We start from the raw sequence: 144,179 nt of genomic DNA, 5'->3' as shown, positions 1-144,179 counted from the left end.
GTGATTTAATGTGTTCCATGCAATCTATCAAAAAATTGTTTGGGTCTAGCTTTTACTACTTACTTATTAGGTCCTCAGAGGATAAACTCATCCATGCTCTGGTGAGAGTCCCACTATTACCTATCATAACAAATCAATAAGCCCTGGCCAGGTAGCTCAGTTGGTTGAAGCATTGTCCTGATACACAAATCAATAATGTGGACTGCTCACATTACTGGCATCACACAATACAATCTAGAAAACTGAAACTGAAATGTTACACTTAATTATTCACATTTAAAATTCATCAAATAGTAGAACTGGATTTAGATTTTCTATCACTGAATCTATCATTCTTCTCTGATGTTTTGTGAAATTTGAGTAAGCATATATAACAGAATGTATTCTCTTTAATTTCCAGCATTTTTGAAATGTACCTAGGAACAGGAATGGGCTATCCTTCTGACATGTTCATGTTAACTATGCTCTTGATTTCCTCTACATTCTAATTTTTTGTGTATCTAGTGTATTCTGGGAAAGATGAGGTTGTAGCAGCAACCTATTTTGTAGAAAAAGTGAAATGAGAGGATATGGATAATATGCTTTTTATTCTGGCTTAAGACAAATAGAGAATAATCTGTCAGAAAATTTTCTTTTCGGTAGATTGTTTATTTTCTGTAACAAATTCAGACTCAGAGAGTGTGGCACTCTGCAGCTGGCCTATAAAAACATAAAGAATTAGGACAACTGTTCTGTTCAACTGAGACCTTCACTGCTATACCCATGGGAACTTCCTAACTGATACATGTTCAAATTATTCTGGAACTGAGAAAGAGAAAATACCAGCTATTTTGAAATAATGAGAAACTTCCCCAGCTTTAATACACTAACCAGAACCCATGCCACTGCCTAGAGTATTATAATTCCCTCACGAGGAGAATTGGCTCAAATAATTTTCTGATGCTTGGAGCAACATAAGATTTCTTGGACTTCTGTTTTTAGCAAAGGGAAGATGGTGGTGGAAGGAAAGGAGACAGAGAGGAAAACACATTTAGCAGTTATCAGCTATTAAAAAGGTTACGTTCAACCTCGTTTCTTAGTCAAGTAGTAAAATTTAAAAAAATTCTGAAATTCTTTAATCCATTTAGCAACACTCCTGCACACATGAAAATGACTAATAGATGCCTTTTCTTGGTACCATTTTTTAAAAATAGATTTTGCATTCAAAACTAAAGTATTAACTGTCCTTTAAGGCAAGGGTCCCCAACCTCAGGTTTCAGGTCCATGGATAGGTACCAGTCTGGTCCTGCTAGGAAACAGGCCACACAGCAGGAGGTAAGCTTGAATGTAATGGACTTGAATCATCCCCACACCATCCTCCCCACCCTGGTCTGTGGAAAAATTGTTTTCCATAAAACTAGACCCTGGTGCCCAAAAGGTTGGAGACTGCTGCTTTAAGGTATTAGCCAGTGAAGATAAATGCCAGTTCAGAAGTATTTGTATATAAACTGGAGCTCTCGAAAGCTTTAAGAACTTAAATAAAGACTGTACTATAGTACCTACTGAGTTTTATTGATTTAAAAGAAAACTTGGCTCTATGTAGTGAGGGTTGAGCTTGGCTGCTGGAGGGTAGGGAGCCCAATATCCAGAGTTCAGAAAGATATTCTAATTCATGTCTCACCTCAGATAAACCTGTTGCAGTGGGGTGTAAACTTAAACTCCTTTAACAGGGAAACACCTTTTTTTTTTTACTTCTGTCCCCACAAATACAGAGAAAACACAAATACTGTCCCCACTCTTGATATTTTTGAAGATAAGCCATCTATATTTAATGTTGAGGAACACAGAATCTCTTCCAATTTTTCCATTTGTTATTTACTTAAGTATTCTGTTTAATGGCCTTCCAAAGTTTATTTTGAAGACAAAGGAGAATTGTATTTGGGACTTGGTGGAGAAGAGAGGAAATGGAAGGAGAAAGAAGGGAAGGAACCCAGCAGGGTAGAGATACAAGTCAGTGGGGTCACCAGATGGGGCCTGGTAAGTAAGCTGTTGATGTGAGTTCAACAGGAAGGAGCACATTTCTCTGCATGATAGAGGTGACTAGACCTATATAAGGGGCATGTGAACGGGACTGCATGAATGTCCAGAAGTCTTATAAGAGAGAGATCTCTGCCAATCGGTGGGTGAGATTTACACAAAAGAGAACTTCTCACGTTCTGTATGTACATAAGGTTCTTATCAGTGGGTACTCTTCTTAACGCAAAACTTTTCCCCCACTGAAACATCACCTTATCTGTTACCTACTTTAAAGGAACACTGCCTAGCTGAGTCACATAGCTCTTCTGGGACTCTGTCTGGCCACAGCTTGTGTTATATAGGAGGATCTCTCTTAATCTTTAGGAGGAAAGCACTTCAGGTACCAAGTAGAGGGTGGTATATCAAGCCAGTCATCTATAATTTATTGAGCAAATATTTTGGGCAACTTTCCATGTGCCAGACACTCTGATATAGTCCAGCAATACAAAGACAAGTGAAGCAATGTTCCTGCCATAAACACTGTTTATCAGGGAGAATTGGTTGTACCTTATACATGTAGGGTCAAAATAGAAATTAGTGGAAAAGGCTACAGAACTTCTCCTGGAGCACAGCAGAGAGAGGGATCAATTCTTCCTGTGAAGAGACAAAGCAGACCTAACGGATTACAACACATTTCAGCTGGGTCTGGATAGATAAAATAGTGCATTAGGCAGAAAGAGGACAAAAGCAATTCAACAAAGTGGAAAGTACTTTCAAATCTCAGTGGCATAAACATGGTTAGAGAATTTGAAATAGTCTGGCTAAACACAGGGTGTGGAGAAGAGAGCAGAAGATAGGGGTGGAAAACTCAGCAGGTGCTAGACTAAGAAAGGTCTTTGTATGGGGTTCATGCTGTGGGCTAAAAAGAGCTATCAAATTATTTCAGGAGGAAAAATGTCATTACAATGGTTGTGTCTTAGTAGAAAGAGCCTAGTGTTAGCATGGTGGAAGACTCAACGGGCAAATTACTCCAGAGGCATGGCAGAGTATGGGCCATCTCATGGAGAGAAAGATCTAAAGGGCCTGTGGAAAGGGGTGGGGAGTGACAGGAAAAGGACACATAAGTGTGTGATGGAACATAAAAATAAGTCAAAGTATAGGAAAAATCAGAACTAAGAAGTTTCAAAGGATCCAGGTGAAAATGTAAATTAGGTGAAGTAATATGTAAACGTCAAATGTAAATGAGGCCACTTAGTTTGAAGATTAGAAGGGAGTTGATTTTTTGCAGGTACAATTCCAATGGAATATTCAAGTAAAATGTGCCTGGTGCCTTTCCATCCCCACTTCTCACCACCCTTCTTTAACTCATATTCTGTCTTAAAAAGCTGATGTGTATATGTCATCAATGTGCTTTCTTAATGTCTGGCTTCCGTTGGGTTTGTCTAGTGGGAAGAAGCAAGATATTAGAAGGAGAAGGGAGACAGAGGTCAGGGTTTGTTTTCTTGCTCTCCTACTGAAATGACTCTTCCAGAAATCAAAGTCCTGGAATGACCACTCTTCCTAAGGTGGCCTCTACATGACTCTCTTTCTGGGACCCACGAACTGTCCCTTCCCTTGGGCCTAGTAGTGATTCCCCCTAACTCTTATAATTCTAAACCCAGGTAGCCCTGGCTAGTATGACTCAGTGGATTGAGCACCAGCCTGTGAACCAAAGGGTCACTGGTTCAATTCCCAGTCAGGGCACATGTCTGGGTTGCAGGCCAAGTCCCCAGTGTGGGGGCATGCAAGAGGCAACACATTGATGTTTCTCTCCCTCTCTTTCTCTCTCCTTTCCTATCTCTCTAAAAATAAGTAAATAAAATATTTTTAAAATACTAAACCCAGGTATTTGTACCATCCTTTAGAAATATTTCCTTTATAAGTGATATTTTCTTATATAATACGAACTTGTGAGTGTATCTCTTTCTTATTGGATATCAGTCAGGTGGAGTAGAAGTGGGATTTTAGGAATCAACAGGACATAGAAGAGATAGCAAATATAGAGGCCACTCATTTAAGATGTTTAGCTGTTAAAGAAAACTTGGAGGGAAAAGATTGTAAGTTGAACAGATATCAGAATAAAAAATATACTTAGGATTAAGAGATATGCTAATTTTCATATATATTGAGACAAGGATACTTCCTCTCTTTTATGTAGGTAGGTTAATTGTAAGAGAAGAAGCAAGTGAAACCACATCAGACTGAAAGGCCTGTACATAGCAGAAAAAACAAATAACAAAGTAAAAAGACAACCAATGGACTGGGAAAAATATTTGCAAACTATATATCTGATTAGGGGCTAACATCCAAAATATAAAAAAGAACTAAATTAAATAATTCAATTAAAAATGGTCAGGGGACACTCTGACTGTGTGGTTCAGTTGGTTGGGTGTTGTCCTACAAAGCACAAGGTTACCAGATTGATTCCTGATCAGGGCACCTGCCTAGGTTGTGGGCCTGGTCCCCAGCTGGGGTATGCAGGAGGCAGACAATCAATGTTTCTCTCACACACCAATATTTCTCTCCCTCTCATTCTCCCTCCCTTCCCCTTGCTCTAAGAATAATTAAATAAATTCTTTAAAAAATAAAAAAAATGGTCAGAGGAACTGAACAGACTTTTCTCCAAAGAAGATAGACAAAAGTCCAACAGGTACATGAAAAAATGCTCAACAACACTAGTCATTAAAGAAATGCAAATGAGAACCACAATAAAAAATCATCTCATGCTTATTAGAATGGCCATCAACAAAAAGACAAAAGAAAACAAATGCTAGCAAGGACTAGAGAAAAGAGAACTCTTGTACACTGATACAATCACTGTGGAAAACAGTATGAGGTATACTGTAAAATTTAAAATAAAACTACACTATGAACCAGACCCAGAAATTCCACTTCTGAGACTAAACTCAAAGGAAACAAAAACACTAACTTGAAAAGATATCTATACCCCCATGTTCATGGCAATGTTATTCACAGCAGTCAAGACATGTAAACAGTGTAAGTGTCCATTTACTGATGAATGGAGAAAGAAGTGGTGTGATGGAATATTATTCAGTCTTTCAAAACAAGGGGACCCTACCATTTGTGACAACATAGGTAAACTGAAGGAGCATATGCTAAGTCAAATAAGTCAGAAAGAGATTCCACATATATGTGGAATCTAAAAAAGAACAAAACAAAAGGAGTATCTATGTTGTGGGTCTTTCACAAACTTCACATTTTGGCTAATTCTCACTTCTAATCTTAACTTTCCTTAATTGTCGTATATGGGAGATTAAAAAACGATAGTACATTTACACAATGAGATACTACACAGCAGAAAGAAAGAAGTAGCTCCTATCCTTCATGACAGCATGGATGGAACTGGAGAGCATTATGCTAAGTGAAATAAGGCAGGTGTGGTAAAAGACAAATACCATATGATCTCACCTGTAAATGGAACCTAATCAACAAAACAAATACATGAGTAAAATATAACCAGAGACACTGAAATAAAGAACAAACGGACAGTAACCAGAGAGGATGGGTGAGGGGGATAGCCAGGGAAAGAAGGGGAAGGGTTGTTAAGGAACATGTGTAAAGGACCCATAGACAAAGCCAAAGGGGGATAGAACTGAGGGTGGGGGGGGTGGAGGGGGTGGAGGGAAAGTGAAGACAACTGTGCTTCAACAACAATAAAAAATAAATAATTTTTTAAAAAGTAAAAAGTAGTAGAGTCAATACTCTTGTTTTGAACTCAGAACCCAGGGAATGATTTTAGCACTATTAGATCTAATTGCTAAGCTAAATTATAGAAGTCACTGTGTGTGTTCCTGGTTCAGAGTCACCCTGAAGCCAGGAATGGAAATGAAGAAAGCTGCTGTGTAACAAGCCCAAGCAGAAACAGGAGTGATTATCTTTAGTCAGAAAATGAGTCACACTAGAGGAAGGAACCAGAGAAGGAGGCATCAGAGGGCATAGCAAGGGATACAAATTACATCTATAGTTTGACCGTTGCAGAATTTTGGCATCACTGTATGATACTCCTATCATGGTGGGTTGCATTAATGGAAAATGTGTTGTTTTTCATTTCCCCCAAATGTAGCCTTCTGAATCAGGTACTGGCCTTCTTCACAGAATTTACTCTATTAGGAAAGAAGTAATCAAGGCTTCATAATAATGTCTAAATGCACTTAAAGTACCTTTTTTTTCTACCTAATGAACAGTGCCAGGAGTAAGTGTGATGAGTTCACACGGGAAGATAGAGATCACTGAATAAATAGACACTTACAAATGACTTATCTATATATGCAATCCACTAGACAATTCTTTGAATCTGAGAAGAAGGCAATGTCCTAAGTTTGTCTATAAAATTTATTTAAAAAAATATTTTATTTATTTATTTTTAGAGAGAGGAGAAGGGAGAGAGAAAGAGAGGGAGAGAAACATCAGTGTGTGGCTCACTCTCATGTGCCCCCTATTGGGGGCCTGGCCCACAACCCAGGCATGTGCCCTGACTGGAATCGAACTGGAGACACTTTGGTTTGCAGTTTGGCACTCAACCCACTGAGCCACACCAACCAGGTCTGCATATAAAATTTATTAAGGTCTTATGCTTTCTCTTGGTTTGAAGGCTCCCACATATTGCTATTAAGACTTTGAAAACAGCCAGCCACCTTTTTTTTAAACCTCCAAAACCCATCAATTACCCAAAAGTGTTAGATGCTGTGCATAGTGTGAGGTAAAAAGTCAACCTTGAAAGTCTATGCTGTTTTTACATTGCTGATATTTCTAAAATGTTTCAAATAACTGTAATACATACAGACATAACCATAGGCTTAGGCTAAGAAGATGTTAAGGAATGAACTACAAAATAAATGCCTTTTCTCAATTTAAGTGAATTTACCTTCAATCCCCCAAAAGAAGAAAAAATGAAAACCGGAAAGCATAACGGAACATTGAAGAATTATAACATGTTACTTAGCACTACCCCTCAATTTTGGATGGCACATCTGAAGCCTAGATATTTATTGAAAAAGTTGGGAGAAAATCTGGAATAATGAAAAAAAAATAACAGGCATACTAAATGTGTGTGAATGGTGTGAGGGTATCAACACACCATCTTTAATTTTTTCAAATAAACTGTTTAGCCTCTCAACTGTTTAATATCAGAAATGTCAGTATTTCCTTCCTTTTCTATTTAATTATCCCAGATCCTAGGAACCATTTCAATCTAAAAGAGTTCTATCATGACTGAGTCCAGGTTGCCAATTTCTTGATGCCATGGTGTATTAATTGAGTCTGATATGTCATGTCAGCGAAACTCCTGGGCAGTGTTTCTGTGACTTCAGATCTTTGTGCAGACCACAGTAGTTTTTAAGGAAGAAGGACACTCCATTGCCTGCATCTCCCAGGGCGAGGGTTATCTTTCTCAGGATCACAGCTCTTAATAATCACCTAATTAAGTTCATACACTCAGCTCCAGCCTCAAAGTACTGGATCGGGACTTGTGTATGTGTTTGCTACATTTCAGACCTGGAAAAATAGTCCTTTTTATTTATTTTTTTCCTAATAACTACCTCTCTCAGGGGGATGGTACATTTTCTTAAAATTCTTATCATTCAAAAGGGGTTGTTACATTTCTTTGTATAAATAATCGTTTAGTTTTTTATTTATTCAAAACCTACCAGTACAGGGTTGTGCCTCTTAATAATTCCAAGCAGTATTCTATTTTCATTTTCCATACAAAAAAGATGGTATTTCTCATATAAGGAGAGGACAAACAAATAAAGTCTAAAACAAACAAAAAGTTTATTCCTCAGCAGTGCATTCTCTGGCAGAGCACTTAATCATGTAACATTTTGTAATTCCTATAACTATACTAATTACTTTAAAATTATTTAAAAGGCCCTGGCTGGTGTAGCTCAATGGATTGAGCATGGGCTGCAAACCAAAGCATCGCAGGTTTGATTCCCAGTCAGGGTACATGCCTGGGTTGCAGGCCATCGCCCCCAGCAACTGCACATTGATGTTTCTCTCTCTCCCTTTCTCCCTCCCTTCCCTCTCTAAAAATAAATAAATAAAATCTTTTAAAAAATCTATTTAAAAAGCTATTAAAATTATTTAAAAGTTTTTGCTGTATAGAGAACAAAATCTAAAATCAGAGAAGTGAGTACGTACTCAAGATGACACATTTACTAACATGGATGTGTGTGGGATTTCAATTTAGATCACTGAGGTCATAGTTATGCTGTTTCTATCATGTTGCCAAATGTACCCTTGAGAATCTCATGGGGCATAAAATAAGTCCACCACATAGTCCTTAAAGAGCTTGTGTTAGTCAAAGAAGGGGTGGCAAGAAAAATACCAGAGATACACATATAAAAGTGTTGGAAATTGACCCTGGCTGGCATAGCTCAGTGGACTGAGCTCGGGCTACGAACCACAGTGTCGCAGGTTGGATTCCCAGCCAGGGTACATGCTTGGGTTGAAGGCCATAACCCCCAGCAACCGCACATTGATGTTTCTCTCTCTCTCTCTCTATCTCCCTCCCTTCCCTCTCTAAAAATAAATAAATAAAATTAAAAAAAAAGTGTTGGAAACTAATATACCACATAGAACAGTTATAAATTTAATTTAACTAGGTGTCTAAGGCACTGAGAGAAATACTTAAAAGACTTCTGTTTGACACAATAATATTTATTAATATTAATATAGCTGTGATTGACAGACTTCTGCCTACAAAACACTTTGCTTAGATCATGCAGATTAGGTTACTTTATGCCAACTCTTTTTTTCACTATATATTCCTGCCCTTTAGATGCTAGAAAGCTAAAAATGTTCAACATGTCTTCTGTGTGAGCTAAATTCCACCAAGCAAATGTACCACATAAGGCTTAGGAAGAGTTAGGTGATAATGTGAAGGGACAGAGCACAAGCATGGAGGCTGAATCCTTTGAGGCAATTAAGTGTTGTGACCATCCTCACAGAAAAGAAGGTATTAGATTTTTGTTAAAAATACTGTTTTGCTAAAAAGTCTTTTTTTCCCTGCCTCTGTCATTTAGCATCTGAACTACTAAACATTCTGTAAGATACTTATAGTAAACCACTTTCTGCCTAATAGAGCTAGAGCTGCAGGGGATTATGGCTGCTAAGAACTTTGAAATGTATAATAATTGATGCCAGAATGGTTTTAGACAAGAGACACTGAAAAACAGTAATTGGGATTGTTTATTTGACCTTGTTGGGCTGCGAGTAGAGGTGGTCTAGTTGGCAGCAGAGATTAGAACACTGGTAATTTGTAAAACTTAGTGGTGAAATTATGGTCTTTTGTCTGGGGAAAGATATATCTATTAAAGGCAAAGGCCATGCTTGGGTAGGCTGTGTTGAAAGGTATATAGAATATAATGACAGTGGGAGGGCTGCTACTTTCAACTGAACTGGAAAACATAAAGCAAGAAAAGGATAGAGGCAAGTTATAAAATCCTAGTTCAAGTCCTGGCCAAAGAACCAAGATTTTCTGACTCCTCTCAAAAGAATCTTTTATTCCTCTTTGGTGCTGGGTATATAGATTTAAAAGTCAAATTCAGAGGCTGGTGGTGAGATTTGATGAAACAACACAGGCAGCCTTCAGATCCTTTCCAGGTCTTCAGTGAAAATATTGGTGTATTAACTGGGGGAAAATTCAACTTTAAAAATTTCTAACATTGGTATTTGAGATGATTTAGTTCACTTTGAGTATTCTGAACCCCCAAACTTTACTGAATAACCCCCAGACAGCACTAGTAGTCACATACACCCACCACAGCCCCCAACACACACACTGGACTAAGGAGGCTCTTCCTGTCTTATTTGAAGACCATGTATTCAGTTATTTTGCAAAGGAATATGGTACCTATCCTCTTCATACTCACCTTACCGTTTCTATAACTATAGAGATATCCCAGTTTGACTCAGAGTACCAAACAGAGATTCAAATCCAGGAGGCAAAAAACTATTCCTAATTTAGACTGAAAAACACCAGGAATGATATTATGGAAAACTAGATATAAGAGTGCCTTATATTAAATGAAGTTGAGATGCCCAAAATTACTTAGTTTTGAAGAAGAAAACATAGAAAGGCTAACAGAGCTTAAAAAGAAGGCATGGACATACCAAGCGCCACTCACTCACTTTTGTCTAAACATGTCCACAGAGATAGTAATTAAACATTTTATTTACTATGACATCAAGTAATCCCATGTTAGGGATGCATTAGATTGTTTGTAAAGCTCTGTAGTGAAGAGACTTCTCAATAAGGCAAAAGAATAGATCAAAATTGTTGCCATTGAACTGGGCTCTCTAGTGGCAATGATGGTATCCTGTGGTGGCAGAGAGCAAAACACAAGATTAGGAGTAGTTACTAGATAAGCAACAGGTCTGGAATGACCATCAAAATGGTATGTCAAAGAGGTAGCTTTGACATAGTCACTCATCAAGGCACCCCTGAGACTGAATCATTCAGACAATACATTAAAGTTCTACTTGAACATTATCATGATGAAAACTCTGCATCCGAACGTGATGTCCAGATATAAAGCAATCACAGTTGCAAACCATGACTCTTTACCCTACTCTTGCATATTAGAAAGCCCTAGAAAGAAAAGCATGCTTGATATCTGGAAAAAAATGAGATGGTAACTAATGTCACATGTAAATTATATAAATCTTCTTCTTAACCTTTCACAAAGCAGTACTTTTGTGTTTGTGTTATATATATGTGTGTGTTTGTGTATGTATGTATATGTATGTGCATCCATATTTGTATCATTCAGCCTCTATTCTGCCAGTTCATATATATGTGTGTATACAAATGTGTACATGGGTATTTATGTACATGCATGTGCATACATGTTTGCACATGCATGGATGTATGTACATAAATCCTACTGGTTCTCCTTCTCTGGTTGAACTCTGACTTGTGCGATGGGTCATCAGTCACCTCACCTCCTCTGCTTCTATCATAAACTTGTATGCCACAAAGTTGAATGTTCTCAGCAGGACATCATCAATAAGAAATGAGATATACAGAATGGACTCTAAGTATGTCTAAAAGGCCCCCCAAAGTTGCATGATCCAGTGACTAACATTCCCAGTGTGCCCACTCTTGTGGCTGTACTATCACTTTTTTTTTAAAGATTTTTTTATTTATTTATTTTTAGGGAGGGAAGGGAAGGAGGGAGAGGGGGAGAGAGAGAGAGAGAGAGAGAGAGAGAGAGAGAGAGAGAGAGAGAGAGAGAGAGAGAGAGAGAAACATCAATGTGCGGTTGCTGGGGGTTATGGCCTGCAACCCAGGAATGTACCCTGGTTGGGAATCAAACCTGGGACACTTTGGTTCCCAGCCTGCGCTCAATCCACTGAGCTACACCAGCCAGGGCTTGTACTATCACTTTTTTCTAAACAAACTATAACCTTATCAAGAGTCTTCCTATTATAAACTTACTGAAATTAAAAAAAAACTTATTCATAGATGATTAAGATTAATATGTTGGTATCAACCAAAGGTGAATTGCTTTAACTCTTATAGTCCTACTCAAAGATACCCCAGGATAATGGTAGAGATCGTAATTCTTTTACCGGGAAAATTGTAAATGCTAAATATGATTGCCACCTTTCTTTGAAAAAAGAGACTCTTGTCATATGGATATACATCACTTCTGTGGGTGGGGTGGACAACGGTTTGAAGAGATGGTCAGGGACATAGAATTTAAAAAATAATACTGAAAGTTTATTGACAAGAAGGTTTTTGTAAGAGATTCCTCAAAGTTGTCCAGAATATAAGGATATTTGTACCTCAAGTAGATGCTTCCAGTGATTAATATGACTCAGCAATCATGTGATCGAGCTAATTGCCTCTATTGCTATATTCCTTCTCTGTGCTCTGCAATTCCACATTTGCTCAATGAACTTATGAATAAAGGTGGCTATGGTGACAGTGAGGAAAGTTAAGCACAGCCTCAAAAACATTAATTTCTCACTAGGCTGATCAGGTAACTGTCATTGCTGAGTACTCCATTTGCTAGCAGCAAAACTTAATGTTACATCATAATCGAGTCTCATATCCTAAGGCCCTAACCAGCAACTCATGGCAGGTCAATTACATGAGACCTCTTTTTTTATGGATTGAAAGTGATTTATTTTTGCTAGAAGAGCTATTAAATTTTGCACTATGCAAGAACATGGATTTGCCTTTTCTGCATTCTTTGTGTATTGCCTCTGCCTGTGGATTCAACAGGTGTTTTATTCACTGTCATGGAATTGTTATTGAACCCAACTAATGGGCGTTGGGGGATCTGATGCCTCACTGTTTACCAGGAAAATATCCAAATATGGAATTCAGTGGAAAAGAAAAGAATCTTTTCTTTAATGGAAAGTTTCTGCCTGAAATATCTGGGTAACAAAAGTAAGGGGAAAGAAAAAGTCAGAGTATGACATCAAAAATAGCAATTTAAATATTTGTCATTACAATTACTACATAGGCTCAAATAACACAAGAACAAAATCTGTTCACAGCGCTGACATTATTACCTAGGTCTTTGGAAAGAACAGCAAGTTTCTGCTTCAAAGCCTGTTCCCTCTAAGACACCCAAAGAAAAATCACCCTGTCACCCTCTACCAGCTCATTTCAAAGTTGTGCCAAGAACCTCATTTCCCAGCCAAAATGATCACAAATGTAGGTGGCTTAGCTGGTCTCAAATTGCTGTCTAGCTCCAGGCATCTTTTGGAGTCTGTGCCCCCAGGTCTCCGTTCATGGGCCTGTCCTGGCCACTGCTGGCAGGCCCACTCATGATCATTGACATGCCCCCCCCACCCACACACACAGAGGGAGAGGAAAGAACAAACTGACTCTTCTCTTCCCAGTGTGCCCCATTTTAAAAGTCCTCCCCCAGAATCCTATGCGTGCCAAAAGTCAGTGGGAGTGTCCAGCCTTCCAACCAATGAAGGCCAGTGTTGGCCATGTTTGCCTTTGCTTCTCTTCTGGCCTCCATGTTTAGCACAACTCAAACCCCTTCCTAATTTCTGGAGGGGTGTGTCCCCCATTACAGAATTCCCCACAACCTTGTTTTTAACCAACAAACCATTTTACAAGCAGGATTACCAGAAATATTGGATCCACTGTTACTGGATCTAGAGAAAAGAGAGCTATAAAATGTGAATTCAATAGGGTAGGAAAAGATAATGTGCTGTGGTGGGAAAAACTGGAGTCTTAGAGCCCAGGAATGTGAGTTTGTGTATGATTTCTACAACGTCCTTAAGTCTTTAATCAATGACAAATTCCATAACCTTCATGAGCTTGAGTTTACTTCTCTATAAAATATGTAAATAAGTAAGTCATGAGATTACTCTGAAGGTTAAAGAAAATATAAAAGTTTAATAGCTTTAGCACATGGAAGTCATTTTCATTATAATAATCTAAAACAGAGCAAGTTAGAAGAATTCACCTTCTCAGCACTCTAGAAACAGCAGAGATAATTTTTCTATATATCTCATTATTGTTTTATTGTTAATGCATATTAATAAAGCATTTACCAGTAATATGATAGAGTCATTGTGATTTTATCCAGAAACAAACAAAAAATAAATTCTCTCTCTCTCTCTCTCTCTCTCTCTCTCTCTCTCTCTCTATATATATATATATATATATATATATTTGTAGAACTGAAATATTTCACAATACTATGAATGTGAATGAAGTTACACCAACAGTAATAATTTAAATTTCATTGCCTTTTCACCCCAATGCATATTGCAAGACCTCAGTGACCCTTCAAGTGTTAGATTCTTCAGACTCAAAAAGTCTTCGAATGCTCTTTTTCATTGTGAGTTTCAAATATCTAGTTTTCAATTTCATGAGTGAAAATTTATTTTGTTCTCTTGCTTTGTTTTGTGCCTTCTTTTTGCTGAGCTATTTAGTGGAAAACTCTGGCAAACTAAATTGGGAAGGACAAAAAAGTAGAAAAAATAGACAGAAAACATACACAAAAATATATACACTTATAAAGTCTGTATTCTGCTCCACTATATGCAAACAGATAGATAGCAAATATGGAAATATATATTCATAAATAGCAAGTAAGTATTTGTAGTAAAGTATTTAGAGATAGGTTTTTCAGGAGGACTAAATAAAAATGTTTCTAGTAGTTTCTATGATAAAGAAAGCAAGCCATTTTGAAATATGCCTTTTTGATAGCTATGTTTTGGAATAGCTACCAGAATAACAGTATAGTCATTCAAGTACAGGACAAACATTTTATCAATTGTTCATAGTAAAAACTCTACAAATTGGGTTCATGAAGTATAAATCCTTCAACTGAAATGTTAATTCATTTTATAAAGAATTTTTCAATGATGAAAGCTTAACTCCTGTGTATGGGTGAAGAGCTTTTTGATTCTGTATGTGGGTGATGGAGAGCAGGGCTTTTACCTCTCCTATGGAAGCAATTTGGCAGCAAAGCAGAGGTCTCAAATATAAAGTTGAGTGCATGTGTGTTATGTTATTAACTGTGGAGAAATCTTGCAGTTAATTCAGGTAGAAAGATAGCCAAGTCACAAGAAAATGAAAAACATGCAGGAGGCTCAGAGAAAGTAGAAGTTTAGAGTACATTCAATTGATGAAGGTGCCAAGATGCTGGTTGAACATAGAGAACATGTAAGCCTCCCTTTTGGTGAGTCTCAAATAAAGGGAAACATTTTGTTGAAGGGCTCAGGTCCATCACTCATCAATTTGCCCCAGACTTACCCGATTTTAGCACTAAAAATCCTGTGTACTAGGATAACCCTCAGCCCTTGGAAAACAGTGGTGCTTGGTCCCCCTGTCTTTTGCCAATATCCTGATACACTTGTTCTGGGGTGAGGCACACCAAGTGATTCTAATAGGCAGCCAAAGCTGAGGGTCATTTATGTCCTAATGGTTATAGCTGGAGGAGAAGTCTCTGAACTGAACTGTGAAGACTTAAATTTAAACAAACAAAAAAAAAGCCTGTATGTTGCTTAAAGGGCACTTAGATATATTTTAGAACAACATGTTATTGTGTGGTCGACCCAGGCATGATAGATTAGAGGGAAGTTGAAAGAAAGGGAGTCTACTAAAGGGGCAAGCAGATAAAGTGGGCCCAGATTAGCATATGAACATGTTCAAAACGTCAGAATTGTATTAAAGGATAATACAAAGAGTAGAAAATATACCGTAGGCTATATTTTCCTTTTTTTATTCTCAAAAATGAGACCCAGGACAGGTAAACATGATCATATAATATTCTTTAAGTTCATGTTATATCATAGGCAGTCCAGCTCAGAGACAGAGTAAGGCTTATATGATTTTTTATGGCATGACCTTGAATTATGATGTCATATAAGTGTATAAACCAATACTACTCACCCCTGGCCTTCCTTGACCAACAATCCATGGAAGACAAATATTTGCTTTGTATGTGTATATTGGTGGTGGTTGGCAGGTAAGAATATTTGAAAAAATGTTTCATGTCTATGTAGAACATAGGGGAGCAACAGGATATTTGGGAAGTATTTATGGGCCAGAAAATATACTCACACTTTCACAAACACACATTATTCTTTACTTATACACACTATACATACTTACACTTGCACACACATACACATACTTACACAGTCACACACACATAAACATGCTCATATGCATACCTCCATGTCTTTTAAAAACTTAAGCTAGTTTTGAGCAAAGAAGATTTGAAAAGATCCGAAAATATTTTAAAAGTCACCTTCAGTTTGTTGAATTTATAAGAAACCCTTCTGGTAAAGGTATCTATTTATCATCAGGTAAATACTTTCATCTCCCATGAAATCCTATTGACTCTACAGCAATTACTGAGGAAACTGTTATCTAATAGTCCCTTGGAGGTTGCAGGTAGCAAGATATTAACACTTATAATTAAAAAAGGAACACCTAACCCTTTAATAGCTAATCACATTGTAAGACAACTGACTCTCCAGTTTCCTCTGCTAAAGAAAATTGTCAGTTTAAGCCTTGGGCAGACACTGTCCTGCTTTTAAGGAAGGGACAAAAGGTTGGGAACAGGGAACAGAGAAAGATATTTAGTTAAATGGACCCTGCAAATAAATCAATGATTCTGGTGTGAAAGTGGAAGTAGAAGGAATTTACATACATACACACATACACACACAAACCTATAGATTTCTCTACAAAAAAGTATAGAAAGAAGTAAGACCCTAGGTCGTGGTTTGGGGCAGGTTTATCTGTATTAGAAATATTGAGAGTAAACAGTCTTAAGTAAATTATAAAATAATTGAATGGAAGGGGATTTTAGAGATTTTTGTTTGACAAATAGATTAATGGCCAGGCAGATGAGAATTGGATGTACATTATTGTAAGTGATCTAACCACTAATCTAATAATCTACCATAATAATCAGTCTATTTAAGAAAAAGTAAAGGCTACCCACAAAGTTATCTCTAGAGATTGATAATTTATAACCAAAGTGTTACTGAATCCAACCAGTAGTGTGGTGGCTGCTACCACTCACCTTCCACCAGGCAAATGTCCAAAAATGGAGTTCAGTGGAAAAGAAAAGAATCTTTTCTTTAATGGCAAGTTTCTGCCTGAAATATCTGGGTAACAAAAGTAAGGGGAAAGAAAAAATCAGAATATGGCATTAAAAATAGCTACTCAAATATTTGCCATTACAACTACTACATAGGCTCAAGAACTGAATGTAACACAAGAACAAAATCTGTTCACAGTGCTGACTATTATCACCAAGGTCTTTGGAAATAATGGAACTTTCTGCCTCAAAACCCATTCCCTCTAAGACACCCAAAGAAAAATCACCCTGTCACCCTCTGCCAGCTCATTTCAAGGTTGTGCTGTGGACCTCTTTTCCCAACTAAAATGATCATAAATGTAGGCAGCTTAACTGGTCTCAAGTTGCTGTCTAGCTCCAGGCATCTTTTGCAGTCTGTGCCACAAGGCCTCCTCTCACAGTCCCACACTGGCCACTGCTGGCAGGGATGTTGGTGACCATTGACATGCTCTCTGCCCTAGGGAGGAGAAAAAAACAATTGTTTCTTTGTTTTCTGGTGTGCTCCATTTCAAAAGTCATTTCCTAGAAACCCATTGTGCCAAGAGGTAGTGGGAGTGTCCAGCCTTCCAACTGATGAAGGCCAGTGTTAGCCATGTTTGCTGTTGCTCCTCTTCTGGACAACATGTATGGCAAGGGGGCAAAGTCTCCAGCCACACATGCACAGCTCAAACCCCTACCCCATTTCCAGGGCTGTGTGTCCCAATTACAAAAGCATAAATTAACAGTGATGCAGGAAAGTAGCTGGGAAGATTGGAGAGAGGGAAAGGAGGAGGATTTATTTCATCCTTAGCCAGTTTGGAAAAAAAAAGTCAAACTTAATGACATACTTTTAGCCTGTTATTGTCATCCACATTATATCATCAGTGGTAAATATTCCTTTCCTTCCATGGCTTTCCCTAGTGGAGTAGACTAACTGACATAAGATGAGAGAAATTCTAGATTGCCTTTCTTCCTTAATGCTGTTGGAATGGACAAAAGATTCATTCAGGATATTTTTTTTCTCATAAGATGGCTCTAGTAGCATTTAGTTTTCTTTAACATCATTCAAAACAATTTTGTTGATTGTATCATGACAGCTGTTATATAAGTGTGCACTTAAAACAACAACAACAACAAACAATTTATCATCGGAGACACAAGATGGCAGAGAGGTAACTGGAAGCTATACTAACCTCCTTCCAGGACCAATGTAGTGTTACAGCTAAATTGTAGAGAAATCATTCTGAATAATCAAATAAACACTAATGGAAAAAAAGCCATATAACCAAGGGCAGAGAGGAGAAAACACTTCACCACAGCAAGACTAGTAAGGAGTGTAGAGGAGGCTCAAGAGGGCAGGCTGGGCTTTCATGGGTAGCAGCTGAAGTTCCAGAGGGATATTTCAATAGCCATGGGGTTTCTCCAAGCAATTTGGGGCTTAATCTCCAAGTTGGGCTCTCTAGCCTATAGCACCAAACATGGGAAAGGGCCCCAAATAGCATGCAGCTGTGAAAAGTAGCAGGGTTTCTGTCTGCCAGGGAGAGGCATCTGGACATGAAGAGAGCCTCTTTAAAGACCAACTCACAAAATTTTGTTTGTAGCAACTTACCCTGAGCTTCAGCAGAGGGAGGGCAGTGCGGACTAGACATGTGTAGGGAGAGTCTGGGGCTGGTGGCTCTGTGGAGAGAACTGACAGAACAGCATCCAGGATCCCTGTGCTGGGTCATTACCCGTACTGCAGAGGCCAACACTCAGGCAGAGCACTCCCCTTAAAGTGGCATCAGCTTGAGGAGTAGCAATAGCCTCACCTTTAGGAATTACTCTATTCCACCCTGTGGAGCTGCTGAGTACAGTTTGAAGCTATATAATTGATTATATTTAACAACTTGGGTGGATCTCTGGGAGCTCTGAGACTTCAGTTGACCCTCCCCTAAGCCTGATGCTGGTATAAGCTGGCATTGCTACACAGCCTGGTGCTTTCTGCACACAACCAGGCTCTGCAGAGGGAGCCACAAGCTGTGGATTTCTGGTAGCTCCAAACAGGTTGCCCAGGATCAGTCACAGGCAGCATCTGACCAAGGTCTGAATGACAGTCATTGAAGAACTACTTAATACATAGAAACAAATACAGAGTAGCCAAAATAAGAAGATAAATAAACACCCCAAATGAAAGAACAAGAGAATTCTCCAGAAGGAGAACTAGATGAAATGGAGGCAAGCAATTTATCAGAGAGTTTAGAGTAATGATTATAAGGATAATCAACAGCAGCATGAAAAAACTAGAAACCATAAAAAGGGGGCCAGTGAGGAATAAAAATTCAATATCTAAAATAAATAATGCACTGGAAGGAATAAAAAGTAGGTTAGATGAAGCAGAGGATTGAATCAATGATATGGAAAACAATGTAGAAAAAATAGCCAGGCAGAGCAGCAAAAAGAAAAAAGAATTTTAAAAAATGAGGACAGCTTACATATTTTGGACAACATGAAGCACAACATCTGCATCATGGAAGTACTATAAGAAGAGAGATAGCAAGGGATTAAGGACCTATTTGAAGAACTAATGACTGAAAACTTCCCTAATCTGGTGAAGGAAAAAGACACACAGGTCCACGAAGCTCAGACAATCCCAAACAAGTTGTACCCAAAGAGACCTACAAAGAGAGACATCATAATTAAAATGACAAGGCTTAAAGAAAAGGAGAAAATCCTAAAAGCTGTAAGAGAAACACAGGTAGTTACACACAAGGGAGCACTAATTAGACTGTAATCTGATTTCTCAACAGAAACATTTCAGGCCAGAAGGCAGTAGCATGAAATATGCAAGGTGATTAAAAGAAAGGATCTACAAGTAAGGCTACTTTTCCCAGCAAGGCTATCATTTACAATTGAAAAAGAAAGAAGGAGTTTTCTAGGCAAGAAGCTAAAGGACTTTGTTAACACCAAACTAGTAGTGCAACAAATGGTAAAGTAGAAAGAGGAGAAGAAGGAGAAGAAGGAGAAGGAAAAGGAAACGAAGAAGGAGAAGGAGGGGGAGAAGGAGGGGGAGGAGGAAGGGGAGGAAGGGAGGAGGAGGAGGAATATAGTCTAACAATAAAATGGCAGTAAATATGTATGTATCAATAATCACCTTAAAGTAAATGGCTTAAATGCTCTAACCAAAATACACAGGGTAGCTGAATGGATAAGAAAACAAGAGCCATATATATGCTAACTCCAAGAGACCCATTTCAGATCAAAAGATACACACAGACTAAAAGTAAAGGGCTAGGAAAAAAATATTTAATGCAAATGAAAAAGAAAAAATGCTGGGGTAGTTATATCTGACAAAATAGACTTTAAAACCAAGACGATAGTAACAGACAAATAAGGACACAGTGTAAGATAAAGGTAACAATCCAACAAGAGGATATAAACAAAGTAAACATTTATACACCCAACATAGAAAGACCTAAATATCAAAGCTAATCTTGATGGGCATAAAGGGAGAGGTCAATGAAAATAGTGATAGTAGGGAATTTTAACAACCATTGACTTCAATGGATAGATCATCCAGACAGAAAATGAACAAGAAGATAGCAGCCTTAAGTGACACACTAGATCAAATTAATTTAATTGATATCTTCAGAGCATTTCACCCTACAGCAGCAGAATATGCATACTCTTCAAGTGCACATGGAATGTTCTCTAGGGTAGACCACATGTTAGGACACAAACAAGTCTCAATAAATTTAAGAAGATTGAAATCATATCATGTATCCTCTCTGACCACAATGCTATGAAACTAGAAATCAATCACAGAAGAACCATGGAAAATACACAAAGACATGGAAGCTAAATAATGTGTTATTAAACAATGAATGCGTAAGCAACAAGATCAAGGAAGAAATCAAAAGATACCTTAAAACAGATGAAAATGAGAACACAACAATCCAAAATCTATGGGACACAGGAAAAGCAGCCCTAAGAGAGAAATTCAGAGCCTTAGGGGCTTTTCTAAAAAACAAACAAACAAACAAACAACAACAACAAAAAAAGACAAAGCTCAACTGAATATTGTAATTTTACATTTTAACATGAAATGAACAACAAACAAAGCCCAGAATGAGTAAAAGGAAGAAAATAATAAAGTTTGGAGCAGTTATAAACAAAATAGTGTCTTAAAATTGATACAAAAGATTAATGAATCCAAGTTCTGGTTCTTTGAAAAGATAAACAAGATTGACAAACATTTAAGCAGATTCATCAATAAAATTTATGAACTGAATAAAATTGAAAGAGGATCCAAATAAAGGAAATCAGAAAGAGCAGATAACAACTGACACCAAAGAAATACAAAGGATTGTAAGAAAATATTATGAACAACTATATGCTAACCAACTGGACAACCTGAATGAAATGGATACAATTCTAAAAACAAACAATTCTTACAAAACTAAACCAGGAGGAATCAGAGAATCTGAATAGACAGATTCACCTAGTGAAACTGAAGGAGTAATCAAAATAATCACAACAAACAAAACCCTCCACCAGATGGCTTCATAGGTGAATTTTACCAAACATTCCAAGAGAAGCTAATACCTCTTCTCAAACTCTTTCAAAAAATTCAAGAGGAAGAAAGGCTCCCAAGCTCATTTAACAAAGCCAGAATTATCCTAATTCTAAAATAAGATAAACACACTACAAAAAAAAGAGAAAATGATAGGCCAATATCTCTGATCAACATTGACACTAACATCCTCAACAAAATAAAACAAACCAAATACAGCAGCAATGCAACAAAAAGATCATACACCATGATATAGTGAGGTTTATTATGGGAATGCAAGGTTAGAACAACATTTGCAAATCAGTAAATGTGATTCATCACATATACAAAATGAAGGATAAAAACCACATATTCATGTCAATAGATGCAGAAAAGGCATTTGATAAAATCCAGCACCACTTATGATAAAAATTCTCAGCAAAGTGGGATTAGAGGGAACATACCTAAACATAATAAGGGCCACATATGACAAACCGAATGCCAGCATCATACTCAATGGGCAATAACTACAAGTGTTTGCCTTAAGATTGGCAATAAGACAGAGATGTCCGTTTCATTTCTCTTTTATCAACATAGTATTGTTAAGACATAGCCACAGCAAACTGACAAAAGGAAGAAATAAAAGGCATCCAAATTGGAAAAGAAGAAGCAAAACCATCTTTATTTGTGGATGACAAGATATTGTACATAGAGAACCCCAAAGATTCCACCAAGTAACTACTAGAACTGATAAATGAATTCAGCAAAGTAGCAGGATACAAAATTAATATCCAGAAATCTGTTGCATTTTGTATATGCCAATAACAAACTAACAGAAAGGGAAATTAAGAAAACAATCCCATTCACAATTGCTTCAAAAAGAATAAAATACCTAGGAATAATCCTAACCAAGGATGTAAAAGACCTGTTCTCAGAAAATTGTAAGACACTAAAGAAAGAAATGGAAGATGCAAATAAGTGGAAATACATACTGTGTTCATAGATAAGAAAAATTAACATCATTTAAATGTCCATACTTCCCAAAGTAATCTATAGATTCAATGCTATTCCTATCAAGATTCCAATGATGTATTTCACAGAACTAGAACAAATATTTCAAGAATTTATATGGAACCACATAGCAACAGCGATCCTGAGAAAGAAGAACAAAGTTCGAATAATCATGCTATCTAATACCAAGCTATAATCTAAGGCCATAATAATCAAAACAGCATGATACTGCCACAAAAACAGACACATAGATCAATGGAACAGAATAGAGAGCCTAGAAGTAAATCCACACCTTTATAGTCAATTAATGTTCAACAGAGGAAGAAAGTACATACAAAGGGCTAAACATAGCTTATTCAATAAATGGTGTTAGGAAAATTGGAAAGATAGGTTCAGAAAAATGAAACTAGACCACCTTCTTATACCACACATGAGAATAAATTCAATTTGAGTCAAGATTTAAATTTTAGGTTCAAAACCAAAAAATCATAGAAGAAGATATATGCACCAAAATCTCAGACATTGCTCATAGCAATTGTATCAGATATATCTTCCAGGCAAGGGGAACAAAACAATATACAAACAAATGGAACTACATCAAACTAAAAATTTTTGCACAGGAAAGGAAATCATCAACAAAATAAAAAGACAGCCCACAAAATAGGAGAACATATTTGCCAATACATCTGATAAGGGATTAATGTCCCTTCTAAGTTATAAAGAATTTACAAAACTCAAAACCAAAAATAGCCCAAACAACCTGATTAAAAAATAAGTAAAGGACCTAAATAGATACTCCTGCAAAGAGGACACACATTATGGCCAATAGACATATGAAAAGTGTTCAACATCACTAATCATCAGAGAAATGCAAATTAACCACAATGAGATATCACCTTATACCTGTCTGCAAAGTGGGAGTAGAGGGGACATTCCTAGAATGGCGATTATCAATAAATCAACAAACAAGTGCTGGTGAGGCTGTGGAGAAAGGAGAACCCTTTTTCAAGGTTGATGGGAATGCAGACATGTGCAGCCACTGTGGAAAACAGTATGGAGATACCTCAAAAAATTAAAAATGGATCTGCTTTTTGACCCAGTGATCCCACATGTGTGAGTATATCTGAAGGAACTCCAAACACTATTTGAAAGAATATAAGCAGCCCTATGTTCATTGCAGTGTTATTTACAATTGCAAAGATATGGAAGCATCCCAAGATGTCCATCAGCAGATGGGTGGATAAAATAAGTATGGGACCTTTGTACAATGAATATTATTCAGCCATAAAAAAGAAGAAATATTTACCCTTTGAAACAGTATGGATAGACCTAGAGCACATTATGCTAAGTGAAATAAGCCAGTGAGAGAAAGACAAGTACCATATCATTTCACTCATATCTGGAATCTAATGAACAAACTGAACTAACAAGCAAAATAGAGACAGACTCATACAAAGATAGCAGGATTACAGCTAAGGGCAAGGGGGGTGCGGTTAGAGGGTAGAGGGATTGAACAAAAAGGAGAAAGGGCTTATGGACATGGACAACAGTGTTATGATTGCAGGGGAGAATGAGGATTTAAGGGGACTAAATGCTAATGGAAAAAAATACCAAAAAAAAAACCCTTTTCAAAATTGGTAAATTTTTGTGTAGCCATTTTAATATTGAAAATGGAAGAAAATAAACAGCATTTTCAGCATATTATCCTTTATTATTTCAAGACAGGTAAAAATGCAACTGAAATGGAAAAATGTGCATTTTATGGAGAAGTTGCTGTTACTGATTGAACATGTCAAAGTGGTTCACAAATTTTTGTGCTGGATATTTCTTGCTGGATGATGCTCCATGGTCAGATAGACCAGTTGAAGTTGATAGCTATCAAATTGAGACATTAACTAAGATCAATATTATATCATGCAGGAGGTAGCTGTTGTACTCAAAATATCCAAATGAAGCACTGAAAATCATTTGTACCAGTATGGCTATGTTAATCACTTCAATGTTTGGGGTTCCACATAAGACAAGTGAAAAAAACCTTCATGACCATATTTATGCATGTGATTCTCTATTGAAATGTAATGAAAATATTCTGTTTTTAAAACAAATTGTGACTGGCTATGAAAAGTGGATAATTTACAATTATGTGGAATGAAAGAGTTCCTGGGACAAGTGAAATGAACCACCAAGAACTACACCAAATTCTGTTCTTCATCCAAAGAAGATGATGTTGTGCATATGGTGGGATTGGAAGGGAGTGCTCTATTATGAACTCTTTCTGGAAAAACATACTATTAATTCCAACAAGTACTCCTCCCAATTATACCTACTGAAAATAGCACTCAATGAAAAGCATCTAGAATTAGTCAACAGAAAATGCATAATCTTCCATCAGCATAATGCAAGACCACATAGTTCTCTGATGATCAGGGCAAAAACTTACAGCTTGGCTAGGAAGCTCTGATTCATCTGCCATATTCACTAGACCTTGCATCTTTGGACTTCCATTTATTTTAGTCTTCACAAAATTCTCTTAATGGAAAATATGTCAATTCCCTGGAAGACTTCAGAAAGCACATGAAATAGTTCTTTGCTCAGAAAGATGAAAAGTTTAGGGAAGATGAAATATGAAGTTGCCTGAAAGATGGCAGAAGGTAGTTGAACAAAATGGTGAATACCTTTTTCAATAAAGTTTTTGGTGAAAATAAAAAAAATGTCTTTTTACTACAGTTTTCCATGTATAATGTGTGCCCACATTTTTGTGTGCATTATACATGAGCTTATTATACCCATTATTGTACCCATGGTATGTAATCATTATACCCACATATAATGTGCATCCTTATTTTTCCCTCAAAAATTTGAGCAAAAAAGTGTGCATTATACATTGTAAAATATGGTACTTAAAAACAGAACAAACCTTTTGGCCACCCCAATAATATTGGTATCTGACTTCTTATCAGAGAGAATTGTGTGTGGACACCTTGTATGAATTTTCATGACTCCCTCTTTCTGGAATTTTTTGTGGGTCCTGAAGTTTGAGGGAGGTATATGAACATAGTACAGATGTTAAAACTGGTGTACATCACAAGGTCCTGGAAAGGTTACAGTTCTGAGGGATGGTAGTATTGGGTTGGCAAAAAAGTTCATTATGTTTTTTTCAATAAAATAAAAGACATTTTTTTCATTTTCACTAATAACACCATTGACTTGGTTATTTTGAGTATTTTGGCTATCTGCCACTATTGGCTTCTAGTTGGTAGTGGCCAAGGATGCTGTTAAGCATTTTTTGATGTATAAGACAGCCCCACAAAAAACAATTATTTGGTCAAAACATCAATAGTACCAAGAAACTTCGCAAAACACTTTGGACACATTTGATCAGTCACAGCACCTTCTATAAAATGCACAAATCTTTTCTTTTTTTGCATTTCAGGTGCATTTTTACCTTTCTTGAAATAATAAAGCATAATATGCCAAAATGTTGCTTCAACATTAAAATGGCTCCATTTTATATTAATTATTAAATATTAAATATTCAATATTAAAATTTCTCCAATATTGGTAAGTTTTTTAAATGCATGCTGATATGACATCTGTCACAATACAATCTAACAAAATTGTTTTGAATAAGTTAAAGACAACTAAGCACTACTAAGCACTGAGCCATTGTATGAAAAAAAATGTAATGGACTTTTTGGCCAACCCAATGCAATCGTCCTGCAGTGGCCAGAGAACTCCAGTTTATCTGCTCATGGCTTCTTTTCATGGTTCCCCTCCCTTCCAATTTCCTAGTAAATACAAACCATGCAGCCATCTCCACCTTACTTTTTGTTCCCTCCAAGGCCTGTTTTTGTAAGTAGAACTTACTGATCCTCGGCATTTTTCCTTTTAGCATTCTCTCTCATCTGACTTACATCCAAAGTGTTATGGCCATGATCCACTTGCCATGCTTTCTCTGCCCCCTCAACCTGTTCATTCAAAATCAGTGTTCTGATTTTTAGGTCTATCTATAATCTCAAAGAAATTTTAATAACACACTTAGAACACTAGCAAGTACAAATTGTATTATACCATTTCTTGCCCATCTGCACCCCACCTGGGAACTTGCATGCCACCTATTTTAAATGAAAGGACTAACACTCTAAAGATGAAATTTTAGGCAGCATTCAGTTCTGGTAAAGGAGATATATTCAAGCAAGAAGATATCCAAGAACTCTGTAAATTATATAAATTTTGATGATTTCTATCATGATAATTTACCTTCTCTAAATGTCTTAAATAAGCAATGCCTGTGCAGGCCTGCCTTCATGTCATGGCAGGCACAAGGGCAGCATGTGTGACTAGGGGACCTTTAGAAGCCCTCTCCACTGCAATATGAACACAGCAGTTCCTCTGTCTGCAACGAGGGCTAGTCTCTTTCCTATTCTCCAAAACGTGGCACCAGGAAAGGAGACAACCATTACTGGAGGAGGTCCTCAGGACAAGAAAAGTAGGAGGAAAGAGTGGCCACAGCTCATCAGCTCTCTCTGCTGAGGGAAAAGGGTAGCCAGCCCATGCGAACACAAGACAAGATGGGCAGCCTAGGTCCAAAGACACCCAGTGGCTGCTTTCTGCCAGTCACAGGCACCTCCCCTGCACTTGTGTGCTCTGTACCATGTTAGGTTTTGAGCTACAAGAGGAGAAGCAGGAGTCATGACCTTAGAGGAGATGTAAATTTGGGTTGACTAGATAGAAAAGGATATTTGTTGCACTCGTGCCTTTTTAGAAAGTGGTTCACAGGAGTTGACATTCTAGTCAACAGTATCATCAAAATAAGCCCTAGGCACAAGAGATATAGACATCCAAGTGAAGTAATTTCTGAGAGGACACTTAGAGTAATAACAATGATAATAATAATTCTTTCACATCAAATACTTTATGCAGACATATATGCATGTATTTCTGTATATGTAACATATATATTACATATATTCATCCACACATATAATTTAATATCCAAAATATATTAAATATATAAAACTTACATATGAATTTAATCTCTAGGAAATCTTGAATAGTGAGTCATATTATCCTTATTTTATAGGTAAAGTTCTTGAGGATAGTGATCTGTTGAGGGCCACTCCAGGAACATTAGAACTATAGCATTTGAACCGAAGTTTGTGACTTTCCAAGACCATGTTTTTCCTTTTCTATATTCTCTCTCAAACAGAGTCTGTGATCACAGGCTGATCATAAGACTACTCATTAACTGCAGCTAAGTTAAATGAAAGTTCTGAACAGAGATAAATGAATAACTTCTGTGGTAGGCACCATACTGCGAGATTTTATATATCTCATATAATCATCAGATCAACCCTCAGGGATTTGTTACTAACAGTTTTTTGTAGATGGAAGAAGAGAAGTCTAAATTGTTTCTAAATTAATTAACCTGGTAAGATAAATAGAAATAAGAAATATTTTATGAAGACTTAATATGTGGTAGGTCTGATGTTAACATCTTCATATTATCAACCCAGTTAGAGAGCTGAGACCTGAGACTTGGTAGGTAAGTTAAGGTATTGTTCTCTGAAGGCCCACATGAAAATGAAAATATTTTGTTCATAAGAAAAAAAGTTAGTGGTAACCCATCATTAGCAGTGATCAGTTTACCAAAATGCTCAACAGAGGAGATGGCCATATGGGACATAAATGATTGAGGGAGTAGTCAATTAAGAGACAATTATTTCAACATGAAGAAGAAATGAGTATTATAAAGTGACTTGTTTTCTCATTTAAATATTTATTGATTTGAACAAACTACAAATATGTAATTAGTTATACAGTTTTTATATTAATTGAAGGCCCATATGAAATATATATAGATAGATTATAGATATAGATATAATTACAGATAGATAAATAGACAGATAGATAGATATGTCTGGCCCAAGTTCCTGGCATAGAGGGTTCCTCAAACCCTTTCAATTTCCTAAATGTTCTAGGAACATCTTTGTTCTAAATTTTTCTTTGACCCCATCCATGACACAAGGCTTCAAAAGCCCTTGTAAATTCTTCAGTGATAAGAACACTAAAAACATTTTTTTTCTATGGAGGTAACTCTTAATGGGCTTTTGAATATCTACTGGTTGGGGGCTGGTAATCAGAAAAACCTACCATGATTAAAAGCTTGAAATATTTAGCCCCACCCCTCATCCTCCAGGAAGAGGAGAAGGGGTAGAAATGGAATTAATAATTGACCATGCCTATGTGAGAAAGCCTCCATAAAATCCCAGTAGTAAGGTGTTTAGGGAGGTAAACACAGGTTGGTAAACACATCCATATCAGGAGGGTGATACACCACAACTCCAACAAAAATAGAAACTTCTGCACTCAGGAACCACCAAGACCTTGCCCTACATATATCTTTATGTGGCTGTTCATCTGTATTCTTTATTATATTATTTAAAAAACTGGTAAGTATAGTAAGAGTTTCCTTGAGTTCTGTGGGCTACTCTAAAAAATTAATCACACTTAAAAAGGGGGGATCATTAGAACCTTTGATCTATAGCTGGATGGTCAGAAGCAAAAGTTATAACCTGTCCTCTGCAGTTTGTGTGTGTGGCAGGGGGCAGAGTGTGATTGGGGTAAAGAGTCCTGAGAGACTGAGCCCTTAACTTGTGGGATCTAATGCTGTTTCTATGTATTGGGTTAGCCAAAAAGTTTGTTTAGTTTTTTCTGTAAAATAAAAGACACATTTTTCATTTTTCACTAATAACTTTATTGATTTGAATATTTTGAGTATGTTGACTATCTCTCATGTGCATAACATTGATTATTCTCAATTAATGTTGTGGTTTGATCACTATCAACTTCAACTATTGTATCCAACTATGGTGCATTGTCCAGTGAGAAATCTCCAGGACAAAACTTTGCAAACCCCTCTTGACATGTTTGATCAGTCACAGCACCTTCTCTATACACCACACAATTTTTTTTTTTGCATTTCAGTTTTGTTTTTACATTTCTTGAAATAATAAAGGGTAATATGCTAGAAATGTTGCATATTTTTCTTTCATCTTCAATATTAAAATGGCTACACAAAAATTCACCAATTTTAATAAGTTTTTTAAATTCATGCTGATATGACAACTGTCACAATAAATCTAAGAAACTGTTTAGAATGAAGTTAAAGACAACTAAGTGCTACTAGAGTCATTTTACGGGGGGGGGAAACAAAATTTGGGGGAAACCCATAGATAGTATTGTAACTGAAATAAATTGTAGGACACCCAGCCAGTGTCATAGAGAATTTCTAGGAAAGACCCTCTGCACATTTAGTGACCAAAAGTGTCAGAAGTAAAATGTTCATTGTGAGTAGCTGAGGAGACTCACAGGAAAGAGAAACATAGTAGAGTGATGCGTTTCCCTACAGAAAAGAATAACCAAGTTTTTCCTTTACAGTTGATGTCAGAAGTGGGATTAGCTGGACTGAGCCTGGCTCACAGAAAAATGTGGCTTGGGAAAAGAAAAGATAAAACGGTGGCAGATAAGAATCCTTTGATTTCTGTGTGGTCACTTTGTCACCATTTGTATTGAGCAGCAACTGTACTGCTGCTAGTTACTAATGGTAAAAGTTGTCACTGGAATTCAGAAATGTTTCTATCTCTTGGGAAGTAGTTCACTGGATGAATAGGAAAATTCAAGTTAATGAAAAAGGCAAAATGTTCTATTGCTTTGTTATTATTATGTATAATAACCAAACTAAAAATAAAAGAGAATGCTACAGTGGATCTTGATACCAGACCAATGTCAGATTTCAGTGTCTGAGTTTCAGTTGCTAGCCCCAAACTGGCCTCCAAGGTAAAAACTATGCAGGGCAACAGAAAGTAACTCGAAGACCTCCAGTTATCAAGAAGGCAGTAAATATGGGGGGAGGGTAAAACCAACAAACTATTGAAATGAAGATTATAATGTGAATCACTGGTTTATTTTGTAGATTGGTATCATTAGCTTCCTAACTTTTACTGGGATATACTTTGACAGCCACTAAATTTTGAGCTTTTTCTGTGGTATTGAATGCTGCAGAATAAAAGTGAATGTTTGGGTTTATTCAGGACCCAAGCCACTATGAAATGGTCACAGATGGCTCTATGTGATCTTGACACATAGGAAGCTGTCCCAGAGGAAATAGCCATTTAGTGATTGGAAAAAGTCACTATTTACCCTGAGATGTGGTGTTGTTCATTTCCCCCTATGAATGCCAAGTGGATCACCCTGATGAAGTAGTTAATATGCTTCGTCTGCAAGCCATTTGAAGCTTGCTTTATGATGAGCAGGATGTTCACCCACTGAACATACCTATTACCCAGGTTGTGGTAAATGCTATGGCTAGGGAGGACCCTTTCACGTTGGTACCCCATATAGCTTTACTGTTGCAAAAAGGAAGGATAATCCAAAAAAACTATCAAATTTGCTATCTTAGCTTTTCCTAATGATTCTTACAGACACTAATAAAAAATTTTAGAATAATTAACAAGAGAATGGGGGAAAGGCAGATGAAAGAATCCAGAGTCTTGGCTTAGCAGGGTGGGCATTTTTAGACTATTATTAAGGAATAAGGTGACTAAAGCAAATGTAAGTAGAGGAAAAATTGAGAGGAATAGAAAGGGGGGAGTCACAGGACTTAGCAGGTTGGAAATCTTTAGAAGGTTATTAAGAAATGTGATGGAGAAAACAGAAACTGATGAGGTGTAAAGAAAGTTTTTATTACCAAAGTTTAGGCAGGCCAAAGGAACCTCTTGCTGGCCCCTAGTATTACAATGCCCAATCAAATTGAGTATATTTCTTCTGGTCTGGAAAAAAATCTTAAAGCCTGAGAGCAGAGATTACAATGAGAAACCTAATCAACAATTGCTCATGCTCATGACTGTGGTCACACAGATTAATCAGGTTAAATACTGACAAAAGGGCCAGGGCCCCTTGGCCCAACCCCTCATCGGGGCACCAAAGCCTTTTGCACAAGAGTGGGTATAATGATAACTTTTGGAAAAGGGAAGTTTGGCACTCTTTGGCACAGGAGTCCCACAGGTTTGTACCAAACCCACTGGTAAAGACCCTACATGAGCTAAAATTAGGAGAATCAAAAAATGTAAGGGTTAATAGGATTATAAAATTTGAAATGTCTAAAAGGTTTTGTGTAAAGAGGTTGTTTCTCCTTTTATGTGTTTTACTAGATATATTATACTGGGGACATTTTTTCCTTCTTGGCATTATAAAACAAATCCTATAGATGAAGTCCTAATAGAGACTATAGTTAGAAACATAACAGTTAATGGAATTACAGTAAAAATTTGTAGGAGATTTGATATGTTTGAACAGGCTTTATGTGACGAGGTTGTACCTCTTTTAACTGACTGTATTATGGGGATAAAAACTATCTGATTGGGGAACATTTTCACTACTTACTATTGTAAAACAGAATGCATGTAAATCCCCCCTTTAAGCAATACCAATTGAAAATGCTTAATGGGAATCTGTAAGATTGCCAGAGTCCACACAGTGTGGCATAGAAACTTGAATGCTGGTAGGGGCCAGTTCTCTGTGAGATAGCCTTATGTGGACTATAGACTGGGGTTTATAACAAAGATGTGAGTGCCTCCCAGTGACAAATACTGAGATTAGACTATAGAATTTCCATTTGAGGGGAATTTACTACCTTGTTATCTGACATTAATTAAAGCTACCCTGGTAACTAAAGGACATAAAATGATCTTAAAACCCGAATTACCCATAATATCTAGCATGATGTCATAGAAAGGTTCTAATGGGGATGGCAACAACCAGTAGAGTTCCACAATGAAATAGAAATGGTTTGCACAGGATTGTACTGCCTGGGGAATGAAAGGAGCAGACACTCGTGAGCATAGGACCTCTTTCCCCTGGGACTGACTCTGTACCTATATGAGGAACAGCTAGGTTCTATTGTTGGTTGGACAGTGCCCTACAACACAGCTCTTGTCTGACCAGCAAAAAGCTTCTTTGTTTTAAACAGCAGTTTCACAGTAAAGGAACAACATCTTTTTTGTAAAGTTGCTGCATTCAAACCAGTGGGTGGAAAGACTCTGACTAACAAGGTAAAAACAGATCAGCCTAGTGTGCAAAATTGCAAGCTCTTTCCTAGCCATGATGGAAGAGCTGAACAGTTGAAAATGCCCCTATGTTGTAGTTTTTTTCTGACCCATAGGCAATGGCTTGGCCATGAGGTAAAATAAAAAGGAAACAAACCTGAACTATTAAAGGAATGCCCATGTGGGGCACAGCCCTGTGGAAACTTGAAGTGTATATATTAGAGTAGGACACATTGATGTTTACTGGAAGAATTCTTTTCCAGGTATAGGAGGTGATTGGAATTAACAAGCAGTTATTCCCCTGTGCTCCTTTGAGATGGTCACTTGGGTCCACAAAATGAATGGATATGGGGCTATTTCAATAAAGCAGAATTGGCCTAACTCTAGACATAATCCTCTTACACCCTCTGATGTGAAAAAAAAAACACTAATAAAACTGCTCTGTTTGCCAGCAAAACAGACAAAGACTGAGAAGGCTATATAGCAGATTCTCTTATGGGAAGACTCTGATCACAGCTGGCAAGTGATACTGATGCTGGTAGCCCTGGGAGCTACACATGTGTCCTGACAGGAACAGACACTGACTCTGGACTAGGCTTTGCTTACCCAGTGGTATATAAGAACCAGAACATAAGAGAGTGAACCAATTTGGATCTCTGGGTATCATTTCTCTAGGTCAAGGAACACATTTTACAGCCCATAATGTCCAACATTGGACAGAAAAAGATCCTGTTCAGACAAGTAGTTTGGCAGAGAATTGACATTGAAAATTGAAATATTGGTTTTCTAAAATGGGAGGAGAAAAAGGTGTTAAAGGTTTGGCTTGCACCCGTTCATAAGGAAGTGCTCACACTCAACACAAATGGGATGGAAGGGGTTCCTCTACTGGGGAGACTTCTCTGTTCTAAAGATGGGTCTGGGGGAGAAGGATCGAGGAAAGATGCTGATATGTCTTATCTAGTTGCCCAAGGCATAAGGAATATACTTTTTTTCTTTCTTCCCCACATCACCTCAATTTTTTTCTCAATCTCATGCAGTAGTCATAGGACCAGGGCTGCGACTATAGCAGTTGGAAGCAGGGATGATACCTAAGCAAGAACCTTATGTTTTTAAGCTTTATATCAGACAGAATTTTTAATGGCCTGATGAAGCAGAATGTGCCTTCACCCCATCTGACAAAACTGGGGCTACTAACAAATGCAACTACATTGTCTGGTGGTAAAGATGTCTCACTAATCCTATACCTGGGTATCCTTACCCTATGTGAAGAGGATGGACTAAAGAGGAAGGTCTTACTAGAGTAGTATTGTTGCTTGAATCTAGACCAGCCCAGTGGCTGAACCTAACATCCTGTTCAAGGGTGGAAGAGTTTGGATATAAATGAAGAGAAAAAGGAATAGTGACTATGAATTAAGTAATGAATGAGTTATGGAAAAAGGGAAATCCAATATTACATTAACATCTCAAAAGAAGGTCAGAGCAAGAGATGATATTGTCACTTAGCTCAATTATATCAGATGACTGAAAAGGTAAAGCCATGTGTTTGCCAAGACCATTACTGCTTTTGGAACCTGACAAGATTGAATGGAAGCCCACAAACCTGAGTGATGTTGTCCTGGGAGAAAATTTCCTATGATGCAATGATGGACTGGAATGATTATTAATGACTACATGGCATTCTAGTAATTTGCCAGTATCTTTTGACTTATGTATCATGTGTCTGTAAGATGTTAATGGCCAGAGACTGTGAGATAATAGAAAATATGTATGCTGGTCTCTGTGCCCAGTTGTCAGCATAAAGCTCCTAAAACCCTTGTAAATTCTTAAGTGATAAGAACACTAGGAGCATCTTTTTTTTTTTTCCATTTGACTCTGCATGAGTGACTTTCAGTGGGCTTTTGGATGGATTTTAGATGGAGGTTGGTAACCAGACAGACCAAGCCATGATTAGAAGTCTGTAATCTTCAGCCCTACTCCTCATCCTCCAGAGAGGGAAGAAGGGTTGGAAATGGAGGTAAGCATGCTTATGTAAGAAAACATCAATGAAATTCCAATAATATGGGGTTCAGGGAGCTTCCAGCCTGGCAAACAAATCTACACTGGGAGAGTGGTATGCCCCAACTCCACGGGGCAGAAGCTCCTACACTCAGGATCCTCCCTGACCTTATTCTACATCTCTCTGCATTTGACTGTTCATCTGTATTCTTTACCATACTCCTCAATAAAGTGGTAAACATAAGTGTTTTTCTGACTTCTGTGAAGTTCTCTAGAAAATTAATTGAACTTAAGGAGGAGGTCATCAGAACTTTTAATCACAGATGTTTGGTCAGAAATACAGGTGACAACCTGGGCTTGCAGCTGACCTCTGAAGTGTGTGTGTACACAGGGTTGAGGGAAGAGTCTTGTGAGATTGGGCCCTTAACTTGTGGAATCTGAGTCTATTTCCTGGTAAACAGTATTACAGTTGAATTAAGTCATAAGATACCAAGCTGGTGATATAGGAATTGCTTATTGTGGTGAAAAATCTCCATGCACTTGGTGACCAGAAATATCAGGAGTGAACTTTTCTGTGTGTGTAACAAAGGGGACTCACTGGCATAAGAAACACAGTAGAGAAGAACTGGGTCTTTCCAGGCACAGAAGGAAAACTACGGTTTTTTTCCTTATAGTCCACCAGTTAATAGAAACTGCATAGTGCAAAAAATGGTCTTTGTTCATGGGGAGCTTCCTCAGGAGGATTATATTTTCTTGGGCTTTCAACTTCAACGACATGATTTCCTTGTCCAGTTTTATCTCATAGTTATGTCAGTGTATTTTCCATGACAACTCACTGGGGTTTCTGACTGGTCTCTGTCAAGTGTTTAATGGCACAATAAACCCATGACATAAACACACATACAGAAATAGAATACATATATAGGTGTTTTTGGGAAGCACTGCATGTTATATGTATTCTAATTCTTAGGGATTTATAATGTCCATTATCCCACTAAAAGTTCTGAGAATTACTGTAATAGAGAAATTAAGTTCCTGAACTTATTTGATCTTAGGACCCTTTGGGTGGTTCCATTGGAAGAAAATCCGCTTGTCCATGTATTATCAAGGCCTCATAGGTTCAGAGGATTCCAAACCCAGTTTTCTCTTTAAGAAGTTATTGCTTTAACCAAATTCAGCAATACATTAAAAAAATCATACAGCATGATCAAGTATGATTTATTTCTGGGTTGCAAAGTTGGTTTAATATCTGCAAATCATTAAACATGATATACTACATAAACAAAATGAAGAAAAATCATATGATCATATCAATAGATGTAGAAAGAGCATTTGAGAACACTCAAAATCCATTTATAATAAAAAGGCTTGGTAAAATTGGGAGGAAACATACCTCAACATCACAAAGGCCAAATATGACAAATATAACTATAACATCATAATGATAAAAAGCTGAAACTGTTTCTCTAATATCAGGAAAAAGGCAAGGATGCCCACTCTCACCACTTTTATTTAATGTAGTCTTGGAGTCTTAGCTACAGCAATCAGACAAGAAAATTACCCATAATAAAAAAAAAGTAAAACTCATTATTCATAGACATGCTACTACATTTAGAAAACTCTAAAGATTCCACAAAAAAACTAATTAATTTAGTAAACTAAATTTATTAAAACTAATTAATTTAGTAAAGTTGAAGGATACAAAATTGATATTCAGAAATTGGTTGCATTTTTATACAGTAATAACAAACTATCAGGAAGAGAAATTAAGATATCTTTAGATTTTATTCTAATAATCTCCTACTTGTTTTAAATGTTATTGTCTAGTCAAGAATGTGACAGTGTTTTAGATTTATTCATATATTTTATAATTTTATTGCTCACTTTTGCTTCTAGTGTTTTCATTCTTCCTTTAGTATTTAATTTCCTTCTTAAAATACAATGCTTATGTCACTTTCACAAAAATTATTGAAAGAAAACTCATTTTTCTCCTGATAAACATATTTAAAGTTATTTTCTATCATTATTTGAAAATAGTATTTTATAAACTATTGCTTCTGTGGTTTTGTTGAGGTAGCTACTACAATATAGTTGTAATTCTAGTCCAGAAAAATCCCTGTGTGGCAGACAGAATTGTAAAATGGCCTCCAGTTTCCAGCCCTGTTGTACAAATCCTGCATCATTTCCTTTCTTTGAGTTGGGCAGGTTCTGTAAATATGATGGGTAACACTGGTGATTAGGTTATATGGCAAAGTTGAAGGGATTTTGCAAATATGATTAACATGTTAAATATGTTAATATTAAAGTAAATAAAAGGGAGCTTATCCTGTGTGAGAGAAATTTAATTCTGTGAAAATCCACAGAGAATATACTAGGACCTTCCTGAATAAAGAGATGTTCTTCTGTTAGCTTTAAAGGAAGAAAAGCCATGTTGTGAAGGGTTTACATTTAGGGCAGGTCTCTACATGCAGAGGGTCTGTCCTACAAACTGCAAGGAAATCTATCCACAACATGAATGAGCCTGAAGGAAGACCTCAAGATTCAGATAGGAAAACCTCCTGGCTGCCACGTTAATTGCATCCCTCTGAGACCTGAGGAAAAGGTTTAATGGTGCTATACCCAAACCCCTAAGCATGGAAACTGTGAACTAGTGTGTATTTTTGTAAACCACTAAGTCTGTGGTTATTTGATACACAGCAATAGAAAACAAATGTGTTACATTTTTTCAACTCTGAAAATTTTCTTTTTAAATGACATTCTATGGTTTCACTGTAACACACCTAAGTGTGGATCTTGTATTTGTGTTATGTAAAACATACTGTGCTTCCAAAACCCGCAGATTTTCTTTCCATAAAGTCTGAAATTCTCAGCCGTTATATTGTCAAATAGATAACTCCTTTTTTATTTTTTCTTTCTGAAAATTACACATTTTAAAGCTCCTCATTTTATTATCTGTACTTCTTAATATTATTTTTATTTTTCTTGCTTTATTTTTCTGTGACTGATTGCAAGTGTGTTCTTTAATTTTCAGTTTATTAAACCTATCTTCAGCTATGCTAATGTAATATTTAAAGAATCCATTAATTTTTTAAAATTTCAGATTTTTTTATTTCAAGAAATTCCATTAGGTGCTTTTTCAAGTATTCATATCTACTTAGTAGCAGATTTTTCCCTCATATTTCACTTCCTCCTTTCATTTATTAAATCATGGTAAGCATAATTATTTTATTTCATGTCTGATAAATATATTATCAGTTTTTAAAATTTAATTTCCTTCAGTATAGTTTCTGCCTACTAATTTATGGTGATTTCTTTGTGGATTTCTAATTTCATACTCTGACCTCATATTGGATGATGTGTACCTTGGAGAACCTTAAGTGTTCCATAACAAATATGACTTGATTAACTTTTTGGTTTGTCTGTTTTTGCCTAGGTTTCTTAGGCCTCTTTTTACATAACTACTCAGTATGGTCACACACTTGCCCGAGTGAGGTCAGGCCCAACTACTTTATTTCATTTATCTTTATCTTAGTCCATTTGTTCCCAGCACATGGTATCTCCTTTCTATAGCTTTGATATCAGTTGGTTACTCAGCTTGTTTTTTTTTTCCCCAACTTATTCTCAATTGCTAATAATAATAATACCAGGCTTCCCATTTTTTGAGATGCCATTCAACTTGATAATTAACTTACCATTAAATTATTATTGGTAATTCTTCTTTCAAGTAAGACAAATGCATCTTCAGGTGTTGGTTTTGGTTTGAACCTTTGAGCTCATACTATGTCAGCACTTTAATACTTTAGGCTTGCTAAACCTTTATTTTTTATTTTTTCCCATTCCTAATATAAAAATTCTATGATTTCATTCTTGTCCTTTCTAGCCATTCTCCTCTGAATGAGACCAGTTAATCCACTATCACTAAAAGAAACACGTGCCATTAAGAATGAAAACAATTCTCTAGGGATGAGATAAAGTGTGTCCTAAGATTTGACTGACATTTCCTTCACAGTTTGGTGCTCAGTCCACTAAGCCGCACCAGCCAGGGTGTTGACTGACATTTCCTGAATCAAAATTCCTTTAAGCACCATGTGATAGGTTGGGCTCTTAGAAAATTACTTGTACAACTTTTTATTTTCTTTTGCTCCACATTTGGTCTGTATATCTTATGTTTTCTCCCCATTGAAGCCATCTTCTACTACAAAGGTCAGTATAATTTATATCTCTCATAGCTACACTATGTAATGCTTTATCAAGACATTTTAACATTTGGTAGATAAATGGTAAGACAAGTTTTAAATAAATGTTATGCTAAAATTATGATATATCCTGTGATGCAAAGATGCAGCTAAATCTGTCATGTGTGTGTGTATGCTGTGGTAGATCAAGACCTTTTGAATCATATCTCATCTCTGAGTATTGGCAAAGAAGAGGTGTCAAAGATGATTCCTACGGCTTCTTGCTAATTCATTTGGTGGGTGGTAATGGTGGTTGGATTCAGTGTGGCTATATATTAGTGGAATGTTTGAGTTGAGATGATTAACAAGTAGCTTTATATGTAATTTAGAGTTCAGGAGAAGATGTCCACTATAGATGGCCACTATTCAGCCTAACCCGGGGGTAGAGGATTGAAACTGTGAGACTGTAAAATTAAACAAGGAGAGTGTATAGATTAACAAAAGAAGAGGCATATGAAGATGATTGGAGTGGGGGCATTGGTCCTTAATGAAAAATAGAAGAAAAGAAACTTCAATAGATAATCATGAGAAAACACAATGAAGGAAGTTTGGAGGGAATCATGAGATCAGGGTATGATGGAGGCCAAGGAAAGACAGATTTTTCAAGAAGGAAAATATAGTAATGAATGCTGAATTCTTCAAAGATGTCAAAAAATAGTGACCATTGTTTGACATATTTGACTATTAAAAGGTTTCTGAGAGTTCATGGGAAAAAATTTTTATGTTCAAAACTTTGCTGTAGAAGGCAAAGTCATAAATAGCATATTTTCAAGAATTTCCTTGAGAAAATTAAAAATTTAGAAAGCCCTGACATTTATAGACTTATAACTTAGCAACCTGAACATCTAAACCAATAAACACCACTGGTTCCCTCGGGCAGCACGTTGTCATGGAAAGAGATCAGCATCACAGACACTTTGGTTTAAATTACAGCTTCATCACAAAATAACAGTGTGCCTTGGGCATTATATTTAAACTTCCTAAATGTTTACTTTGTTTTCTCCTCTGTAAACTGGGATAATAATATTTAATCACCAAGTATTGTTAGCATTCATGGAATAACATAACATACCTGATATATAGTAACTTCAATAAATGATTCTTAACATCATTACTACCACTTTTGGAAATACTTTCTAAAAAGTGTATATAAAGCACCATAAATAGTAACTATTATAATTTCTCAAATTACTCTGGACTTCAAATCAGAAGTGAGGCCAGCAAATATGTGCATGCCCTATTAGACTTTAATTCAGTACAATACTTGGTCTCATAACACATATATTCTTCCTTTGGGAATGGAAAATCAAGTGAAATGATGTTTTTGCTTTCTCCAAGCACCAATGACATTAGCCATAGTCAGGATTCTGTCAGTTAAAATATCAGAGTTGTTTTGCCTAATTAGTAAGTCCCTAATATGCCTCAACTACTGAAAAATATTGGTCTTGGACCCACCTTTGCAGCTTCATTCTTAACTCCTTCCCTCATTGAGTGATATTCTGGTTACAGACAGAGGATTTCTCAATATGACAGGCCCTTTCATGCTTCTGAGTCTTTCTGTCTAGCCTTGTGATTCTGTGTGGTCTTCCTAGATCAGCTCAAATACTGTTCTTTGTGCAGAAGGTCCATTGCCCCTATGCAGAGCCAAGGGATCATCCTTTCCCAAGTGCTTAGCACAGCACCTGCTATAACTCTGTTAAACATCAACTTCTTTCAGCCTTGGATTTAAGCTAGTGGATTCTCTATTTTATTAGGTCACCATGATATTTATGATTTTGTTCTGGTCAGAAACTCACTTTTTCAGCAGGGCATCTTTCCTCAAGCCTGGCACAGTGATAGCTATATGTTAGGAACTCAATACTGGTCCATTTCCTGATATTTGTTGTTTAAAAAGTACTTGTTAAAATAGTAACTTTTATATTAATAAAAAGAGTTGATATGAGGGTGACAACAGGCAGGAACTGCTCTTGTTTACTTTTTAAAAGACAGCTCAGTAACCTAAAGGGCTAACTCATTAGGAGGATAATCAGAATGGCCTGCATACACAGATGCATTTTACAAAAGGCGGAGATAGATCTTTCATTTCACTGTTTTCTCCAAGATTCCAGTAACATTGAAAAAAGCAGGTGAAACTAATTTAACATTTTATTTAAATCTTTCAGGTATTTTTATTTGCCCAAATCAAAATATCTCATTCAAAAAAGGCATGTCAGGCCCTCAAATGGATGATATCCAGGTGAAAAATTTGCCAGGTGAAAAATAGGTAATGAGGCTTTAACGTCCTGAGTTTCTCAGTGTAGATTAACACTGGACTCAAAGGACTGGGGGAAAGGGCCAGGTTTGGAATCAGCAATAACCTTCAATTCTGCTCTTTCCCTGATACCTCTGGATCACAGAGCTCCTTGAAAATTAGTTCTCTTATTACAGAATTTCTGTTTACATCTGAGTGAGGTGATACTGAGGTCTAGGCAAAATCATAGTTTCATAGAGGCTGACACCAAAATGTGCACAACACACATGGTCAACTAGAAATCTGGTAGATTTATAAATCTAATGTTCTCTGGTCTTATTCAAGAGGTGATTTTCATGAGATACTGTGCTCACTTATGTGGGAAACAGAACATTTTTAGTTAAGCAAAATGCTTTGGTTTGTCGGATTCAGACAATCCAAAAGGCATTTGCTCACAGGAATCAGGGAAACATAAATGATTATTCCCATAAACACTGAGGGTAACAAAGTGTGGTCTAATGTCCTAACAACAATTTGCACCTGAGAGTGTCAGAGCCAAGGCCAATGCTAGAGGCAAAATAATTCATATCAAATGCAAGGACAAAGGCAGAAAAAAGACAAGAAATGTCTTCTGGTTGTTGAGAAGACTAGGAAACTTGGTAAATATGGTATAATGCTAAATAATTTAGAATTATTTGGAACATAATTTTTTTAAAAAAGAAGGGCTTATAGACTCATTCTTATTGAGACTCATAGATAGATAGATAGATAGATAGATAGATAGATAGATATCTTAACAGAGTTAAAATCAGAGATTCAGGTTAAAAGTAGGAAGGAAGGAAACAAGAAAAGTTTCCTGCAGAAACAAGTCCAAAATCTTTAGTGGCATCATAATCTCTTTCCAAGTACCTTGGCAAGTTTATCACCAACTATTTACCTTCAAATAATTTATTTTCCAGTAAAACTCGGTAATTTTCATCTATGCCATTCACACATGCTAACAACTCCTTAGGTCTCATGTACACTGCCTTTGTAAAGTCACTAAAAGTTTCTGAATAGGTTTTAAATCTCTTTCCAGTTGGCCATCCTGGTGGAGGTGGACAAGAAACAGTTGGAATTATGGATATGAAGCTATATAAGAAAGTTTGGACTAAAGCTGTAGATTTTTGTGTCACTAATATGAGCCAGAGTAGAAGCAATGATGGATGAATTCAACAAAGAAGTGAGTATAATAAGAAAGGAGAAGAAGCCACCACAACCACCTATACATCCTTTGGTGGAAAGATAAATCATAGAAGGGAAAGAATAGTCAGAAAGCAACCACAAGGAGAAAGTTGAGAAGAATGGGTGATCATTTGTGTTAATTTCAGTAGAAAAAAAAACAAAGAAAAATGGGGAAAGTCCTCCTGGACTAGAAGAACGGGAAATTAAATTTTTTATGTCAGAGGTTTGTTACTGTGGTGGGTGGGGATAAGACTAGGTTAGCAAAGTGAGAAGGAAATAAAAAGGGTGCAGTGGAGGCAGTTGAGTAGAGAGATTTTTGAGAATTTTATTATTTGGTGAAGGGTGATAAACCAGTGGCCTGAGGTTTGAGCTAAGATTCAATAACCAGCTTATTTGGTAAAGTTTCCAGTAACACATATAATAAAAGGTTTCCCTTTCAAAGTACACTTAAAGGTTATGTCTATTGAGTTTATTATATGTGGTTGAGTTCTAAAGAAAGACCAGAATTCTGGGCAAATGACTACATCTCAGTGACCTCTGTGTTTTTCATCTGGAAATAGAAATACTGATTATTTATTTTTTTTTAATTATTGTTCAATTACAGTTGTCTCCATTTTTCCCCTATTACTATCCCATGCCCTGCCCACCCTCTCCCACATTCAAGCCCCCCTCACCGTTGTCCTTGTCCACAGGTCCTTTATACATGTTCCTTGACTTCACCCTTTTCCTTCTTTCCCCTGTTATCCCCCTCCCCCTCCCCTCTGGTCACTGTCAATTGATTTTTAAGTGCATGTTGCATAAATTCCAGGAAATACATCATATTTTAAACTGAAAAAATCCTATATAAAATAGGGTATTACTTTCATTATAATCAGCTATGAAAAATTTAAAAAGTCCAATATAAGAACTTTAAAAATATGAATATCTTAAAACATTTTAATACTAAGTAATTTTATAGGTAACAATTAGAATTTAAATTAAGGAAATGTAAATTTATAAAGTGCTCATGCTATATGCCAGACATAGAAATAGGTGTTTAAATAAATTTTCTTTTTTAATCTTCCCTAATGCACAATGAGGAAAGTATAGTTTTGTTCATTTTATAGATGAATAACATTTTCCCAGATATTTACTCATATGTTCAAATTTAACTAACCCATTAGAGAGAAGTCAGGATTCATGATTAAAACTTACGTTACAAAGTTAAAATCCACAATGAGCAAATCTAGATATTCATTTCCCAAAATATTCTTATATGTGTAAATAAGAAATCTAGTAAAATAGCTAGAATATGTTGACTGAATATGTTAAAATAACTACTTTTATAATTATGAACTAAGTTCAGAATTGAAGAAGTGTTCAACAAATCAAAAACTTCCTAGGGCGTTCCTGGGTATAATTCTTTCTAGATTTCCTATGTATTGTTTGCAAAAATGAGCATCCGAAGTTTTAAATAAAAAGTATTAATAAAAATTGTATGGCAAACATATTTTACTACCAAAATCCTAACTTTTGCTCATTAAAATGCTCTAGTCTTCCTTCACTGCTCTCCAAGATGGGTGTGTTGAGGGCTGACATGTTAATCAGCTAAGGGGGTCTTATTTCCAATTCAAATACTCTCAGTTATATAGATAGTTGTAGTTAGTAAGCATGAACTCATGTATATCTGAAAGCACCATGTGAAGACAAGTTTTCATTATTTTCATAGTTACATAATAATTGAAATTCTATTTTTGCAAGAGACATATGATAGAAGGCAAGGATAGAAATATGATGAGGATGAGTGAAAAGGAAAACATTTTTCCAAGGTGAAACCTACTATTCCCTTTCAGCAGGAGAGGTGGGCCAACATAATGGTTAAGATTTAGGTTTGAATGTGGTCTCTGCACATTATTATGGAATATGATTTAGAAAGGATGCTCAGTTGTTTTGTGCTTTGATTTTCTCATCCATAAAGTAGGATTTTGTAATTATTAAATGTAAAAGACTTATAATAATCCCTAGCACATAGAAATACTGATATATTATCTATTTTAATATTAACATTTTATTTGCAGAGTTATTCTGCGAGTCTATGTCTTGATTTTTTTTAACAAATAGCCCAAACAAACCATGTTATCTAGAACTAGATAAAAAGAACTAGATAACTAGATGAAAACTAGATTTTTAGCTCTATTTAATACCTAAGTTAGGCTCCTTTACACAAGTATAAATTCAAGGAAAGACTGTTAGACCTTTTTCTCAATAGAAGAGCTCCATTGTTTCAATCCATTCATTCATTTATTTCTATTTCTTCAACATTTATTGAGGGTCTATCATGTGCCTGTTGCCCTGTATGTGTGAGATGACAGCCATCAATTCCTTCTCTGGCTATACAAGCAGTCACTCCTCATATCAAACCTTGAATCTATTTCCCCTCTCCTTGAATCTGACTGGACTTGCTTTCACAAATAAAATGTAACAAAAGAGATGTTATGCCAGGTTCTCCTAGCTTTTAAAATAACTACCAACTTCTACTTTCTCTCTCTTGGAAGCCAGCCTGTATGCAAGATGCTTAGCAACACTAAGACGGCACTCTGAGGATGCCCAGCCCAGACATACAGGGAGGTCATGTGAAGAGGAGAGTGATATTCATCTAATCCCTCATGGTTTTAATCATCCCAGATATGTGGATGAAGAAGCAGTTCTGGACTGCCAACCCTATTAGGTGCCATGTGCTGTAGAATTGCCAAACCAAGTCCAGCCAGATTCTAGATTTGTGAGAAATAATAAATTGTTTTAAGCCACTAAAGTTTTGGGGTGGTTTTTTAAACAGCATTGAATAACCAAAACAATGCCAGGAGCCCAGCAGCAGTAGGATGTAAATCTTTGAAGACTGAGTTGCAGCTAGGTGGAGAGATGAGATGAATCTAAGGGAAACAGAGGGTAGTATATTGGTTTTCATGTCTGGTTCTGATGAAGGCAGATCCAGACACTCAAATTTGTCAACATATCCAGGGATTAATAGTCTATATAAATCAGAATGCCAATTTACTAATATATTATGCCGAATGAAATGATATATGTTTTCATCAGCACATTCACTCTAGCCCACAAGCTACATGAACAATCAATTTATCATCAAAACATTACTTGATGGGCATGAGATTCAACAGGAGGAGTTAGCTCTATGCTCTTAACGGCAGAAATCACAAAAGTAGGATAATTTGAGGCACCTAAGTGGGATAAGGCTGATAAGGAGGGGAGAATATTCGTGTCAGCAGCTGTGAAAGCCCCCTCTGCTGAGGGAGTGCCAGACATGCATGGACACTTTCCAGTCTTCTGGTCTCTCTTCCAAAGCTTCCTGCTGCCCACTCATGTTAGTTAACAGTCTTCCTCCACAGAGGGTGAGCAAACAACTGCTTATGACTGGGATAGTTTCTCCCATTGACTTAATTGAATTAGACTGACCCAAATATGTTCTCTTGAAACAAAACCAAGAATACTTAGAATACACTTGATGCTCCCGAATTCCTTAGCTTCTGATGTCTGGCTAGTCCTTAGGGTGATATTTTCACATTTTTTATAAGCACGTCTACAAACTGATGTTACTATTGTTTACTATGTTTTCTTGGCTGCATGTTTCACAAGGGAAGATTTCATCATAGTTCTAAGGATCTTTATGGTTATTTGTTATAAAATTTCCTGACATGTGACTTTCTAGCCTGGATACAGAACTACCCTAGTAATTCATATATTTCTTTGGATTCTTCACTATTTTTCCCTCAGATTACTTTTTTTCAAACATATTCATGAACCGGGATTCTTAGGTCTCATCACTTTAACTCAGTGGCCTGTAACACACAAATAACTTTTATGTAAGAGATGTTCAGGTCTGTTTGTTCATCCTTAATCTCTCTTTCTATTCCAGACTTGTCAGATAACAGTTGGAGAGTTTACGTTCACCTTCAAATCAACATGCCTAACATGGAATTCATCCTATTTCCAAAACATCTATCTCCACAAAGTTTTTGCTTTGACTTCTTTATTTTTCATATACTAGAACATCTTTTTTAAAAAAATAAACAAGCATTCTGTTTGAAAACAAGATTATTTTTAATTCTCTGTTTTCTACTTATTAACATGCAAATTATAATCCAATATAAACATTATAGGTTTGGCCTCAGCATTGTTGCTCAGATCTCCCTTTTCCACTTTTACTACCAGTATCTCAGTTAGTGCTCCTGTCCTCTCCAGGACTGTGGCAATAGTTCATTAACTTTTCACTCTATCCTGTCTTTCACCTTTTGCCTTTTCAAACTCCAATTGATTGCATTCGAACTGCCAGACTACTCTTCTTAGCTTCTGTTAAATTATTTACAGCTTAAAACCCACCAGGAGTCTTCTTGGTTTATCAAATAAAGCCCCCATTTTCAACTTTCCAGATCTTTTATAAACATTTAATATCCTTACTTCCATAAGTATACCCTGTATTCTGAGCCAATTAGAATCTGGTGCAGTTTACAGAATACATCACCTATTTTTTCAGCTCTGTGTTTTGTTCTCCACCTATAAAGCTACCTGCCTTCATTTTCCCACTTAAAAAAAAGTAATATATACCTTTGAGGTACACTGTAAATACAGGCTATTTTATAAAAAATTTTTATAATCCTTCCAACTCTCTTCTTTTTGAATATTTTTAGCAATTTGTCTACATCTCTTATAACATTTCCTGCAGACCCAGTCATTTATGCACCAGATTCAGTCAATCTTTTTGCCAGGCTCTGGGAGCCTTGAAGAATGTAGCTGTGACTTTTTCAATTTTATAGTCTTAATGACTTGCACAGTGCCTGGCACATTGTAGAAGCTTCATAATGTGTTTTAAGCTTGAAGTAGACCAGAATTAAGTGGCCCACAAGGGGACCAAGTCCATGACCTTAGTCTCATTATCAATGAAGCCTGGCCACAAGAAAAATATAAAAAGTGGCAAACGTTCTTGTTAGATTTAAGCCTTCATTAAAATACATTTCATTCTCAAGACGAGTTCCAGTTTAGTGACCCTGGAGAAGAATAGAGAACATCTGTATTCATTAACTGAGCAGGGATAAATGAAGTTCCTCTAGGAATTTCCATGTTAAAACAGCCAGTATTGGCCCAAACTGAAAACAGCAAGAAATGCCCAGAGGTAGAGACGTGGGGAGTCATGAAGTTATTTGAAGTTGAAAGCATTTGGTTAGTCACCAATGCTGTTAGTTTCTATGTTCTTAGACTTGCTTTAAGTACTGAAAAGGATTTTAAAAAAAGTAAAACATAAGATCACTAGTCTCAAAGAGCAGATGTTTGTGTCATACATGAATATATAAACATATATGAATATATTTTATGTATATACATATACAAATATACATGAATACATTTGTGTATGTATGCATATATTGTATAAGTGAATGAAATACAAACATATAGATGTACATATATACACACACATATGTGTAGGAGGGTGCAGCCAAAGGGTGCCCAAAAGAAGAATTTAGAATGGGGTCCAGAACTCAAGGTGTCCAGGTGATTTTAAGATGTCCTCACCTCACCCCCCAGGTGTGGGTTGGGGGAAGGGACAAATGGAGCAGGGCCACTGAGAGCTGTTTCACATAGCAGCAGCCTTGCAGCTACCCTCTGGAGTGGTCATTTAACATATCTATAACCTTTAACTGGTTGCATAGATATGTTAAATAGCTGTGACCAGCTCTGAGCCAGGGGAATGGAAGTAACTTCCCCACCCAGATGTAACTGGGGGGCAGGTCCCTGAGTTACAGCACCTGTGTGGGAGCTCAGAGAATATTGGCTCCAGGACATGGGGCCATGCCTGCCCAGACTCATGACGGCAGCCCAGTAAAGCTGGAAGGATATGAGTTCTGGCATGTGAGGCCGAGTGGGGGAGGAGTCAGAAATGGGGCTGCAGAGGAAGATTGGCAGGGGGATTTAAACCCAGGCATGGCAGCCATTGGGGAGGCCCATGCGGTTTTGGCTAACTATAAACTCCTGCAGCCATGTGAGGAGGGGGCAGGGGCCGGCGCGGACAGGATGGGAGTCTCCGTGGCTGCCTGCTGGGCCGTAGCCCCATAGACACCGCCAGCAATGCAGCCGCCTGCAGCTCCGAGCCCTAGCTGGCTCTGCAGCCAGGGCCAGAGAAGGGGCCACCAATAAGTGACTTGGGAGCACCGAGTCACCGTCCGGCCGCCACAGCCACCACCGGGCCTCAGCTCTAGGAGCCTCAGGCCAACCTCGCAGCCATCTGCTCTGGACTTGGGACCAGGACACGATAAGCTCCGAGCTAGCCCTCTGGGTGCTGCTGCTGCTGCTGCAGCCGCAGTGGCTCTCCCAGAAAGGGGGATCACCCCCCACCCTCGCCCCTGAACCCATGAGAAGAATCACTATGCAGCTTTAGCTGGAGATCCTGGCAACACAACCAATGGTGCTGGGACCTAAGGAAGGCCTGCCAGCTGAGCACAAATTACTAGGAAAAACCGAGAGCTGCCTAAGCCACAGACTTCTATTTCTTTTCCTGAGATACGGTACCCCAGACTGGGCAAAGGGGGGAAGGAAGGACTGTGTGTGCTTGTGGGTGTTTCAAGGGACTTTGGGATTTTAACAAAGACATTAAGTCATTACTTTTAGCCTGTATAACTTGAATAAATAACTCTTTTCTTTTTCACCAATCTCTAGCATGGAGAGCTATAATTCTCTGGCTTAGGGAAAGGTGAACCTAGTACAGGGGGACCCCAGGGGAAACGGGGATTAATTCCATAGCATTGTGGGACCCTCTTCCATGGTGGCCAATCCCGGAGGATCATGGGAAACCATATGCGCAGTAGCTTTAAAGTAATGCAACTAGTTGTATATACTCAGTAAAAGCCCACCAAAACTAGCCAGGGAGCTTCTGCCCTATAAGAATAGAGTCCCTCCAGCCCAGGAGGTCAATCTCTGCTTGGAGCTGGCCTGCTCCCATGTTCTCTTCATGGGACCTCCATGGGACCACTCTTCTGGGTGTTCGGTTCAATTCTTTGTCCCGATCACCTGGTTACCTGTGCCCACCTGTGACATATGCACATATATTTGTGTATTTTTATTGTTTATTTAAATTAATTGATAGTCTATTTGCTGTTTACTATTCATAACATGTTTATATTTGCCTCTCTGCCATGAAAGCTTCTATTCCTGGATCATTCAGTTTAATCAATGACAGTCTAGGTCAGAGGTTGGCAAAATTTTTTCCAAAGTGGAATATTTTAGTGTCCGCATTTGGTCTGTGTCAAAATTGCTCAACACTGTTGTTATATCAGGAAAGCCGCTATGGATGATACACAAATATGGGTGGGGCTGTGTTACAGCTGCAAAAACCACAAAGCACAATGCATTTGGCTCACAGACTGTAGTTTGCTGATCTAAACTATGAATTCCAAAGCTTTCTCTATCCAGGAAGTCTTTTATATTTGTCCCTGTCTTACTTGAGCTCCTTTCTGAGTTTTTAAATTTTTTGGCAAAAGTGTAAACTTCTTTGATATTAAAATTGAAAGAGGTACCCTAGCCAGTGTGGCTCAGTTGTTTGGAGCATCATCCCAGGCACCAAAAGTTGCAGGTGTGATCCCCAGTCAAGGGGCCTATGAGAGGCAACCAGCTGATGTTGCTCTCTCCCTCTCTCTTTCTCTCTCTCTCTCTCTCTCTCAGCAATATAAAAATATTCTTGGGTAAGGAAATTTATACACACACACACACACACACACACACTGAAAGAGGCAGAAGAGAGATGTTGCAGACTAAAAATAGTGAAGAAAATTAGATGTTTGATTTGGGGTATTATGGTGAGACAATTTAAATACTAAGGAAGGGGACTACTTTTGCTAAATGTAATCTTTCTCTAATTCTTTGTTTGCAATCTAGTGACAGTTGGGTCAAACCTGGGTACTTCCTACCTAGCAAAATGTGACATTCTTATTAAATATGAACAAAATAACCATGGGAATAAAGAATGAAATAAGAGAACCAATCAATGCCCCCTGAATTTCTAGTGTTTAATGTAACAGGGTGCAGCCAAGGAGGGGCCCAAATAGGGATTTGTAATAAGGTCTAGAACCTGGTGTCCAGGAAATATTAAAAATGTATACATATAGGATGTCCTCACCTCACAAGTTTGAGCTGGGAGATGGGACCCATGGAGCAGGGCCCTGGAGAGTTGTTTCGAATAGCAACAACTTTGCAGCTAACCTCTAGAATGGGCCTTTAACATATCTATAACCTTTAACTGGTTTCATAGATATGTTAAACAGCTGCAGCCATGCTTTGAGCCAGGAGGACAGGAGTAACTTCAACCTATGATGTAACTGGAAGGCAACTCCCCCTGGTTACAGAGCCTGCATAAGAGCTTGGAGATGATTGGCTTCACACCACAGGGCCACATCTGCCCTGACTTACTGTAGCAGCCCAGTAAAGCTGGAAAAATACAGGAATGCTAGTAGCTGTGGCCAATTGTGGGAAGAGTCAGAAAGCAGCAGAGGAAGATTGGCACTGGGATTTAAACCCAGGCGCAGCAGCCATGCAGTGTCTTTTTGGGACCTGCAGCTTGGGCAAAGAAAAACCATGGACTTCTATTTTTTTTTCTTAGATCTGGTACTCCAGACTCGGCAGAGGGGGAAGGAAGAAATGTGCATTTGTGGGTACTCTAAAGGACTTTGGGATCTCAATGAAGACATTAAGTCATTACTCTTAAGTTTGTACAACTCTTTAAATGAATAATCCCTTTCCTTTTTACCAAACTCTAGCATTGAGAGACGTCTTTCCCTGGCAACAGGCAAGGCAAACCTAGCACAGAGTTGGGGGCCCCTGGAGCACAAGGGTGGGTCCATTTAGTGATAGTATATCATTCACCCCCCACCCTGGTCTCTTTTGTAACATTAAGAGAAAAGTAAAACTCTGCATAAGAAGTCAGCTGAGAAAGAGGCTGTGCATGCAACTTTCTTCTCATTTTTGTAAATGAGGTGGCTCTTATGACGTGTTACTCTTGAGGTGGCTTAAACTTCTAGGAAACTTAAGGTAGGAAAAGCAATCCAAGAGGCAGACTGCCTACACTGCTCTAACAAGGGGGAGACTGAGTATAAGTCTACTAGGTCAAGATTCTTGCTGTAGGAAATTTCCATCCAAGAGCTATGTCAGAACACACCAGGCAAAACAAGTTGGACACACAGGTATACATCATTCACTGAGCATTTACTATGGTCAAAGTCAGTAGTAACAAAAATTCCCTGAGGCATTATAATGACTGAACCTTTAATAGTCTTTAAAACTTGAGTTTTAATTTTCTTCATTATGACACATTTTTTTTTATTTGTGGAATAAGCTCCTCCTAAATCCTTATCTTTCTATCCAGAAGTCTTCTTAGGTGGAACTAAGTAACATTAGGCCTTGTGAATACTTAATTTTTACTTGCATATATGAATTCTTTTATTAGAATGTTAATATAATCAAAGCTTTGAATGAGATCTTAAATTATAGTTGGTCAGATTTCTTCTGGATTCTTGGTTACCTTTCAAAGAATGCACACCATTTCAAGTTCTGTGTCCCTGTCAGTATTTTTTTCTCTCATCACAAGATCTTTCTCTTAAGAATCCAAAACTAGCAGTTTTTTCAAAATTTGCTAATTTATATAATTGATGCAGGTACTTTTTTCTTTACACCAAATTTGCATGCTGAACAGTTTTTACCATTTTTGGCAGAAATTAACTGCTTACCATATCTATTTCTTTTTCTTCCTGGGCATAGAGGTAGATTATATTTTAGTGACTCTGTTTAGTGCAACTATATGACAGAGGCCATTGAAATGTCTGGGAATGAGTGTTCTTTTCAGACCTGGCCTATGAAGACCTTTCATAACATCCTCATTCTTTCCTGTGCACTGGTTAGAAATAAAGAACTCAGATGCTCTGAAAGATGTTGGGACACTGAGATGAAGGGAAACTGGATCTCTAAATCACCATGTGAAAGGCCACCTATTGAACTTGCTCTTTGGGTTATTAAATGAGCAAGAAGTTGAATTTTATTATGGTGATCCACTAAGATTTCTGGGGGTTTATCTCTAACAGCAGGCTGGCATAACCCTAATTTATATACCACTTAACACTATTCCTCATTACTCTCCATAATATTTTCTATAATTCCATCATTCCCTTTTCTATAAACTGTCTTTTCTTTATAGTTTGGGCCACTGGACCTCAACTGACAGGTATTTTTAAATACAAAGCAGTAAAATATTGTAATTACTTTCATTCCATGTAATTTGATAACAAACTTGAAATTCAGTCACTATTTATTCTTATTCTATAGATAAGGAGGCTCAAAAATTAAGTGTTTTCCAAGTTATCCACTAGATGTTAGAAAAACCAGTATTCAAGTTCTGTTTGGTCTGATGCCAAAGCTCAGACTCTACATTATGTCACTTTTTCTATCATGTCCCAGAATCTTCAAAGAGCCTGTAATTTTTCACAATTCTGACTATCTCTTTCTCAACCTACAATGAATACAAAGCTTCTGAAGAACCACTTATACCTTGATATGTCAGTAAGGCATTTAAGGATATAAAGGTAACTGAAGGGCCAAGAAAAACATGTTCCAAAACTTTATTAATAACTCATCTTGGACAAAGTCCATGTTATATGATTATGCTACTTTCTACCTTCCAGAGGGCTTGTTGAAATTCTACCATGGACCCTAAGACAATGAGAACAGTGTGAAATTTTAAAGCCAACATTCAGAAATTAATTCAAAACTCTATTAATTTAAAAGAAGCTGTTAATAATCTTTTGAAATGTGAGAACTGCATAAATCATGAACACTAGAAGTTGAAATGACACTTGACATTGTGATGCACATCATCTTTATATTTATAGATAGCACAAGAGTAACAAATATATATTTTGTAGGACACCTTTATGCCCTACTTAGCACCTTTTTTGTGAGCCCCACCATTGCTATCACCTTCCATATGTCTTGTAATGCTCAGTGAGGATGTGTTGTTATTCCCTGTGCAGTGAAAGATGTTTAAATCACTTAATCTCAGCTAAGCTAATGACAAAGCTAATTGACAAGTAAATAGTTTCTGGGATTTGGACATTTATTGAATTTCCATTATGTGCTTGCTACAAATTTGATAAACATCATTTCATATTATCTTGACCTTTATTAAAGTTTTCACTTATCCCTATTTACCAAGTATTGTTTTTTGTGTATTCTGGTTTGAAGCAGGCAACTACATGGACAAAGTTCTTGTTGTAAGGGCAGTGCCCATAACAAACCTTAAACATATGTTTATCATCCTACTACAGATAACTGAGGCTTATAAAAAATTATAAAGCCTATTCATACTCCCATAGCTGAATTCAGACAAGGGTGATAAGCTGTTACCCAAGACATGGCTAGATATAAAACATAGGAAATGAAAAAAATTAACCAATATAATAGAAATAATAATCTAACAGGACAGTACTTATGTAAAAAAAGGACTCAACCAAGTATAATTTAGGGATACGATATTGTGATTTATAATAAGAACTATATACTTGGTCTTAGTCTGAATTTCTGGCACAGAGTTCCTAAAACTCTTGGAATTTAATAAGTGATGAGTTACAAATCTGTCTTTTGTTATGTTAATGAGTGACTTTTGGACTTCGCCTAAGTATGGGGGCAGGTTGCCAGAATACTCGACTATATGATTAGAGGATTGGAACTTTCAGTCCCATCTTCTGACCTTTTGGAATGGGACATGGTCTAGAGGCTGAATCAATCAACATGGCAATGATTTAATCAGTTGTGTCTATATAACAGATTCTCCATTACAACCTAAAAGGACTGGGTTCTAAAAGCTTCCACATTGGTAAATATGTAGAGATTTTGGAAGAATGGTGCATTGGGGAGGGCATGGAAACTCTGTGCCCATTCTCTATATTTTGTCCTATGCATCTCCTTTCATTTGGCAGTCCTTGAGTTATATCCTTTAATAATAGACTAGTGATCTAGTAAATACAATATTTGAGTTTTATGAGTAGCTCTAGCAAATTAATGAAACCCAAGGAAAGGGTTGTCTGAATCACTGATTTATAGCCAATCAGAAGTACAGGTAATAACCTGAATTTGCAATTGGTATCTGAAGTGGCAGAAGGGAGGGTTTAGTAGGACTGAAACATTAACTTGTGAGATCCAATGCTATCTCTGGGTAGATAGTGTCAAAATTTTATTGTGGAGATGAATTGTGGGATGCCCAGTTGTTGTCCCAATAATTGTTAGGTGTGGTATAGGACAACCACCTTCCCCTGCCACACACACTTGAAATTTAGGCTTGGAATGATTTTAAGGGTAAATAAAACCATAATGGTTAAATAATAAGTACTTTAATAGTTTCAAGCTGAAGCATAAAAAAAGGACCAGGAAGGTTTTTTTTTAAGTATGTATAATTTATTCATTATGCTATTACAATTGTCCCAGCTTTTCCCCTTTTGCCCCCCTCTACCTAGTACCTCCATTCCTCCATTCCCTTCAGCAATCCACCCCCTCCTTTAGTTCATGTCCATGGGTCATGCATTTAAGTTCTTTAGCTTCTCGTTTTCTATACTATTCTTAACCTTTCCTGTCTATTTTGTATTTACCTATTATGCTTCTTAATTAGAAGCCATAGGTTTCTTTTGAGAAATCAACTGAGAGTTTTATGGGAAATTCTTTGTAGGCAACTCTCTGCTTTTGTTTTGCTATTTTTAAGATTCTCTCTTTATCTTTAACCTTTGGCATTTTTATTATGACTAGTCTCGGTATGTCCTCTTTGGGTCCAACTTGTTTGTGACTCTCTGTGCTTCCTGGACATGTATGTCTATTTCCTTTGCTAAATTAGGGAAATTTTCTTTCATTATTTTTTTCATCTAAGTTTTCAATTTCTTGCTCATTCTCTTCTCCTGGCATCCCTATGATTCAGAAGTTGGCACATTTAGAGATGCCCCAGAGTCTTATAATATCCTCATTTTTTAAAATTCTTGTTTCTTCTTTCTGTTTTTGTTGAATGTTTATTTATTCCTTATGTTCTAAATTATTGATTTGAATTCCCGCTTCCTTTCCTTCACTGTTGGTTCCCTGTAAATTTTTCTTTATTTCACATAGTGTAACCTTCATTTCTTCCTTTATGTGAGTTCTTTCAGCATCCTGATCAACATTGAACTCTGCATCTGATAGGTTGGTTATCTCCATTTTTAAATTATTTTTCTGGGGTTTTGTTCTGTTCTTTCATTTGGGACATATTTCTTTGTCTCCTCAATTTGGCAGCCTCCGTGTTTGTTTCTATGTAATAGGTAGAGCTGCTTTGACTCCCTGTCTTAGTAGTGTGGTCTTACTGGAAAAGGCAACTGTAAATTGTGAGGAGGAGCCTTAGGTAATCACTAGGGCAGAGCAACCTACTTCACTGCTCTGTGGCTCTGTGTGGGGGAAGAACTCGAAGAGGGGACAGTGCTGCTGTCTGGCTTCTGGAGGTTTGCCCAGCACCCACTCCTCAAATGCAAATGGCACCCTTAACAGCTTTTGCTCTTGCACTAAAACCCACAGTGGGTGGGTTTGTGTACATTCTAAGAATGTGTAGGCCCTTTAAGCGAAGTTTCCCAAAAATGTGGCATTGCTTCTGCTGTCCCAATCCACCCTGGTTTTTACAACTAAAAGCTATGGGGATTTATCTTCCTGCACTGGAACCCTGAACTGTGTGATATGGCCTGGGGTTGGTATCAACTGCTCCCAAGATAACCCTATCAATTTTTATCTACCACATATAAATGTGGGATCACCCCAGCCCATTCCACTGTCATCACAACTTCTCCACACCACACTGCATCTCCTCGCCCCTCTACCAATCTCTGCTTCTCTGCCCTTCCTACTCATCTGGATGAATGTGGCTTCTTTAAATCCTTGGTACTTGAACTAGCATACAATTTTATTTTCTGACAATTCTGGGCATTATTTGTTTTGAGAATCAGTTGTAATTCTTTTTGTGGTTATTAAGAGGAGGTGAAGTGTGTCTACCTACACTTCCATGTTGACCAGATATTGGAAGTCGGGAAGGTTTTTATGGAGAATTTCACTGGGTATAATATGGCTACAAGGAGATGAAGAGAGAAATAACTATCCAAGAGTGATAAACCAACATTTTAGGAAATGTAGAAAGTTAGAGATTATGTTTGGATCATGAGAATTTAAGCACAAATAACATACCTGTTTTTTTTTTTAAAAAAAAAAACATGTTTAGTGGTATGGATGGGATGTATTAAAATATAGCATTAAAGCCAAGAGAGGAGTCCATATTTTAGGGTGTTTTTGGAAAGCCAGTACAATAATGATTGTTCAAAAGTATAGTATAATTTGCAGGAAGAAGGGACCAAGATGGCAATAGAGGGGTCTCTTGAACTTCTCTTTCCATAAATGCACCAAATATACAGCTACATATGAGTAATTCTCTCAGAAATAAAGCTAGCAGGATGAGTCCTATATATTGGGCAACTAAGAAAATACCCAGATTAAAATGAGTAAGAAAGGCTGAGACACACTCTGTCCATAAACTCCACCCTCAGTACAGTGCCATATAATCAGGAAGGAATCTCCAACTTTCAGCTACTCCCCAAGAAACAAGGGGTTTGGGCCATGCACAGTGGCCCAACTTTTAAGATTCCCTCTTGAGGGATGGGTTCTCAGAAAACCTATGTCTGAAAGCCAAAAAGACTTGTATCCATGAGATAGTATCTAACTTACTGGACATGTGTACAAGCACTTACTATAGCTTTCCCCCATGGCTCAGTAGGCAAGAAATGCCCATCTCCCAGTCTTTCATTGAAAGGGCTATGACTGCATACTTTATAAGATGCTGCCTGAGAACACATCTTGTAACTTAGTACACATCTAGGTTCTGTGTGCAATTCTCCCTGGAGATTGGAGAAACCAATGGGCACTTTCATTGCCTTCTGCTTTCAGTGCACTCTAATGATAAAACCAGGTTGCCAGATTCTCTCTGGAAGGAGCTTTTACATACACACACACACACACACACACACACACACACACACACACACATGACACCCTGGTTTTGTGGCTTCTTCCCAAATAATGGGATCCTGAATTGTCTGGCTCTGATTCCAGCAGGGATTGTGTTTACAAGCACCACATGCCTATAGTAAAAAAAGAAGCAGTTTTTAAATGGATAACAGAGCACTCCCCTAATGGATATATACACAGAATTAGCACAGAAGGAATAGACAAAAAAGCTCATATCCCAGATTCTTATTAGAAGGGGCCTAACTATATAGCTTTCAGCTGCTGCTTCACAGTTTGGCTTTAATCAGCTTATCATTGGGGTTGACTGTGATCCTCCAGTTTAGGATACTGATGTGACTTGATATACCCTCAATTACTGGGAGCCACTAAGAAAAATATGGTGTCTTGGACAATCACAAAGATTTGAAAAAACATCTAGGAGTTCAAGCCAAGCTGAATGCCAAGTCTTATCTCCTACACAGGACCAGTCTGTCAAAACAAGTAGAGGTAGCTGTTTTATGTAATGTGCAGAAGCCAAAACAGAGTCAAAGAAAATAAAGAAATAAAGGAATATTGTCCAAACAAAAGAACAAGATAAATCTCCACAAATAAATCTCAGTAAGAAAAAAAATGTTACTTATTCAAAGGAGAATTCAAAGTGGTCATAAAAATGTTCACTGAAGTCAGGAAAACAATGGTTGAAGAAAGAATTTTAACAAAATGACAGAAAATATAAAGTAGTATCAAATAGAAATCATTGAGCTGAAGAATACAATAGGTAAATTGAAAAACTTAAGAGGGGTTCAATAGCAGACTAGATTAAGCAAAATAAATTATCTGTGACCTGAAGACAGGACAATGGAATTCATCCACTTATAGGAGAAAAAATAAGGAAGTAAAGATAGATTAAGTAATTTATAGGACATTATTAATTAGGCCAATGTGCATGACAGGGGTCCCAGACAAAGTAGAAAGCAAAAGAAGCAGAAAGTTTACTTAAAGAACTAATAGCTGAAAACTTACTTAACCAGTGGTGGTGGTGGTGGGGGGAAGACATCCAGGTCCTGGCAGCCCAGAGAGTTTCAAAGAACATAAACCAAAAGAGTACAATTAAGAGGCATTATAATTGCCAAAAGTTAAATAAATAATCATAAGAGCAGCAAAAGAAAAGCATCTTGTTATGAGCAAGGAAACCCTCATTAAGGCTACCAGTGAATTTTTCAGCAGATACTTTGCCTTCAAAGGGAATGGGATGATATATTCAAAGTGCTAAAAAATGTCAACTAAGAATATTCTATATGACAAAGGTATCCTTCAAAATTGAAAGGAGATAGTTTTCCAGACAAGCAAAGCCTGGAGAAATTAGTTGCCACTGCATTAGCCTTACAAGAAATGTAAATAAAAGTTTTTCAAACTGAAACAAAAGAATGCTAAAAGTAGTAAGAATAAATAAAAGCATAAAACTCACTGGTAAAAGTAAACCTATAAATTCAAAATACCATATTTTGCTGTGTATAATGTGCACTTTTTTGCCCAAATTTTTGAGGGGAAAATAAGAATGCACATTATACATGGGTAATACTAATTCCATATCTATATAAATGTTTTTAATTCCTTTATGTTTATGCATTAAAAGTATAACTCTAGAAAGCAATAATGATATCTTTATGCAAAATACTATCCTGGAATATGATAATTGGTTTTGTTCCTAATTATAAATAAAAATTGAATTAAAAATTATAATATTTTTTCCTGAAAGTTTGGACCAAAATATGGATGCACTTTATACAGGGGAGCACATTATACATGGCAAAATATGGTACACTAAAATTGCATTAGTGGCAGATGAATCATTTTATGACACCGGTATATAAAAATAAAAGTCAAGGTATTAAAATAGCCATACTACAATAATTTTTTAATAAATACACAGTAAAAAATACATAACTTGTAACACTAAAACAAAATATGAGGAGTGAAAACGAGAACTTTTATATGCATTTGAAGTTAAGTTGTTATCAGCTTAAAGCAGACTGTTGTAAGTATAGGATGTTTTATGTAACTCTCAAGGAAACTACAAAACAAAACCTATAGCAGATACACAAAAAAGGAAAGAGAATCAAAGCTTACCATAACAGAAAAATCATCATTTCAGATAGAGAGAGAAAAAGAGCAATTCTAAAACAATTAATAAAAGAGCAATAGTTAGTATATTCCTATAAATAATTACTTTAATGTAAATGTACTAAATTCTTCAAAGACACAAAGTAGATGAAAAGGTTAAAAGAAAACAAGCTCCAACAGTTCTTTACAAGAGAATAACTACAGCATTAAGAATAAAAGTGAAGGGATAGGTAAAGATTTACCATGAAAATGGAAATCAAAAGAAAAAGGTATAGATATACTTAAATAAACATTAAGCCAAAACTGTAACAAGAGATAAAGGTCATGCTATAATAATAAAGAAGTCTTTTCAACCAAAGGATATAACAATTGTAAATTTGTACCCAGCAGTGAAGGACCTAAACATAAAAAGCAAATATTAGCATATCTGAAAGAAATAGACAGCAATATTATGATGGTAAAGGAGTTCAACACCCCATTTTCTTTTTTTTTAAAGATTTTATTTATTTATTTTTAGAGAGGGAAGGGAGGGAGAAAAAGAGAGAGAGAGAGAGAGAAACATCAATGTGCGGTTGCTGGGGGTCATGGCCTGCAACCCAGGTATGTACCCTGACTGGGAATCGAACCTGTGACATTTTGGTTCACAGCCTGCGCTCAGTCCACTGAGGTATGCTAGCCAGGGCTTTCAACACCCCATTTTCAACAATAAGAAGATCATCAAGAAAAAAATAAATAAGAAAACAGACTTAAATTACATATCATATTGGAAAGACTTAACAGACATTTGTAAAACATTTTATCTAATGGTAGCAGAAGTACATTCTTCTCAATAAAACTTTTTCCAGGATAGACCACACATTGTACATAAAACAAATATTAATAAATTTAAGATAATTGATATAGCAGGCATCTTTACAACCACAATGATATGAAACTATATATCAATTGCAAGAAGAACACTAGAAAATTCACAAATATTTGGAGATTAAGCAACACATTCCTGCACAACCAATCAGTTAAAGAACAACCAAAACTAAAAATCAAAACCTATCTTGAGACAAATGAAAATGGGACTATAACACAACAACTATGGGATGCAGCAAAAGCAGTTTTAAAAGGGAAGTTTACTTTGATACATACCTACATTAAGAAAAAAATCTCAAATAAACAACCTAAATGTATACTTTAAGGAACTAGGAAAAGAATTAGTAGAAGAAGAAAAATGATCAAAGCAAGTGAAAGTAGGTAAAATAGAGACTCAAACAGTTAATTAAATTAAGACCTATCTTTCAAAAAATCAAAGAAAATCAAGTAAATTTAGCTAAACTAAGAGATTGAAGTAAAATAAAAATAAATGAAAATATCACAACTGATAGTACAGAACTACTAAGAATTGTAAAAAAAACTACTATGAACAGTTATATACCAACAAAGCTTGAAAAAATCCCTAGCAACATACAACCTACCTAGACAGAATCACAAAACAATAGAAAATTTGAATAGATCAATTATAAGTAAGAAGATTGAATCCATAATAAAAAATCTTACAATGTAGAAATTTACTGGACCATATTATTTCACTGAACAATTCTACCAAATTGTTAAAGAAGAATTAACACAAATTCTTCCCAAACTCTTCAAAAAAAAATAGAAGAGGAGGGAACACTTCTTAACTCATGTAAGGAGACCAGCATTACCCTGATACCAAAGACAGAAAAGGACATCATAATATAAGATAACTACAGAGCAAAATTCTTTGATGAACATAAGTGTAAAAATTCTCAACAAAATATTAGCAAACCAAACTCAACAGTACATTAAAAGGATTATATACTATAACTAAGTGGGATATATTCCAGGGATGTAAGGATGGTTTAATGTCCCCAAAATCTATCAATGTGATACACAATGTTTATAAAATGAGAAATAAAATTATATGATCATCTCAATAGATGCAGAAAAAGGCATTTCACAAAATTTAACAGACTTTTATAATAAAAACTCTCAACACACTGGGGTATAGAAAGAGCATACCTCAAAATAATAAAGATCACATATGACAAGTTCACAACTAACATTCATAACTTTTCAAAAGCTTCACTGAAAGTTTTCCCCCTAAGATCAGGGACAAACCCCACTGTCTCCACTTATATTTGACATAAAAGTGGAAGTCCTTGCCAGACCAGTTAGAAAAAAAAAAAATATATATATATAAGAAATTCAAATTGAAAGTAATATTATCTCTATTTGCAGGTGACATAATCTTTCTTTTTTCTTTTTTTTATTGTTGTTCAAGTAGAGTTTTCTGCCTTTCCCTTCCACCCCTCCCCACCACCCCAGCCCTCCCCACCTCCATCCTGTTTCCAACCCCCACTTGTTATTGTCCATGTGTCCTTTATAATTGTTCCTGCAAACCCTTCACCCTTTTCCCCTGAAATCCCCTCCCCTCTCCCCTCTGGTTTACAGGTGACATAATCTTTAATACAGAAAACTTTAATGATTCTACCCCAAATGCATTAGAACTATTAAACAAATTAAGTAATATTTCAGAATACAAAATGTATATGCAGAAATAAGTTTTATTTGTATATACAATCAACAAAGTATTAGAAAGTAAGAAAATGATCCCAAGTGACAAAACCAAGATGGCAATATATGTCATTCATGACTTCACATCCCCCTCTCACTTTAATAGCTATTCAAGAGCAAGGCACCCCACTGAATCCTAGAACCTGTGGCTGAAGTACCATGCCTGCTCCCTCCATACCACAAATACAAAGACAGATTGCATTATAAGGGAAAGAGGAGTGATCACATGTTGATGGCATTGCCTCTCTCCAAGGCCAGCACAGTGCTATACAGAGGTCTCCCTGAGCCTCTGGCTTCTCCAGTGGGAAAAGAAAATCCAGGAAGACAACTAGCATCCACCAGTATCATGGGTAGCTTTGTGGAGCCACTACTCCATTTCCACCCCACAGGTATTACAAGAGAATCTGCAAGGCTCTATCACTTGGATCTGACTGCAATGGAGAAGGATGAAGGGCTTGAAACAAGCAGTGCATGGACTTTGAAAGACAGAGTTTATACCTAAAGAACCCAAGTAGTAATTCCAACCAGAGGCTTGGCTCATCTGCAGGACCTAGTTGGCAGATTACTTTAACCAGGGGACTCAAGTGGATGCAGTTCTACCTGATTTGAATCTTCAAAGGAGTTTTGCTAGCCCTAAAGTCTGGTTTTCCCACAGCCAAGGAAGAGCTATTCACTCTGGAGAATTTCTTCCAACCACGTCTGACTGGAGGGGCTGGTGGTTATACCTGGAAGCTGTGTGGCTCAAGAATGCTCAAGCAGAGAGGCAAGTGGGAAGAATGAATTGTCCCCGAGGAAGCCAGTACCAGTGTGGAGGGATCTTGAACTAAGCACAGGCAGGAGAATTAATTCACAGCTAAGGTTATGTGTAGCTCCTGGCTCTTTCCAACCAGAGAGTTGTTTAAGAAATTGAGTGACCTGGGGAAACACCTCCCTTTCCTACCTAGGCAAGGGAGCTGAGATACAGTTCCATCCTTTCCACATGTGTCCAGAAGGGCTGGTGGGAATGTCTAGAAGCTGTGTCACTCAGTGGTGCTCTTGGCAAGAGAAGATCAGGCATAGATAATAGTTATAGAGCAAAGACAATGGACCTGTTTAGCCAGGAAACTTTGGGTATAGGTCATCTTGAGTTAAGACAACAAAGAGTGTTTTTTGATTTAGAGCTGCTTCTTCTACTGGGACCAGGGAAGAGAAGCTAATTAATAGCCCTGCTCATTACTGAGTACAACCCTATTTGAAAAGGGAACCTAATGAGAGCACACAAGAAACTGCAAAGCCCTTCCAAAGCCCTGCTTATAGTGGCACTTTAACAGAAGGTACAGTGTGTGGCTCTCCCACCTGCAGAGCAGAACTGGTTACCTCACCTGTCCAGGGAATTCAGTACACACGCGAGTCTGATTCAGTTTCACAAACAATGAGCTGTACAACTCCTGGCGCTTGCCTTAACAGGTCACATAGGAAAACTAACTTTCGTCTCCATCTACATTGAATGTCGGACCCCGTTCTGACCATCTAATAAACCTAAAGAGAGATGGCAGGCAGCCATGGAACTCATCTCACATTCTCACTTGCATAGGAAAACAAGCCATCAGTCCTACCCAACTTTCTCAGACAGTGGCACACCCTCCACATTTCCAACCTCAGAACTCAGGTGTCGCACCCCAAAACAGACCATAATAGCTGGCCCTACCAGCTCAAGGACATCACCAGCAAATATACGCCAAAACCTAAACTGAGCTGACTGGTGAAGACCTGTCTCTGCCAAAGCAAACCTGTAAAATGAGTAAGAGAACCTCAGTTACTTAAATACACAGAAAGCAATGTAAATAATCAGCTATCACACACACACACACACACACAAATTCAATAAATGTAACACAATAAAAAAAGTAATAAAGCACTTACAGCTGTTTGTAAAGAAATAGAGATCTATAAACTATCAGACAAAGAATTTATAATACTTTATAAAAAGTTTAAACTACAAGAAAACAAAGACAACATAACAAATTAGGAAAACAATACATGAACAAAGCAAGAATAACAAAGCAACAAAAAACATTAAAACCAAATCTGGAGGTAAAAATATCTGCAGACTAGAAAATTAGAAATTATCCAGTACAAAAAGAAAAAAAAATAAAACATAGCAAGGGAAGTCTATGAGACAAAAATATTCACATTATGGAAATTCTAGGAGGAGAAAAAAATGAGAGGGAAAGAAAATATATTTAAAACAATAATGACTGAAAATATTCTAAACCTATGGAGAGAAATGTACTTCCAGATCCATGAGGTCTATGGACTCCAAATTGATTGAATGTGAATGGGGCTACACTGAAACACGTTAAAATTAAATTGTCAAACAAAGAATAAGAGAAAAAATTAAAGTCAGCAAGAAAAAAGAGAGAAGTTACATACAAAAGATCCCACACCACAGCCCCCCACAAGATTATCAGCAGATTTCTCAAAAGAAACTTTTTAAAACAGGAGAGAATGAGATGACATATTCAAAATAGTGAAATAAAAACACCCAAAACTAAAAATTGAAGAAAACACACAAGAAAGGAAATATATGGATTTATTCATCTATTCAATTCATGGATTGGAAGAATTAATATTGCTAAAATGTCAATACTAATAAAAGCCCAATATAGGCTCAATGCAACTTACATGGAACCATAAAGGATTCTGAATAGTCAAAGAAATCCTGAGGGGAAAAAAAAAGATCAAAAGAGAAGGCATCACACTCCCTGTACTCAAGCTATACTGTGAAGCTATTATAATCAAAATAGTATGGTACTGGCATTAATATAGACAAGTAGACCAATGGAACAAAATCAAGAGCCCAGAAATAAACCCAAGCTTATACAGTTAACTAATATTTTATAAGGAAGCAAAAATAATATTTTTTCACTTTTACTCAGTGAAAAAAACAGACTCTTAATTAAATAGTCCTTGGATAATTGAGTATTCACATGTAAAAGAATAAAACTGAACCTCTAATCTTATATCTATCACAAAAATTAACTCAAAATGAACTACAGACTTAAATGTGAGATTGAAGCTATTAAGCTACTACAAAAAACCATAGGAGTGAAGATCCTTGACATGGGCCTTGGTAATAACATTTTGAGTTGACACTTAAAGCACAAGTAACAAAATAAAAAATGAACACCTGGAACTACACGAAACAAATTCTTTTCTGTTCAGCAAAGGAAACCATGAGAGTGAAAAGATAACTATGGAATGGGAAAAATATTTGCAAAGCATATGTCTGACAAAAGGTTAATATCCAAAGTACAGAAAAAACTTATACAACTAAAAAAAATTCAGAATTGAAAAGTGGGCAAATAACACCTGAATAAACATTTTCCCAAAGAATACATAAAAGGCCAACAGGTGCATAAAAAAAGTGCTCAACATCACTAGTCATTAGGGAAATGTAAATCAAAACCACAATGAGATATCGCTTCATGCCTGTTAAAATGGCCATCATCAAAAGAGACAACAAATGTTGGATATGGAGAAAAGGGAATCCTCATGCACTGTAGGTGAGATTTAAATTGGTACAGCAACTATGAAAAACAGTATGGAGGATCCTCAAAAAATGAATAATAACACTACTATATAATTCAGTGATTTCACTTCTAGGAATATACCCAAAGGAAATAAAAACACAAATTTGAAAATATCTACATCTTCATTTTTATAGAACTATAATTTACAAGCCAAGATATGGAAACAACTTAAACAACTTAAGTGCCTATTCATGAATGAATGGATACAGAAGTTATTTTACACACACAAAAAAAATAGAATATTATTTAGCCATAATTAATAAGTACATTTTGTAACTTGCAGCAAAATATGTGGATGTTGAGGCCCATATGCAAAGTGAAATATGTCAAGATAGATAAAGACAAATACTCTGTGATCTTATATGTGAAATCTAAGAAAAAGGTTGAACTCAAACAGAAAGTAAAATGGTAGTTGTCAGTGGTTGGAGGGTAGGTGGAATTTTAGTGAGAAGTTGGTAAAAGGATATATAAACTTTTAGCTATAAGATGAATAAGGTCTGAGGATTCAATTATATATAATGTGATAACTATAGTCAATAACACTATTATATAATTGAAATTTGCTGAGAGTAGAACTAAAATATTAACACCACAAAAAAGTAAATACATGAGATGATGGATGTGTTAATTCACCTGGTAGTGGGAATCTTTTCACAATATATACATATACTAAAACACCACAGTGTACTCTTTAAATATCTTACTATTTTATTTGTCAATTATACCTCAATAAATTTGAAAACAATCCTTGGCTTCAACTCAAATGTAATAAAATGGAGGGGCCCAGATTGTAACTCCCTTTGTGTAAATAATGTTTTAACTAAAAAAAAAAAACAAAACTATTTAGGGGTCTTTTCAGGCTCCAATTGACCAATATGAATGATACTTTGACACAGTGTGTTTCTCTAATTAGTTCTGCTTCATTCACAATCCTCTAATTTCTATATTATATTTTGATCTGCTTTTAGCTCAAGAGTCCATGTTCTTCTTGAGTACTATTTCTTAATGGTATCTTTTCCAAGACAAACAGTGGTATACCAAAGAAAAAGCAATAATGAAATTAAATAGAAAAGATAACACTTTAATGGTACAGTTAATTTTGTTATGTGCATTAAATAAAGTTCACTTTGTAAGCTATAGTTTCCTATTACAGGTTTCTTTTCCTTCACTTATTTTCTTTTTTTTTTGTTATGACAATTATATTAGATGTTGCCCTATGGCATACTTAAGAAGTTTTTTGTTAGAGATATAGACTTTGAACTCAGACAGCCTATATTTACATTTTGGATCAGCTACTTGCTATATGACCTTGTGCAAATTAAGTTCTCTAAGCTTCTGCTTGTTCATCTCTAAAATGACAATTAAATAGGAACATACCTTATAGAATTGCTATAAGAACTCAATTTTAAAAATTCATATAGAGAGCAGTGCACATACGATGCTCTCAACAAGTGTTAGCTATCATTTTCACTAATATCAATCAAGTCAAGGCCATTATTTATCTTTTTAATTTATGAAGAATTTACAGCCTCTAGGGATCCTAGATGCCTGCCTTCCTATCAGCACTATGATCTTCTCCCTCTGCCCAGACTCTTCTGCCTTAGGTTCAGTGCCACCAGACTCTTCTTGTTTATAAGTGATCCTGGTCCAGTGTTATGCTTCTTCTAGTTTAGGCTTGCATTACTGTATTAATTCTTGGATTTTCCCTTGTTCCCATAACCCATATTCCTCTCAGAAATCCAATCCTTCAACAGGAGAGGCATGACATTTGAATATTTATGGATTCTCACCATGACACTTGTCCAAAATCCTCTCCTTGATGGCAAAATAGGAAGTCTTGCCTATTTTTCTGTCAATGACCTTGGGCATTAATTACATAGCTCTCCTCTTCCTCAAGGCCATGGGGTCTCCCAACTTTTGATGAGAAGAAGGGCTGGATAAGATATTTTAGTCTAAGAGAGTCTATGGTCTTTGTCACAATTACTCATCTTTTTTACTGTATCGCAAATGCTGCTGTGGAGAATAGGTAAATTAATGGGCATGACTGTGTGAATAAAACTTTATTTACAAACACAGAGGGTGTACAAAAGTTGCCTTTGTGCTTAGTTTCATTTCTGGATCCCTGTTTTAGGCTACTGGTAAGCTTTTATTCCTTTAGCTTAATTTATTCTTGTGGGACTCCCACAATCTTGGGGTAACCCACCCAAGGTGGCTAATTATGACAAAGGTATGACCTGGACCATAAATAGGGGGCAAAGAGACTTCACTTCTCCCTTTTATCCCCCCAAACCCCATGAATCTAAGAAGTAACATTTAGAATAATTTATCTTGGCTTTTTTTCCCCTCAATTCTCCATTAAGAAGTAGCCCAGGCTTCTGCTTTCAGCATGAGGATATATAAGCAACGCAGCCAGAACCTGTCACTGGTGGTTAGGGACATTCCACAGGGAGTGTGCTACACATGTTCATGGTTGTTGCCGCAGGTTCGCCTTCCTATCTGACAGCAGGTGGAGTTTCAGGTTTCTCATCACAGTAAAAATAATGTAATTCCCATCTCAAATTGGAAACAGCCTCCCAGGAATAAAACTTGAATATGCTGCTGGCATTTCAGGAAGAGAGAACAGGTCTCGCTGAGAGAGTGGAATTACTGATCTCTGGGGCTTTCTTTAGGAGTTAAAGACAGAGCCAAGAATTGCTTGTCCTCTAATCTATGGACACTCCTTATATCTCTGCTTTGGTTTCCTGAGTGCTAGTATGCTCAGAAACCATGCCTTATTATTTAATCCTTTCCCTTTCTCTTGTATACATAACCACTTCCTCTTAGCTGAATTGTTATTTTCAAGCACAAATAAGTCTCTCCTAAGTAATACAAAAACAAAAACAAGAAAATCTTTTATTCTCCACTCCAGATCTTTTGTTGACTGTCTATACTAGCCTCTGTTTTATGCTCCTTAACCTTCTAATCTAGTTTCTATCTTCATTGTTTCACTAAATCAAGTCTTGTTCAAGTCACCAGTGACATATAGGTTGTTGAATTCATTGAGTATTTTTCTATCCTCAGTTTACTTAATTCTGAACATTTCATATTAGTTGACCTTTCCCTCTTTCTTAAAATACTCTACTTCCCAAGATTCCATGATAAAAGTCTTCCTGCATTTCCTTTTCTTTGACAACTCACACTGCCCTACTGAGCATGACATTTTCTTATCTTTACCACCTGATTGTCATGAGCATTTTACTTCATGATAAACCTACGTAAATATTAGAATATAATCAGATATTAAAAAATTCTATATTTTTGATGTGTTGAGCAAGTAGTATGTAGTAGTCCTCAACCCTTTATTCCTTCCTGCATTGATGTTCTTAGAAACTGCATTATGTTTTTAAATTCTTAGTCTGTGGCCTTTTAAAAATAGTAGCAAATACTAATATTAGAGGAGGCCAATGGGACCTTTACATTCATTAATCTTTGAGTTTTTCCTCACCTAAAGCTTAAATCTCGCTCAGTTTATCTGTCTCTCTGCTCTCTGCAGGAGACCCTTTGTTGATCACATTTGTTGGGGTCAGTTTCAAATTTTATTGATTAAATAGCACTTATCTGGCATTTGAAGATTAATTTTAAGTCAAAAAAAATTCATGATAGCAAGTCATGCTAATGGCTATAATGAATTCAAGTGCTCAGAGAATAGGTTCCATGAAAGAATAGGATTCATAAAGCTGTGAACATTGGATGCCCCAGAATATGACCTGCAGGAAGATGGTTTGGTGTTGGTAGTGGTGGGACAAGATAGATTACCAAAAAGAAACATAGAAACAATGTATGAAATTATGCCTAAATTCATTGAAGTAAATCCCAGAGTGAGAAGTAGTATTAGGCTACTGAATAATTTTACTTGATTATTTTCCCCTACCACTATTCTTAGATTATTCTCAGTGAGCCATTAATTTAATCTTAATTTGAAAATATTCACCATTTTTCTCCAGGGATACAATTTTGCCCTTCATTTGGGGGTAATTGAAAGTCTGATAATTTTATATCTTCAGGTCTTTGCTGTATTGTCTGGAAATTATCCCATAGATTAAGAGTTATGAAATATCTCAATTAAAAAATAAAAATCATTAGAAAGCTTCAGTGGGACCCATAACGATGCTCCAAGTGAATGGTGTCATTTAAGAGATGGCAAATGTCAATTCTGAGACACTTGTGCAAAAATTTTGTGTTTCCCATTAGAAAAATAATGCAGCATCCATTTAATTTGCAAGTTTGAAATTGTAAATCCTACTCTTGGGAGAAAATTGGGTGAGTCACAAGTGACTACTGCTTAAGTTTCACATGAGTAAATATATTGTCTGTGTTGGTCTTATTCAACACTCAAAACAAGAAAATACATTTTTGTATGATTGTATTTGGAGAAGAATGGCACAATTATTTTCAGAATAATTGACTCCTCAGTTTAGTGACAATTATATTCCATTATAATAATTAAAATCACACCCTGCTATTTGGATGAACTCAACAAAATGATTTCTTAGGAGAAGATTTAATCAGATCATTATTTTTTCTCCAACATTAAAAATATCTGTAAATTATTCCAGTTCATATACCACTGCTTAATTTTCATTTTTTCTGCTGTCTTTTGGAAAGAAATACTCAAACAAGATGGCAACCTCAACATACCCTTGACCCATCTGTGTATCATAATTGTTGTTCAAGGTATGCAGAATCTTGGCAAAATGCAGAGCTTATGTCTGGGAATAGTAGCAGGGCTACAGAGCATGGGAGTACCTGAAATCAGGAGGGTGGAAGCTAGGGATGGGCTGAACTGTGGTGTTTCAGGAGATTGGTTCACTGAAAGGAGAACTCCAGTAAGTGAGTGGAGAACATGAGGAAGGGTTGATAGCTTTCCTGGGCATAAAGTTGGCAGAAGAACTTGGGAGAGTATTAGGGCCCCATGCTTTCCTGAAGTTCAGGAATGCACTCCTACTTTAAGAATGAACTAAAGTATAAAGCAAAAAAAAAAAACAAGAAAGAATGTGTCAGACCAATAAGGCAAGGGTTGAGGAAGAGCTAAGGACTTTTGGGCAATGTGATATTCTAGTTCATTCTGAAGCATATCAGATCTGAAATCAGAGCAGTGAGATTATCAACCCTACTTAGGCAAACATTATATTGGTAGTATTGCTACTGCTACATGCATTATCTCAGCTTGAGTTATCCCATATACTGGATGCAGAAGGCAGGGAATGACCATTCAAATTAACTGATGCAGGTGTTGAAAATCTTAACAGAAAAGCCTAAACTGTGGGCATCAAGGCAAGAGAGTGAGAAGCCACAAACCCAGAAGTGCACTCACCTCTTAAATAATGGTAGGTTGCTCTGTGGCCTCCTGAATGTGAATGACTAAGGAAGAAGAGAGAGTTTGTAGTCCAATGGTCAGAGCCTACTAGATTGAAAGGTTCACAGATGCAGGGACCAAGAACTTAACAATGTCTGCCACATAGTAGGGGCTTAATACATATTTGTTGGATGAACATTGATAAATAAAATAAACACAAGTGAATTCTGTCACTTTCAGAGTTTCCAGACTCTCTAAACATGGAATGGGGTCAGGGGCCATAATGCATTGGCTGGTTATTTATTATTTCTTAATTATTTTTCACCACTTTTGTTGTGTATAGTAAATGCATATATCATGAGGCTCAAACTGTCTAACTCCAACAGAGTGGCAAGAGAACAAATTCTGGTAACCAATGGTTTTGCTTGTTTGTTTCCTTATTTTAACAATGTAGACAGAATTAACAGTGCCTAGAGAGTCATCTTGTTGGGAGAAAACTGCACTGCATAAAAAAGATACTGCAAACAATAGAGACCAGAATCTCCCATACTCAGTGAAGCCAAGTTTCACTGAAGTAGGGTCAGTTAAGATTGTCTAAGGACATGGTGTGGCCTGTCATCTGCTAGATCTTTAGAATTAGCACCACCTCCACCACATATTTCACTGCATTCATAAAGTCAAGTCATGCATGTCAACAAATATTTTTTAGTCATTCACCCTGGATCCTTTGGTTCTAAACTCCAGTCTTAATCCTTCCCACCAACCTAGTCCCAGATATCTCTTTCTGCACCTGATTATTGGATATGAATTAGGATCCTTATTTTGGTGGATCTGTCTCATGAATCTGGCTTTTCGGTTTTTGGCTTTCTGTAGTATCACCCATACTGACTTCCCTAATAATTGTACTGATTTGGGAAACTTATTCTAGAATTATATCTTTTTCACTGTACAACATGTTTCAGAGTTCACTATATTTAGGCTCACATGTTTATATTATAAACACATATTATAGTTCACATGTTTAGGCCTCACTAGAAGCTTCTTGAGGACATAAACCATGATTTCTCATCTTTGTATTCTAGCCCCTACACAGTGATTGGTAGTCAGTACATTTTGGTTAAATGAATAAATGCATGCATGCATGAATGAATGAATAAATGACAAGTACACATCTTCCTCATACTTTGAGTTCTGAGAGTTTGTAAGAGGTCATCTTTATAAAATGAAAGCTGGGATAGTTTTTCAAAAATCTACAACCATTTCACATCTTTACCTGGAGTTGTGGACATATTTCCTGCCCTTGAATATCTCCCAGTCTTATGGGGAAAACAGGTACATAAATAGTATCTATAAGAGACCATAATAAAGATATATACAGAGTGCTGTGAAGAATAAATATGCAATCCTTTAGGGTCAATAAAAGGAAATTACACTTAATGTGATATTTAAAAATTGAACAGTAAGTACACAGATAAAGGAGTAGGGAGTGGTTTCTGTGAGAGGTTGGGTATGAAAAGATATTGAGTCTTGCCAAGGCAAGGAATATAATATAGAACAATTACCTGCAATTTAAATCTTACTGGAGCATAAAGTTCTAGACAAAGACCTGAATAAGATGGGGAAGTAGAAGGGACCAGATGCTAAAAGACTATACATTTTGACAAGGATCTAAAGTGTTGTTCTGTGGGAATGAGATAGATACTTTGCAACTTAGAAAACTTGGAAAGATGTGCTAAGGATTAATTTGAGGTGGGAAAATCTGAAGGCAGAGAAACCAGTTAGAAGAACATATCAGTAATCTATAGGAGAGAAATATAAGAACCTGAACAAGGCAAAAATAAATGTGAAAATGAAGTGTCTACACTTGGTGCTTGAATATCAAGGGGTCTGAAAGTTATACTGGAGTCAAGAATAATTCCCAGGTTCTTAATTAAGCTGAACTGTTAGATGGTGGTGACATGAATTGAAAAAGAGACTACAGGAGAGTGAAAGTGGGAACTCTCCTTTCAGTAAGGTGTCTATGGAACACCCACGAGTATGTCTCCTATACAACAGACTGCACTAACTTGAAGTTTGAGGAGAAAGGACTGACAATGTCAATTTGGAAATTATTAGCATATAGGCAGTTAAAACTGTAAAAATGTGAGCTTGCTCAGGGAAACTGTCTGGAGAACAAAGAACCGAGCTCTGAATCAGGATGGATAACTACAGCTAAATAGTGTGAGAGGAAGAAAAGCCTATAAATATAACCAATAAATACCATAGTTGCCTTAGGTGACAATATAATATTTCTCAATATTCAATTCCCTATACCCTCTTAATTCTCCAACCTAATGCAGTCTGGCTTCTGTATCTCAGTACATATTCTGGTTTTGTTTTGTTTTGTTATATTTTTCATTTGGAGATAATTATAGATTCACATAAGATTGAATGAAATATACAAAGATGTCATGTGCCCTTTTCCATGTTTCTTTTAATGGTAAAACCTTGCAAACTGTATCACAATGAACATATTGACATTCAAACCATCTAGATACAGAACATTTTCTTTATTTCATGGATTCCTCATGCCATTTGTATCCAAATCTTCTTACCTTCAATTCTCAACCCCTCCTTAACCTCCCTCCAAGCACCAATATGGTCTTTTCTATGATTTTTGTTATTTTAAGAATGGTTTGTAAATAGAATCATACAACTTGTAACCTTTTGGGGTTGGTTTGTTTTATACAACATAATTCTCTGGAGATTCATTCAGGTCATTATGGGAAGTGTACATGGAAACTGCCACAACAAAGTCATTTATATCAAGGGAGCTAAAATGGAGCCAGGAAAAGTTTGCCTTATGCTCATCCCATTTATGAACTCTAGAACCAACTGAGAGACCACAACCTAAACATTGCTCCCTCCTTACCATGGCAACCAGGCCATCTGTACTCTTCATCATAAAAGGAGCCAATCTTATCCTCTAGCCAGTATCTTTCATTTGCATAGAGGACCTAAATAAGATTTGACTGCTTGGTCTTTTGTGTGTACTGTAGAGGGACATCTGGAACTTGCTTATCTCAGTCTCTCGCCACCCACAACTAACCAATCCCTGTTAATATAGTCAGCAACACTTAATTTGTGAAAAGTATATTTTGTGTGTTTTGCCCTTATAAACCATATCCTTCTTTGTTTTTTTGAGCACAGGTTGAGTGGCTACCTCTATCTGTATCTCTTGGATTGCAAATCCTTTGCTCAAATAAATGCATTTTATCCTTTGTTACAGTCTAAACCTTTTTATTGTGGAATTTATCGGAGTGACATTGGTTAATAAAATTATATAGGTTTCAAGTGTACAATTCTTGAATACATCATCTGTATATTGTATTGTGTGTTCACCATTCAAAGTCAAGTCTCCTTCTATCATCAGTTATTCCACCATTTACCCTCTTCTACTTCTCTCCATCCCTCTTTCTCTTCTGCATTCACAACACTGTTATCCCTGGGGTTTTGTTTTTGTTAACATTATATAGCTATCAGGAATGAGATCCAGAGTGACTGTCCTCCAATCCACAGATTCATGCAAGGTGCCTGCAAAAGACCATTGTTCTCTATCTCCCCTCTGGCATTTCCAGCTTTTGGTGATAAGTCCTCCTGGATCTGAACCTTCCTTCTTTGTTGAGGTTCTGGCCTTTATTTGAGCATTCTTTTTCTTTCTGCTGGCTTTCATCTTTACTTCTGAGTGGGAAATTCAGGCCCAAGGATTTGCATCTCCTTTTGTTTTCAAGCTTGATATTCAGGTTTTGGTTTTTCCATTCCCACTTGTCTAAACAGATTTTTTTTTGGCAGGGGGTCACTTTGTGAGGGGACCCTTCATCCAGTTTATGGCCTCCATTCATGTGGTTCTTTGGTCATCTCTAGTTTTTGTGAATATGCTCATGATTAAGCTGCACTTGAAGGGATGCCTTCATCAAGTGAATGAAAACGGGTAATTCATGATTTTAAGCTTTCCTCTACTGCTTAGCCACTCTTTTTGGTAATCTGAGATGACTTTCTGCTACACTGGGCATAAGGAGAAACTTTTGATCTTCCCAAAGTTGGTTTTTCAAAACTGTATTAGGAAACTACAGCTCTAAAATAAAACAAACTGAATGGTATATTTATTTTAAGTAGTACCTTGAAGCTTCAAAATATACTCAGCATTCTAAATTAACTAAAGAAAACCAGTAACTGCAAGAAGTAAAAATGACTTTGAGGCCTCTTCCCATCTTCCACCTTTTTCAACCACCAGATGTGTGACAGCTCTTTTACTTGGGCTCCACTTTCTGACACCAACCTTCCTTTCCCCCTCCTTAGAAAAATCTCCCCCTTTTAAATTCAGACTGTATGAGGCTGCTGTGTTTGAGTTCTGAGCACTCCAGCTTTATTGTGCACATAAGTCCACCTTAAGGACTTAAAAGACAAGATCCCAAACTTCTCAAAGACAGTGGAATATGTTCTTTTTTTAACTGATAAATTGACTTTTTTAAAAGGAACAACTTTACAAGGATCCTTAAATCATGCAGAAAATTTATATTAGTAAATAATCTTAATTTAGTCCATGTGCCAGAAACATAATTTCTATCTAATTGCTCTTTGAGTGTTGTATTATTGTAGCTGGACATAACTAATGGTTATAAAAATAAGCCTTGACATTTGTGTCTCTGTTTATGTATGTGCATGTGTCTCTCTGTGTGTATGTATGTATGTGTGTGTGTGTCTAGTTTTAGATATGGTATTTATGTACCTGTGGATGGCATGGCCAAAATTAATTTGTATACTCAAATTTAGAATTTAAAGGGGCCCCACCCTCTTAAAAACCAATGAGTCCTATTATGAATCAAACAAATATAATGGAAACTAATCCAAATGCCTTTTTAAGTGCATGTGATCTAGGATTAATCTTTATTAAACAAAGCTAGCTTAAGATTGTTGATTTAATTAAAATAGGCATGTATTTGAAGTTATTATCACTGTAAAATAATGCTAACATACCACTTCCATTGCAGCAGGTATGGTATTTTCCTGAGATAAAAAGAATGATGGGTATATGAAAGGTTAAAGTGACTAGTGACATTTTAGGAAATTTGGTAATGGATGTAGAAATGAAACTACTTCCATCCAGTGCAGTAACTGGCAGGAAGAGGTCCAAGGATTTGTTCAGTCTATTAGATATTTTTTTGTATTCCATGACACTTAATTTACTCAGGCTTAGTATTAATTAAAATAGTTCTTGTTTTTTAATCCAAATTATTATTGTTCACTGGGGAATAAAGGTAGTCATGCCAGGATAGTTGTGCTGGTGAGGAAATGGTCCAAACAATAAACATTGTAGAGAAGATAGGCAGGGAAAAAAGAAAGCCCTGAAAAGTCCAGAGAAGTTACAAGAAAATAAACAATTATAGAATTAAGAAGATTTATGATATTAAAAATGGATTTAATAAGAAGAAAGCAAGAGATAACAGGACAAGATAATGAGGCATATAACAGGACATGGTAGAGATGTATGCACTATTTACAAAATGTTGAATCCTCATTTGCAGTGGGGAAAAATATGATGCTCATATCCCTAAACAAATCCACAGAGCAGAGTACTATTTTTCCTCTTCTATCTAGCCAATCACAATTGTTGATTTAAAATTTATTTTAGCCTCACCTGAGGACATTTTTTCATTGCAAAGAGAAAGAGAGCAAGAAACATCTGTCAGTTGCCTTCTTGCATGCACCCAGACTGGAAATCCCTCAACCTGGGTGTGCGCCCAGACTGAGAATCAAATGCATGACCCTTCAGTTCACAGGATGACCAACATTCTAACCAACTGAGCCACACCAGCCAAGGCTGACTTCAGATTTTTCATAACTCAAAATCTGGTATTAAGTAACTGAGATGTATTGTTATTTGTTACAATAGCTAGGAAAATATCTTAAACAGGATATTTAAGGTAAAGCTTTCTGACATAGAAATGCTGGCTAGTTCCATAGGTTGGGAAGATCTGAAAATATTGCGCTGTAATTCTTTAAATCCTTGATTCTTCTCGTTGGTGTTTAGGGGAAAGTCTAAATAGATCTCTTAAATTTTCTACACTCTGACCCTACATTTAAACCTTGGAGTATGCGTAAATTTATCTTTCAGTCTTCCCAAAGAAAGTCTTAAAGCATTTGAAGATAGTTACAATGCATTTTATGATTGGTAAAATAAGGTATTTTGAAACTAAAACTGTCTAATTTTTCCAATTATTCCTCATAAGGAATACTTACCAAGTAAAAGACTGGACACTAGATCAGGCCCCAGTCTATAAAGGGCAAAGAAAAGACACTGCATATATACTGAGATAGGGAAACTTTTATTTGCCAGACTTTCTGTCATGAATAGCACTCTATCTGGTAGGATGAAAGAAATGCTTTGATAAACTGCTTAGTATATAGAGAAAGAAGGCAGTGAAAGATACTCTCTCAAGGGAAAACCTTGACAAAAAGTAAATCATTCCTATATTATCTTCTGTGGTACCTGGGTCTAGTTATTCACAGGAATTTTGTTTGGCTGAGTGCTATAAAGGGATCTGGGGCCAGTGCTTAGTTGCCTGAGGAAATGAAACAGAGTAGAGAGCTGTCACCAGAGGGCTAGATTCTTTTCTTCCTTGTAGTGCTCATACTGTGCTTTGAATTAGGATTAAATAAATACTTCATAAAAATTCCCTTTGGAGGGCCAAAAAATGATGACCCAGTTTTGTTAATCCTCATGACCCAGGCAAGCCCAGATTAAAAACACAATTTATATATTACTTAACCTCCTGATCTCTCTAATCTGAAAAAAAAAAACCTTCAAATTTAATATATCCCTTTTAAAACAAAAGTGTCATAAAAATAAAATTATCTAGGGTATTGTCTTGACAAGAAAAGGATAGAATGGGATTATTGTTTGCTGCATTGAATCTATTTTATTTGTATGGATTCAGTTATAGTTTGCATTAGTTTTTTTTTGATGATCACATCCACAACACCTCTAGTTCTACATAAAATCTATATTTAAATACACTTATATATATATACATATGCATTAAGTTTCTTTCCCACCTTACACTTAGACAATGGTGAAATTCCAGGATGTAATATTTTGAATTAAAATGTAACATGAACACCTGTTCAAAATCATACAGCATTGTTAAACTTTATACAGGGGTACCTTACCTTGTTATATACTGGAGCAACAAGATATAAAATTCTTGACACAGTAGATTTCTGTTTCTATTTCTACTTTGTCATAAGTTCTGAATCTGGGGATTTCTGCATAAATAGATGACAGTGATATATGGTTTTCTTGGTTGGCTATTGTATTTGTTAGGCTCCTTGTGTAAATACTGGTCAAGCAAATCAATAAGCACAGACTACATTAACTACTGTAAAGAAACATGAATCTTGAGCTATATGTATAAATCATGGATAATTCTGAACTCACCTACTCCTCTCTTTCTCACTTAAACACTCAATCCTATTTTATCTGCCTAAGACTGTACAGATATTTTAACTCAGGAATACACTTTAGTTAAAAAAAAACAATGAAGTTTTCAGAAATACTCTTTCACAATGTGGTTCTACAAATAAGATTAAAAAATAGTACTTTCATAAATATAATTAAACATTAATATAGGAACCAGAGAGAAGGTAGTACTCAGAAATACATTTTGAAAGTAATCTACAGAAATTTCTAATGTATTTCTGGTATGGTAGAGTTACTAGTATAGAATTTGCCCTCCTATTGAAAATAAGTATTGTAGGAAACAGGACAAGTAAGTGAAACAAATGAAGCAGACATTGGACAACAGGAAGGTCAGTAACATGATTCCCAAGAAAAAAATATAAGGGGTGAGCCCTGGCTTTATGTCTTCAGATTCTTCCTCTATTTTGGTGAAGGGAGGGGAGGCTCAATCAGAGCTTAGTAATACTATGAAAATGAGGAGAAAATAACCTACTTTTGGTAGACTGAAACAGCTACTCAAGGCACAGGATTGGAGAAGAGATAACTACACAGAGAAAGAGTTTTGAAATTATACATAACATTCCCCTCTGAGTCTTCACTGAATAATACACAAAGTATAGGAGAATCTGTCACCAGTAATTCTAGATTACAAATATGTGTTAAAAATATTTTTTTATATTGAAGGAAGTGTTAGCCAATGGATACTCAGATTCCTATAAAGGAAGAAAGAACACCAGAAATGGTATGTGTAATTATAGAGATTTTTTCCACCATTAATAAAATAGTAAAATATAACTGACCAAAGCAAAATAAGAATGCATTAAGGATTTATAATATATAGAAAAGTAATATGTGACAAAAATAGAACTAGGAAAAAATGAAAACATACTTAATATATTTCTTATACTATTTGAAAAGTAGAATAGACAAAGTAGACTGTGATAAGTTAAAAGATCCTTTTGTAAATTTGGAGCAGCCACTACAAGTTTTTTAAAGAGAAAACACAATGGACTATAAAAGTGCTCAGTCAGTCAAAAAAAAGGCAAGAGAGGATATAAAACAAAATGTGATGAGACAAATAGCATGCAAATATAAAGATGGTAGGTCTAGATGAAAGCATGTCAATGGTTACATTAAATGAAATCTACATGTAAGTAAATGGTTGACACTATTAGAATGGAGAAAAAAGTCAAAACAATTAAATCCACTTTAATTTAAATATAAATTTGTATATATGTGAAAAGTAAAAGAATCAAATTAACTAAAATTACATGCATGCTAAAACTTTTTTAAAAAAAGCTGAACAGGCTATATTATTAATATCATAAAAAGAAGTCTTCAGAATAAAAAATATTACTGGACAGTAAAAAGGAACATTTAGAAGTAACAAAATAATTCATCAAGAAAAGAAAAAGAATACTAAGTATGCAGAGTCTTCAAAATACATGAAACAAAAGAAATGATATAACTAAGAGAAAAAATTTATATACAGTTGTAGTTAAATATTTCAATAATTTGTTCAGTATTTGATACGATGATACAGATGGCAAAATCAGACAGGATATAGAGGATTTAACAATAATACCAATAAACTTGACCTAACTGACAATTATAGACCATCCCACCAAACTATAGAATATTCTTTTTAATCAAATGCACATGGAATATATTCACCAAATTGGACCATATTCTGGATTATTAAAAATGAGTCCATAACATTAAGAGAAATCATACAAAGTAATCTTATCTCATATAAATTAAACTATAAATGTAAAACAGTAAGATACCTTGGAAATTACCAAATATTTAGAAGTTAGTACATTTCCAAGTAACTTATAAACTAAAGAAAAATCATTGCAAGACCATGCCTACACGATTGATTTTTTAAGAAATATGCTAAGTTAAATGGGAAAATATAGCCTTTCCAACAATAGGTGAAAGGAGAAATGGAACTCACAGGAAAAAAGAACCTGGACATTTATCTTAATCACAAAATCAACTTGAAGTAATCATGGAGTTAATATAGAAACTAAATCTATACAATTTTTATAAGTAAATACAATTGAAAAGTTTTGCAAATTTTTGTCATAGGCAAACACTTCTTAGGACACAAAAAAGTACTAGCAATACACAAAGAAACAAAAAAAATGATGTAGTACTCATTTAAAAATATCTGCTCATCAAGAACATTATTATAAAAATAAAGTAACAAAGCACAGACTGGAATACAATATTAATATGAATAATTGACAAAAGATTTTATTCTGAATATATCAGGAACTTATACACCTCAACAAAGAGAGACAAACCATTACAAATTAGCAAAAGATTTGAACAGACATTATACAAAAATAGCCCAAGAAGCCAGCATGCTCAATGCCATTAATCATGGGGAAAATGTAAATTAAAACCATTTATATATTTTTTCTGATAGCCACTAGATAGTAAAATTAAAAATCAGATCGACAATATTAGGTGTTGGCAAGAATGTAGATCAATTGGAACTTTCAATGCATTGATGGCAGGAGTGTCAAATGGTACGGCCACTATGGAAATCAGTTTGACACTTATTTATATGTTATAGCACTTCCACTCTGAAATAGTTCCCCCGAAGATAGGATACAGTTTGTCCACAAAAACACTTACATGTCAACATCCATTGAGCTTCATTCGAAAAGTATCAAAAGCTGAAAACAACCCCAATGTTCATCAACAGGTGCAACAGATACACAAGTTGTGGGATAATGCAGTAAAATGCTACTCAGCAATCAAAAGAAATGATTTCCTGGTGCATGTGATAAATGGGTGAATTAAAAAAGTTTAACAATAGAAGACAAACACTGAAAGATATATACTTCACTGAACAAATTCTATTAAAATTAAAACTACCTATGGTAACAAAAAGCAGAACACCAGTTGCCTCAGGCAGAGGTGAATTGAAATTGTTGCCCTGGGGCCTTAGGGAGAGATAAGATGTCTATATGGAATTAATTTGCTATAATTGCTAACATAACACTTTACCACAAATTTAGCAACATTAAGCAGCACTTACTAATAGTCTCACAGTTCTGGAAGTCACAAGTCCAGGTACAAAGTGGCTCTCTGTTTTCTACTCCAGGCTTCACAAGGTTGAAATCAAGGTTTCAGCACTGTGGTGTTATTTTCTGCTGGCTCTGGGGAATCTATTCCAGGCTCATTTAAGTTTTCAGAATTCAGTCCCATGGGTCTATCAGAATGCAGTCCCATTTCCTTGCTGGCTGAAAACTAAGGGTTATTCTCAGTATATAGAAACATTCTTTGCCATATGCCCCCCTTCCTCCACCCTCAAGAAAACAAAGGCAGGTTGAGCATTTTCCATATTTGGAATGTCTCTGACCTCTCTTTTGTCTCAAGTCTTCTCTCACTGATCTGCCTTCCTTTTCTACTTTCATGGTCTTAGTTGGCTGAATTGGACCCACCTGATAATCTGGAATAATCTCCTTCAGCTAATAAGTAACCTTAACTACATCTGCTAAATCCCTTCACAGAAGTACCTAGTTACTGTTTGACCAAATAACCAGGAACTGGAATCTCGGGGTAGGAGGATTCTAGAACTCTGCCTGAAACATCCAGGCATACTTCATTTTATTGTGCTTTGCTTTATTGCACTTCACAGATGTTTCATTTCTTACAAAATAAAGACAAGACCCTTCAGCAAAATGATTATGACTCATTGTAATACTTTTATTTGGTCTGGAACTGAACTGAATTTCTGAGGTATGACTGTGTATCTTGATTGGGGTAGCGGTTACACGGGTGTATTCATTTGCAAATGTGTTTTAAATTGCTGTTCACTTAAATGGATTATTTTATTAAACATAACCAACCTTAATTTGATTTCAAATGAAAAAATAAAAATCTTTAGAATATTTTTTGTGAATGAAAGTATAGAAAAAAGGCATACACTGCACTTAAGGAGAAATGAAAGACCAAATTCAGATTTTTTTTTAGTAAAGGGTCATGCATTTAGCATTCAATACACACAGGTGTGTACACACACATGCGTACATATATTCAATTAACAGATTAAAAAGATACCTTAGTTGCTTCCAAGATGACTCCTCAGAAATATTTTACCCAATTTGAGGGAAAAAAATAAAACTGCAGCAGCAACAAGAACAGCCAAATTATAAACTATGTTTCACATCTCTCTTATAATTCATGCCAGTACTCTATAAACTTGTATAAATAAATATATTTGCCATTCAAATTGACTGCATGAGAACTGTGTGAAATATGAGGAGGAACAAGAATTTTCACAGGCTGAGAATGGAGTCGAGAGCAGTGCTATCTAATACAAATATAATGTAAGCCACATAGGTAGTTTTACATGTGCTAGTAATCATATTATAAAGAGAATTAAGAAAAACAGATGAAATTAATTTAATGATATATTTAACTTAACCAATATATCATATTACTATAACTTCAACATTTAGTCAATGTAAAAATTAAAGAGATATCTTACATTCTTGTAAAAATTTCTTTGTAATTTTATGTCTTTAAAATAGTAAGTGAAATGATTAATTTTATGTGTCAACTAGGAAGGTGTTTTTGGATGAGATTAACACTTAAACTAGTGAACTTTGGGTAAAGTAGATTGCCCTCCATAATGTGGGTAGTTCTCGTTTAATTAGATAAAGTCCTGAAGAGAAGGGAAACCTACGGTGGCCTCTCAAGAGGGAATTCTCCAGCAGACTGTCTTCGAACTTCACCCACACCATCAGCTCTCCTGTATCTCCAGCTGCCAGCTTTCAGACTGGAATGCTTTGGCTCTCCTGGATTTCTAGCCTGCCAGGCCACACTGCCAAATCAGGCTTGCCAGCCTCCATAATCATGTGAACCAATTACTTAGAATAAATCTCTTTTTCAGTCTCTCTTCTATAATATATATTTATATATAGTATTGTATAATATACAGATACATAATTATATAACATATAATATACAGTTGTCACAAACAATGCAGGGTTAGAGGTGCCAACATCCCGTGTAGTTGAAAGTCAATGTATAACTTTTTAATTCCCCAAACCTGATTGTCCTTTGGTATATTCAGTGGGATTAGTTCCAGGACCCAGCCCCACCCTCCCCGGCAGATACCTAAAACTGGGGTTGCTCAAGTTCCCTACATAAAATGGTGTAAATCCACGCATGCTGTTGTTCCTCCATATCTACAGACTCCCAAATCTTGAAAACAGTACATATATTTATTGAAAAAATCTACACATAAGTGGACCCTTGCAATTCAAACTCATGTTGCTCGAGGGTCAATTGTATATCTATGTATTATGTATATTTATATCTATATACCTGTGGTTTATTTATATAATATACCTGGCATGTATATAGATATATCTATACCTATATAAAATTAATTTAAACAAACCTTCAATGTAAAGCTTCTCTAGAGAATCTATTGATTCTATTTCTCTCTATGTACTTTCAGTACCTCCCAGTTCCATTAAATCTTTAGGTCCTTGGATGCATCCGCTACATTTTAAGTGCTCAATAGTCACAGGTGGCAAGTGGCTACCACAATGGTTTGGAGCAAGTGTTGGCAAAAATTTTCTCTAAAGGCAAGATGGTATTATTTTAAGCTTTCTAGGTCACAGAATTTCTCTTGCAATGACTCAATTCTATTGCTGTAGCCCGAAAAGTTGCCATAGACTATAGTTGCCACACTATATAAACAAATAGGTGTGCCTACATTCCAATAAAACTTTATTTACAGAATCAGACAGCAAACTGGATTTGTCCAGACAGCTGTTACTTGCCAACCCATGCTCTAATGGAACTGAAGAAATGTTTTTGTTAAGTTTGTTTGTCCTGAAAAGTAACCTTTCAAATACCAAGACAGTTTTATCAGCTTTGCCTCCTTTTGTTGAATATCAAATAGATCAAAAGTTTATGAACACTTAAAAAGTTCACATATGCATAGATAATCTGGAGTACTTAAAATATTAATATGGTCATGATATAAGGAAAAATTAGAACATTTTAATATATTCTACTTCTACTTAGGTAAGTTTCCAATAAAGAATATTTATACTATAGCATATCCTCTTTTTTATTACATTAGCTCTAATAGCCAAAGGATGCAACAAAGGCAGGGCTTTCTCTAATCACAAATGGTTCTAAGTAGAAGGCCAGGGGGAGGGTAGATACAAGTTACAGTGAATTTTGAAATCTATATATAATCCATAAGCCTGTACTTCTCTACCTTTTGGCTTCAAGACAGACTTTGACATTTTCTTGTGCCCTCAGTGAAGGTGTGAAGGGTCACATGCAAATAAAAACTAGTTCTAGATGTAGCCTCTCCTGCATCAGAACATTAGTATTTGGAAGGTTCTGTCCCAATGTTATATATTAAACTTAACTTTGGAAACTTTGGCCAGGAATTGTGTCAATTGGGAAAGAATGGACCCACTGAGAAAATTCCAAATAATTCTTTTATCTTTAGGGCCACAGTGAACTCTGTAATGTACACTGGGAATTTACTTTGGGATAACTTGCAGACAATGACCTTAACAAAACTGGGCAGTTTAGACAGAACTATTACCATACTTATTTTGTCTGAATGAATGGTTACATCAAATAATTAACTAATTAATTAGACATTCAATAAATCTTTAAGTGATTTTATTAATTAACTCGATACTTAAAATGTGAGACATAGGTGCTCCTAAGAGTAAACCATAGTCATAAAATGTCGTTATCACACTCTAAGTGCTTTCTCTTATTCTCTGCTTGGTTTTCTGACTCACTCTCTTCCCTTCTTCCTTCCTCCCCCCATCCCCGCTCCACCAAAAGTCCTGTAGAGCCTGCCTTTCTGTGAATTTTAATTCAGGATGTGATAAGGGTTCAAATATTGTCTTTGTTTATTATGTAAAATTAGCCTACATTTTGGATAAGCTGCTTTAGAATTTAGACCTCTGTCTTTGAGAAAGAATTCTTGCAATTTTTCCTCTAGATTTGAGACACTTTTTCTAGTCTTCAGTTCTTAATGCCCTTGGAAATGTAAATATTTTGACCTTTATCTCTTTCAGTTTTTTCAGAAACTTACGTGAAACATTTGTGAATCACTCTAGTCCCCCTTTTCTCTTATCGCCGTTTACCTGAGAGACATCCAGAATATACACAAGTTTCTTGAGTGTAAAATTATAAATTCTTGCTGATAGTTAGGAATTGTTAAGCTGTAATTTTCACTGAGCCAGTCATCTTGGTTTTTGACAGGATTAAATTTTAAGTATTTCAGTCTTCTTTATCCTGTCCTTGTTCCTAGTGGAATATGAGCAAGCTGAAGTCAGTGTATCAGATATCAGTAGTTCCCAAGTTCCATAATCAAAATATCATTTCTTAATCTCACCATTCATTCCCATCCTTTGTGAGAGTCTTTTTTTTTGGTTAAGTTCTTTGTGATTAACTTTGTTGTCTGTGATAATTCTGCCTCTTAAGTTTAAACAAATCATATTTCCTATAGCAGAAGCTATTGATATTTCATGTCTGCTTATCCCACATCTGAATTTACCTACACCTGAGGTGACAGTGTTTGTACGTGTTTACAGCCTCCTCTTCAAGGCCTGTGTCTCTTTGAGGGCTTTACTGCAGACCTACGAGTGAGAGACGGTCAGTGATCATGGATTTCCAGATGACTAGAGACCTCACACCTCTAGGAGCAATTGTCAACAAGTTAGAGATTAGAGAAAGTGAGTAAATGTCCCATTTCCTATTTCTCATATGAAAGTGTTGAAACCTATTTCATAGGCAACAGACAGGGGTCCAGCAGGAATGAACCTTAATTGTCCACAGTAGGGACTTGCTCATTCATATACACTTTATACATTTTTTTCCCTTTCTTGGTTCACTGTTCCCACTTCCTTACTTGGGCTTCCTGGGATCACATCCCAAATAAATCACTTAGATGTCAGTCAATCTGCTAGGATAGACTCGGAAGGAACCCTACCTAAGACCATTCCTTTGCCATAATAGCACAGGGGAAGGGAAGGGTACTGTCTCTGCACACCTAATTAGAGATCAATGAGTCATCCACGAGAGCTCCAGACTATGATTTAGCTGCTGATTACTTGTCTTCTTAGATTTTTAGCTGTGCAAGATGTATAGGTACACACGGAAAGAGACCAATTTTCTGAGGTACAGTTGGAAACTACCTAATGTTATAATCATTTGCATTGGGAAAAGTGCATTTATATGCATATCTCATTGATTCTCCATAACATTGTGAAAGCTCAGCACAAATTTATTAATTTAACCCCATTAATAAATGGAAATATTGAGACTTGGATTACAAAGCTATAAAAACCCAACAATGACATGAACTACAAAAGGTCATGTCAGTAAGAAAAGCATCCTTTTAAATTCAAAATCAGTGGATAGTACTAGATACCATTCAAAGTATGAAGTGGTTACTTAGAAATGGAAAATCCTAGGGACTAATTTATTTTTACCTGTGTGACCACTTATGTCATCATGTCATAAGAAAACAAAATTAATTTTAACACTTTTTTGGAAGTTTAAATGAGTGATGATCACACAATCTACCTTGTTCTCAATTTTTAAAAGTGAGGGATGAGTGGGAAGCAGGTAGGGACCCTAACATGTACCTGAGTGTTCATGTTTCAAGTAGCAAAAGTAGGCCCACTTCCAAACATAAACAGCTATTCTCTCATAGTATGATTATTGTTTTTAAGGCATTTCATCAGTTTTTACCCACTGCATCAGGCCTTAACTGCTTTGCCTGGCCTTTAAGTTATCCTAAACATATTCTTTCCTATGTGTTAAAACTTCTTGTACTGCTATTTGATCTACACTCACACACTTCCTAGAGTCTGACCTGCTCTCTTACTATGAAAATGAAATTCTTTCTTTTTTGTTCAGCCAACACCTGGCTCCCTTTATTTAAATCTCACTCATACTTCGTGGTATAGTTGACCTCCAAAACATTCCCACTGCTCCCACTCTCAGAGCTGTCATTCTTTCCTAAAATGTTTCCCATGTGTGCTGGTTTTCAGTTAATTTACAGATGCAGGCAGGTTCCCCAAGTCCTCAGCACCACACTAAACAAAATATAATTGTACCAAACCCACCTAGATTCTTCACAGGCACAGCAATGAAGAGCAACTCCAAAGTGAAGGGGTAAGCAGCTACAGTTCTGAGGTTTCATTTTTTCACCCAGGAGATCATTAACCAACTCTATTGTTCTGCACCTTAAGTGAAGGAAAATGCTAAATGAAAATTCCTTTGTGAACCCCAATTCTAAATATATTGTGGATTTCAATCACAAAAGAATAGACGAGAACTCCTATTCAAAGCACATGATGCTCATTCCTCACCTGAAGTGTGAATCACCTATATATTTCTGGGATTGGATTTTAGATTTTCCATTGAGATAGATTCTCTGGAAGGCCTTTGAGGATTTATAGAAAAAGAATACTGTGATTGTTTTGCCAGCATTTGAGGCCAAAGATGAGAGTGAGCATTTTGTGTGGCTCGAGTGTAAATAAGGGAAATTTCCCCAAGGCTGTTTAGGGTGTGAGTCTGGCCCAATTTGAAGAGCATAAGTGTTCTGCTCTGCAGCATCTCCAAGAAGCTGATCCAGAGAGCCGTCCTGAAATAACTTGGAAGTAGCTCAGAGTTTGGGTCAGCTCTTTAGGGAGGGCAGACAGAAAGAGAAATAGCCATTAAGCTGAACAGATTTTTGAACTGGGAATTCAAAAAGAGAGGGGGGCAAGACAGAGAAAGGGTTGCTTCTTAAAAGAGGGAGAAAATTTGCAGTGGGGCTAAAGATGCTCTTTTTGACAGGGCTGCTGGGTGACTGTGGGTTTCTTTGTGGTGCAGTCTTTGCCTGTGGAAGAATTGTTGCTGAGGCTGTCTCAGGCATTCCAAGTAAAACTGCAAACAGTTGTGCTCCCCACAGCTCAGGAAAAGGCTTAGCTGAGGACAAGTCAGGTGGATCATCAGGAAAATGATTAAATAGCTGAAAGCCAAGAACTGTCAAATGAGGGAGCAGCCTAAAAATAATAGAAGACTTCACTGTAAAGATAAAGGTTGAAGAATGGCCTGCCACTCCACAAATTATAATTTGCAACTACTGCGTTTAGGCACTTTATCTTATGTGAGATGCATATGGTGAGTTGGTCAGACCATGATACACTGCTCTTCCCAGGATTTGTGTTCAAAGGATGTGTGGGTAGGAAAGGATGAAGAGATTACCTAGTCTAGAAGCAAAAACTGGGGGTCTGATAGTAGGCACTATTTGTTTATAAAAATTGAATGTGGATGCTAAATACCTTTAAACCAGGTATGCATAGCCCAGTTGCTGTACTTCCAAGCTTTTCTTGCATTCTTGAGCCGCTGAATTTCCTGAAATGCTTCCCTGTCCCTGAAATCATTTGAGGTCCTGACTCCTGCCCACCTCCTAGTTTTATAGATGAGGAACTGAGGATAGAGGAGGTTAAGGGATTACCTCTGTTTTCACTGAAAATAAGCACAGAGGCAGGACTGGGACCAGGTCACCTTCCTCCTAGTCCAGTACACTCACATCACAGCTGTTAGTATTCTGTCTGTGGAGTCATGGAGAGTGATTCAAGTCCCAAATGATGCTCTAGGGTTATCCAGGACATCAGTTTCAGAACAATAAACAACTCTAGTCTATTGCTGTAGTCACTCAGGGCCCCTCCTATGCTTTCTACTGCTTTCCCCCCTTTTCTCAGGTGAATAAGATAATGAAGCAATCTCAGACAGGCTTCAGAATGTTTGGAGAAAACTTAGATGGACTGCTCCAAAAATCAATTACTGTTCAGCTCCACTAAAGAGAGGACACATAGGTAGTGAGAGCCGTTCAAATCTGTTCCTTCTTTCCCTCCTCTGTGCTAGATTTCTTACCCTGGCCACTTTTACTCTGCAAGTTGATGTTCCCTCTGCTCTTCAGTCTCCATGTCTGGGTGATTGTCCTAATGTGGACTAGAGGTTACAGCTACCCTTGCTCCAAACATCCTCACTCAGAAGTCGTCAACACATGATTTTCAGTTGCAACTGACCAGGATGAGAGTATTGTTTTAATTGTTATTGAATAACTGTATATTAGGCAGAGCAATAGAGAAGACAGGAGGCAATGGGGATGAAAATTGTATTTCTGTTCAGAGGTATAAACTTAGGACTGCTGCAATTGTACTGTGACTCTGAAAACTGAGAATTTATGATTTTTAAAAATATATATACTGGGAACACTTCTGGAGTAGATTGCCTTTTCTTTCTAATAGTAGGTTTAGTTTGTTCTCTATAGAAAAGTGACAAGGCAATAAAAGAGGTCCTTGCTTTATGACAGCAGAATATTTTAGATAAGGCTCAGTACTGAGACTTAATTGATTTTATGCTGGTGGAGAGCAACGACAAGGCAGAGAGGAGAAATGGAATGATGGTGTTGCAGCCCCCAACTAACTTAGTCACAGTCTGAGAAACAAAAGAGGGAGGAAACTAGCATTTTATGTATTAGAAAAATCAGCCGGCTTTTCCTTCATTCATTGTCAGCCATGCGCCCACGCCTAGGCTAGGTACTTTGGGATGTTAAATAAAAATGACAACAAAACAAAACAAAAATGATATTTAGAATCAAAGAGTAGGTTTGTGTTACAATCAGATTGTATGGCTGAAGCAGGGGAAAGCCAGGATGGCTTAACAGGATCTAGAAAAGTTTCTTGCATAGGGTGCATCCTAAAGATCTGAGGATATGGGGAAGAACAGGGAAGGAATGTGGTCTTGGGATATGGTATGATTTAGCTAAGGCTGTACCATCAGAAAGGAGCACTGAAGAGACTCACTCGCTTAAAACTGAGGGTCTGTGTTAGATTTTTGGTGACAGATGGCCAGAGAGGCCAGTCATTCAAAGACATTGCTGCTGAAGCCTTTCTAAAGATCCTTGTCCTAAGTTACCAGTAGGGTAATAGCCCTCTCTCGTCGAGAATTAGCTGGGTGGAATACTTGGCCCCAAATCTGTCCTCTGATTTATTTGATGACTTCTGAGGTCATTTGACCAGGAGCAAAGCCTTTCTTTTCACCAAAAGAAATGAGGCTTCTAATGCTAAGGACCTTGGTAGAGTGGATATAGAGTTGGACAGTCACTGAATGGTAAGTGACTGATGGCCAATGCATTTCCAAGAAGACAGTTTGGTGAGTGGAGAAGGAAACAGGGTGTATCTGCCTGGATGTGGTAGAGGAAGTGACACAATTTGGGCGTGGGAGAGGTGAACAGTAAGAAAGGGCATCCAGAGACCTCATGATATGGTAGGAAGAGCAAGACCATGTGGTTCAGATAGATACGAGTTTAAATCCTTACTGCCAATATCTGGGAATCAGCAAGTACTCAGATTTCAAATAAAGTCAGAAAAATGTGTGTGAGATTACAGAGCAAGAGGGCAGGTAATACAGTACCTGGTTCCAGGAGGTGCTGAATAGTGGTAGTGATGATTAAAGAAAACTATGAGAACATCACAGAGAAACTTAACTAACTTGAAAATTTTGACAACTATAGTGCTGATAAAAGAGGAACTACAGTTTAGTTGAGAAATTATTAAAAGTACTTTTTTTGTGTTTTTTACCCAATTCTTCTCAATCAGTTTGAAATCATGTCAAGACTTCCTTCTCAGTGTTATGGGATACACCCGTTGTTTTTAATCTACCTAGAATCCATTTCCTCTTTCTCTGATAACTGCACTTCAATTATCCTTGCAGAAATCACCCCACTCTATTCTAAATCCATAGAGTTTATGTGGGAATGAGCCTGTCCTGACTGCAGAGTGGGCAGTTTATCCAGGCAAACATGTCAGAATTGTCCATCCTTCTGGCCATCCCATTTGTTTCACCTCTCACCCCCAGCTATTTGAACATGAGTCACCAATCATTCCAATCAGAGTAAGTCAAATGCCTTATATATAGTGGGGAAAAGAAACTGCCTTCCTACTGGAGGTGCTGTGAAGACAGGCAGAAAGCTGAGAGAAGGCGACCTGGTGAGAGGAAACTGCCAGAATGGAGCCAACTACTGGAAAACAGAAGAGATGAGAGAGAAAGGATCTTGATGTGAACACAGCAAAGGTGGCAGACACTGTTTGTATTTTGGATTATCATTTTCACTTAATTCTTTCAAAAACTCTGTCAGAAAGGAATTGTTATTACCTCTATTCTAGAGAAAAGGGAACTGAATTATTCTTTAAAAGGGTTAATAACTAACTTCAAGTTACACAGCAAGTACTTACCAGTATAGGGGTTTAATCCCAGACTGTCTGGCTTCAGAGTGCTTGCCTTAACCAGTATGTGGCTCTCTTTTCAGGTGATGTTTCAGATTCTGGGTCCTTCATACTTTCAGTTTCATGAGCCAACACATTTCTTTTTTGGCGAAAACTAAAATGCGCTGGAATTTTCCCACTGTCAACCAAAGGAATCCCGAGTAACTCAAGTGTACACCCATTGTTTTCTCTTCCTTTCTTAGGGTCCCAGTCTTAGTCCCATCTATCTTCTGTACCTGCTGAAGTCATTGACCAAATGTATTTACCTTTAATCAAAGTTCTATACATTCTGGTACAAACCTGTGAATGGATCTTATTTCCATTCCTCCTCTACAAAAATGCCCCATTTGCCTCCTATTAGTGATCTCTCAAAACTTAAGGCTGAGCTAATGTCCTCCTATAAGTCCATTGACACCCCTGATTTTATGCTCAATCATATCACCAGGAAAGAAGTCTAAAGCAGCTCTGGCTGGTGTGGCTCAGTGGATTGAGTGATAGCTTGTGAACCACAGGGTTACCTGTTTGATTCCCAGTCAGGGCACATGCCTGGGTTGCAGGCCAGGTTCTTAGTAGTGGGGGTGCAAGAGGCAACCACACATTGATGTTTCTCTCCTTCTCCCTGCTTCCCCTCTGCCTAAAAATAAGTAAATAAAATCTTTTTAAAAATAAGTCTAAAGTAACAATTTATAATTTCTTTTTTTAAAGATTTTATTTATTTATTTTTAGAGAAGGAAGGGAGGGAGATAGAGAGAGAGAGAGAGAAACATCAATGTGCAGTTGCTGGGGGTCATGGCCTGCAACCCAGGCATGTACCCTGACTGGGAATCGAACCTGCGACACTTTGGTTCACAGCCCGCGCTCAATCCACTGAGCTACGCCAGCCAGGGATACAATTTATAATTTCTTAAAAGTTTATTGCTTGTTAGATAAATGTAGTAACCTCTCCCGTTTTTTCCTACACTGGCAAATGACAGTGAGAGGCTGCAGTCTTCTCCCCACGCCCCAATGCTCCTTGTTAGCTTTTTAGTAGTAGTTAAAAATATTCCATTTGTTTGTTTGTTTGTTTGTTTATTATTTTAATTAAATGTATTTGAACGACATTGGTTAATAAGAATACATAGGTTTCAAGTGTACATTTCTATGATACAAGACCTGTATATTTCATTGTGTGCCTACCACCCAAAGTCAAATCATCTTGAAATGTTTTAAACAAGTTCCCCTCTTAACCATTTCCTCCTCCCTTATGAATTCTCTCCTCAAAATGCATTCAGTTGTGCTCCCAGTTGTGTGGAGTTGTTTGAGTGCTGACCTGTAATGAAAGAATGAGAAGAATAATTGATACATATGAGGCCTGAGGGAGAAATTCTAATACCAGTAGGAGCTATTTTTTTAATGGGAGAAAGCTGCTATTTCTATCTGTGGTTAAAACAACAACAACAACAACATTTTCAATTAAGATCTCCAGGATTGAGACATATTTCTTGAGAACATTCACGGTCCTCCACTTGACAACATGGATTCATTGGGGACTTTGCCCTGCCTCAAATGTATTGAGGAGAGTAATCTATTTACAAGGGACATTTGAATTGCCCTCCCAGGCCATGGCTTTTAATTGACCCCCAAATTTTGGAAGCAGGCTAAACTTTCCCCCTGGGTGCTGGTTATACACTCCAGGTTTTTAAGCTTCATTCTCAGCTTTCCCATTTTCTGCTGACCCCTTTTTGACTTTCCCAAATAGATCTGCAAACATACAAAACCTCAATCCAAAATCACTTGCAACTCCAAAGAAAGGAACAATAGGCTGAGGAAGAAACAAAGACTCCTAACAACAAACCACCCTACCCTAAGTGTTTGGAATACAGAAGTCCCTCTCCCAGTTGGGAAGATCTGACCTCACACCCAACTCCAGAGAGGAACTGTTGTTGTTTCAGGTGATTGAGAATTGCATTGGATTCTCACAGGGTTGACAGGATTTCTGCAAGGCAGAATAAAAAGCCTTCTTTAACATAGTCTTCCTCTTAGAAAAGAAATTATGGCAGGTCCAAACATCTCAACAGCACTGGTGAGAGTTTCTTTGGGAAACTCGACATTGTTGAAGAACCCAATAGGCATGCTTCTAAATCTGCCCTTTATTAATGCCCACTGGACCATAGAGGCCCAATTCAACAGTAGATGGAGATGATGGCCTGTAAGAACCTGAGCCTATAAAGTACTTGAAATCTGGGGGGGGGGGGGGGATGTATAGAGTGGACCTTATACATTCATCAAGCATGCACTGAGCATAAATAACCAATTTCTCCAGTGGCTTTTCTGTAACTGAGCAAATGCATCTTCATGAATCGGTTGAACAACCCTAATACATTGATGGAAAAACTTATGTATCTTGAATGTTTCAGTTCTATCCTGAATGATGAGACTTTTAAAAAATTCATATACCTTGTTAACTCCAATGATTTCTGTTGAACTGGCCAACTGCATTCTGTTAATTGTGAACTATATTGTCAGATTTTCTAGTGCCCTAGTTTCATCACCATAAGAAAGTATTTTGGTTCTTTTCAGTTTACTGGGTGAGTAAATGCCCAGTCACTTTCTGGAGGCATCACTGCTCAATGCTATTTGGAGTTTTGGCCTCCAGATTCCACTGTAGTTTCCTCTCCAGTTAGCTTACCCCATTTCCCAGTTGCTTGGCAAAGAGAGACTTTCAGGGCAATGCCAATCTCAAGGCACAGAGTTGCAGGTAGAAAAAACAATGCATGCAGTTACTGTTTTAGTTCACAATACAGAGTTCATATACACTCCACTCCTCTTGACTATTGTTTTGATCAAATATCCTATTGGAATTTTTACTGGTATATTAATTGATCTTATATCCAAACTCTCAGTAATTAATAACAGGGCAGCCTTTTTTGTTCTCCAAGAAAATAATGATTTTACCTATCTAAATACAGTAATTAAAAAATTAATTTAATAAGAACACCTTACCAAACATCTTGGTCCTGTTTCTCCCTCACTTTTCCTGAATTACACTCTACAACTCAGCTCTATGAAGCAATTTTAATTTCTTGGAAATAAGCAGAGTGTGATGTCTGGATTATTTTAAACATCAGTTTCTCAAGGATGTGAGAACTATACTAAATTATATTATTTACCCACTTCACCCCATTTGAAGACAGAGAGTGAAGGGATGAAAAACTTACACAGAGACCTAGATGAGGGTATATGTGATGCCATTAAATTTATAATATTTTCACTACAGAAAGAAAATTAAAAATTGGAAATAAGTCATACTGATTTCTACTATAATTCCTACTATAACAGAGGTCAGATTTTACTTGTCAAAAATAATTTTGAAAAAGCAAGGAATAATTCTCATTCCTGAAATTTAATAGAAAATATAAAAAATCTAATATATAAATAAGTTAGCCTGATTTCCCACTAGTATTTTTCAGTATTAAGCAACAGTGGTACAGATTTCCAACCAATTGTAACTTGTCTTTGTCTGATAGAAAATGATCTTTTCTGACCATTTTTATCATAATTTTATTATAAAACTTGACTCCAGGCAATTTTTAGTGCGTCGGGAGAGGACTTCCTTTTCAACACCAAACTATTTACAACTCTGAAGGAAGCATAATTAGGCAAAAGTAGAGTCAAACATGAGTAATCACAATGACAATACAATGCAAGGCAATGAATGGGGTGCTTTGTGGAAAGTAAATGCTTTCAAGTTGCATTTAAAGACTTTTAGCATTACTCATCCTTTAAAATAGTGTCTTAAGGCTCAGGGGCCTGAGTTTCTCCTCTCAGCAAATCTTTACCGCGTGTGATCTACACTTCTCAGTGCTTCAGAGGAATACTTTGGGCTGTCTTATCTTCTGGCTCACTATTGCCTTATTTGGTGGATCCAGCCTATTATTAAGCCCATCTATTGAGATCTTAATTTTATTTTTAGTTCTGAAAACTATTTCTATCCCATTCCTTCTTATAGGCTTTAGTTGTTACAAGAAAGTCTCCATTTTAGTTATCTGCTATTTTAAACATAATCACATGTTACACCCATGTGTAACATTCTGGGGTTACCTAAAGTTCTATGTCTATGTTTTTTTTTTTTACCCTCCAGTGCTATTTTTGGTAATGGGTTTTAATGAAATGTTGAATAAGGTGTATTAAAAATTATAGTGCCTCAAGATGATATTTTTCTCTAGAGAAGATTCATCCCATTTTCTGGAAGGCAGACAAGGGACAGACAACTTTGATGTAGTCAGAAATTGTGGCCTCTTTATGGTATTTGTACTACTTGTTATACGACTGGTTCAATGGCATTCCTCAGGGATAGCTCTGCAGAGATTAAAACCAAGAGCCTGCATCTATTATACAGGATTCTTCTTCCTTGTGGGTCCTGAAGTTCATTTTTGTCTCCCTAGGACTAAAAGACAGTAACAATCTCTGCCATGATTCAGTGACTTTCTTCTTGGTTTCATATCTTTTTGCTTTGTATAGCTCTACAAGCGAATACCTTGATGGGAAAACCTGTGCCTAGTGTTAGCCTCATTTCTTTGTGTCTCTCCTTCTGGGACCCGGATCCCTCATTGCTGCCTGCCTCCACAACCTTGAACTCCAGTATTTACTCCTCAGTCTTGGGAGTTTCCTAAATTTCTGATGGCTTCTTTATATCTCAATAGCTGCTTTTTACCTGGTTTATAAGCTCCTTTTCTCATGTCAAGAGTGGGAAAAGGCTCTGAGAAAAAGTGTAACACTAAGAATGTTGGGCTCATTTTGATGACATTTCCTTCTCTCCATGTTCTAATCCCTCAAATCCTAGCTATCTCAGGACCTCTCTCAGACCTTTGAACAGATTTCTTTTAAATTTAATCTTAATCTGGTTGATTTTGACTGGATAATCGGCCTGTTGCATGCTTTTTCCATTATAGCCAGCACAGAAACCTCTGTATGCAATTTGCAAATGCAGTTTTCAAAAGGAGTCAAGACATAAGTGCTCATTTCTCAGGTGTCCAATTATTTTTGACCAAGGCTATATTGTTCAATTACAAGCTAACATATCCTGGCATATTTAACATATCTTCACACTTTTTGCATAATTTTTGATACCTTAAAACAGAAATTTCTCTTGCGCCATTTCTCTTGGGTGTGGAGTAACATTTTCCATCTCCTTGTATTTTCCAGCCTCACATGTCTTTCAGTGCACACTAGTGACATTAAGTAATAAACTGGAAGTGCAGGCACATATCCAATTATGTTTTTCAAAACCCTATAATGTTAATAATGGTTATGTAGAACATGTCTTAGGATCATAATGAGGTTTATTAACTGAATTTTCCTACATGTAAAAAATTTCTTTGGTAGGATTTCTCAGAAACTTTAATGTGCAAATAGGAATTGTGATTTTATGTGTGTGTACATGTATATACATATATAAATATATACACATATACATATACATATTATATATGTATAGCACACTGTTTCTTAAATTTATATGACCAAAGAACCCTTTTCCATAAAGTATCTGAAGGATAAACATATATGCATACTAGAAAAAAGCTTTGGAAAACATAATCTGTTTTTTAATCACCATATTACACATGAGCTAAACTTTGAGGGTTGCATTAATGGAAAATAAAAGCTGTGAAACACCACTTAAGTTCTATGCCTTTTAAATTTAAGTTTCATAAAAAAATTGGTGACCAGTACCTAAGCAATTTATATTGTTTTGTATGGTTGTTAAGATTAAATACTAAATGTTTTGGGACCTAGATAAAATTAATCATAAGAAAATAGTAAAAACACGTCTCAAGAAAAGATTTTACAATCTTTTACTCTGGCAAAATTGCAACTAAACTCCCCTAAAGAAAATAAATATAACTAAATGTAAGAGTAGGATTCATTCAAGAATGGCAAGTTTGGGAGTAGAAAAATAAGTTTATAGACATAGAAATGACAACATAGAGTTCTTTGTACTTGTATCTGAGAAAATTAAGCTCCTTTTCCCTCATCAACACATTTTACAACCACCAACAAAGTTTGGGAAAAGGATCAAACTTTGAGTAAGAATTTAAGTAATGCCCAGGAAGGGCTCAAATAAATTCTTCAAATGGATCTTTGTGTAGCTAAAATCAGACATTAAGAGACCTCATAAATGCATAAATATGATACATATTTTCCCCTCCAAATTATTTCTCAGAAAAAGCTGTGTGAGATTTGTTCTTGTTCCCAAGTGCCCACTGCCCTCCTGTAAGAGGATTTTGTATATCCACCATTTTCTATATAACTTGCAGTGCAAGCTATGTAGAATGGGATGATGATACTTCCACATACCATTGATGTTGATCATGGCCATTTGACTTGTTTTGATCAGTAGACTATGAATAGATATGATTGTAAAATATCTAAGCAAAAGCTCTTTGTGCTACTAAACAGTTGATCCATGGGAATGCATGTAATTGTTAGAGCCTACTCGTCCTGCCTGAATATCAGAATAAAGAAGATACATAGAACAGAACAACATGGACCTGACATACAATGTGAGTAAGAAATGAACACTGTTGTGGTAAATCATTAAGGTTATAATTTTGTGTTACTGCAGCAAAACCTAGCAAAAGTTGACTGACGCAAAATTATAATTTTGCACATTTTTACAAATTTTTCATTCAAAGGGTTCTGTTTAAATTACCTAAAAAAAACAAACAAACCCAGTTCCTATTTAGTAAATTTAATATTTCGAAAATCAAATGAAGCTAATTTTGGATGTCTCTAGAGTTCTCCAGGGAATCGATTTAAAAATACACACTAAGTTAACACAAACTTAGTAATTATTCCTAGAGATGTGAATTCACAGTTGCTCAAGCTACCCATGTAGAAATGCCATACTGAAGAACCCCAGCTATTCCAGCCATCCTAGTCCAAGTGCCAAGCATGTGTTTGAAGGACACTTCAGGCGACTCTAGTCTCAGTTGCTGTCCGACTACAAACATATGAGAGACCTAAGTGAGAATCACCTTAAGCTCATCAACCCTAGACATTTAAGGAATAATAACAATAAAATATAAAATAATAATAATAATAAACTAATGCTATATACAGTATAAAAAATCACCATATTGCTTAATCCAGAAACTTAACCCTTCTTTTTTTTTCTATATAGGTTTTATGTGGTCCTTTTCTTAAAATTATTTTAATTGTTTAAGTACAGTTCTCTGCCTTTTCCTCTCCATCACAGCTCAGCCCCCAGCCCTCTCCACCTCTCCCCTGTTTCTGCCCCCCCTCTTATTGTCCATGTGTCCTTTATACTTGTTCCATGCACCCTTTTCCCCTGAAATTCCCTCCCCTCTCCCCTCTGGTCACTTCATTATTACTGCCCACAACGCATTCAAATCTCAGTGCCTGAGCATAAGAAGATTATATTTATATTTATGTATATATAAACACATATATACATAATGTGTAACACATTTATACAAATGCATTCACATATGTCATGAATAAATGAAACGTTTTTATATACCTCAAGGAAGCAGATGCGTAATTTCACTAATATAGAAATCATTTATGTTGCTTAGATAAAACCAAATTCTAGGAAGTATCCTACAAATGTTTTTTTGTGTGTTTAAAGAGTATTCTGAGTCTCAGAATTTCCCCATTACATGTGCTCCTATGACTCAGATGACCCCAATTCTTAGTTAAATAAATATCAGTAATGCCTACAAGTTCAGTTTGTGCTCTGTAGTCACAGACTACAGCATTGAGCCCAAACCATTTTTTCAAGAAGTAAATATGAAACCAGATATACTCAAAGATAATAATAGGTTTTAGTGTGATTTGTTATGCAGAATTAGACAAACTAAATAGGATTTTATACCTTAGGCTATAGTAGAAGTTACATTTAGCATAGCAAATTAAGTGTATTTTTCTCATGTTGCCATTTTCTTTAGTTTTTCCCCAAAGACTTGTAACTACATAAAATTCATGTGGTAGTGCTATTAGGGGAAGTGAGGCATGAGCTGTGTCTTATTGAAAGTAACAAGAACATACTGAGGAAAAGTATAATTTCTAAATGCATGTTGTCACCAGCCACCAGGCAAAATAGAGATACCAATGGGAAAAGTATGCTGCCTCCCCTAGTACCTGTGGTGTAACAAGTGGCTCAGCACCATAAAAACAAACAAACAAACAAACAAACCCTGCACAGCCATTGCTCTTTGCAAATATACTAGACAAATATAACTACAGGGAAAGAAGAATTGACCTGAGCACAAGTGTGATGTCCATATTCATACCATATAGAAATAAGTCCCTACCTACTTCTTCAATAGTAGAAAAGAAATACGCCAAGCTATCTGCACACTTCCAGTTCTGGTTCCATATGTATTTATTGAAAAGTGGTTTGGACTGGAGGCTACATAGAGTCTGTGACTAGGGAGTACACTTATAGGTCTTATTAACAGTACATTCACATAAGACACCTAAAGCTGTATGATAGCAATATGAAAGATTTTTGTACTCATAAAATTGCATTAGTTGGATCAAAGTTTTGTTTAACATATATATATATGTATGTATACACACATACACGCACATATACACATACATATACAATGTGTTTAGGTACTTATAGTTAATGAATGCATGGTGAGCAGGGAAAAATATGGGATGAATCACATATGATTTCCAAGTCTCTGGCTTAAGCAACACGAAGATTGTTTGTGCTATATATCAAATTATAAAACACTAGATATAGTACATTTTGAGATGGGGATGATAAGTTCAGTTTAAATTTATTGAATTTAAAATATCTACTATGCATCTAACATAAGATGTCATGTAGATTGTTGGCACTATGTGGGTTTGGTTCAAGGGGTAGATGTCTGGACTGCACATACTTGAAAGTTTTCAGTAATCAACAAATAGATGGTCACTGAGGCTGCAAGAGAGATGAGATGATCAAGATAGTACAGAATATCTAAGAAAAAGCCTCAATGAGATTGAGTGGAAGTGAGAAACTGGCTAACTAGGTTAAGAATACATTGTTATAGAGGTAGGAGGAAAATCAGGAGTAGTGGGTATCACAGCTAGAGGCAGGAGAGTTTTTCTAAACTAACATTGTTGATAAGGTCAAATGTTGTCGAGTCAGGCTGTTGGATTTAATGTTATGAAGGTCATTAATAACCCTAACTGCAATAGTTTTTGTAAAATAATGGTATAAAATCCAGGTAAGTGTTGGGAACCGTCCTGACTGGTATCAGAAGCTGAAACCCCCGCCTAGGCTAAGGCTAAGGGAACGCCCTTGGAACCATAGACCAGCAAGGAGACAAAAGCTTACCTCCCTGGCAGGAATGCTGCTTCTGCTGCTTTATTCATAACTGAACCCCAAAAAGCTTGGTCGGTTAGCCAAAGACGGGTAAGATTCCCCATGGGGGGGGAAACGACCTAAGACAGGCACGATCACTTTGGGAGGCCCCCCAAAAGAAGGACTTGGGGGGCTGCAGCAAAAGAGGGTGATGGACCCTCGCTCCTTGGCTTTGACATAGCCTGAGTTCTCAGTGTCTGGGAGAAAACCTCCTTGTCTCTCGGTTGCCTTAGTTCCCTTGCCCCACCTAAGCCTGAAACAATGACAGGGTGGTGAAGCTCTGTGCTGAAAAGGGCGGATTCCCCGGGTGATCAGGCCTAAGAAAGAACATATAAATTACTGTGAAACCTTCTTTGTTTAGAATGCTCTCAGTTGAATGAGAAGGGTCTTAGGAGGAAGTCAATTTGTTCCTCAAAGTCTTACAGCTCTTTGACCCTGACTCAATAGACCGGCAGAGTTCCTTGTTTTCTATGGTTCCTTACTTCCCCTTAATGAGTACTGTACTTTACCTGAATTATTATGCAAAATGAGCCCAATAAAAGCAGGTATGGACTGTAAATCGGCGCGCTCCCCACTGGGGGGGTGGCCATTTCGTCCCTACTTCCCCACAGAAACTAGTTTGTCTCTGTGCATGTGTGTTTTTTCTCACGTGTTTTAGACGAGCCATCCACAGCGTTCCGTGGTCACTGCTGGCCAGGGACCCACACGCATCAGGTAAGTGTTAGTTACAGAATTTGTAGAATATTAAAAAAATTAAAGCAGAAACTATAACTGTCTCTAGAATGTTGACTATGAAATGAAGGAAAGACAGGAAAGATAGCTGGTAGGGTATATTAAGTTGAAAACCATTCTACCATTTTTTATTGATTGGAGTGTCAATTTTGAACCCTTTCCTGGGCTTCAGAATTATTTGTTGGTTTTATATGATATGTAAAACACCAAGCAGTATACTGTGGGTACAAAGAAAACTTTTAAATTATTAAAAATTATGTTTCCTGACGGGCATAGCTCAGTGGATTGAGCGTGGGCTGCGAAACCAAAGTGTCACAAGTTCAATTCCCAGTCAGGGTACATGCTTAGGTTGCGGGCCATGACCCCCAGCAACCGCACATTAATGTTTCTTTCTCTCTTTCTCCCTTTCTTCCCTCTCTAAAAAATAAATAAAATAAAATCTTTAAAAAAATTATGTTTGTTGGTTTACTCATTTCAATGAGTATCACATATTATTATTAACAACTGGAATATAAATTCACTGTCTGGATATTTCCTCCAAAGTTCCTTACATGAGGCTTATCGTACTCAGTTCACTCACACTACCTCCCTAGAACTGCACCCCTGCCTGCTTTAGCCCCACAATATCTGATATTTTCCACTGGAGGTAACTGTTTCCCCATCTTGCTAATGATGATAAGGGAGGTGATTGATATAATCTTCTTCCTTATTCTCTTTCCCTGTTTTATATAACTTCAGTTCTCTAGCACTCTAGCCAATAGAAGGACTGTGGTTTAACTGTGGTGGCCTGGAAATCCATCTTGAGAGACTGGTACAAGGTGCTACTTTATTTCTACCCCTTTACAAGACCTCTCAGGAGCTGTGGAAGTAAAAACAAAATAAAATGAAACAAAATGAAACAAAAAACTGATCCTTAAAAAAGTTCTGCCTACATTAGCTTAAATTTCTGATGTGTAGAACCAAGGAGTGAACAAAAGTTTATATAAATCTGATGTTGGGAACTGCCTGCCTGGTTTCAGAAGCTGTAAACCCTCATGGCTAAGGCTGAGTGAGAGACCTTGAACCATAAGCCACTAAGGAGACAAAGCTTATCTCCCTGGCAGGAGTACCATACTGCCCCCTTTTACTTCACCCTGCTTGGCCCTGAGTGGATGACCGGTTATCCAATGATGGGTAAAATTCCTCAAAGAAGGGATGGCCTAAAGCAGGCATGGTCATGAAGGGGCCCTCAGGGAAGGACTGGGGTGGGGGGGCTATAGAAAAAGGGGGTGATGGACCCTTACCCCTCAACTTTAACATAGCCTGAGTCCTCATTCTGTCTGCCAGAAGTCTCCTAATCTCTTGGCTGCCTTACTCCCCCTGCCTGCCTTAAGCCTGAAACAATGCAGGAGGGTGGTGCAGCCCTCTGCTGGAAAGGGTGGGTTCACTGCATGATCAGGCCTAAGAAAGAATGCATAAAATCCTGTGAAACCTGCTTTGCTAAGAATGCCCTCAATTTTCTGATAGGAGTTCAAGCATGAAATGAGCTTGTTTCCCAAAGTTTTATAGCCCTTTAGCTATCTGACCCTGATTCAGTATAAACCCTCATAGTTGTTTGTGTTATCTATTGTTTGATCCTTACTGTCTGACAATGATTAATGAGCTTTACCTGTATTTCTGTGCAAACTGAACCCAGTAAAAGCCCATTGAGGAAAAGGCTCCTGGTCCTTCTCCTTTGAGAGATAGGCCACCTTTCCTCCCCAAGCAGATCATGTCTTGGTAGACTTATTCTCATCCATGGTAGATGGGGGTCTCAGCAGGCAGAGATCCCCACAATCTGACACTGGCTTATATTGTATCTTGAAATCTGAAACTTAGAAAGAACACTAGAAATTATTATATACAGCCAACTCATCAAAAGACAGATACACACAAAGTCAGCTGATTGGAACAGCAAATGTGCTTCAGGTGTCAACATGTGATCTTGGTCTAGCACTTCTTTCTTTAAAGTAGTATTCACAGTTTCTTCAATTTTTCATTTCATGGAATGACCTAAGGAGACCATCAAAATGCTCAATGGAAATTGTAGTGGTTTGAATTATGTTTCTCCAAAAGATAGGTCCAAGTTCTACAGCTTTGTACAGGTTAATGTAATCTTATTTGGAAATGTGGTCTTTCTGGATGTAATTAAATTAAAGATTTGAGAAGAGATCATTCTGGATCTAGGGTGGGTGTATAACTTCACTGTTTGCTGTTCTCATAAAAGAAAGGAGAAAGAGATGTATTGTTACAGGGTGCAGCCAAGAGGGGGGATCCCAAATGGACATTTAAAATGGGGTCCAGAACTCAAGGTGTCCAGGAGATTTTAAGATGTCTCCATCCCCCCCACCCAGGGTGTGGGTTGGGGGAAGGGACAAATGGAGCAAGGCCATTGAGAGCTGTTTTGCATAGCAACAGCCTTGCAGCTACCCTCTGGTGTGGTCATTTAACATATCTATAGCCTTTGGCTGGTCGCTTAGGTATGTTAAATAGTTGTGGCCATGCCCTGAGCCAGGGGAATGGAAGTAACTTCCCCACCAAGACATGACTGGGGGCAGATCCCCCAAGCTACAGCGCCTGCGTGGGAGCTCGGAGAAGATTGGCTCCAGGACATGGGGCCACACCTGCCCAGACTCATGATGGCAGCCCAGTAAAGCTGGAAGGATACGAATTCTGGCATGTGAAGCCGAGTGTGGGAGGAGTCGGAAATGAAGCTGCAGAGGAAGATTGGCCGTGGGGATTTAAAACCCAGACTTGGCAGCCATTGAGGGAGAAACATGCTGCTTTAGGAGAGAGAACCATGCAGCTTTAGCAGAATGGGGAGGACCTCAGCCATTGAGGGAGAACCATGTGCAGCCCTGAGAAGGAGAGAACCATGCTGCTTTAGGAGAGAGAACCACGTGGACTTGACAGAGTGGAGACTCCTGCAGCCCTGAGAGGGAGAACCACTAGGCCTGGACAGAGTGGGGACCCCCACAGCTTTAGAAGGGGAACCACCACCTGGTTTTAGCAGAGATCCCGGCGACTCAGCCGACGGTGCCGGGAACCCAGGGAGGTCTTCCAGTCGAGATGGAGGATTAACTGGGAAGAACCAGAGGACTGCCTGAGCCATGGACTTCTATTTTCTTTCCTGAGATACGGTACTCTGGACTGGGCAAAGGGGGAAGGAAGGACTGTGTCTGTTTGTGGGTGTTTTAAGAGACTTTAGGATTTTTTGATAAAGACATTAGGTCACTACTTTAAGTTTGTATAGCATTAAATAAACATTTCCTTTCCTTTTCACAAATCTCTGACATTGAGAGACGTCTTTCCTCGGGCGGCGGACATAACGGACCTGGGGGCTTCTTTCAGTAATAGTATATCGTCCCAGGCCCCCCTTGTTTGTTCTGTAACAGTATGATAAACAGAAATACAAAGGGATGAAGTCCATCTCAGTCAGAATTTGGAGTGATGGGTCTACGAGGCAAAGAATGCCCAAGATTGCCAACAACTATCAAGAGCTAAAAACAATAATAAAAATGGCATAGAGCAGATAGTCCCTCACAGAACCCAAAAGGAAGAAACCCTTCCAACTCCTTGATTTCAGACTTTTGGCCTCCAGAAATAAGAGAAAAATAAATGTTTATTATGTTGAGCCACCAAGTTTGTGGAGTTAAGGATCTGTTAAGGAGTTCTAGAAATACAGTGCAGATATGTGCATGTGTTTAATATTTTTTACATTGTTAATTCCTCTATCAAAATGGCAATTCAGAATTTTGCTATTGATTAATATAAAGTTCATTGATTTCTGTTTTCAGAAATTAAACTTATCCTATCAAAATCAGAATACAAATTTTTCAGGTTAAAATTTGTTTTTAACCTTTTAAAATATCTATGATATATTTACTGTTATCTATAGTGATTTTTAGGTTTGTAAATTACTTCAGTAATCAAATAATTTTTCTGGTTTGGAAATGTAAATTAAATAAAAATGGGTGATACTTTCCTTCTATATCATCATCTGTTCTGAACCTTGAGTACATCAGGGCATTGTTTATTTTACATTTACTATTTTTATGTAAAATAAATGCTGTATAACTTAATGCTTTTTAGTGTTATCAATCTCATTAAAAAGCAGAAAGGGACTTCATTTACAAAAGCTTGTATTTTTGTAGCATAGTTACAAAAAATATAATTTATTACCCTAGATCCCACTTCAGAGCTTTTAGAATTATGAAGTTTCTCCTTTCTGCTATAAATTATATTGATTATGTATCTCCATTCCTTTGTAAATCTATTGGCCACAAATTTTATTTCTTGGCTGTAATCATTTTATAGAAAATTATTTTGCAGTGTGTTTATGGCATGCTTCTCAAATTAGCATTTAAGTATTTTTTATAGTTTTATGATGCAAATTTGAGTCTATATAATGATTTATTATACCATAATCCCACAAGAAACTTTCAAAGCTTTCTGGTTGTGTGATGGAATATTCCCATGAGTATATGTTGGAAGAATAATAATATTCATCAAACTTGTAAAGAGAAAGAACCTTTTAGGAAATTCTCATAGATACAAGTGTTGAATTTTAAATATTCATAATAATGTCACTTCAAAATATAATTTTACAAAAGTCTTGGGCATGCATCTCAATGACCATAAAGTCAAAGAAAATGATCAATTTCATAATAAAATTACAAAGCCATTAACATGTAAATAAACTATATTAATATGATGAATGAAACTGTTTTCCTGAAACTAAATTGGCAATCTTTAATTTACTGATAGAAAACTATTTGCATATTCCATATTTCCCTTGAGATTTACAAGCCTATTTGGATTTAGAGCATAGTGAATCAGCAATTAGATTGTCTTCATTATTATTGTTAGTATTCAATTTATCAATTGTTTTATTTTGAGCTACTAATCTATTATTTTGATTATGTCAATTTGTTAGTGTGTACTAAAAATAGCTTTGTAATAAAAACAATTTTAATAGAAAATTACATATTCACTAAATACTATTAAATATTCTGAAAAATAAATAATTGTAAATGAAATAGTCTGTCATTTAAAATAATATTTATTATTGGTTTTCATTGGATAATATTACTATAGTTATGTACTTTATATTTATTTAGAGTTTTTCTTAGGAATGACTGTTGAATTTACTGAACGCCAATTTAGTGTCTATCAGTGGGGTGTGTTCATGTTTTGTGAGTGTGTGTGTGTTTTAGTAGTCTTATCACATGTATAGATTCAAATTCATGAAATCAAGACAGAACTATTCCATCACCCCAACATCTCCCTGTGCTTCCCCTCTGGAGATGCAATCCCCCCACTACTGTATCCCTGGCAATTACTGATCTGCTCTCCATCTCTGTACTTTTGTCATTTAACATTTGAGAATGTTATGTAAGTGGAATCGTACAGTATGGAGTCTTTTGATACTGACATTCTTTTCACTCAGCATAATACCCTTGAGTTTCACCAAAGTAGTTACAGTATATCAAAACTTTATTATTTTATTCTGCTAAGTAGCATTCCCCTAGATAAATTTTGTCACAGTTCATTCAGCAATTCCCATACTGAGGTCATTTGGACTGTTTCTAAGTTTTGACAATTTTACCAACAAAGCTTTACAGATAAGCTGCTATGTTTACTGGTTTTCTTGTGGATCTAAGTTTTCCTTACCTTGCAATAAACGCCCCAGGAGTTTGGTTGCTGAGTTATATTGTAAATGTTGTAAGAAATTCACAAACAATTTCCAGAGCAGCTGTCCATTTCACATTACTGCCAAGAATATCTCACAAATTCAGTAACTCTACATCCTCACCAGCATTTGATAATGCCACTGTTTTCTTTCTCTTTTTCTTTCTTTCTTTCTTTTCTTTCTTTCTTTCTTTCTTTCTTTCTTTCTTTCTTCTTCTCTTTCTTTGATTCAATAGGTGTGTAGTGTTTCATCATCATGATTTCAAATTTGTATTCCCTTACTGGCAAAAGGTCTTAAATATATTTTATGTGTATTGCTGTAATAAATAACATTTGTTCATACTGTTGAACTCACCAAAAATATCACAAGATAAGTTGGTAATAAATAGAATATTATTTAAGCTCACTGAGTAAGAGAGAAACCTTTTAACAGAGATTTAACAGAGATTGAAAAGGAAGAAGTCTAAAGTGAGATAATTACAAAATTTGGTGTCTGGGCTCAAGGGATTTAAGGTGGATCTTTCGAGGTAGTGGGCTAATTGAGATCAGGCAATTGATAAGATACAGTAGTTTTGGGTTGGTAGACATAGCATAAAGTAAGGGTCTTGAGACAAATTTGATAAAAAAAATGTCATTTATGAAGTAAACTGCCCACATCACCAGACCCTGTGTTTAATAACTAGGTCTGATACAAATAGTGAAGTAATTTATTGGTTCAGTCTCATCTCTCCTGGGAAAAGTTTTCCAAGTGTAAGTGGTCTGATCTTATCTAAGTCAGGCTGACACAGAGGGTCTGAGTTCCCAATAATGAATTATAATTTTTCTGCTATTTTAACTGGCCTTGGATCTATAAAATAAACTCTACTTGCCCACAAGTAGAGTTTTACTCTCTACTCTCTATGAATTATTAGCTTGCATTTTCAAAAATATGCAACTGATCTACAATTTTCTTTTTTGTACTGCCATTTTGTAGATTTTGGTATTAGTTTTAAAATATGGATTATGTTATTAAGCTTTTCAACATTCTAATAGATTTTAAATAATTTGTAATTATCTAGTTTTTAAGGGCTAGATGAACTTCATCTATAAACCCACCTGGCCATTCTTTTTTCCATAGGAGATCTTTATTCAACTTTCAGTTTTCTTTAGTGGAAAAAGTCTATTCAATTGCTCTACTTCTTCTAGGGTAAATTTTCTTGTTCTGTTCCTTTCTCCTGTTTTAAAATGTCCTTTAATCCTTTATTATATGTGCCCTAATGCTTTCTCCCTCTTCTCCCATTATAACCTGATTTTAGGATAGGAAAAATTATCCTCCTGAAGAGAATATATAAAGCCAGATAGTGCAAGGTTAATTTCCTGTGACTACAAACTGTGTGTGGGAAAATATAATTAAATTCTCAAAATCTCAAATTTTGCCATTAGTAAATGTAATATGTGTTTGTGGGGCAGCATCCAAACCACACTTTTGGGATTGAGGCACTCCTTCCCCATCTGATCACAATGCCCATCTGAGGGCCTTTGCAGGAATTGCCCTTAAGCACAGAGAACTTCCTGGTCCAGTGAGGTTAGTGTGCAGATACGAAGGTCAGGCCCCTTAGGACTGATCCAGGACAAATCTGAAGCATAACATCAGCCCTGGAATGCCCTGGAGTGCCAAAGTTAGAATAAATGTACTCATAAAAGAGGGATGCCCACCATGGCAGAAACTGTCAACAGCTAAATTATGAATATTTGCTCTAATCCTTCTTCTCTGTGAGATCAGCAAAGGCCCCTTTTGAAAATGGCATCAAGTTCAGCTTCTCTCTGGGTCAGTCCTGCTACACTCAATCTCTCCCAGGCATTGTTCCCAGGAATCTCCCAGGAAACTGCCCTCTGTCTCCTTCTCAGACCGTGTTCCCGGTACAATCCTACCCAAGACACTAAATTGACATAATAATAATGCCTACCTTGTAAAGCTGTTGTGAGCATACAGTGACATTTTAAACATACAATGTTTGTAACATAAACATTTAACAAACATTATTCATTATTTTATAGGGTGTTAAAAAAAGAACCTGCTGTCTATTCAGACTTTTGGCTAAAGCTACAAAGCTCAGGATCAGCTTTGTGAACTGATAAATATTACATAGTTCAAAGTAAGTACCAGGCACATCCATGCAGAATCTACAAAAGATATCAGAACTTATTCTGCCTCAGTTCATCATGACCACAAACCTCCAGTCTAGTTAAAACACTAGAAATGTTAAAGAAGATTGCCTGAAAGGAGTTTGTACACATGTAGATTTGGTTCCCCTCCCTGTTCCCTACCACAAGCATGGACACAAGACTGAGTTATGCATGGTAAAAGAAATTTGGGACAAATTCACATGCATCCCTAGAGTTTTGAGGGTATACCTGAACAAAGAAACTGGCACCCACTTCTAACGCAGAGAATACTGAGGAAGGAATCAAGCTGCAGCTGCCTTGGATGGTGGGCAGAGGAAAGAGTAGATAATGATGGGCAAGCATCACTTCCACAGTTTTCTGGGCAGAGAGGCAGTTGTTACCAGTGGGGAAGTCACTACTACAGAATATTAATGTGCCCACACAACACAGTGGCTTGACAATATGGGTGCAGATTTATAGTCTTTCAAAGGTGGGACAAATACAAGGTGGGGCAAAAGTAGTAAGTACAGTAGTGAGTACAGTTGTGAGTATTCAAAGCATAGTTTATTCTTCTATTATTTATTGATTACTGAAATTTTCTTTCTTTCTTTATTATTTTATATATTTCATCTTTATTGTACTTTTTACATTACCTTTTAGTCCCCTTATACCCCTCCCCAGGCAATCACGACACTGTTATCCATGTTCATGAGCCCTTTTTCCTTTTTGCTCAATCCCTCCATCCCCTAAACTGCCTCCTCCACTAGCTGTCACCCTGCTCTCCATCTGTGAGTTTGTCCTCATTTTCCTTGTTAGTTCAGTTTGTTCATCAGATTCCACATATGAGCAAAATCATATAGTATTTGTCTTTCTCTGACTGGCTTATTTCACTTAGCATAATGTTCTACAGGTCCATCCATACTGTCACAAAGGGTAAAATTTTCTTCTTTTTTTACTGCCAAGTAGTATTCCACTGTGTAAATGTCCCATAGTTGTTTTATCCACTCATCTACAGATGAACACTTAAACAGCCATAAACCTACTTTTGTCCCACCCTGAATGCTCAGTGTTGGAGAAAAAGCTTGGAAAGATTTAGACAAAAACTTCAATAGTTCTTCAAGGTACTAGGCAGGATGGAAGGTGACTTAAAAATAAATTTCCAAAGTTAGAATAAATGTACTCATGAGAAAGGGATGCCCACCGTGGCAGAAACTGTCAACAGCTAAATTATGACTATCTGCTCTAACCCTTCCTCTCTGTGCTGCAATCCTGAGAGAGACAACAGGAGCATGATGGCATTGTGGCTTCTTTAGAACATATCTGCAGATTATTTGACATTCCTCATATCAAAAGGTGGAGTCTAATTTCCCTAGCCTCATAATGGGCAAAACTTATTAAACTTTTTAAATTATCTGTATTCATGTTTTAGTTGTGACTATAGTTAATATCATATATATGGATATAAAATGTTAAATAAGAAAGTTAATCACATTAAACTTATAAGAGGCAAATTACTTTTATTTTAGATACATTATTTTGTGTTCTTTTCTCTTGTTTCAATTTTCTTCCTATGTATTATATAAATCATAAATATCTTCCCTCCAGGAAAATGATATTCTATAGATGGGTTTTCACTCTACTTATGGTTATATTCAATTCTTTACAAACCATTTAAATCTATACTTCTCAATTCTCTCACATTGAGGATGAAATTACCATTTAACTACATGGAAATGATGAACATATTAGGCACACTTGTATTTCCTTTTAATTGCCATTTATAAGCTTGTCCTTCACTTGTTAGATTTTCTACAATGTTGCATCCCTTTTTACTACTCATCTCATTGAAATTGTACAATGCATTTTTTTCATTTTTTAAACTATTTGTTTAACTAGGACATTTTTATTTGTTATTGTAATGTGTTCTCTTATCTAGTATTTTTCCTTGCTTTAACATTAGCTGCATTTAATTTTAATTTCTTTAAGATCACAAATAAACTGATGTTTAAAATATATTTCTGATAATCATTTTCCAACATAAGCAATTTCCATATCTCTTGTATGCCTTGTTTAAATCTTTCTTCTATTTCATAGAATCTTAACTTTTGATTTACTTTTTTGTAACAGATAGTTAGCTGAGACTTTCTTTTTTCTTGAATTAAAACCTCAAAGCTGCAACAAATAGATAATTACTCACACACTCTAAATGGAGTTTCTAGATGTATTTCTGCAGGGCTGGTTTAACTATATTGGTAGACACAACTGAAGGTGATCCCCAATGTGTTATATCCTTGTATATTCCTCTGCCCTTTAGTGTGGGTGGAACCTGTGACTTGCTTCTCACTGGTACAATATGGCAAAGGTGATGAGGTGTCACTCCCTTGATGAGATTATGTTATATGTCAAAGTGATTTAATGCCACTTATATATATGTACTTATTTCATTTCTAAGGCTCCATCTTAGCCAATTTTAGAGAGACATTCTTCTGATGGCCTTAGACAGGCAAACAGCCATATTGAGAACTACCTATCAGGATGGTTTGGTTATGTGGCAGGGACCTGTGATAACCTCTAATACCTCTAACCTCTAATACCCCTAATAACCAGTCTATAGCCAGTAGGAAGATTGGGCCTTCAGTCGTAATACTACATGGAAATCATTCTGCCTTTTGGCTGTATGATCATGGAAGCATTTTCTTATCATATCTAGCTTCCAGATTAGAACACAACTAATGTCTTGTAAGACCCCTAGTTAAGGACCCTGTCAACCTGTACCTGCACAACTGACCCACAGGATATTGTGAGATAATGAATGGGTATTGTTTTAAACTACTACCTTTGTGGTAATTTGTTACTCAGTAATATAAACCTATAAAGGTATTAATAGCTCTGTGTCAGTACTCGGTAATCCAACTCCAGACATTTTTAGAGATAAGAAGACACTAGAGACTAAAGAGAAGTACTGAGATAGTGTGGTATAACTAGTGGAGTAAGCTTTAGGTTTTATCTTCTTCCTCTTTATGGTGGAAGAGAGAAGAATTGCTTCAATGCCAACCAAATCAAGCAAAGAAAGTTTCAAGAAAACTACTTACAGAGATTGGAAGTTTCTGGAAGAATGGAATACAGATAACCCCTTTCCAAGTACCCAATTAACAGCTAAAAGTCATCACTTTTTCCAGTGTGGCTTAGTTGGTGGTAGCACCTCTTACAAAGGGTAAATGAAGGTTTGTGGGTTTGATTCCCAGTCAAGGCACATGCCTAGTCTGTGGGTTCTGTCCTCAGTCTGGGCATGTGTGATCCCTGATCTGGATGCATGCAGGAAGCAACTTGTTTAATGCTTCTTTCTTGAATTGATGTTTGGAATTTTCTGGCCTCTGAATACATCAACTAACTTGGTGAGAACTGGCTGGACCCAGTTTAATTGCCCACATGCTTCTGAATGATGTGTCTTCATGTACTTCCTCAGAATCTTGTATTGAATATATTGTGGTGACATTGGTTAATAAAATATAGACTTCAGATGTATAATTTTATAATACATCATCTGTATATTTTACTGTGTGTTCACCACTCCAACACAACTCTCCTTCTAACACCATTTATTTCCTCTTTACCCTCTTCTAACTCCTGTACTTTGCCAGTATTGATTTTGATGTCTATTGGTTGGAAATGGCAAAAATGGATCCATTACAACTTTCTAATCCTGAGCATTTGTCTTATACTCTTGCTCCTCCAAGTGAGAAAAGTTTCCCTCAGACTTCACAAATGTTCTCCTATGCTGAAAAAAACCCTTATAATAATTTTCAAGTAAGTACTACTTTTTTTCCCCCCAGAAATAGGGGTTACTTTACATTTAGATTTGGTTAAGATACTCCTGATTTATATTTTGTTTTCAAACTTCTATTTTTAAAGTAACTTGTTTTGTAATTCAAAAGCAAAATTTTAAAAAAGTCAAGGAATAACATATGATATACTAAAATAAGCTTAAGACGGATAAAAGACTTAAATATAAGTTGTGACACCATAAAAGTCCCAGAGGGGAACATAAGCAGGAAAACTTCAGATATCCTACACAGCAATACTTTCACTGATATGTCCCCTAGGGCAAAGGATATAAAGGAAAGAACAAACACATGGTACTATATCAAACTAAAAAGCCTCTGCATGACTAAAGAAAATATCAACAAAATGGAAAGGGAACCAACTATATGGGAAAACATATTTGCCAATGATACCTTGGACAAGGGTTTGATCCCCAAAATATATAAAGAACTCACATGTCTCCACACTGAGAAGACAAACAATCCAACTAAAAAATGGGCAAAGGACCTGAACAGACACTTCTCTAAGGAGGACATACAGAGGCCCCAAAATCACATGAAAAAATGCTCATCATCAGTAGCCATCAGAGCTGCAAATTAAAACCACAATGATATATCAGCTCATACCAGTGAGCATGGTCATCATTAATAAATCTACAAAGAAGTGCTTTCAAGGTTGTGGAGAAAAAGGAATCCTACTGCACTGTTGATGGGAATGCAGACTGGTGCAGTCACTGTGGAAAACAGTATTGAATTTCCTCAAAAAACTAAAGATGCCACTGCTTTTTGATCCAGTGATCCTACTGCTGGGATGATAGCCTAAGAATCCTGAAATACCAATTCAAAAGAATCCAAGCACCCTGATGTTTATAACAGTGTTATTTACAATAGCCAAGTACTGGAGACAGCCTAAGTAGCCATCAGTGGATGAGTGGATCAAAAATTGTGGTACATTTACACAATGGAATTCTATGCAGCAGAAAGAAAAAAGAAACTCCTATCTTTTGTGACAGCATGGATAGAACTGGAGAGCATTATGCTAAGTGAAATAAGTCAGGTGGTGAAAGACAAATACCATATGATCTCACCTATAAGTTGACCATAATCAACAAGACAAACAAATGAGCAAAATAGAAGGGGCAAGCAAAGGAACACGAAAATAGGACTCATGGGCAAGGACAACGGAGAGATTGACTGTTGGAGTTGAGTAGTATGGGATAGGGGTGAGCAATGGGGAGTAAAAATTAAGAAAGAAAGGAAGGAAGGAAGGAAGGAAGGAAGGAAGGAAGGAAGGAAGGAAGGAAGGAAGGAAGGAAGGAAAGGAAGGAAGAAAGAACTTTATTCTATTCTATTCTATATTCTATTCTTTATTCTGTATTATGCACCTATCACTGACTCTTGCAACTATATTGTTGCTGTCTCAAAATATTCTTAATTCTTGTTAGATAAAATGACTCCAAATAGAGTGAGTTTGATCTCACATCCATCAATCATGTGCTCCTGTTTCCTCCAAGTCTCATCTTCCATCACTTTATTTCCACAACAATATGTTCCTCTTTTAGGAAAATAAGTTACAAGTTAGTCCATCATGGCTTCTCCCTCAATTTTTTTCCCTTGGTCTATAGCTTGTAAAAATTCCTATTTTATAATTCTCAGTTCATTATTATGTGGTTTGATAACTTATGAAGGTTGATTTTTTTCCTATTTAAGTTTTCCATTGGCCATTTCAGGCAGTTTCTAAGAGAAATATTTACAAGTGTGTTCCATAAGAAATTTCCTATGTATGAGATTGAAATTATTCATATATGAGATTAAAAATGTACAACTGTGATTCATATATTATCTTAGATAAACCATGGAATACCTTCTTTGCATGGCATATAGGGAAAAAAATTTTCCCATATGGTATGGCAACCCTTCTCAAAATATTTTACCTACCAAGGCCCAAACTTTATCAGTTGGGACTCTTTCATTTGGATTAAGCACTTTATACACTGGATATTTTTTCTTAAATGAAAATCATTTATGGAATTTGGCTAAGACATTACTCTATAACCCTTTAATATGAGTTAATTGAACTCACAAAACCTAAAAACAATGAGACTCTAAGTGTGGGAATGCTGCATATGGGGAATGGAAGGGAGAATGTGGAAGAATAGCAGTACCTAAACACACTCCATGGTGTTTAATAAGACACAAATGCAGAGTCAAAAGCAACAAACACACCCAAGGACAATTATTGAGCTGTACTTGGGCATTATTCTCCCTATCAGTTCTGCCTTTCTCTCTCCCATTGTTTTGAATAGGAAATGGAAGTTATATTTCACATTATTTCCCCCAGTAGACATGTAGTTGGCAAGAGCAGTACCCATAGAAGCAGCAGCAGCACTGATCCTTTGAAGGTTTAGCAAGGACAATGGGAGATGAAGGAATAATATTGACATAAAAGCTGTGTTTGGAAGTTGAAAAATTTTAATCAATGTTCCCCTGCATCTTAAGAGGCTCTATTCTGCAAGACTGCTTAGGAGCAAGGCAATCTTTCAGCAGGGAGGAATGTGGCCTTAGCACAATGTGGACTCATTTGCTGGCAGAGCCTTTCCAGGATAAACCACATTGTCAAAAGGCAGTAGGACTCTCTACTAGTAAATACTGAATTTTAAAAAGTCTATGGTGATTCTAAACCACTGCCTTCCTATCAGAATAATGGAGAATTTAGAAGAAAGACTGAGATTTTTCCCCTCTGATTTTATGCATTAGACTTTACAGATTTTTAGTTTTCTGTGTAAAATAATGGGTTCTGTGTAGACAATAAATATAACTCATAGAATTTGAGGCTTCTAAGGGAACTCAGGACCTTCTAGTCCATTAGTTCACCTAGCTATATATCTAAATATCTCGGACAGCAACCTCAAATCTTCACTTTCTACAAAGTCCTTTAATGCTTTTGATAAACAGAGTTTTGAAAACAACCCAGCTTACCTTACATTCAGGTACGCAGATGTCCTGATTGGCAGGGGTTAGCATCCAATTACACGTTGATCCATAGTAGACTAGAATAAACAGAATTTGTGTTTGGATTTGATTCTGTGTTTTATGATTCTGTCCCTTTTTGTAATCTTTCTTTGAAACTCTATATTTGTGAAATAAGTAATGACTGCAGGTTTGTGTGTTTTAATTTCTTTTTTATCCCCAACTCGGGGCTTCAGTCTAGATGGCTTAGAGTCAACTTGTTTCTCTTCTCTTAGATGTCACGAAGTTTAAATTGTTTTCTACCCATCTAGAAGATTTCTCTCCCTTAATGTTATGGGGGAAGATGAACTATTCATTGAGCTGACAGAAGTAAGAGTAGTAGGATTAGTTTGGATTCAGAAATGATATATTGCTGCAGGGTATAAAATCAACAGAGATTCATATCCTGGAAGACTAGTTAGTATATCACTGCTGCTGCCATTATTTTTTCAGTCCACAAAACCCCAGAGAAAGTGTCACGGTCAGCTACAACTATTTTTGAATTCTCTGGTTTTGTTATCAACAAAATTGATTAGCACTGCCCTTCACCTATGTAGTCTTTTTAAGGAAAGGGGAGACAATTGAATGATTATGCAGAAGCATAACTTTAGAGCCTGACTAAGTTAAATGAAGACAATGATAATGAAAACATAACATTGATTATTTCTACCTAATTAACCTCTGAGATGCTCTGATGACTGGTCAAAATAGAAAATTAGTAAAAAGAACTTTTCTTCCCCCAACAAATTTTACTTTCTCTTCAGTTCCCACCTCACAACCCAACACTGGGCACTAGTCCTTTTTAAAAGTATCTTGTACTTTATATTATAATGCTCTTCTTCCTTCATTTGTCAGCAAAAATTTATTTTAGTCACTTGATTAATGGATGGCCTGTCCTTCATTACCATCAGTTAGTAGAAAATGATTTTAGATATGAGTGTCACTGTTTATGAATTCTATTCCAGAGCTTATGGCATATTGAGGACCCCTTAGTACTGGGGAACTTTAGGATTCAGTGGGTTGTACTGTGCCTTATCAAAAATCAGGCTATTTTGTTTAATCATTACAAAATTCTGGCAGGTCATCAGAGCATAAGTTTCCCCTAGAGTTATAATTGAAATTGTGTTGTCATCATTCTAATGAATTGGTATAAACATCACACCCCAAAGGTTAATGGCAATTGTTAAATGGGTAAACCTTTAAATAATTCAAAATATTCTGAATCAGATTCTAAAATTTCAGGATGATTATTTACTAATATGTCTATGGCTCTTTATAGCTTACAAAAGGCTCTAAAGTGCCTAATCTTATCTAAAGTTTATCACAGACTTTAGAGATGAGTTCTATGATCTTTATTGTACAGATGAAATAACTGGTAACTGAAGGCACTAATGTAGGTCCCTAACCCAGGTCTTCTCACTACCAGTCTATTGATTTCTCTATTTCACAAATCAGCCATTCATCCTGTTATTAGATTGTGTTCTACAATATGCTATATATATTTCCAACATTGTTTAGGAATACAGAGAATATATTTGAGTATCAGTGAAGTACATGTGATATTGAAGATAAAGCCCTAGACTAAGAGCTTTTTTTTTAATGTGCAACACTATTTAAGTTCTACCCTTTACTAACCCATGATCTTAGATAGGTTGACTAAACTTCTCTGAGATTCACTTTTCTGTCAAAGAGATACTGAATATTCCTGGTAGACCTCAGTGTCAGTTTTCCATTGTAGTATATAACAAAACATCCCGACCTCAAAAGAGCAACAATTTATTATTTCTTTTGATTCTGCTATTAGAGATACAAGCAGAGCTCAGAAGGTAGGTTTTCCTGCCCCACTGGGCATTGGCTGGATTCATTATCTTGACTGCTTTTAGTTAACACCTGGATTGGGCTGTAAATTCCAAGAAAGCTTTCCTAACATGTCTGGAACCTCAACACTCCTCCTTGTGGTCTCTTTTTCTTTCTCTGTCCCTTTCTGTCTCTGTCTCTGTCTCTCTCTCTCTCTGTAGAAGTCTCATTACTCAATAGTCCTCTGTAGCCTTTCTTTTCATTATGGGGCTAGTTTCCAGGGGAGGGGAAAAGAAAGAGGAAAAGGCCAGGCCCCCAGCTGGCACACATCATTTGTCAACATCTGATTGGCCAAGCTGTTTCAAGGCCCACGCAGATTCAAAGGGAGGGAAAATAGTTCCATTTCTTGATGAGTGGAGCAGTAGGCACATATGAAAAGGGAAGAAATGAATGCCCCCCACTTTTGGGATCTACACCATTGTCAGCCTTAGATGGCTATTGTGATTCCTCAGTAAGAGACTTGAAAGTTACATTTTTTCAAACACAATTAATTATTACACACCTGTTGTAGAAGAACTATTCTATGTCGTGAGTATATAGCCATGAATAAAACAGATGTTTTTTTTCTTGTGGTGGTATAAATGGCAGATATCAACTGAATAAATATACAGAAACATTTAATTATAAGCCTGAGTAAGAGTTATGTAGGACAAGTAAAGTGTACTAAAGCACAATGACCTAATTTAGATTGATGGGTCAGGAAAAGCACTTGATGGAGTGATATTTGTGTTGAGAGTTTCAGTCTGGGCTGGAGTTAGCCATGTGAAAAGAAAGGAAAAGAACACTTCTAGACAGAGGCACATGGAATGACCACAAGAAGCATTTTAAGCACTGAAATTTCAACATGTGGGTTCAGGGAGTGTAAGTGCAAATAATCCTGAAGAAGCAGCATTGTTATTATTATATGAATGTTCCCCATTTTATCCAAATGCTCAAAGAGAGTTCACTCAAAACTTGGGTCTGTGCTCCAATATTATGCCATGGCTGAATTGGCTGGTATTATATAAATGTTCTAAGAGATTCTGGTTTCTTCCTTTTTGTTAACTATGTTCCCATAGTTGCTGATAGGTATGTGGGGAAAGGAAGGGAAAGGGAAGGGGAAAAATTCAAAGATAGATATTCAGAAGCTTTTTTTAAACAGGCTCATTTGCTCTTTCTGAGCATCTATAATTACTAATGTTATTACTCTTATGGCTTCTCCATCACTAAATGAATCTGTGATCTTACCTGCAAATTCAATCTACACTAGGCCTGCAAGCACAGAATCACACAAATTAATATTTTAATTGAGTTGGTGAAGTCCAAATGAAATTGAATAACATTTAAATTTTAATTATGCTTGCAGAACAAAGGATTTTTTCCAAATGTGATTTTCTTCTCAAAAGAGCAAAGCCCAGAACTAAATGATAAATTCAAAGTCAAGCAGTTAGAAGAGGCTCTAAATCATCACATATCTTCCATATCTCTCCTTGGTACAGGAAGAATAAACTGAAAAAGATATACTGCTGCCTGATAGAGGAAAATAATCTGCTAGTATGTAATTTACACCAATTTGCCACCGATTTGCTGCATATTTATTGTGTGTCTCACTCCATGCAGAGTATTTAAGGGGGACACAAGGAAATGTATGGTGCTGTGGAACTCACAGTCTTGCTGAACAAGTAGGAGCAGACTAACAAGGAAGGCAACGTGGAAAAATGTAGCATGAAGAATACCAAAACCAGTTACACTGACAGAAGGTCCTGAACATTTAGATGAGAAGGTCCTGAACATTTAGATGAGAGTTTCTATGTGTACAGACAAACAGTAATTATTAGATTCATTGAGGCCTTCTGAGTAGCTATTACAGTCAGCCAATTTGTATACTATATCTTTGTTTTCTCCCCAGCACCTCTTCTTCCTTCTATCTGTACTTTTATGTACATATAACCTAGAAAAGCCAGTGTGTGCCTTATGCCTTCATGGCTCAGTGGTCAGGTGAGTGGGGATAATTGATGGACATGGATCTCAGCACTCACGCTTGGATTGCAGGGATACACCCTCGATCTTGTAACCATGACTGAGAATGGACTCTATGCTGAGCAAATGTGAGCCAAGATTTCAGAGATGAAAAACAGTTGTCTGAAGCTACATCCTCCTTTGCCTTGTCTTTTGTATTTATTTTTAAATGTTTACCCTTAGCATTCTAGCTGATAAGAAAGCTACTGCCTCTTGGACTATTCAGTCTGTTTAATCAATACCTACTTTCAATTATATTGTGAGAGAAGGATGGTCATATAGCCCTTAAGAATACCTGCCATTCTGAGACTTCATGGCACTTTTTTTTTTTACAAGAATCACTTTCAGCACCAGACCTGACAAATTCCCCCAAGTTGTAACTGGTAATTATTTAGTGACTGCAATCCATCAATTAACAGAAGTGGAGAGGGAAGGAAGGAAGGGAAGGAAGGAAGGGAAGAAGGGAAGGGAGGGAAGGAAGGGAAGGAAGGGAAGAAGGAAGGGAAGAAGGAAGGAAGGAAGGAAGGGAAGAAGGAAGGAAGGATTATTACAAAATTGTATTAAAAATCATAAGCAAGCAATTCTGTAGCATAACAATATTACACTCAAGTGCACCACATGACAACTTAGATGAAATGTTCAAATTAAAACTATAAATTATTACACCTATATTATTACCCTACCAACCACACTCAAGCAGGCTTTACTTCTGCCAGACACTGTATATTCAACTAAAGCAAGTGGTAATCTAGTCAATAACATTTAAGCCTTCCCTTCTTTCATATATGCAAATTTGTATTGATCACCTTTTTAAGTAAAAAATATCACAATGTCAGGGGCTGAAGATATAAAGATAACTCAGACATGGCTTAGGCTTTAAGAATTTAGAAATACATATGTGTAAGAGATACATACGTGTAAGTGTAACGACAGTGCCATGAGAGAAGTGTTATAGTAGAGGCATTGAGAAACTGTGTGTAACAGAAGGAAGCAAACACTGTCTAGAACTGAAGGCAGTCAAGAAGGGACTTACAGAGAGGGCTTTGTTTGAGCTGGTTCTTCAAGATAGAGTATTACAAGGGACCACCATAATGGTCAGGGATACTGAAAATACCTTGTAATACTAAATTTGTAGATATCACTCATTTTTAACATGATACCAATAATTTAGAGCTGGTACAGTTGTCCAGGCAGATCGGGGGCCTCTGAGGTGATCATTAGGTAGAAAAAGCTCTCCTAATTAAAACTGACCATGGGGAACTAAGTTCCTATTTGGGTCTGAGAGATGGTTGGGTGCATTGAGACATGTGGCACAAAATTAAGGTTAAAAGACAAATAAAAGGAAGGTTGCCATGACAAAACAGACTTAGGTGAAAGGTAATGGCGCTATTTTTAAATAATGTAAATGAATTGTAGAAGGTGTTTTGAAAGTACTACTAATTGTGGACATTCAATGTTTGGAAAATGTGAAGAGATATAGACAGTACTATGCTAGGACCAGTATGATTTACTTTTGAATTTCATAATTTGTTGATATTTACAGATCTCTTTGGTGTACAGAGGTATATAGAATACCTATATTCCCTCCTCCCTGTCATTTTTTACACTATAGACCATGACAGTCTTTGAAAATCAAGTCTGTGTAGATTGATATAAAACAATGATTAGTCTATTTATACATGAGACAAATAGGGAAAGAGATTTTTAAAGAAGCAGATGGAATGTGCATGAAAGGATATGGAATGTTTTGGAGACAACAAATTCAATCGAGTATGTGATTGGAAGGAGGAACTATTGCTTAGTACTCTGGGATGGTGGGAGACAATGCATGAGGCAAAGACAGACTAAGTTGGGTCATAAAGGTTATAAGGAGAAGACCAATGTGGTGAATAAACTGACTGACATCTCTGCAGAGGGCTAGGAAGGAGAAGAGGTGGATGGTCCAAATAAAGAGATTTTATTGCAGCAATTTTTTACGTAAGTGTTTAGAATTATTCTTAGAATAAAGGAATGGACTAGAGATGTTGAGGGACCCAGAAGCTTCCTTCCCACAGGAAAAGGAAAGAAAACAAAGGAATTGCACAGAATCCTGCTGAGACATGGAGTCGTAAAGGAAAGGACTCATGGCAGAAGTGGTGGTGGAGGTGAGATGTGGCAAAAAAACAGGGAGGGAAGAGGGATAAAATATTCCAGCCTTTCTCTTTTCCCATACTTGAGTCTCCTGCTAATGCCTCCCATAGGTTGAATTCAATTTAAATCTAACCAGCAGGGCTGACCAAGTGACTCATTCCATAGGGATCAACCTCCTGGGACACAAATCAAGTTAGAGAAGGGCATGAAAGGAAAAGGCCAGCAATAAATGGAGACTGGTAAGCACACAGGCTGCAAAGAAATACAGTTGACTGGCTTTTCCATAGATGAAGAGATATTTCATTTGAGATGTCCAATTCCTATAGCTCTGATTTTTTTCTCTTAAAGAAATGTTGTAGTGAATTCACATGGATTTTCTGGCTTTCTTGGTATCTATCTGTCTTGGTGACCTATCTCCTGTTGGTGACCTCTGGGTACTGCTTTCACACTAAAGACATGACACAGTATTTTAGATTTTGTTTTTTACAAGACAAAAGTTATTTGCATCTTTACTGAACTAAAAGCTACAAGTTAATCTTGGCCTTACAGAGTTATTAGAAACCATTCAATCAAGAGAAAATTCATCAAACATGCAAACCCATCACTGTGCTAAAGGATCATTAGCATTCTCTTTTGCCTATTTCCAAGTTTCAAATACTTTGTATTAGAACTTATTTAAAGACCCATCAAGCTTCCTTTTCCCTATGTTGGAAATAGTTTTAGGAGAAATAAATCATTACAGTCTCAGAAAAACCCTGGTTTTCATGAACGTAGTGAGTTCTAGATTGCTTTCTGGAGAAAACAACTAGAGAAACAGAGAGAGAAGAGGGAGACATCATGCCCAAGATAGAAAATTTGTTTTATGTTAAACCTTCTTTGTTTGTTTTTGCAAGGGTGATAACTATTTCATATTTGAACGTAGGCAGTGTTTTTCCCATTAAATTTGTCTGACCTCTATTTAAACATCTGAGGTTTTGTTCCCTGTTCCAACTTGGGAAATAGAATTTCAGAGACTTGAAAATCTTTTGTTGGTAACAGACATGGATGTCATGTTTAGTGTTCCTTTAGTCTTTAATTTTTATTAAAGTTTTATTTTGTTTCCTTGGAATCCAGGATAGCTTGTTCCTTAAAGCTTTCTCTAACTCTACTTCTTATCCTTTTTGGCTCTTATAGGAACCAGAGAACCCCCAGTATTGGTCTCCTGACATCCAAGAGAGGAGTCAATACTTTTACTTTTGCTTTCTGCTGCTTGACTTTTCTTGTTGCTTTCTAATATGATGCATTCAGTACAATTCAGTTTTTCTAATCTAGAGTTTCTCTTACAAGGGAGTTCTATTTTTCATTTACATACATAAAACCTGCTCCCAGTACTGATGTGTAGTGCCTTCTGGGATCAAAGTTCATTTTGTTTTTACTTGTGTGAGTCAGACAGCAGCATTTTCTGGCTGTAAAAGCAGACTCTAAAAGATCACCATGAGCAAGAGGAGATCATGGGAAGGTTTTTTAAAAGCCTTATTTTACCTAAGACTGAAGATTTGGTTATTAGCAATAGCTTGTTATTGTTCTAAAGCTGAATTCTTTAAAATATTTTATGACCTAGCTTTTCATTTTTCTAGAAAATAATGTCCATGCTGTGAGGATGAGGGCAAGGCAACATTACAACACAAGGTCCAGTTTTCAATTTCATAGCACTATGGTCTATATTTCCTACAGGTCCTTAAAAATATACTGCAGGTAATGTTATTTTTAGGTGTTCTCATCTCTATTTTAAAATCATAAATGCAGAAATATAGGACTTCCTTTGGGCAAAACATTGAAGAGAATACTTGCCAAAGGTGATCAATATGGCAGCCTAGGAACTAAGGCAAGTGCTGAAACCATTTGCCATAAGGAATATTATGGAGTAATATTCCTAGTTCTGAGGAATATTATGAAGTAAGGAAAATGGAAATTTCTTGGATTTGTTAAAATAGTACCCAAGTATTTTTACATTGCCTTCTTGGCCATGAAAGCTTCAGCAGAGTAGTCAATTATGGCTAAATATTATCTTCTCATATGCATTAAAACTCATGGACACTAACTATATTCCAACAGCCAAAGATATAACTCCCTGAAACACAACAATGGGGACTGAATAAATTAGACAAATAAACTCATGTAACTGCTTGCTAAGGAGTGACCCCTCCTAGGTAGTGAAGAGTTTAAACCATTAATATCTTCTAAATGCCCCATAGAGGCCTATACTATACAGCCAATACCTCATGGAAAATTATTTTCCTGCCTGTGAATGGCAGTCTCAGTGATCAGACTGTGTTTGGGTTGAGGGTGGCAAGCGCTAGAAATATGTATCTGAAGTCATTGATTATTATAACTGACTGTTAGGTAACTTTTATTCATTAGAAATGCTGAACAAAAATGTTCTTTTTTGAGTTTTTAGTTTTTACTGGCAGTAATATATTTATTACTTTATTTTTTCCCTTGTGCTTTAACATTATTTTTATGACCATATTGACTTAGATATTTTTCTAGTGTGAATCACATTACTGCACAGTATCTGGTCTTTGTTCTACGGAATTACTTTTCTTTCCCCTGGTCAATTTCTATAACTAGTAACAATGCTAAGTTAGTGGAACACTCTGCTGGTTCCAGACATGTAGCTTATCAGTTCAGTAATCAGATACTAATATTATGAAGTTAAATTTTTAGCAACACCAATATCTGAGTATATTTGACAAAATTCAGAATTGGGTATCTCCTGATAGCATTTAGCCCTATATCTCCTCCTCATGTGAAGACTGGCATGTTACTGGAATTGGAGCAAACATTTATTCATATCTGAGAATTACCCTACTCATTAAAATTTATTGACAACCTCAAAGAGAAGACAACTGGTAATTTCCCAGTCATTTGTAGACATGCACAAATTGGCAAAAAAAAAAAGATTAAGTTGCCTGATACACACTGTCCCAGATGAGGTTGAATAAGGCCACTCTCTGCCTTTGTTTTAGTTCTCATTCAGAGATGGTGAATTATGGAGATGGTAGAGAATAGTTCTGAGTAACACAAAAAGCTCTAGTTCTGGACCAGTTGCATGGGGTTTAAATCCCAGTCAGTCATCTGTTAAGGGGTAGCCTCAGGCAAACTGCTTCATATCTATTAACCTTGTGAAATAAAGCAAACAAAATCTACCTGGGTATTTTTTTTTTGGATTTAAAATTTTAATCAATGTTATATAGGTAGATGATATGGATAGATGATAGATATAGATAGATATACAGATGCTATAGATAGATAATAGATGATACAGATGTAGATATAGATAGATATAGATATAATAAAAGCTTCCTGGGAAAGTTGCTTTTACAATCTAAAATTATAATCTACGTTATGCAGATAGATTAGATATAGATAGATATATATTCCCTTTAGGAATAATGATTCAGTATTTACTAACTCAGCGTAAATTCAGTGTTTACAATGACTTTACAGAATATTAGCACCACAAATAATGAGAATAGACAGTATGTAGGCTGAGTCCAATCCAAATTAGATAAAGACAATTTTTAACAAGCATTTAGTGTCATCTTAGAGCAACAGAAAACCCAAAAGAAAACTAAGCTATTATGGATGTTAAGAAAATTCAGTAAGGGGGTTGAATTTTAAAAAATGTATACAAATCAATATTCTTCACATGTACTTATGCTATGATCCAAAACTATTTTATCTGTTTAATAATTGTTAGATTGTTTCAGGAAATCACAGTAACCTTTAATGATTAGAAGTTATTGGAGGTTAGATGTTCACTTCCCTGAAACCTGTCCAGGAAATATGACCAATTTGTATAGTAAAGAAAGACAAAAATCACATGATCATATAAATAGATGAAAAAAGCATTTAATAAGGTACAACACGCATGTATGATAAAAACACTCAGCAAAGTAGGAATAGAGAGAGCATACCTCAACATAATAAAGGCCATATATGAGAGCCCTATAGCCAGCATCATGCTCAATGAGCAAAAACTAAAAGCTTTCCTGATGCGTGGGTCACCAGCCAGCAGTGATCATGGAACGCTGTGGATGGCTCTACAAAAACATGCGAGAAAAAACATGCACAGAGACAAACTAGTTTCTGTGGAGAAGTAGGGACGAAATGGCCACCCCCTCTAGTGAGGAGCGCACCAATTTACCATCCATACCTGCTTTTATTGGGCTCATTTTGCATAATAATTCAGGTAAAGTACAGTACTCATTAGGGGGAAGTAAGGAACCATAGAAAACAAGGAACCCTGCTGGTCTATTTTGATTGGGGTCAAAGAGCTGTAAGGCTTTGAGGAACAAACTAACTTCCTCCTTGGACCCCTCTCATTCAACTGAGAGCATTCTAAACAAAGAAGGTTTCACAGTAATTTACATATTCTTTCTTAGGCCTGATCACCCGGGGAATCCGCCCTTTTCAGCACAGAGCTGCACCACCCTGTCATTGTTTCAGGCTTAGGTGGAGCAAGGGAACTTGCTCATCTAAAGCAACCAAGAGATAAGGAGTTTTTCTCCCAGACGATGAGAACTCAGACAATGTCAAAGCCAAGGAGTGAGGGTCCATCACTCCCTTTTGCTGCAGCCCCCCAAGTCCTTCTTTTGGGGGTCCTCCCAAAGTGATCGTGCCTGTCTTAGGTCGTTCCCCCCTTGGGGAATCTTACCCGTCTTTGGCTAACCGACCAAGCTTTTTGGGGTTCAGTTATGAATAAAGCAGCAGAAGCAGCATTCCTGCCATGGAGATAAGCTTTTGTCTCCTTGCTGGCTTAGGGTTCCAAGGGTGTTCCCTTAGCCTTAACCTAGGCGGGGGTTTCAGCTTCTGATACCAGTCAGGGCGGTTCCCAACACTTTCCCACTAAGATCAGGAATAAGACAAGCATTTCCACTTTCACCACTTCTATTCAACATAGTATTGGAAGTTCTAGACACAGAGATCTGACAGAAAAAGAAACAAGAGGCACCTATATTGGAAAAGAAAAAGTAAAATTGTCCTTGTTTGTGGATGACATGATAGTATACATAGAAAATCCTATAAACTCCACCAAAAATCTACTCTATCTAATAAGTGAATTTGGCAAAACAACCAGCTACAAAGCCAATATTCAGAAATTGAAAGCATTTTCATATACCGAAAACAAAATATCAGAAATAGAAATCAGGAAAAAATCCCATTTAATATAGCAATAAAACATAAAGTACCTAGGAATAACCATTGCCGCGGCCAGCGAGGCAGTGGGTTCGAGACGCGCAGTGACGGACTGAAAAGAGAGAGCGACCAGTTGCTCTGATGGCAAAAGGCAAGTTTATTGAAAACTCCTGTCATTATATAGTGAGATGTTCTAAAAATAGAATGCTTGCTACGCAATGAGAGTCTTTGTTCAAGAAAGTTTACACTCCCCTTCAGGTTACGTACAGAACATCCTGGTTTAGATTAACTCCAAGGACACGACGCATCGCCCCAAGGCTCCGGCACCTCCCCGTCCTTCTCTTGGGAACAATCCGATAACAAACAAGGCCGGGGTAGTGTCAGGTCACCTCCCCCGAGGCCAAGGAACAGGCCCAAGCATCATTCTCACAATGCAGGACCCTAACTCTTGACCCCTTCCTGGGGGCTTGGTTCCCCACAAACCATAACCAAGGAGGCAAAAGACCTGTACTCAGAAAACTACACAACACCGAGGAAAGAAATTAAGAAAGATACAAATGGAAACACATACTGTGTTCATGGATTGGAAGAAGTATCATCAAAATGCCCATGCTACCTAAAGCAATTTATAGATTCAACACAACCCCTATCAAAATACCAATGACATATTTCACAGATATAGAACAAACAATTCAAAAACTTATATGGAACCATAAACAACCCAAAATAGCCACAGCAATTTTGAGAAATAAGAACAATGTAGGAGGGATCACCATACCTGATATCAATCTGTATTACAAGGCCATAGTAATCAAAACAGTCTGGTACTGGCATAAGAATGGACACATAGATCAATGAAACAGAATAGATAGCCCAGAAATGAACCCATATTTCTATGGTCAATTAATATTTGACAAAGGGGAAAGCAGCATAAAATGGAGTAAAAATAGCCTCTTCAGCAAATGGTGCTAGAAAATCTGGACAGCTACATGCAAAAAAATGAAATGACTGCCAACTTATAACATACATAAAAATAACCTCAAGATGGATAAAAAACCTAAACATAAGTTGCAAATCCTTAAAAGTCCTAGAGGAAAACATAGGCAGGAAAATCTCAGATATTCCATGAAGCAATATTTTTACCTGATATGTCCCTTCAAGCAAGGGACATAAAGGAAAGAATAAGCAAATGGGATCTCATCAAATTAAAAAGGTTCTGCATAGCTAAAGAAAACAGCATTAAAATGAAAAGAGAACCAACTATGTAGGAAAATATATTTGTCAATGATACCTTGGACAGGAGTTTGATCTCCAAAATATACAAAGAACTCAGGGGACTCCACTCCAGAAAGACAATGATCCAGTTAAAAAATGGGCAAAGGACCTGAACAGAAACTTTTCCAGGAAGGAAATACAGAGGGCCCAGAGACATATGAAAGGATATTCAACATCACTGGTCATCAGAGAGATGCAAATTAAAACCACAATGAGATACCACTTCACACTGGTCAGAATGGCCATCATAACCAAATCAACAAACAACAGGTGCTGGTGAGGTTGTGGAGAAAATGGAACCATAGTGTGCTCTTGGTGGGATAGCAGATTGGTGTAGCCACTATGAAAACCAGTATAGAGTTTCCTCAAAAAAACTAAAGATGGAACTACCTTTTGACCTGGCAATTTCACTGCTAGGACTATATGCTAATAATCCTCAAACACCAATTCAAAAGAACCTCTGCACCCCAATGTTCATAGCAATGCAATTTACAATAGACAAGTGCTGGAAGCAACCTAAGTTCCCATCAGTATATTAGTGGATTGAAAAACTGTGGTTTTTATGATGTAATACTATGCAGCACAAAGAAGAAGCTCCTACCCTTTGTGACAGCTTGGATGGATCTGGAGAGCATTATGCTAAGTGAAATAAGCTAGGCAGTGAAAGACAAATACCATATGATCTCACCTATAAGGGGAACCTAATCAACAAAACAAACAAGCAAGCAAAATATAACAGAGACACTAAAATTAAGAACAAACTGACAGTAACCAGAGGGGAGGTAGGAGGGGATATTGGGAGGAGTAAGTGGAAAGGTTGTCAAGGAACATGTACAAGGACACATGAACCAAGCCAAAGAGGGGTAGGATGGAATGGAGGGTGGGAGGTGGGGATGGCTGGGGTGTGGGGGAGTGCTAGTGGGGGGGAAATGGAGATAACCATACTTGAACAACAATAAAAAAAAGACAAAAAAGAAACATTCAGGCATTTCATTACTTACGTGGACAATAAAGGCAAGAATAGCTAAGGTCAGCTTACTATCATCTCTTGTCTTACAGGACAACATCAAAACAAAAGGATACAATTCATAATGGAACATGACTGGTGGGCACCCTGTTGTCAAGGAGCTGATTACAGGCTGTAGCTAACCACTTGCATAGTCTGCAGCTATACTGTGAGGTTGAGGGCAAGACATAAACCCTCATACCTCATCAGAAACTATCTCATAAATTGTCTCTATGAGAAAGGTAGGTAAGAAATGGCCTTGTAACAGCTCCTCACAAGACCCCATGTTTTAATGTATCAGGAGGATCACAGGGCATCCTGACAAGGTCAGCTATGGGTTAGCCTTCTTCCTGTGGCTTCTGTGGATTTGTGCAAGTTCATTAGGGCACCAGCCAGAATCAGCACCTGTTACTCCATGGTATTTAACAATAAAATTAAGACTTAGATTGAGTTCTGACAAAGGTATAGTTACTAGCAATCATTCAAAAAGTGGTCAAATAACTAGTTTTGTATGTCAAACGAAGACACACCAAGACCAATATCTAACTCAAAAGGCTCACTCTGAGGTGGACATACTGGCATTCTGAGGGAGGGCCAATCATTTGGGTCATTTCCAAAGAGCTTCATTAAGTAGAGGAACACAAAGTGAACAAGACTCCACATTTAGATCTGCTACAAAGCTTTGGAGACCTAGGCTTGCTTTTCTTGGGATTCTCTTACCTCATTTGTGCTAAAGCAGTAGAGTTTCATAAAAGCTTTCAGCTTTATCACATATCTTAAACACCATTTATCTTAACTAATTAATATATATTTTTGACATCTCTTTTACTAATCAGTAAACCATTTGGTCATTTCAATAACAATACTTGAAGTAATCAAGTAATAATACCTTTGAGTATTATTTCTTGATTTTTGTATTTCTGATAAGTATACTTCAAATGCTAATTAACCTCCCCTAGAGTAGAGGAATGAAAATTAACCTACACCAGACAATACACACCAAGTGCATCATACTTTGTCTACCTGAGCACACGAAAGAAATATTATCAAATAACCATATAAGAGATAGACTAAGTGTGATGGGAGAAAAAACCCCACTTACAATTTACCAAAGCAATTTTTGAAATTAAAATGAATAGACTACCAAAGACCTTACCTCTTATGTAGTGGACAACTTCTAGATGAAGAAACAAATTCTTCATCGTGCTCTTGACTAGTTATATGAAATATCCTAAATATGTCATTTCCCCCTAAATCAGTCTATTAAATTAATGTAGTTTCAGTAAAAATACCAATGGAAACTAAAAATATTTTAAACATTATATTTAAGAAGGCAGAAAAAATTTAATTTAGGAAATTTTTCATGAAGAAATATAATGTAGGATAGTTCTGTTAGATATTAAGTTTTATCTTCTAATTAAAACAGTGATGAATTAGCATATTAATGAGAGAGTCAATGGAATAACCCCCAAATATCAGAAATTTTAAAAGTATGTAGAAATTTTTGTATATGATAAACTTAATATTTGAAATCATAGGTTGAAAAATAGATAATTAATACTTTTAATTGGGACAACTAGTTAACCAACTAAAAATATCTTTTTTAACAATTTATACAAAAATAAATTTTAGGTTCAGTAAGGACTTAAAAGTAAAAAAAAAAAGAAACTTAAAATTCAGGAAGAAAATTTGAAAAATTATTGGTTTATATTAGAATGGGAAACTTTTTAATTATGAAATAAAACAGATCATAAAAATTATGATTTTGATTATATAATTCTAAAACTATTCTACATAGTAAAAACACTGAAAAATGTAAAAAAAATTAAAATTTCCAGTTTATAGAAAAGGAAATTGAAAAATTTTCTTAATAGGTAAAAGTTTTCTATAAATCAATGGGAGCAAATAACAGTAACCTAATTTAAAATGGTTAAAAGATTTATACAGGTTAAAAAATGTAAGTAAAAATGGTTCTTAAGCATGTGAAAATATGCTCACATTCAAACTTATTCATAAGACAAACATAAGTTAAAATTGTAAGATGAATTTTCAATTAGCAAGTATTAACATGTTTTCAAACACATGGTGTTAATGAATATATGTAAAAATAGACATTTTTGCATTTTGGGGAAATGTAAAATGGTACTATATTTTTAAAAATGATTTGGCAATATCTAAAGAAATTTTTTGCACAAGTAGCAATTCAGTTTCTAGGAATTTGTTGTACAGACATGCTTGCATAAATAATGCATATATTCATCGCAGCATTTTTTTGTAATAGCACAATATAAAAAAAACTAAACATTAGGACTAGTTAAATAAATTATAGTACATTTATATGAGTTTGTTATTTTTAAATTTTTCTATTTGTATGTTTTCTTTTTTTAATAATTTTATTTTAATTATTGTTCAAGTACAATTTTCTTTCACTTCCACCCCAGCCCACCCACCCAGCCATCCCCACCTCTCTCCTATTTCCACCCACCCCTAGTTTTTGTCCATGTGTCCTTTATACTTGTTCCTGTAAACCCTTCCCTTTGCCCCTGAAATTCCCCTGAAATTCCCTCCCCTCTCCCATCTGAACACTGTCAGCTTGTTCTCTATTTCAGTGTCTTTGGTTATATTCTGCTTGTTTCTTTGTTTTGTTGATCAGGTTCCTGTTAAAGGTGAGATCATATGGTATTTGTCTTTCACCACTTGGCTTATTTCGCTTAGCATAATGCTTTCTAGTTCCATCCATGCTGTCACAAAGGGTAGGGGTTTGTTTTAAAAGAATGAAAGAAATCATCATATATGTATATAAAATAATCTTCAGAATTATGCTAAGTGAAAAAAAGCAAAGCACCAATATTATTTTGTGGATTTGTTAAAAGGAAGAAAAATAAAATACACAGGTCCACTTCACTACATGCTGAGAATGTTCCCAAACAAGGACACAGGAATCTGACTCTGGGGGTGGCTTATGGAGAAGGAAACTCAGTTGTTGAGGAATTCAGTTGAGAGGAAATTTAGTTTTTATTTTATACTTTTTTACACCTTTTGCTATCATAGTATGTGTGTATTTAAAAATAGGACCTATTTTAAATATTTCAAAAAATTTATGAAAATTTTCAGCTATCTGTCATGAAAGTCAGGTGCCAAGGGAAAGAACCAGGTGTGAAGTCTAGAGGAACAAGGCATCTAGCTAAGTAACTACCAATCAGGAGTAGAGCCAGAAAGTTGAAAAGAAAATTTAAGACCTAAATCAAGGAATATCAACTATCTACCCCAGCATCAGCCAACCTTATTTTAGGCAACATGTATAGCTGTCTCCAGGGTATGATGCAGCTTGTCCTGGTAATTTGAAAATCATTTAAATAATTCCCTTAAACTTTAAGGCACCAAAATCAATAGTATTTACAGTATCTGATTAATTCATTCCCACTCACCATCTACTAGCACAGATGTTTTCAAACTAATTTTAGTATTCTTTTTTTAAAAATAAAATATTGTGCATCATCTCAAAATCTATATAAATAAAATAAAGCTTAGTTTCTTGAGAGATGGAAGGGTGGGTGGTAGAGGCCCACCAGTCCATATGCTTCAACTTTCTTGTTAGGATACTGTTTTCAGTAGTTCACAGACTTTTAGCTCATTAAACATAGCTTGAAAACCTTTGTTTCACAGAGAAAAGAAAAGAACTAAAGATAAAGACAAGTAGACAATTATTTGTTGGTAACAAGAGGATTCTCCTACATGCAGCAAGATAGGCCATGATGGATTAATTATATACTTGCCAGCTACTACACCTTCTTTGAATTTGGAGTCATGATTGCTCATTAACTCATTTGATATATGACCATTATCTTATTTAGGTCTAACAGTTTTTTATTGTTAGTCTTGTCTTGCAGAAAATTATGATTGACACTTGTTTGGTACCGCCTTAGCATAGCACAGGTGTGAAGAGTGTCAAGTGTATACATTCATGCTAAGTTGATTTGGGTTGAATCTATCTAAGTGACTACTGGAATTTTTAGCCTTACTTTTAACACTTTAAAATGTTTCAGAGTTGGTTTTTCATCCATCTGTTGACTTCTTGGTACTTAACTCTATATATAGGTGTTTAGTAACAAACTTCAGGAGCTTCAGTTCAGTGGTTTTCAAATTTTATTTTACATGTAGGTTTTCCTGGGATCATTTTTCACAATACACAAGCTGGTTTCTATTTCCCACAATATAGTATAAGACATACTTGGAATGGCACTTTTGATTAAGATAAACCATAAAAGTTGATAAAGTATTAAAACAATAATTTAAATTTTATATTCATTACTGAACAGACAAGAAAGTAAGACATTTGCAATGACCAAGATGAACCAAAAGCAAGGACTTGAGGAACTGAAGCCAAAGCCAGCTTTCACTTTGTGACCCCAGCTTCCATTTTCATAGCTCCCTGATATACAAGAACCTAGAAGTATCTAGTAATGATGAAAATCCAGTAGGATGCCACTGCCAAAGCTTAATGTAGGGAAGATTAATAAAGTACCAAATATTTTTAAATCATTGCTTTTATTAATTTTTAATTTTTTTATTGTTGTTCAAGTACAATTGTCTCCATTTTCCCACCACCACTTTCCCTCAACCCACCCATCCCCACCTCCCACCCTCAATCCTACCCAATTACATTAAACTAGCTTTTCTTGAACTTGGAGAACTGAGGGAGAAGTTGAAATGTCCCTTATATAGGTTTATGTTCTGAACATATGATACCAATGAATGTTGTCCAAAAGAAGTCAAAAAGTAATTGAATTGAAAATGATTTAAGCTGGTAACCAATAAAAGCAAATTAAATTCCTCTCAGAAGAAATACAATTGAACAAAAGTGTCAAAGAATTATCAGTTTTCAAGGAACATGAGCTCAGAGTTAAAGAGAAAAAAGAAAGAAAAGAAAAGAAAAATCAGCAAAGAATCAAATAAGGACCCATGAGTAAAAGTCAGAGGGGAACTAAAAACTAATATAGTAAGCCACACAGATATACCATTTATTTACTGTATCTAGTGGAGACTTTCAAATAAAAATATAAAGTATGTATGAAGAAATCAAAGAGGTGCTTGATAAAAATATTCTATCTCTTAATTTTGGTGGAGACACATGACTGAATATATATGTCAAAAACTCATTGAATTATACACCCATAAGAGTAAATATTACTGTTTGTAAATTGGAAATCAATAAATCTGATTTAGTGAAAGAAGTTCAATCTACAAAGTACTTTTTAAAAAAAGCAGTGGGACACAAAGGGATCATTAGGACATTTATAACTTGAAATGTTTCTAGTTTTAAAGAATAAAGGCTGAAAAACTCTAAAATATCAACTATAGACAATAAGAAAAAACAAAACAAAACAAAATAAGCAAAAAGTGTAAGGAGAACAGAAATGAGAAATAATAAAATAAATGTTTAAATTAATACAGGAATCAAATATTCAGTAAGGAGTGCCAACAAGTAAACAAAAGGTAAGTTTTTGGGAAAGATTTATTTAGTAGCCGCAGTAACATGTTATCACCAGAACTTGTTTGAAAAAAACCTCAGTCAATGAATGACAGCTGTTTCACTAACCAGGCTTCTGAAAGCAAGCCCAGGAGCAACTGACCTTCTGACAACCATGCTTCTGCAGTTAAATAAAGAAGGGAAAAGATCATAAGGGAATATGCATAAAGGACCTATGGACAAAGCCAAAGTGGGGAAGGATGGAGAGTGGGAGGTGCAGGTGAATGGAGCAGGGCAAAATGGAGACAATTGTATTAGAACAATAAAAAATGATAAAGAAAAACAATTAAATAAGTAAATACTAACCAATCAGGAAATACTTGTGCCTCCATGACTGTGCAGTCCCTAAATTCCGAGCTTGCCAAATCCTATATAAATTTTCTCTGGTTTACTCAAAGACACAGTAATAAATACAGTGTTTTTAGGTACTCAGTTGTAATTTTCTTCATTTGTTACCATGTCCTTTGGAGAGTTTTCAACAGAATCAAGGCTCTTTCTTGTGTGTGTCTGTTTTTGTTTGTTTGTTTGTTTTAACAATGCAGTGCCCTTGCATAAAGAGGGCCCTGCGCCCTGGACCCTGTGGCTCAATTGGTTGGGCGTTGTCCTCCAAACCAAAGGATTCCCGGTTGAGTTCCCAGCAAGGGCACAATCCTGGGTTACGGATTCATCCCCACCCCTTCTCCTGCATTGGCCAATATAAGAAACAACCTATCGATGTTTCTCTCCCATTGGTGTTTCTCTCCTTCTCACTCCCTTCACTCCCTTCCATAATCTTTCTTTAAAAAAAGGAAAAATGTATGTATTATATAATATATTTGTGTGTATATAGTATATATTTTATATATTCAGGGTCCAGCAGAAGTAAGGCCTTTTTAAACATGGTTGGTAGGGTAATAATATGAGTGTAAAATTTATAGCTTTAGTTTGAATATTTCACCTAAAATATCATATGATGTGCTTGAATGTGATATTGTTATGCTACAGAATTATATGCTTGTGATTTTGTAATAAAAGATTTTGTTACAAAAGAGGGGTGTTATTTGTGCCAGACCCCTGTATATATAGAGGAACCTGCTGCTCCATTGTAAACAGGAAGCCCAGACTCATTCCCTCTGTTCTGCTCTACCACCAATTCTCCCTACAGTCACTTTAGAGATGTTACTGTAAACTAATGTTGCTGTAGTTCAACAGAATCATCCTATTTTTTTTCTCTATTCTCCATCAGGTACCAGCATCTCCCCATCTCCCAAACTAGAAATCTGGATTTTATATTTAACACCTGCCTCTCTCTATTTTCTCATATCAATCAAACACTAATTTTACCTCCTGCAAAGGCCTCTAGTTGAGGAGTTCACACTGGAGTCACCTGGACAGCTTTTCTTTTCCTTTTTCTTTTTCTTTTTCTTTATTTTTCTCATTGATACTATTACAGATGTCCCCATACCCCCACCCTCTTTGCCAACCTCCACCCAGCTCCCACCCCACTTTCCTCTGGCCACACAACTTTTAAAAATACTGATGATGGTTTAAATTTTGATGTAAGTGGTCTGCAGCATGGTGGGAACTTATGATCAGGACATATCAAAGCTCCTTAGGTAGTTTAACATGAAGTTAAGTGGAAACCAAGCACTGTTCCATCACTCCTCACCTCCATTAACAACTTACTCTGGTCACCATAATTTTCTTCCTGGATTAATAAAGCCATTATTAAGACCATTTGGGCTTCTGGTTCTATTATTATTCACTTTAAAACCATCCTTTGCACAATTGCATAACACACAGACTCAGACATCTCTCTGACTTTTAAAATGATCTCTCAAGGACTACCCATCAATGAAGAACACATCCTATAGTAGCTTTCATCAAGCACCATCTGTCTAATTATGTAGGGCTTCATTTCTTGTTATCTGTTTTTTTAATATAATCTTAAATCGTTGATATCTTTATCATCTTATACACATGGTGCTGTGCTTTCTGTTCTGTCCAGAATGACTTTCTTCATCTTTTCACCTTACTAACTAGTAATCTAGTTAGACTTATCTACTAGTTTATAAAATTATTCAAATGTTCCCTTTTCAAGAAAGCTTTCTTTGTCTCTCAGGTAGGATAATTTTGCTCCTCTTTATGCTCCCATGGTACCAGAAACTTAATCTGCCTCATTTTCTTTTCCAAGCCTTATTGTTGTATAGTATGTCCCTCTGTTTCTGCTTCCCTCCATAGGCATATGTTCCTTGAATCCACTTATAATTTGGTTTAACAGTTGACATGGTTGGGGCCAATGGGAAATACAATATCAATAAAACTAATATTTATATTTACTTTATTCATAACACACATACATAAAATAGTAATAGATTTGGACAAATGTGAGATTAGCCATATGAATACAATAAGGCAGGAACACAGAGGAAGCCATTTACTGAATGGAGTGTGGAAGGTGGGAGTGGGGATGTTCACAGTCAGAAGATGTCGTGACTAGGAAGGAGATCAGCCTCTAGCTAGAACTAAGCCCATTACAGCAATTGCAGTTAAAGATATATTTGTTTCACCAGACCAAAAAAGCCTTAATCTGAGCTTCTTTTGCTCTGCATAAGGTTTTGCTTTCTGTAATATCAGTTATAGCCACTATGTTTTTATTTTATTTTAGACAAAGACTCTGCTAGAAAATTTGCAAGTGCAATTTATGGTAATGATATCTGATCACAATGCCTTGCATGTGGTGAATTCTCCATAATGTAAGTACTTTCTTTGGTTTTTACCTGTGTAATAGTCATAGAACTATAAATGTTATAGCCTGACTATGTGAACCACAATATGAGCGGATAGAGGAGAATGAGTCTTTTACAGCCTTTTTCCTGCCACCAGGTTGCAATTTTCATTAAACTGTCCTTCCTATTATATATTTCAAACCTTCAGCAGCCCAGTCACCAACGATGTGAACATTCAAAACTCCAAATGAGACAACCAAGTCATGGAACTCAAGAATAGGAAGAATCAGTGGATGAGAGGGGTTTGTGTGTTCTGCATTTCTGTTTACCCTTTCAACAATTCATTTTGCTTAAATATTTACTGTAGGAGCATTTCAATGGCTGAATTTTAGCTCTAGATCGAGCATACTGTAAAAGTAATGTCTAGTGGCAAATTCATTATCACAAAATTATGATGCAACCAAACAATTTGGTTGCCTCATGGAGTTCATTATAAAGTGATTCTATATAAATTGTGTGAGAAATGAAAGTGTGGAGTATATGGTATTGCATTTTCAGAGAACATTTGCCTAAATATTTGCCTAAGTCATCTCCCTGGAAATAATTTCAGATTTTAGAGTCATTATTAACACTTTCAGGTCAGCAGGTCAACATTGAGTGCACTAAATGGTTACTTCTTCACTAATTTTCTTTCTTAAGTGTTTTCTTAGTGACCTAAATGTGCTCTGCACTGTTCCAAAGCTTTTATTAACATGTATGTGAAAATTTTATAATTTTTGTCCACCATGAAAATTCTCTACTTTTCTAACATTGTTTCTTTTCCTCTGAAGAAAAGTTGTTTTTTTGTTTTTGTTTTTTTTTGTTTGTTTTTTACCTTCCTCTACCTTTATTGATGCAACACAGCTTCAAAGAAAAAACATCAAGCTCCTTAATTTGACCAGTTAGGGTCTATGGACAATGAAATTGCCCAATGTGATCAAATTTAGCTATGCAATACTAATCAAGGATAGGCTTTTTTCTTTCCCTTAGTGAAGAGCAGGGTCAAGAAAGATACATGTGTTTCATTCTTGTTTATGGATGGCCTACGTTAACACTGATTAAAATTGTGTCAGATGATGGAAATTAACTAGAACAAGAGTTTCTAAAGAGATAACTCTTGTACTTGGTTATCCCTGTTTGAAGTCATGAAATTCAACATGTCCAGCTGGATAGAGATCTGTGAGCTGCTAGGTTTTCTGTGGCTTGAAATAACAAGAGTTTCTTTTTTCTTTTTACCTGCTTTTTCTTCTGTGCTTTAGCAATGACAATAAATACAAAACAATGTCCTCAAACTCTTTCTCAAAAAACAGCCTCCAACCTCTGTCTTTGTTACACATGACTGAGGATACTCTTGTGACATGGGCTACAGTCAAGTACATTCCCAAGGTTATTTATAATTCCAAGTTTAATTTCCCCCCACTCATTAAGAAAGCTAGGGATTGAACTCAATGTTATAGATATAATCAAATCTCACATCTATAAAAAATGATTTAAAAAAAACTTGGGGTTTTGGGGGATATTTTAGCTTTGATACATAAAACATTATTTGATACTTATTTGTTCTCTTTTAATTTTATTAAATTTATTAGGGTGAGGTTAGTTAATAAATTTATATAGACATCAAATGTACAATTTGATAATACATCATAAGTATATTGCATTTTATATTCACTATCCAAAGTGAAGTCTCCATATATTTGACCACCTTTTCTCTTTTCTACCTCCCCTCAAATCCTTTTTCCTGATTACCACTATACTGTTGTCTGTGTCTATAAATTTTTGTATTTTTGTTTGCCTTGTTTCTAATTTGTTGTTTTCAGTTTTATATTACACATACGAGTAAAATCCTATGATTCTTAATTTTTCATTCTGACATTTCACATAGCATAATATCTAATTTATCATTTCATATCATTGTTTCAGGATCTAGTAGCTGAGAAGCTAAGACTTGATTAATAAGATAAAAATAGAAATTAGATGTCTCTGATTGAAAATTTGTGATACTTCATAACTCATATACATAGTTGCTGTCACTTAATTTGTTTAATATAGTTTTTAATTATTCAGTGCCCTCAAAGTATTTTCAATACAAAGAAGCCCTTCATACACCTCCACTCTGTGAGTTTCAGCTATAAATTCTGAATCTCAATGTACTTTCAGGACTCTCATTAGTTGAGTTGAAGCTCCTGTAAACAATTATGCTTTTGACATTTTGGACACCATCTGAATAAAACAGAAATATAATGATGATTCTAATTATTGATTAAGGTTAATGTGGTAGGGCAAAGCAATCTCAAGTAGTTAAATTATTGAGCTGTATAATCTATTTTGTACAAGGTTTTATAGTAAACATGGCATTTCACTGAACTTCACAACATCATTTCCAAATAAATGATGTCATTTCGAGTCCTTTCCACCTTTTTTCAGTATGGTAGGGTTCAGATTAGTAGACAGTGATCTTTTACCTATCCTTCAGCTAAATCTCACCTAGTCAGAAAGTGCAATAGAAACTTACCATGTTGAGAAGACAAGGTCAGAACCTAGCTTTTCTGCCTTAGCTAAATATCTGTAGTTCTTGGGATTGATCTAGGGTCCTCATCTTCTTCATTAGGATATAATTTCTAATTCCCATGAAAACATTTTAGCCTATAAAGAACAGTGTTCTTCCAGGATGTCTGCCTGAGCCTAGAACACTGTGCTGCCCTCCTGGCACCATGCGGATCTCTGTCCACTTCGCTCCTCTAGGTCCCAGGATCCTGCTTTTCGTGAGCAGCCTCCTCCCTCCTGCTCTCCAAGTTTCCAGTAGGGTGATATTTGCAATAAAGTGATCAATCAATACCACAATGTTGAACATGGAAAGTAAAACCCAGAGGGCTTAAAGAATTTCTCAGGTTGTATAATTAAGCAGAAGAGATATAGAAATTGGAGCCATGTCTACTGACTAAACATCTTAGCTCCAGTGGGGCCTTTGTATTATCCTGGTATTAGTTTACAGTAATGAAGCACTTAATTGCATAAACTCTCTGTATATTTGCATTTACATATACTTTATACTGTTATATTGGCTTTATATTATGTACTTTTTAAAAGAATTCTCTTAGAGCCGGCTACTTTTATCAACATTTTACATATAAGGAAACTAAGGCCTGAAGTTAAATAACTAGCTCTACAATTGGTAATGAAACTAGTATTCAAAGCTTTGCCCTATAATTTTGACACACTAGATAGAAAGAAATGGAATTTTATGACTTTCAAATATAGTACTTTTTTAAATGACCAAAATTTTTCCCTTTTTTTCTTTCTGACTGAATTATTCTATGTCTTTTAAAGAAGGTCACTGTTTTTTGAATAAATGTGGTACATGACTAAAGACTTTAGGAGAAAAGTTAAGTTTGACTTTTGGTTAAAAACACAGGTCCTCTATTACTACTGTGAATGAATTCACAAACTCCCATGTGCAATTTAATATAATATTAGAGGGCCTCAGGCAGACAAAGTGAAATAAATTTACTAATAAAATTAAGATTTACAATGTACCTATATCATATATGAATTATAATCTTCAATTATTTTTGAGTATTTCTTGCAAGGTGTCAGTGGTACTAAAACACAGAATTCTGAAAAGTACAAACAATTCCCAAACCACAATATATTCATTGAATGACATGTTAACCTCCTAACCCAGGCATTTAATAGACCTGGGGAGAGGAGGGGAACAAAGAATAAAGTTCAACTTTTACTAAGGCTTCCCTTCCACTTAATACTGTGCTCTATAGGAGAACAGAAGGTAGGAAAAGGAAGGAGAAAAGACTCTCAACTGTATATCCAGGAAGATGTGAGAACATCAAACTCAACAAAACCCAATCTCACATCAGGTGCAAAATAATCAAATTGATGAAAATCAAAGATAAAGAACACATCTCAAAGTCCATCCGAGGAAAATAAGAATGAGCTAATATATAATATGGATATATTCTGTAATTTAGGTGAGTCTCAAATGCATTATCCCAAGCAAAAGAAGCCAGAATGAAATGACTACATACCGTTTGATTCTATTTATATGGCATTCTCAAGCCTTTACAAAACTTTAACTATGGGACATATAACAGTGGTTCCAAAGGCTAGGATGGAGGGTGAGTTGACTAGGGAACCTTTGTGGATGGTGGAAGTATATATCTTAATGGTAGTTGTGATTGCTTGACAGTACATACTTGTTAAACTTGCAGAATTTTGTGTTGAGAAAGGATGTATGTAAATAATACATTTTAAAAATATGGAAGTATGTGGAAAAACTAAGAAAAACAGTGTGTTCATGGAGGTGGTAGAATTCAAATTTAATATTTAAACTTGATATGACTAATTTGAAAGCTTATTATTTGTTTAATGAAAAATATGGGTGAGTGAAGTACAGAGTGCCTAGGGGTAGACTTACTGTAATTAAACCTATTTATTTTCACTTAACCATACCATGACCAACCTAGGCACAATCAGGAACTCAAATCAATCATGAAATTCAACTTATACATTTTACATGTGAAGGAAGTGAGTCCTAGAGAGGAAATAATTTTCTTAATACACGATATGAGTGGGGAACTAGACCTGAGATTCCCCTTGAAATTCCTGACTCCACTATGGCATTAAGTAGTTAAGTGTCAAATCAAATGCCTCTAAATGATGACAGTGTCAAAACAACATGGCACTTCTTTACTTTGCCAGCTCCCACTTTGGGAAGGCTGCATTTGTAATCTCATGCTAATGTGTCTAGAAAACTCTCATAGCAAGCAGCAATGCTCTTCATTTTTTGATAGTCATCCTTCTCACACACTTTAGTGTAATAAGCAATATAAATGCAGATATATATAGATTTCTCAGCTAAAATCACTAAAGCTTACTGTCAGCAGAGAGCAGAGATTCTACCTTATAAAGCATGGAACACTCTCACATACTAAACCCCAACTTATTCTTTTAATTAGGCATAGAAAAAAATGGCCATTTACCTATGGGGATTTGAAAGGGTCAGAGAAATATCCTATTGCTATAACAGTATCTTTTTAAAATAATGGTACAGCCTTCATACTCCTGAGAATGAGAATTTTCCATGAATGTGAACTTCATTTCAGTGTTGCTAGTTGCTTTCTCACAGGAGGATAACACTATATAATTTCTGTTGACTTATTTATTTTTGCTTTCTCTCCAGAATCTGTGTGTCCTGAGCATCTGAGTTGTTCTGCGGTTATCTGATTTTCAACCCAGGCTTAACTGCCAGCTTGATTCTCTCTGAGCCTAGCTCACTCCCTTCAATTTGAAGGATAAGGTGACTTCAAAGCCCAATAAATTTTGGTTCAAATAATGACATAGCCATTATAAACTTGGATAAGTTATTGAAATAGCATATAATTGAATAGTGGTTTTCATAAAACTTCCTTGACTCTTTACCTAAATAAGGATGCCATTAGCTGACACAGAGTAGGCCCTCTACATGCTATTTCTCTTTGGTCCCTTGTATTAGACCTCTTTGTAAGGTACATAGACCATATCTGTGGGTTTGGTTGCTATGCTTCTGTGCTACCTGCTAAGCATCTTCCATTTGCTTTTCCAGACCAGCTTCTACACTTCTCCAACCTGCTTTTTGTGCCCTGGGATACTCATTAACGGGCCCCTTTGTCTTTTCTCTGCATGTTCATTTTTTTTCTGATTGGAGGCTCTGTTAGGAGAATGGAAGTTTGGATGACTATGAGGTCAGTATATTTTTTGTCAGCTTTTCCTTGATGGGTTACAGTAAGTTGACTGTTTTTCTACCAAAGGCATAGCTCCTAGTAGCAGGACATCAGCATACTACTTTCAAGTCTTAGTTCTGGCTGCTTCCTCTCCTTGCCCCTTCATACCAAAGGTGGCAACTCTACCATAAGTAGCTGTGGAATACTGTGTTATGTCTTCTTGATATTGTTATTATTAATCTTGTCCATACTTTAATAATGGTACATTTTAAAATTCTTCTTTATATATCTATCTTCATCTTCCCAGATTGTGCCTGATGCATAAGCTGCATGACTCTGGAATAACTCAATGTGGTATCCTTTAAATGTTTAAACCATCTTTGATCCCACTATAAGGATCAGGTTTATAAATACCACAGTGTCCACAAATGTAAATGACAGAAAAGTAGAGAAGAAGCAAAGTGCTACTGACCAGCTTTGCCTCTC

Source organism: Phyllostomus hastatus, unplaced genomic scaffold (assembly GCF_019186645.2).
Source record: "Phyllostomus hastatus isolate PE091 unplaced genomic scaffold, TTU_PhHast_1.1 phas_scaffold_78, whole genome shotgun sequence".
Lineage (NCBI taxonomy): Eukaryota > Metazoa > Chordata > Mammalia > Chiroptera > Phyllostomidae > Phyllostomus > Phyllostomus hastatus.
Note: the sequence above shows the minus strand (reverse complement) of the source record.